This window comes from Antechinus flavipes, chromosome 3 (genome assembly GCF_016432865.1).
Source record: "Antechinus flavipes isolate AdamAnt ecotype Samford, QLD, Australia chromosome 3, AdamAnt_v2, whole genome shotgun sequence".
Lineage (NCBI taxonomy): Eukaryota > Metazoa > Chordata > Mammalia > Dasyuromorphia > Dasyuridae > Antechinus > Antechinus flavipes.
The window spans coordinates 18,622,521-18,766,699 of record NC_067400.1 but is presented as its reverse complement, the minus strand read 5'-3'; the positions used below and the strand labels follow the sequence as shown (position 1 = coordinate 18,766,699).

The 144,179-nt window shown below is 38.8% G+C and overlaps 2 protein-coding genes and 1 non-coding gene across 3 annotated transcripts; all 3 read left to right on the top strand.

Moving 5' to 3' along the window:
• Window positions 1–18,656: 18,656 nt before the first annotated feature.
• Window positions 18,657–20,020, top strand: ARL14 (ADP ribosylation factor like GTPase 14). The gene has a single exon (XM_051991030.1). The coding sequence runs from the start codon at window positions 18,737–18,739 to the stop codon at window positions 19,313–19,315; it is 579 nt and encodes a 192-aa protein (XP_051846990.1). The 5' UTR covers window positions 18,657–18,736; the 3' UTR covers window positions 19,316–20,020.
• A 69,272-nt stretch (window positions 20,021–89,292) lies between these two features.
• KPNA4 (karyopherin subunit alpha 4) lies at window positions 89,293–135,350 on the top strand. The gene is made up of 17 exons (XM_051983100.1): window positions 89,293–89,410; window positions 111,040–111,084; window positions 111,849–111,938; window positions 112,034–112,063; window positions 112,149–112,201; window positions 113,186–113,281; window positions 114,009–114,094; window positions 115,596–115,682; window positions 120,953–121,122; window positions 121,206–121,250; window positions 124,917–125,048; window positions 126,426–126,554; window positions 128,902–129,006; window positions 129,893–129,964; window positions 130,903–131,065; window positions 131,619–131,713; window positions 133,337–135,350. Exons 1-17 carry the CDS (start codon window positions 89,342–89,344, stop codon window positions 133,433–133,435), a joined length of 1,566 nt encoding a protein of 521 aa, XP_051839060.1. The 5' UTR covers window positions 89,293–89,341; the 3' UTR covers window positions 133,436–135,350.
• LOC127558547 (small Cajal body-specific RNA 7) lies at window positions 127,790–128,124 on the top strand. The gene has a single exon (XR_007952922.1). It is a non-coding gene; the product is annotated as a small Cajal body-specific RNA 7 (non-coding RNA).
• Window positions 135,351–144,179: the final 8,829 nt, after the last annotated feature.

The following is a 144,179-nucleotide window of genomic DNA, read 5'->3' as shown; positions in this document are numbered from 1 at the left end:
AAATATTTCCTTGTTATGCAATTCTGAGGCATTAATAAATATGCCTCGGTTTCCTCATCTGTAAAATGAGGATAATAATAGCATCCAAGGATTGTTGTAAGAAACAAAATAATAATTCTAAAGTGCTTAGCATAATATCTGGCATGTAGTAAGTATTATATGTGTTATTATTATTACAAAATCACAGCTCCTTCATAAGGTGAAGTCATAATTTTCACCTTCAGAAATTTGTTTGGATTCTGCATTGGTTAATTATTAGAGAAGTAGTCTGCTATCAGGGAATGAAGTACCTTTTATACACAGTGATTTCACTTAATATGGTAAACTGCTGGATGGAAAAGCCGTGCACAAAGCAAATGTTTGTATATCAAATCATATTTTCCAGTGGCTATTTTTCAGAGGTGTGTGAGAAAAAATTATCCCAGACACATGGTTTGTAATTGCAATAATCTGTAATGAACTGAAATTCTTATGATCACAAGGAATTCAGATAGGAATGGAAGGCTGTATGGTGGGTGTGAGTGAGGATCAGTATTTTGTCATAATGGGTTTCAAGAGAGAAATGGTGTATAAATTCACAGTATTAAAAGCCACTTCCCAAGAGACCAATGGTCAAATAATACGTCTAAGTGATTATGAAATTAAAAATACAATCAACAAATATCTAAAAGAATGTTCAAACTTGTAAATGAGTCCAGAAATGTAAAATTAAACCACTCTGAGGTCATATTTCACACCCATCAAATTTTCCAAAGATATAAAATTTGTTGGTGGTCCTTAAACTAACCATGTTAGTTGACTGGTGAGGGTGAGGCTGGGAATTGGTCCAACCATTCTGGAAAACAAAATAGAACTGTGTAAGAACAGCTATAAAAGTGTTCATGCCCTTTGATGCAACCATCCCACAACTAGGTTTATATTCCAAAAAAGATTATTGTCAGCAGGAAAAGATCTCTCTACAAAAATATTCATAACACCTCTATCTGCAATATTATTAGCAGTGAAAATGTTGGAAACTAACTGGGTGCCAGTGATAGGGGAATGGCCAAACCAGCCGAATATTATTGAATGTAAGAAACAAAGAGTAAGAAAAATTAAAAAATAGATCAAAAATCTTGTTTGAAGTGATACACAGGTGAAAAAAGAAGAGACAAAGAACCATACATGGGCATTACAACATGGTTGTTGAAAGTGTCTTTAGATGGCAACAAAATCTGATTAAAAAATAAGCAGTTAGGAATGAATGAATGAATAGCATTGTTCCAAGCTCTGGGGATGCAAATATGAAAGTCCCTGCCCTCAGGGAGCTTACATTCAGTGTTTAACATGCCTGTTTAAAGGCTTATTTAAAGCCAAACATTCGAAGGAAGAAGACAACATGTGTGGAAGAGAAGTGGTCAAGGGCAGGTCTGAGAAGTCACTACAACTAGTGTATTTATGTTAATGTATGAACCTTCCCCTTCTGCCAAATAGTCAACTATAGAAATACAAGACCGCCATTTGTGATCAGTCCTCATCACTTTTTATGCTATTTTGCTTATCTATTAATAGGGGAACTCTACATTGTGGTGGATTGAATGGGATTTGTATGATGTGCAAATACAAAATTTATTAATCAAAGAGAGAGAGGACATCACAGAGGACACATTTTAGGGAACTGGAAGTAAGCTAGTTATATGGTGAGAATGAGGGATAATAGATGATCAGGACATACAAAAAAAATCAAGATCCCCTGCTCTAAGCAGCTCTGGTCCTTCCCATCCTAATGTTTGCCACATGGAGTGTTTCCCCCTGGTCAATGGGCCATTTCTAGACACTTAATTCTCCCAGACCTCTAGAGAGAGCGCTAAATCCTTTCCCCACTAATCCAATCTCAGCACATTCATTAATAACATTCAGTTTCATTAATCACCAAGAATGTGGAAATTCACTCACTTTCCAGCTGGCCTCTTCCAAGCCAAATGAGGAATTTCCTTGTTTTTCTTTTTCAAAAAGACCTAAGGTAATGCCAGCGGCTTCAGTTTCTACTCCAAAGACATCTCTGCACCAAGAGCATCATCCACTTTTTGGATCAGTAACTGTTACCTCCAGAAAGGACAAACTCACAGATCTGGAAAAAGAAAGCCTTGGAAAATCTGACAGAGCTGCTTTATTTCAATTATTTCTTACTAATTACTTAGTAATTATTATTATTTATTTAAGCTCATTATTTTATACCTCTTCTCAGAGCCAATTATCAGCATATACAGAGGATTCTCTGTCTCTCTCTGATCTAACCCATCCTCCACAGAGCAGCCAAAGCAATCTTATTAAAGCACAGAGCCGACCATGTCACTCTCCTGCCCATTAAACTCCAGGGACTTCCTATTACATTATGTGGAGTTCTTGCCCAGCCCCTCTGGCCCTTCATGTTCCTCACACGCCACATTTCATCACCCAGCTTTACTCAGGCTTTCCCTCTACCTGTGATGTCCTTCCTCGCCTTTACCTCTAAGAATTCTTAATGTCCTCCAATGCTCAAGGTTAGCCAGAATGAATAAGAAGGCAGCCCATAGCCAAAATGATGCTCTGGAATAGGGGCAAGGAGTTGCAGCTGGAGTTCCACAATGATGAGCACCTGAAAGAAGGGCCTGGACATGGACTCGGTGGGCAGAGGGAGAAGGGACTGGGACACTGAGATTTCACCAGCTAAGTCCCCAAAGAACGCTTGGGAATCCCAGAATCTAGAACAGTTACCAAATAGTCTGAGGCTGGGAATCATATCTGGTCTGCCTCAAGCGACTCGTGGTCTGGAGCTGGGAACAAGGTCAGCTCAAATACGGCCTCCTCCGTGGAGTTTTTCCTGATTACTCAGCTAATAGTGCCAGCCCACAAAATCACCTTGTGCTCATTTGCATGTTCTGATAAGTACACAAGCTCTCTCTACCTTTAGAACAGAAGTTCCTTCGGGGCAGTTGGCTGCTTGATTGACTGAATGAGAAAAGGGAGGAGAGAAGCAGGTGAGTGATATAGGGTGAGAGCTGACAGGCAGTCATTAAAATAAATACAAATCTTTATAAGAATGTAAAGGGGAAAAAACAGATTAAACCTGGGCAAAATTAGGGTTTTCTCCTTCCCTAGGCATCTTTAAGAAAGGCTGATCATGGGTTAAATCGGTCTCTGGAAAGGCAATCATTGATCATGCACCCAGTTGGATTATGGAGCCTCAGGACTCCCTTCTAACAGAAATTCTGGGACTGCTGGATCTGAATTAAATTCATTGGAATATCGTGGGTTTCAATCCAATGGCCTCACTGAGGATTATCATCATCCCCATTCTGCAGATGAGAGCTTTGGCTAAGAGAGGGGATCCTGCCCCTGACCTCACTGGGATAACAGTCCAGACACACTCCCCATCGTCTGAGGCAGAATTCCCATCCAGATCCTCCTGACTCCAGGACTAACGGGCCATCCTCCATAGCACCTTCAGGTCACCTTCTCTCCATCTGCCTCCTCTGTGGCAGGTGTTGATCATAAGCTGCACTTACCCCCATAGCGCTTTTTGCACAAATCTCTCATGAGCACTTTGATATAAGAGGATCTTGTGACATGTGTGAAACGATGCTTCACTTGGTCATTGGCTAAGACTTTCCTAGTTAGAAAACAGATGTTTACCCATTTACTGTGATGAGTTTACATATATATATATAACAACATATCTAAATATAATATAATAATATAACTTTATATATTACATCTCTCTATATATAATATATTATTCATTGAGTTTCTCTATTATTGGGTATTATTTTGTAGTGGAGACAGACCTGGCTTAGGCCACAAGATCACCTTTGCCACATCCTCACTGGGTGCCCCTGCCAAGTTAATTAACAGCTCGATGCCCTAGCCAACTCTCTAAGACTCCAGGTTACAGAAGAGGTGCCAACCTGTATCCATGAAGGGATTTTCCTCCTCAAGGAGCTCCCTTTAATTAATGAAGCCAAAGGAACGGTTCTTATCTTTAGAGCCATCCACATTAGCATCTCACACTAGTTACTGATGACAAAAATCTATGTCAGATTTTGTGCTCCAGAGGATTTTAGCCAACAGATTAGGGTGGAATCCATCAACATCCAAAATTGAAATGCTTTTAAAAAGGAAATAATCTTGCTGATTTGCCATGCTTTTTCTCTTTTCTATTTGGATTCATCTTTATTCAAGCAAGGCTTCTTTTTTCCCTTAAGAACTATCTGGAAATACAATCTCACTTGAGCAATGTCTCAGATCTTTGGTTATTACTAACCTAATTTCAGTCTCAGAAATCAAAGCCTAAAGCATTAACAAGATGCTAATGCTAAAAGAACATGCATTCAAAAACCAGCTGAGATCAGATGGAGTTCATCCGCTAGTCCAGCCCATGACCCACCCGAATAGCGAACCTGCCTTTCCGTTCAAACACAATTTTAGCAGTTTTTGCCAGGTCCTTAGTGACTTCTTTATACCGAGTAGGAAAGCAAGAATCTACCGGTTTATATTGATTTTTACCTTCTCCACCATTCACTCTGCCCATAGAAGACACCCAAGAATTAATGATCCATGAGTCTGTGGGACTTTAAAGAGATACTCTGTCTGAAGCCAATAGTCAATCCCTCTGGTTCCATTAACCAAGATTTGGGAAAAACAAACCCTCTTCAAAAACATCCCTGTAGCCAGCTATCCACTCCCTAACCTTCTTTCCCTTCCAACGTCCTGACCTTCAACTGGAAAAGATATATAAACCACCTGTGGGCTAATTACTAATGACTTCGCTCCTGCCCAAGATTTTAGTCACCAAGGAGACACATTTCAGGTTTCTTCTGGAACGAGCGTCTGCTCCTTCACAGATCAGCGCCTGCCAAAGATTCCCCTCCCCTCCCCTCTCCTTTCCTCTCCGGTTCTCGTCATTTCTCCCACATTTAAGTTTAGTGAGAAAAGGCTGCCCTTTAATAGATTATCAACAGCCAATCGGAGCATTCTTGCTGTCCAGCAGGAGTCCAGTTCAGCTTTTCCGGGATGCACACATGGATTACGTAACGCTTCTCTCCTTGCCAAAGGTGGGTTGCTTTTCCTGCCCTGCCTCACCCCCAAAATGCCCCCTGCTCCCCACGTCTGGGTCCTGAGCTATCTGGAAAGCCTGGATGGTGGAGGAAAGGTGTTTCAGTGGAGAGCTATAAAATTGTGCAGACCCTTTGATCCAGCAGTGTCTTTATTGGGTTTATAATCCAAGAGATCATAAAAAAGGGGAAACCAACCAAATGTTTGTGGCAGCTCTTTTTTTGTGGTGGCAAGAAGCTGGAAACTGAGTGGCTGCCCATGGATAAGTTATGGTCTACGAATGTGATGGAATTATTGTTCTGCAAGAAATGATCAACTGGATGATTTCAGAAAGGCCTGGAAAGATTTATGTGAACTGATGCTGATAAAATGAGCAAAACCAAAAGAAAATTGTATACAACAGCAAGTTTATTTGATCAATTCTGATGGATTTGGCTTTTTTCAAGAATGAGGTGATTCAAGACAATTCCAATAGACTTGTGATGATAAGAGCCATCCAAATTCAGAGAAAAAACTATGAATCAAAATAGAGTATTTTCACTTTTTTTGCTGTTGTTTGTTTGCTTTGCTTTTTCTTTCTCATTTTTTCCCTTTTGAGCTTATTTTTCTTGTACAACACGATAAATATGAAAATATGTTTAGAAGAATTTCACGTTTAACCTATATTGGATTAGTTGTTGTCCAGAGGAGTTGGGGGGAGAAAAGGAGGGGGAAATTTTTGGAACACAAAATTTTGAAAGTGTGAATGTTGAAAACTATCTTTGCATGTATTTTGGTAAATAAAAAGCTATTATTATTTTTCTAAAAAAAGATCCAGCTTCCTCATCTATAAAATGGACATTTACATAGGTATATAATGTTATTTTCTATAAGATGGGGGACAACATATATAAACATGTTATATTGTCATCTGTAAAATGAGGAATTATATGTACACACAAATAAATTGCTAATCTAAAAAATGTTGAATGACATATACACACATATATACTGTTTTCTCATCAGCAAATTAGGGAATAATAAACATAAAACACCAATTTTATGTTCTCATCTATAAGATGGAGAATAATATATATGTATAATATACATACATATACATATATGTTATATTTGCAACTGTAAAATGGGGAATACTATATATATATATTATGTGTCATATAAATCTATCCTATTTCATAGGGTTATTGCAGAAAAAACAATGTGTTATAGAAAAAACATTATATGCTTGTGTAGATTCTATTTTCATTCATTAGTTTTCTGATGTTTAGATTGTTCCATTTTCCAACATTTTCTGGTTTTTAGAAATTTCTGCACTGGTCTCCTCTTTCTTCTCCTTCCTCTTCTTTTCTTCCTCATTTCCTTCCATTTTCTCTCATCTGTAAAATGAGCTGGAGAGGAAATGGCAAAGCACTCCAGTACCTTTACCAAGAAAAGCTCAAATGGGGGCAAGGCTGCCTGAGGGGACCTAATTTCAGAATGGAAGTTCAGAGGAAGTCCAAGGCTGAGGGTCACGCCCCAGCAGAAAGAGTGGCCTCCTGAAAGAGCGAGCTGTCACCCTCCAACTGGAGAGAGCACAGAAGTTCAAGTCCAGCAGATTCACTCATCTGGCACAGACTACAGGCTGCACAGAGCTTGGCACATAGTAGGTACTTAATAATAAATGTTGATTGTTTTATTCCACTGAGAAGATCCATTTACCAAGCAACCTGCGCAGCCCAATCTAGCAGCAGAGTAGCTTTTCCTGGACCAGTGGGGAAGTAGTTGCCCCCCACCCCAGCCCAATATCCTGAATCAGATTAGCCCATAGAGCCCCAGGGACTGACTCATCTAAATGAAGCCCCAAACCCAGAAGCCCAATTTTTTCATTACTGGACCCAGACCCTCCAGTGAAGTTTGAAAGGACTCTCCCAAGTAGGAAACCATGTCCACTTCGTGTCCAGAGTTGGGTTATCTTTGCTGCTTGTTGCCTTCCTCTCACTCACTTCTTTCTCTCCTGGCTCTGACTTTGATGGTCCATTTCTCCCCCACGCCTCAGTATTCCCTTCTTGACCCTTGGGCCCTCCCAAATTCTCTCCTGGAGCCTGCCTTTTGAGAAAGTCTCCCTGCCCACCATTCCCTCTCCTTCCTGGCTTTGTTGGGGACTCTTCAGGCTTCTACATAATTCAGTCACCTTCTTACCTTCAGGGATGCCTCTTCTGGAGGCAATGGATATTTACTCAGATAGACTTACTAGGGATCCTGGGAAAGTCACTTTATCTCTGTCTGCCTCAGTTTCCTCAACTGCAAAATGGAGAAAATAGTACCTACCTGGAAGGATCATTGTGAGGATCAGGTGAGATCATAGTTATAAAAGCCTCTGGCACGAAGTAGGCACTATATAAATACTGATTCCCTTCCTTCCTTCCTTCCTTCCTCTCCGATGTTCTTTTCACTCTAAAAGATCAATCTATCCTTATAGCCCCTTCCTACAATTCATGAATTTCTTCTCAGAACTTCTATTTTGAGAAAATGCTAAAACAAGCCACAATGCTCATTCTCTCTCTCTCTCTCTTTCTCTCTCTCTCTCTCTCCTTCCTTTTTTCCCTCCCTTTCCTCCACCCCTTCTCCCTTCCCCTTTCTCCTTAGTCACTGAATTTCTCCATGGAATTACCTTTATTACCTTCCCTCTCCCCTGCCTTCACCAAACCACCAAAATTTTCAGTTTCCTTTTATTTGCTGTCTTTCCACCTCTGAATATAAACTTCTTAAGGCAAGAATTGTCATGTATTTTTGTGTGAGAATTAATCCAAGTTTTGGAAAAAATGCTTCGGAACTACTGTTCTTGCTTATTACCATTTAAGTAAATGCCTTTGCAAAATAATTGTCTATTAGATGATTATTAAAGAGAATCATCCACAGAGTTACCCCTAGAATCCTGAGAGTTATAGCAACCATCTCTCTGGGGACTCGACCTATAAATGTCAGAGGCAATTGAGTCATTTCTGAGGTAGGTGTTACTTTTTTTCTTATGTTAAATGATCTACAAATTTCTAATTTCATTCCAGTCCCATGAATGAACCACTAGAAGATCCTGAGTCAGACCTGGCTTATAATATGAAAAAAAAAAAAAAAAAAAAAGCTGGTTGGAAACATGAATTCAGCAGGAGCCTTGGCCAAAACAGATGCTGTCATCTTAGAATTCATTGTGGCCAAGGAAGAAAATCCAGAGTTTGTTTATATTCAGATGTGGCTAAGGTTTCAGAAAAGCAAATTCCAAAAAGTCCAATGAGATTCTAAATACAATGCCATGACCAGAGTTTCTAATCACTAAAATTGATGACTCAAGAAGATTGAGAGGTTCTCAACTATGAAATTCTGGCTACAGGATCCAAAGACCTGAATGAGGAAAAAAAACGAGAAGTTTAAAGAAAATAAGCTGGGGAATCCTCCAATGAGTTCTGATTTTAAAATTTTATGTGTAGAAAAAATAAAAGGGTTGCATAAACAAAGACAATAAGGAATGTAATAATAGTAATATGCAAATATAAAGGAGAGCACTAGGGCAATAAAACCCAAAGTGAGCTGAGGCTGATAAAAAATGCTAAGATCAAGAAAAAGAATCAGGGAGGGATTGGCCCTTGGCTTAGGGCAGATGGTGTAATTAAAAGACAACAGAGAGAAAATAGCTATTCAACTCTAGTCTAGCTTTTTATCTTTATCAGAAACCTTTATCCCCCAAAAGGCCATATCATAAAACAATTGGAGGATGGGAGGAGATACCTTTTACAACTACTGCTAGAGGAAGAGATTGTAAAAGAAAATAATAGACAACTTCAATTACATAAAATTCAAAAACTTCTGCATAAACAAAAGCAATGCAGCTAGAACAAGGTAGAAAATGATCAATTGGGAAAGAATTATTTGACTAATGAAAATATGTTTAACACATGTATGTCATATCAAATTGCCTGCTGTCTTGGGAGGGCAAGGAGAAAGAAAGGAGAAAAATTTGGAATTCAAAATTTTATAAAAATGAATGTTGTAAACTATTTATGAATGGTGTTTTAGACAGAGAGAAACTAAGAATTGATCCCTGAAGCAAGCAGGGAGAAAGTACTGATAGAAATCATGGTCCCACCCTCTGGGAAGATCTTCGAGTGTGAAATCCAGGTTATGTCAAACCCCTCTGAGATCCACCTTCTGAAGAAGCCTTGAGCACTCTATCATGCCCTGTAAGAAATCCAAAATATGTCTCTTAGATTAAATTTTCCCTACAAAAATCTACTTATGGGCTGTCCCATAGCTACTGCCCTTCTTTGGGTCAGCTCACCACAGCACTCTGTCTCATGGTGTCTTTCTCCTTCCCTCCTTCCCTTCATGTCACATGGTATCTCTTCTAACTCCATTATGCTTTCAACCCCACTTCTCCTCCTTATAGCTAACTAACTCTTTTAGGATGCTAAATCCCTTTTGGGATTTAGCCTGCCAGCTAAGGACATGCCCCAATCTCATGTGTGCTCCCTTTCTACTGAGTAATTATGTGTTCCACTGAGGAACTGGTCTTTCATATGCTCTCCCATTCTATTTCATATTTGCCATTTCTAGCCTCTATTTGCATACCTTCATTTTTTCTGTAACATCTTTCCTAAATAAAACTACCTTTTATCAAAGAGACTGGCCATTGTGAATTCTTCACATGACCGAACCCCAGATTTTGGTGCCTTCCATCATCTGGTGTCTACATCATTTTGATTTCCAAACTATCTTTATATGTAATTAGAAAAAAAATTATGAAAGGAAAGAATTGTATCAAATATCTCTGAAGAAAAGTCATCTAAAACATGTAGGAAATTAATAAAACTATTTAAAAACAAGATTTTCAGTAGGGAAATGGTCAATGGATGTGAACAGATTTCAAAAGAAGAATCATGAACTATTGACAATATTATGAAAGACTATTCCAAATCACTATTAATCAAAGAAGCACAAAATGAAATATCTCTGAGGTTAATTCTTCATACTCCACTTGGGCAAATTGACAAAAATGAAACAAGATCTTCAGTAGGGAAATTGTCGATGGATGTGAACAGTTTTCTTAAGAAGAACCATGAACTATTGACAATATTATGAAAGAAATCACTAGTAATAAAAAAGACACAAAATGAAATATCTTTGAGGTTTAATTCTTCATATTCTACTTTGGCAAATTAACAAAAATGACAAAAGACAGAAAAATAAATGCTGGGAGAGGAACTATGGAAAGGAAAGCATATTTGCACACTATTGGATGATAGATTTAAACCTTCAAGGACTGTAGAAATGATTATATGTAATCTCCTCATTTTAAAGATGAGAACTGAATTCTAAAGAGTTTAAGTAGAATCACACAACTTATTAAGTATCTGGATCCCAGGTTGTCATTGGTCAAACTAATGTTTTCTATTCACCACCCATTCCCATTCTCTTCAACTCAACTTTCCATTCTAAAGCTACTCAAAAGTTCTGCGCTCTCTGAAATGCCTATTCCATAGATAACAAAATGAATTTCATCTCAAAACTTTTCTTTTGTTGCTCCCTCCATTTTCTTGCCTTTTCTCTGCTACACAACTTACCCAGCTATTCTTTCTATTCCTAATTGCATTGTCATCTAAGTCACACTGTCACTGTGCACCTAGGTCACTGCCACTTTTCCTAGTGGAAGTTAGATTACTCCTTGCTCCCCTTTACCACTTCCAAGCTTGCCTTCTGTCACCATCATTCCATAATCTTTCTTCCTTGGAGATTCATTCAATCCACACTTATTACCAATCAAAACTTTGGTAGCTGCTATCTGCAGACCTCCAGGATACTTTCCTTCCTTCTTCCATGAGTCCAGGGCTTGGTTCACAGGCTTTATGTGAACCTCCTGCCCTCATGCTAGATACTTATTGATATTTTTTCAAATAATCTAATTTCCCTTATCCTTCAATTCTACCACAACCATATAGAAATTTATTTTGCCATTGCCTGTAAGTATTCCATATCCTTATTCATGAATTCTAAAATTCTTTTACCTATTCATAGTCTGTTGTCATTCCTCTTCTCCTGTTTTGTTACCCCGAACAACATTCTTCATCCTTCCTTAACCTCCTGTTCCATCACCCCTCAGTTCTTTCCTGGGCATCATCTCTGTACTGGCTATGGTCTTCTATCTTTCCCATGTTGGCTCTTTGGCAAATCAGTTCTGTTCTACATTGTTTTCTTCTTTCAAGGGTCTTGCCCCTTTAATCCTTCAAAGATGTTATCCTTGCAAACTCCTGTCTTGGATTACTCATCCATTGCCTTCATTCTTACTCATTCACTGCTGAACAAAGCTAGAGAAAATCATGAAAAATTTGTGTTACATAATCTGGACTGGACCTCAGCAAGACAATCCTTTCATACGTCCTTAATCAAGTCACGGCTCCACTCTCTATCATGGCTCTTCTAAACCTTTTCATTCCTCCTTAAACTTGCCACAACTCCCCCTCTCCCTACTCTCCCAGCTGAGAACACTGCCTTATGTTTCACTGAAAATATTCAGGCCATTTAAAGACAACTTCTTCTTCCCTTTTTCTCTTCTCACATCACTCAAATCCTTTCTGCTATTCTCTTCTCCCTCACTCCTGTCTCACATGAAGAAGTGACCCTTCTCCTTACTAAGACAAACCCCTTTATCTGCATGAGTGATCCCAATCCATCCTGTCTTCTTCCTCAGTTTCCCCCTTTATCATACCTGCAATCTCAACAACCTTCAGTGTTTCCCTATATACTGAATGCTTTCCTGATGCCTACATACATATCCATGTCTCCTGTTAGGTCAACCTCTTTCCTACCTTGATCTTCCATGACTATGGAACTGTATATCTCCTTCCTTCAGTGGCTAAGCTTTTTGAGGAGGCTGTCTATAATAATTCCATTTTCTTTACTCTGTCCTCTTAATTCCTTGTTGTTAGGATTCCAACCTCATCATTCAACCAAAACTATTCTCTCCAAAGTGAAAGAAAATTTCTTCTGTGTTTTGCTTATTTCATTTTGCATCAGTTCATGTAAGTCTTTCAAGGTTTTTCTGAAAGCTTATTGCTCATCATTTTCTTTTCCCCAGTTAATAATATTTTATTTTTTTCTAATTAATGTAAAGATAGTTTTCAAAATTCATTTTTGTGTTGTTCCAGATTTATCTCACTCTCTTTTTCCTTCTTTCCTTGCTTCCTTCCTTCTTTTCTTTGTCGCTTAATTTATATTTTATCTTTTCTCAATTATATATAAACAAAAAGTTTTAACATTAATTTTTAAAATTTTGAATTTCAAATTCTCTCCCTTTCATCTTTCCCCTTTTTCTTGAGAAGGCAAGCAATTTAATATAGATTTTATATGCATGCAAAATATTTCTATATTATCATGTTGCAAAAAACAAAAAAAAATGCAGACCAGAAAATAAAAAATGATGAAGCAAAAAGAAAAAACTATGCTTCGATATGTATTCATGCTCCATCAGTTTTTTTTTTCCCAAAAGTAGATCACATTTTCCCTAAATTCTTTGGAATTGTTTTAGATCATTGTACTGCTGAGAATAGTGAAATTATTCACAGTTGATCATACTTGCAATACTGCTGTTATTGTGTATAGTGTTTTTCTGGTTCTGTTCATTTCATTTTGCATCAGTTCATGTAACTCTTTATTTAAGGTTTTTCTGAAAGCTTATTGTGCATCATTTCCTTTCCTTCCAATTAATAGTATTTTATTTTTTTCTTACTAATGTAAAAATACTTTTCAAAATCAATTTTTGTCATTCCAGATTTATCTCACTCTCTCCCTTCCCTCCCTCCTCCCCAAGGCAGGAAAAAATCCAATATAGACTATACAAGTACAACCAAGTGAAACACATTTTCTGTTAGTCATGTTGTGAAAGAAGTAGCAGAACAAAGGGGAAAAACCACAAGAAAGATTTTTAAAATTAAAAAAAAAATTAAATGAAAATAGTATGCTTCAATCTAGATTAGTTTCCATAGTTCTTTCTCTGGGTGTGGATGGCATTTTTCATCACAAGTCTTTTAGAATTGTCTTGGATCACTGTTTTGCTAAGAAAATTTAAGTTTATCATAGTTAATCATCACACAATATTGCTGTTACTCAGTATAATATTTTCCTGGTTCTGCTCAGTCTTTTAAGGTTTTTCTGAAATCCACCAGTTCATTACTTATAGAATGAATTCCATCACATTTATATACACATTCCTCAATTGATGGATATCCCTTCAATTTTCAATTCTTTGCTTCCACAGAAAGGGCTGCTATAAATATTTTTGTCCATACAAGCCTTTTCCTTTTCCTTTGATCTCTTTGAGGTACAAACCTAATAGAAGTATTTCTGTGCAAGAATGTTTGTGGCAGCCCTCTTTGTAGTGGCCAGAAACTGGAAACTGAGTGGATGCCCATCAGTTGGAGCATGGCTGAATAATTGTGGTATATAAATATCATGGAATATTATCGTTCTGTAAGAAATGACCAGCAGGATGATTTCAGAAAGGCCTGGAGAGACTTACATGAACTGATGCTGAGTGAAATGAGCAGGACCAGATCATTATATACTTCAACAACAATACTGTATCATGATCAATTCTGATGGACGTGGCCATCTTCAGCAATGAGATGAACCAAATCAGTTCCAATAGAGCAGTAATGAACTGAACCAGCTACACTCAGGGAAAGAACTCTGGAAGATGACTATGAACCATTAAATAGAATTTCCAATCCCTCTATTTTTGCCCGCCTGCATTGTTGATTTCCTTCACAGGCTAATTATACACTATTTCAAAGTCCAACTCTTTTTATACAGCAAATTAACTGTCTGGACATGTATACATATATTGTATTTAACTTATACTTTAACATATTTAACATGTATTGGTCAACCTGTCATCTGGGGGAGGGGGTAGGGGGAAGAAAGGGAAAAATTGGAACAACAGGTTTTGCAATTGTCAAAGCTGAAAAATTACCCATGTATATATCTTGTTAATAAAAAGCTATAATAATTTTTAAAAAGAGAGAGATGCATTGTTTGATAGCACTTTGGACATAGCTACAAATTGCTTCCCAGTACAACTGATTGAATCAGTATACAACTTCACCAACAATGAATTAGTATTTTCATTTTCCCAATCCTCTCCAACATTTGTCATTTTCTTTTTCAGTTATATTAAATAATCTGATAAATGTGAAATTATTTCTTAATTGCCAAATCTAATGATTTTAATAAAATCCCCCCGTGCACATACACACACATACACAATACATCAGACTAACCTCATTTCCTTTTTTGTTAGGATTACTGGTCTAATAGATTGAGAAAATATTATAGGGCTCTTGGTGTATCTGATTCTTGAAGTAAATTTAACCAAATCTCTTATATCCTTGTGGACAAGATGAAAAATGACGATATAGTTGGGTGTATTTATAGATGCTTGAATGACCAAACCCCAAAGAGTATAAATTAACATGAACCTGGAAAAAGGTCTCCAATGAGCATGTCATGAACTCTATACTTGGGGCTGTTCCATTTAATATTTTAACCACTGATTTGGATATTGACATAAAAAGTATGATTATTAAATTTGCATAGGGCAGAAGTTAGAAAGCAGAGGTAATATGCTGGATGACAGAATGGTTATTCAAAAAGATTTTGTCAGCCTGAAACAATGGGCTACCATATTAACACAAAGATTAACAATACATCAAAGGGCCACAGTTTCACAATAGCCCTTCTAAATGAGAAGGGCCTTGGCCTGCCCAGCAGATGAGTGGCTGTGGCTGAACAATTGTCACCCTGCAGTCAGCCTGGCAATGAGTGTCTCTAAACTTAGCTCAGACCACAGGCATCCGGCCTATCCAGAGCTTGTTCTCAGTGGGCAGAGACTTTAAGAATCCAAGGTCATCTATCTCCAGACCCCCTTGAGGTATCAGAAGAGGAAAAAGAAATACAAAGTGTGAAAAATCTGCAAAAATCTGAGTCTAAAGAACATTTTATCTGAAAACAAAAACATGTGTGCGTGTGCGTGTGTGTGTGTAATTGTCCTCTTACAGCATAAAATAGCAGTCAAAAAACCCTTCCCCAATCTTATACTGTATTAACAGAAGCATAGGATACCAAAAACATAGATTTTAATTCTAATGTATTCTGAACTGGTCAGACTACATCTCAAATACTTTGTTTATTTGATTATACTAATAATAGCAATAGCTAACTTTGATAGAGCACTTTAAGATTTTTTCGAGGGTAGGTGCTGTTATTAGCCCCTTTTTACAGAGGAGGAAACTGAGTCAGATGGGGCAAAGTGACTCACCCATCAGCTAAGTAAGTTCTTGAGGCAGGATTGGATCACAGTTCTTCCTAATTCCAGCTTCAGCATTCCAACCAATAAAATAATCATTTGTGTCGATATACCACTAGAAATCGTCTAGCTCAATCCCTCTTCTTACAGAGAAAGAAACAGTTAATGTTAAGTGACTTGGCCAAGACCACTCGATATCCAGGATTCAAAGTCAAGTTCTTAAGTTGATGTAACAGAGGATGCTTTCTTTATGGGTTGGGAAGAGGAAATGACTGGAAAGACAGCGAATGAGTCTTTATTTGAAAATAAATTACAATTTAATTTTAACAAAAGCCAAGTTGTCTTACCCTTCTCCCCAGCGCCATTGTTATCAGTGAGAGATACATAGACAAGAAGCATTTGTCTTTTCTCTAAAATAAGCATGTAAAGAAGTAAACAAAAACCACCCCCAAAAAGGAAAATGTTACACTCTTTCAACATAAAAACTTGCATTTCTATAGTGTTTTTTTAAGCTTCACAACAGCTCTATGAATTTAACAGGGCAGCAATCACACCCTCATTTTTCAAATGGTCACGTCAAGACCAAGTAACGGGTCAACAACCCGTGTTCTTTCCACAGGTATTCTTACATGGTCTAACAAAATAGGAAAAGTCCCCCATTCTGTGGGGAGGTCCCCCCAATCCTCCAGATGCAGGAGGAGAAGGCTGCCACTGAGTAGCTGCAATCTGCATATAGAAGGAGAGGCAAGCTCAGTGATGAGAGGTCCCCTTGTCAGTGTCTGGGTAACAACTCATTTTGCCAATGAGAATGAATGTGTGGGAGTGTCCTCATGCTCCCCTCCAGACATCCTTGTGTTACGTTTGACCTTGGATGGTAGCTGGTTTTGCTTTGGTTTAGATTCTGTTCACTTTAAGCAATTTTATCACCTATTTTATGGGTAATGCTAGGGCCTGGAGAGATATAGAAATGACTTTCACTTTGCTCTCCAGGAAGGGAGGAGAGAAATAAGCATATCTTAAGCATCTACTCTGCAACAGTCACTCTGATTTGATTTTATTTCATTTGATCCTCATCACAATCCTGGGAGGTAGGTGCTATTATGATCTCCAATTGTTTTTCTTTTTTTCTGATTTTTTTAAGGTTATACAGGTACATTCATTTTAATACATATTTATACATATACAAAATATACATATTTATATATATTATATATACAATATGAGTCACATTGGAAGAGAAAAAGCAGAACAAAAGGGAAAAACCATGAGAAGAAAAAAAAAGAATAAAAAAAAGGGGGAAGTGTCTGCATTCAGTCTCCATAGTTCTCTCTCTGGAGGCCAATGACTTTTTCCATCCGGAGTTTATTAAAATTGCCTTGGATCACTCAATTGCTGAAAAAAGCCAAGTCTATCACAGTTGATCACAATGATCTCCATTGTTGTAAGTCGACATTAAGTGACTCCTCCAGGGTCACACAGTTAGTGAGTGTCTAAAGCTGCCTTTGAACTCAAGGTCTTCCTGCCTCTCGGTCCAGCTGCCTCTGCATCCTCAGAAGCTGATAAATTAATGGAACTCTTGTGTGGAGATGTAAGACATCAAAACTGGAGCCTTTAACAAGCAAAGTGGGGCACAGATAACCTTACCTCTGCTCTATCAGTTTAAGAATTAAAAATTAAGTTGAAGGTTTTAGTTATAAAGCAGGAAAACCTTGATCTCAGTAAACATGATGAAATCCGAAGCCTTCCTTCCCATAGAGAAGTTGGGAACCATTCCATATATTGTTGGGCACAGCTGCTATGTTGGCTGGTCTGGCTGAGCTCTTTCTCCTGCCAAGGGAGGAGGTCTATGGAAGAGGTAGCGGTACATCTGAAAGATGACTATCTCCATAAAACTTTAATAAGTGAAATAATCAAAGAAAATAAAAATAATTACTAAAATAAGCAATAAACAGGAGTTTAATGATCAGACTAACCAATGTTTGATGACCCACAATAAGGCAGTAAAGCAGCAGGATAGATCGTTTTAAAATTAGGCTCTCTTGCTCTCCTACACCGACCCACATAAAAGTAAAAAGTACAGTGATTTATGAGGAAAGCAAAACTGGCTTTTTTTGTCAGATCAGACCCATATGGGAGTAGCCAAATTTGAGGAAGGAGAACAAAAATTTAGGGGATTCTCAAGATGATGCTACAGAAGGTTCCACTGAAGGAACTAGAGACACTGAGCCCGTAGCTCAGTAGGGAACAAAGAAGGATTTCATATAGAAGACAGATTAGACTTCTTCCTGGGCACCACAGTGGATGGGAAACAGTGAGTTACAATGGAAAGATCTCTCCATTTGAAGTGAGAGCATTCAGATTCAAACTTCGGCTTTATTCATCATTACCTGCAAGTTACTGAAATCTCTTTGGGTCTCAGTTTCCTCATCCGTCAAATGGGGAAGTGTCTCAGATCCCTTCTAACTCTAAATCTATTTTCTTCTTCTTTTAGCTTGCAGAAACAAAAATCTCACCTTGATATAAAACAAGAGTCCTTAACTCAAGGTCCAAACACCATAACTTAATTTTTGAAAAATTATAATTTCAATAGAAGTGATTTTCTTTGAAGTCATATTTTATGATGGGCATTTAAAAAATTAGGCTTCACCACATGGCATCTCAAAATGCTCAGTTTGCTTTCTAATCTTAATTTAATGCATTTACAAATGTTAGTCTGATATGGGGTCCGCAGGCTTTGGCAAACGGCCCAAGGGTCCTTAACACATATCCTGGGTTCAAGGCAAACTGCCGAATATATTGATTAGGTCACTCTATTGAGTGACCCCAAAGCAGAGTGGAAGGATTCACCATCTGGACAGAGCTAGACCTTTGGAGGTCACTCTGGTAACTGAGATCCCATGATTCTACAAGCCTTACAAAGTCAGTTTTCCATAGTGAAACCTGCTTTCCCAAGGCTTGGCACCTAATGTTGATTGATTGATTGATTGATTGATTAGCTGCCTTTTCTTACTCAGATTCTGGCACTCCAGGAAGAACAAAGCTGCCTTTTTCTGGAGCATGGCACTACCATGCTCCTATTCATTTGTAAAATATCTCAACCTTTGAGTGGCAAGATCGATTGGATTATTGTTTCATGGCACCTCCACTCCTAGCACAGGCTGGCCAGACCAAGCCCTCATAAAACACTATTTGCCTATAATTGGGTCAACAAAGGCAAAGTATAAATGTACAAAGGTCCTTATTCTCAACCCATAGCAGTTTCTGCTCTTTCCTTCTCTGCCTTTTTTCTACAGGACCTGAGAGAAGCCGACAGACCTCCTGGACAAGGCGCCTGGAATGGGTACCTGGAACTCTAAATCCTCCAAGGTCAAACAGGCCCGAGTTCTGCTCTTGGGACTGGATTTCTCAGGGAAGTCAACGATCCTGTACAAATTAAAGCGCATCAAGGACTTCACAACCATCCCAACCATCGGCTTCAATGTGGAGATGATAGAGACGGAGAAAGATATCAACCTCACGGTCTGGGACGTTGGAGGGCAGTTCCAGATGAGGAGTCTGTGGGACCATTACTGTGAGAATACAGATGTGCTGGTCTATGTGGTGGACAGCACCGACCAGCAGCAGTTGGAGGCCTCCCGCAGGGAATTTGAGCTCATCCTGAAGAACGAGCACGTCAGGAATGTGCCCGTGGTGCTGCTGGCCAACAAGCAAGACCTGCCCGGGGCTTTCACGGCGGAAGATATCACCAGGAAATTCAAGATGAAGAAAAATTGTGGGGACCGGGACTGGTACGTCCAGCCTTGCTGTGCCATCTCGGGAGATGGCCTGGCTGATGGCTTCAAGAAAGTGACCGAGTTCATCAAAAGATACAGGAACTCTGCAGAAGCAACTTGGGCCTTCTTCAGGCAGAATTAAAGCAGCAAAGGGCACTCCAGGTGTGGACCTTTACCTAAACTGCCAAACTTAGTGTTTGCATGAGTTCTCCTGTACTTGTCCTCTCCCCCCCCTCCTCTTTTTTATGAGAGGTAATTGGAATTAAGTGACTTACTCAGTCACGCAGCTAGCTAGTGTTAAGTATATGAGGCTGGATTTGACTCAAGTCCTCCGACTCCAGGGCCAATACTCTATTTACTCTGCCAACTAGCTGTCCGTACTTCTTTTTTTAAAAATATATTGTTACAAGAGATGGCTTGCTGGGGAGGAGAATGGAAATGGAAATAAATAAGTTATTTAAAAATTTTAATTTTAAATTAAAATTTAAAAAATTTAATTAAAAAAATAAAAATATTTTTAAAATTTTTAAAAAATTGTTCAAGGGTAGAATGTCAAACAAAGAATTAGCCTTTGTGACCCAGGAATTTAAACTGGAAAAAAATTACTTTCAAAAGTCATTCATTCTGTAAGCATTTATTAAGCACCTAGTATGTGCCAAGAACTATTCTAAGTACTAGGGACACAGAAACCAAACAGATTGCCCTCAAGGGGTTAACATTCTAGGACAGATAAGTCAGTGCAAAATATATACAAACTAGTTGGTGCTGGGGGGACGGACGTGGAGTAGTCGCAGGTGGCTGGAAGTGGGTAAAGGAGAGCTCTTGTAAGAAATGAAGCTTTAGACATGCTCTGAAGGAAGGTAGGATTTATAAAGGTAAAGTTTGGGAGGGGGGAGGGAATTGGGGACGGAGGAGGGGGGGTGCGGGGTGGGGGGAACAGTCTGTACCAAGGAGAGGGAATGAGATCCGTAGGAAATAGAGCAAGTTAGCTATTTAGTTTTTCCCAGTCAGAGCATAGGAATGCCAGGGAGCCGAGCAAGTGGCCACATGAGTGTGGGGAGATGTTGTTCGCAAACTTTTCGGGACGGGCCGTTTCATTTCATTTTTTATTTAAGGGTTCCTCCCACCGTAGTCTGGGGGTTGCTATTTTGAGCCCCGTTGTTTAGCCGCACTCGGACGGTTGGAAAGGAGAAATGAAAGCTCAGTCTGTAAGCGTCTTAAGACCCTGCGGGTTCCCTTACGGGACCCGGTTATTAGGGCTTTCTCACTTGTCTGCTCCCTTGCCACATTGTTGAAGAAACTCTCGGGGATCCTCGTTCGGAATAAGCTCAGTCTTGAGACTTGGGGATCCTTTTCCAGCTACTTGTAGTAGCTGCGGGGTGGGGGTGGGAGTAGGGGAAGAAGTGGGATTTAAAGTTTGGGAGGGGGAAACTGTGGCCCGGCAAACGCCCCCAAAGCCCCCGCTTTGGGGGTACCTTTCACCTGGTTCCCTGCCAGGCTGGTTGAGGAACTGCTGCCCAGAATTTCCTAGCTTCGTCTCCAGCCAATTCACAGGTTATTTATTGCCCAGAGGCTACTCTGGGGCGGCTGCCGGTGCTGACTCATACCCTGAAGCTGAGGGGGTGATTTCACAGGCTCCTGGCACCAGCCTGGGGTTGGAGTCTGGACCGGAGCCAGCTAGGCTGTTGGAGAATATAGCCACCCTATGGGACTCCCTGCAGGCTTAGATTTATCTCCCAAGTCCTAAGGGAAGGTTAGGCCAGTTCTAAAATAACCTGGGAATTCTATTTTTTATTTTTATTTTTAAAGCTTTTTCTTTTCAAAACATACGCGTGGATAATTTTTCAACATTGACCCTTGCATAGCCTTGTGTTCCAAATTTTCCTCTCCTCCTCATTCCCTCTCCTAGATGGCAAGTAATCCAATATATGTTATACATGTTAAAATATATGTTAAATCCAGTTTACATAAATATACAATTATCTTGCTGCAAAGAAAAATCAGATCAAAAAGGGAAGAAAATGAATAAGAAAACAAAAGAACAACAACAACAAGAGTAAGAATGTGATGTTGTGATTTACACTCAGTTCCCACAGTCCTCTCTGGGGTGTAGATGGGATCTCTTCATCACAAGATCATTGAAACTGGCCTGAATCATCTCATTGTTGGAAAGAACCACGTCCATCAGAATTGATCATGGTATAATCTTGTTGCTGTCTACAATGATCTCCCGGTTCTGCTCTTTTCACTTAGTTCATCACATCAATTCATGTAAGTCTCCCCAGGGATCTCTGAAATCATCCTGCTGATCGTTTCTTATAGAATAATAATATTCATATATCATAACTTATTCAGCGGGCATCCATTCAGTTTCCAGTTTCTTGCCACAAACATTTTTGCACATGTGGGTCCCTTTCTCTCCTTTAAGATCCCTTTGGATATAGGAATCTGGGAATTCTAAATTAATTACCAAGAGACTTCCTCAAATTGGGGGCAGAAGAGAGGGAGGGATGGGGGAGACAGGTCAAGGAAATTTGGCCTGAACTGGAATTCCCCAAAGTGTGACTCAGAACCAGCCCTGAAACTGACCTCTTCTCTCAAGGCTTCTTCCTTCTAGAGCAGAAATGATCCCAAATGGAAGGATTCCAGTCCTTTCCAGTAGGTAAAGGAAGGCAAGCATTACCAAACCCTTTTCACAGATGAGGAAACTGAGGCTCAGAAAGATTAGGAATCTTCTCACAGCAATTACGACTAGTGAATGGAAAAGCTGGGATGCAAACCCAGGTCTTTCCATAGACTTTGCTGCCTGAGTTAACTCCTCCTACCTGAGGTCAACTATGATCCCTCCAGGTCTTTTTAGTTGATTCCCAATTATTATTCCTTCAACTGGTGTTTTTCATTATGTTGCCCAAGTGTACAACCTTAGCCTCCTCCATATCTCTTCTTTAGAGCTGGAAGAGACCTTAAAGATTGTTTGGTCCAAATTCCTCTTTGTACAGATAAAGAAACTGAGGCAGTCGGAGGTTAAAGTCACTCACTTGGGGTCATTTATACCTCGGAAGAAATAGAACTTGAATTTGAACCTAGGGCTTCGGATTTTAAATCTATATTATGCACCTAAAATACTCTCTAACCTTAAGCCTCCAGAAATTGAGAAAGGCTCTATTGGGGACTCAGAGATAGAGGAAGCATTTCAGTGAGAGCTGGAGTTGGCATTCAGGGACCCCTCTTCGACGTGTGGGAACCAGTCACTTCACCTGTGTACGCCACCATTCCCTCCTCACAAGGCTTCTATATCACCTACACAGGTGATATAATGTATTGAAGGCCCTTTACCAACTTTTCCGAGTTCTGTAAAAGTGATCACTGCTGCTGCTGTTACCATAACTGTGTAGCCAAACTTGGGAAGTTCTTGGGCTCCAGTTTTGTTGCCATGAAGGAGGATGGGAAGGGTGACTACCCGCCTGACTACAGGTATCCTTCCCATTTTCTGGAATTTCACAATTTTCTTACCTCACTTATCCAGGTAACAAGTCAGGCGGCTGAAGTGAGATATTTAAGTTCTCATATAATTATTGTTTCTAGATTTTATAATAAATATTTACAGTCTCAATAAGTGGCACTTCTCTCCGGGCGAGGTTTTGGCACACACACACCCTCCACTGTTTCCGTTGAAAATCCTTTTCTGTGGTAAATAGTTTTAATTTAAAAAAAAATTATCATTTAACATGAACTGATGAAATGAGCAGAACCAGGAGATCATTATATACTTCAACAACATACTATATGATGATGAATTCTGATGGACCTGGCCATCCTCAGCAATGAGATGAACCAAATCGGTTCCAATGGAGCAGTAATGAACTGAACCAGCGACACCCAATGAAAGAACTCTGGGAGACGACTATGAGCCACTACATAGAATTCCCAATCCCTCTATTTTTGTCCGCCTGCACTTTTGATTTCCTTCACAGACTAGTTGTATACTATTTCAGAGTCCGATTCTTTTTGTGCAGCAAAATAACAGTTTGGACATGTATACATATATTGTATTTAATTTATACTTTAACATATTTAACATGTATTGGTCAACCTGCTATCTGGGGAGGGGGTGGGGGAAAGGAGGGGAAAAATTGGAACAAAAAGTTTGGCAATTGTCAATGCTATAAAATTATCCATGCATATAACTTGTAAATAAAAAGCTATATTAAAAAAAGAATGTTAAAAAAATTATCATTTAAACATGCCTTTCTTTTTAAACTTTGAGCCTCATATTCTCTTCTTCCATCTCACCTATACATATGTTTTAATATATGCATGTGTGTATGTAAGTATATAAGTATATATGTGTGTCTAGGTGTATGTACATGTGGGTATACACATATACATGTTATATATGTATTAGATATATTATATGTGTTGTGCAACTGTATGCATGTATACATATGTGCATATATATTTGGTTTAGCAACACAAAAATATGTTGATACATATATGCTATATAGGTGTGGCAAGCATGGGTTGTGCATATGTGTACGTGTGTATATGGGTATGTTGTGTATGTATAATATTCACATATACATTATGTACATGTATTGCATATATTGTGTTTATGTTATATATACCTGTGAGTGGGTATGTAAAATGAAAGCCTTTACCTGTTTCCTTTACTCCCCCTGCTCTCATTAGAAAGCCAGGGAAATGAGCTGCTAGAGAGTGCTTGGAATCAAAAGACCCCAATTCTGACCCTACTGGTGTGACTTTGGGCATTTTCTTCCTTCCTTCCTTCCTTCCTTCCTTCCTTCCTTCCTTCCTTCCTTCCTTCCTTCCTTCCTTCCTTCTTTCCTTCCTTCCTTTCTTTCTTCCTTTCCTTTCCTTTCTTTCTTTCTTTTCCGCTACTTCTTTCCTTCCTTCCTTCCTTTCTTTCTTCCTTTCCTTTCTTTTTTTCCTTTCTTTCTTTCTTTTCCGCAATTGGGGTTAACTGACTTGCCCAGGGTCACAAGCTAGGAAGTGTTAAGTGTCCGAGATCATATTTGAACTCAGGTCCTCCTGACTTCAGGGCTGGTGTTCTACCCATTGCACCACCTAGATGCCCCTATGCTTATTGTTTCTTATAGAACAATAATATTCCATAACATTCATATGCCATAACTTATTCAGCCATTCTCCAGCTGATGGGCATCCACTCAGTTTCCAGTTCTTTGCCACTACAAAAAGACTGCCACAAACATTTTTGCACATGTGGGTCCTCTTTTTTATGATCTCTTTGGGAGATACACTGCGGGATCAAAGGGCATGCCTTTTGGGCATAGTTCCAAATTGCTCTCCAGAATGATTGGATCAGTTTCCAACTCTACCAATAATGTATTGGTATCCCAGTTTACCCACATTCCCTTCAACTATCATTCTTTTTCCTCTCATTTTAGTCAATCTGAGAGTTGTGAAATCTCACTTCAAAGTTGTCTTAATTTGCATTTCTCTAATCAGAGTTGTCTTCATTTGAATTTCTCTAATCAATAGCGATTTAGAGCATTTTTCCAAATGAGTATAGAAGGCTTTTAATTTCTTCATCTGAGAATGTCTGCTCATATTCTTTGACCCCATCATCCCCCATCAATTGGGGGATAACTTGCATTCTTATGAATTTGATTCAGTTCTCTGTATATTTTAGAAATGAGGCCATTATCAGAAATACAATAAAAAATGTTTCCTGGGGCAGTAGTTGGTATAGTGGACAGAGCAATAGCCCTGAAGTCAGGAAGACCTGAATTCAAATCTGAACTCAGCCACTTAACACTTCCTGGCTGTGTGACCCTGGGCAAGTTACTTAACCCCAATTGCCTAGGGGGAAAAATGATTCCCATCTTTCAGTTTCACTTCTAATCCTGGTTGCATTGTTTTTGTTTGTGTATTTTTTTTTTTTTATTTAGTACAACAAAAATTATCCATTTTTTTTTTTTTTTTTTGCATTTCATAATGTTCTCTATTTCTTGTTTGGTCATAAATTTCTCTTTTCTCCAAATATCTGATGATAGGTAAACTATCCCTTGCTTTCCTAATTTGCTTATAGTATCACCCTTTATGCCTAAATCATGTGTCCACTTTGACTTTATCTTGATACCTGATGTGAAATGTTGGTCCATGGCTAGTTTCTAACATAACATTTTCCAATATTCCCAGTGACTTTTGTCAAATAGTGAGTTCTTATCAAAGAAGCTGGAGTCTCTGGTTTTATTAAAGTATAGATTATTATTGTCACTGACTATTGAGTCTTGTGTACCTAACATATTCCACTGATCCACTACTCTAGTTCTTAGCCAACACCAAAACCAATACATTTTGATGACCAAGTTTTATAACAGAGTTTTAGGTCTGGTATTGCTATGCCAACAAGTTTTTGCATTTTTTCCCATTAATCCTGTCGATTTTCTTGAACTTTTCTTTTGTCAGTTGATTCTTAAAACTGCACCATGAAACATTTTGAAGACCTTCTGAATAGTCATTTCCTCTTCATCTTAATCCCTTACTTTCTGAGCAGTTCCCTCAAGTTTCATATCTTCTGGCAAGTAGCTGATGATTGGGCTTCTCCAGCAATGGCTATTTTTCCCTCCAAGAAGCATTTGTTGTAAATTCAGGGTCAAAATCCCACATTGTGACTGGTGCAGGTGTCTGGGGCCCGTGATGTCTTAAACTCATGAGGTTGCCTTCTATGCTCAGTGAAAGAAATCCAAGCTGAAATAGCAGCCAGCAGGGTCCAGATTCAGTTTCTCCTAAAAAGCACCTGTGCTCACTGTCATATTTATCTCTGCAGCTTCTGGGGTGGAGACAGGCAAGAGGGGCTCCTGGTGTCCTCCCACTCTTGGAGAATGCCATAGGGCAGTCACTCCTTTTCAGGTCTGGATGACCTGGTTCTACAACTTCAGAAGCCAATTCTCTAATTCATGGTACCTTCATCCCTGCTGCTGTCACAGGGAACAAAGAATGGGTTGTTGCATCACTTCAAAGTCCTTGGGAGCTGAACATTTGCTTCCTTTCCACGGCTTCCCTCCTCAACTACCCAATGGAACTTAGTTCAGCTCATTTTGCTCATTGGGCTATCCATCCCTTGGGCACTAGAGCAAAATTAATGGCTCTTCCCCAAAGGGTAATAGTACTAAGGCCTAGTTATCCGAGTCCTTCCAAAGGCAAATAAAAGACCTGAGAAAGGCAGGTTGGCTCCTCCCACCACCATTTCTCATTCTTCTCTCTTTCCATCTGCCTTTCAGATGTCCTGCCCTTGCCCCTTATTGTTTAAACCACTAAATATTAACACTTCCACTACTAAAAGATCTACTCTAAGGTTGCTACAAGGAAAGTATTTTGTAAGCCCTAAAAAGAAATCGAAATGTAAATAATTCTCCTTCAAATTATTTCCTTGTCCACCACCCGAGGCCCCTTTCCCAACTCCAGTTCCTGGTACAGATGCCCACAATAGCCTAGTGTTTTTCATCTGAAATCTAAATCTTCAGTCTTCTGTGGGCAAAGACTAATATCACCATCAGCGTATGGTTTTTGTTCTTTAAGTTTAAAAAAGAAGAAGAAATAGAGGAGTGGGGAAGGGAAAGAAAAAAAAGGAAAAAAGAGAACAGGAAAGAAGGAAAAGGAGGAAGAGGGAGGGACAGACAGGGAGAGAGGGAGGAGGGTAAAATGGGTTTGGTTTTGTTTGTACTCTCTGACTATTTCTTTTTTACTAGCCTTAAAAATTCCCAAAGGATATTTTCTAAGATGGAAGTGCATGGTTCTGTTATACAAAGAGCCAAGGAAAAGCTCTCATTCTGCTTTTTTAGATGAAACTAATGGCTATGGAGAACATAGGGTTCAGCCCCTAGACCACAGATTCCAAATTCTTTTTTGGGCAATCTGGTAAAGCTTTATGAACTTCTCAAAATAGTGTTTTTGAATTAATTAAAGGAAACACTACATAAAAGGTACTTAAAGGTTAGTGTATAGAAAAATGTAATTTTTTCTCCTATATATTCACAGACACCCCAAAATCAATCCCTGGACCCCTTGTTAACATCCTCTGCCCTAGACCCCTCAGAAGAAAAGAAAAGGAATGACTGGGAAGTGAGCCAAGATTAAGAAATATCTCTTGGCGGGAGGCCCAGGCTCCCCACAGCTCCTGACAGCCAACCCCCTAGAGTTTCCTAGCCATTTTTCTCCTTGCCCTTCACTAGTTCCCCTTGCTTCAAAACAACCATAGAGCTGTCACTCTAAGTCTCAGCCCACCCTCTCTCTTCCCATGCAAATCTAACTGGGCTGTCACAAAAACCTGGGAGGCCTTTTTGCAGAGGGACCACCTTTTTTTCTTGCGGCAGAAAGAAATGGAACTCTTGATTGGCTAAGAGAATGCTGGGTATGTTGTTTGCCTGCTTAAGTCACCTAGAGGTAGAAAATTCTGAGAAGACTTTGAAGATATTCATCAAAAATGAAGTTCCTGGAGGTGATTGGGGCAGGGAGGGGGTAGAGTGAGGACCTCAGCCTTCCTGTACTCCACGGTACCCACCCTGAAATATCCCCTGCCTTCCCACACTGGGGGCTTGCCATCGAGACAGTCCTTGCTCTGACCAAGATGGGGAGCAGGGAAATCTCTGAGCCCATTACAGGTGTGGGGAGGTATCATCCTAGTGTCTCAAGGCAAAACCATGAATGTGTTTCCCGCAGTCACAGAACATAAATGAAAGAACATCATCCAAAACGCCTGTTTAGTGTCCAAGATCATCTCCCTCCCATAGCTAGGAGATCAGAGCTGTGAATGTTGCATATGCCATCAAAATTGAAGCACCGATTAGTGTTTTCAAACTGCTTTTTCCTTTTTTTCCCTCTTTTTCCAGAGGCAATTGGGATTAAGTGACTTACCCAGAGTCACACAGCTAGGAAGTGTTAAGTGTCTCAGATCACATTTGAACTCAGGTCCTCCAGACTTCAGGGCTGGTGCTCTGTACACTGCACCAACTAGTTGCCCCGCTCCTTTTTTTAACCTTTATAACAAGAGATGATTAGCTGGGTAAAAAAGGAAGGATAAAGGAATATTTAGAAATGAAGGTGACCTAAAAATGGAAGAAAAAAGTTACAAAGAAATATTGTAACAGATACAGATTATCTTAGAACAGTACCATACTCTGGCTACATTCAATATAATAGGTATTTGTAGGCTAGCCTGGGAACCTATCCATATAAGTAGCAATGATAATAGAAGCCCACATTTCGATTGCATTTCACAGCTGGGAAATGGTTTCTTATCTAATTTCTTTGTATGACATTGTACTTTTTCAATAGTTTTTCATTTTTCCAAATACATGTAAAGATGGTTTTCAACGTTCATTTTTGTAAAACTTTGTATGCCAAATTTTTCTCCCTCCTTCCCTTATCTCCCCTCTTCCCAAGACAGCAAGCTATCTGATATAAGTTAAATATGTGCAATTTTTAAAAACACATTTCCATATTTGTCATGTTGTACAAGAAAAAGCAGATCAAAAGGGAAAAATCACAAGAAAGAGAAAGAAAGAAAGAAAGAAAAAAAGAAAGAAAAAAGAAAGGAAGAAAGGAAGGAAGGAAGGAAGAAAGAAAGAAAAAAGAAAGGAAGGAAGGAAGGAAGAAAGAGAGAAAGAGAGAAAGAAAGAAAGAAAGAAAGAAAGAAAGAAAAAATAGGCAAATAAACAATAACCAAAAAAAGGATAAAAATACTATGCTTTGATCCAGATTCAGTATGACATTGTTTTGATAGAAAAATGCTATCTTGGTTCCACAGAACCGCTTATAAATGAACTTTTGGAACACAACTTATTGGAAAAGTTAGAGAGGAACCTACTCCACCGCGCCTTTTATTTAAAGTGAAACTGTTTTCCCCATCATAGTATGATCTCATCAAGTTCTTCATGATATTTTATCATCCATCCTGATCTTCAGTAAGATAGCTTGAGACCCATCCAAGAGCGCTCTTGATTAATGATGCCAAACCTAAGCTCCAAAATGCCCCCCGAGGAAAAAGAAAAGGAGCCTGGAAATAAATGCTACTTAAATGTTATTATTTAATTTTGGAAATTGTTCCCTGGTGGTGGAAAAAAGTGGTTTAAAGCACAAGTAGAGATGAATGGCTATGAATTAAAATACATAAAGCATTGCAATGACCAATAGATATTAAAATCAATACATCTATTTGAAAAAATAAATGATTTGTGGACAAAGTGATCCCTGAGGACTCTTCTGGGGAGAAGGCCTGCCCTTGTGTCCACACTTCTCTGGAAGAGGATTTGAAGGACTGATGGACAGAAGGTCCCGAACTCCTCCCAACTGGTGCTCATGGAGGGGAGATCAGGAGGGGTAATTGGTTTGGGGGCGTTTAGTTTGGTTTATCCAACTCTGGGACACAATGAAGTTTTCCTTCAGGCAATGACTATTTAAAGTCTCTACTTGTAATAACCCAAAGCAGTTTTAACTAATCTGGGGGCTCCTGTGCTCAACCACAGAGTTTCTAAGGGCCTCTTGAGGTTTAACAGTCACAGTGGCTGGTGGAGGCTCTGATCTGTGCCAGAGTTCTGCCAGGCAAAGCGAGCTTGGGGAGAGGCTGGTTGGCTTTTGTTTTGTTTTGTTTGGGGGCTGGGGGTGGGGGTGGAAGTTTGGTTCTTGTTTTCTCCAGGTTAGCTGCACTTGCCTGTTGTTAATCGTGGCCTGTGTCTCTCTGAAGAGCCTGGGCTGGACCATCTCACAGAGGGCTTTCCAAGCCTGAGAATTTAAACCACAGGTAAGTCTTGCTTTTTAGCAAATCAAACATCAAGATGAAAGAATATAAAAGAAGCCCCCTGCAAACCTTTAAAGACTTAGCTATCTTCCTCGATAATACAGTCGTTATCATCATAAACCAATCTGGATTTATCTTAGAAAAAGATGATGGAGGGGGACCGTTTGTTTCTATGTAACCTGAGCCTCGAAGCTCACTGGTGGGATGGGACTGTCCCCTTCATTGGTGTGACCAATGGCCTGAGCCTTTGTGAGGTCAAGGGAGAGAATGGGGAGAGAGGGACAGAGGAGAATTCGCCAGTTCTACCTCTTGGATCTCTGCTCTAGCTCTGGTCACTGCTAACTTCCAGCTTTGAGAGAGAAGATGGAAGAAGTTAACCCTCCTTTAGGTTATTGGAGGTTAAATTGGAAATAATCAACAGAGGGAAAGCGCTGGTATTCAGGGGAACTGGGATCATTTCCAGTAGTAGGTGGGAGTGTGGCTGGGACTTGAACTAAACCAGGGCAGGCAGGAGATGGAGAGGAGAGGGCAGAGAATTTACGGCATCAGGAGATGGGGTCTGGAGTTGGGAGATGGAGTGTTTTGTGTGAGCAATAAGAACTTCACGGGGTTCCAGAGTTCAAGGAGTGGGCTGGGAGGAAGAACAAGCAAGAAGGCTAGAAAGGTAGGAGGAGGACTGATCATGAAGGATCAGTCGGCTTTGCCTACAAGATCCATCTCCCATTAGCTGTTTTGCCTCTGCTTGGGAGGCAGCATGAAGCAACGGAAAATACATTGGGTTTGGGGTCAGAGGGCCTGGACTGAAATCCTGACTTTGCTGCATATTACTCTTGTCTGTAAATTCTCTGGGGCTCAGTTTCCCTCTCTGTAAAGCAAAGGGGGAAGATTCGAAACCCCAAGTTGATATTCCTATGACCACTGAGACCCTTGTTCCACCTGGGTCTGTTAGTATTTTATCTTTGCTGTTTGTGATGACAGTAGAGAGGACAGAAAGAATTCAGAGGCCCCCGGCCAGGGATTTTACCCTTCAAAGACTGCCTTTCACACTTATTAAATTTGTGAACTTGGGAAGGTCACAGCCTTCCAACTTAATTTCTTCATCCACATGTAACATCTCGGATCCAATGGTATGGACAGCTTTAAATCAGTTAAGACATTTTGGCTCACTAATAAAAAAATCATAGATTTAGAGCTAGAAGAAAGCTTAGAAATCAGCTAATCCAAACCTCTCTTATTATTTTCCAAAGGAAGTCAAGCATTTATTAAGTTCCTACTGTATACTGAACACTTAGATACAAAGAAATGTCAGAAAACAGTCCTGCTCTAGATACAACTGGCAAACCACCAACTTATTTACTGTATGAGGTAAATTGGAACTAATTTCCAAGGGAAAGAAACTAAGGTTAAGGAGGACCAGGAAAGTCTTGAAGAAGGTGAAACTTTAGCTGGAGCTCGAGGTGGAGATTAAGAAAGAGAGTTCCAGGAATGGGGTGGGGTACAGCTGATGACATTCCCAGAGTCCCGTGGTGGAGAGTCTGCGTAGAACAGCAAGGAAGTGGATGTCATTGGGTTAAAGAACAAAGTATGGGAAGACTGGAAAGGTGAGAAGACGCCGGGTGATGACAGGCCTTAAAAGCTGTGTTTGATTCTGGAGTTGATTAGGTCAGGAACGTCAAAGAACTAAGTCCTCCGAATCCACAACTTGTCCCATCACTACTTCCCAGTACTCTAACCTTGAAACTCTTCATTTTGTGGTTGAAGTCCCACTTGACATAAAGTGGCTCCCTGCAAAATTTTCTCAGATGGGCATTTCTCCTGGCATTTTAAAGGGATTCCAATTAATTCGAAAGATAGGCATAGAACTTTTATGTCCAAGAGTCCTCTGGCATCAAGATTTTGGGAACACATTGGGGAATGTTCTCATTTCTGTCTCGGAGGCCCAGGAAAGCCAGAAAATCTTTTTATTTTACCTCCCAGTCATTCTGTGTCTAATTTCAAGCATTTCCTTTGCAGTATTAAGGAAGAAAATATTTTCTAATAGGATTAAAGCAGAAAGCCTTGAATGAATAACCATTTGCCATAGGGATCCTCAAAAAAATCTCCCCAATGACTTCAATTCCCATGTAGAATGACTGAGGCCTTCCCAAAAAGGTAGTGGAAAGCTGCTCAGTTGTAGGATGAATCAGTTAGAGGACAGCTATTTATATCCTCCATGCAAAATATACATACATTAACTTAAAATCAGTCAGGGAATATTTACTGATGAACTCTAGAACACATCCTGGATAGCAGATCAGACCATGCTCCCTGATTTTATGACATTATTATCATGGTTATTATGTCAATGCTCTAGTGATATAACCATAAACTGGACCAGGGAAATCCTCTTCTCTAAGTTCTTTGACCTTACTCTCGCTCAACGGAGCTCCAAGTTCCTTAGCGCCCACCTCATACTGATTCAGTTTTGATGCTCAAAACCCTTCCATCCTCTTAACACCAGAATGATCGTCCACTCCAGGAACCGTTCCCTGATTCCAAGCCCTTGGCAGGTCATGACCCATTTGGAGTCGCCCAACTTAATGTGGGAAGTTGCAAAATTATGATTTATTATTAGTAAATGTTTAGGGAAAAGAAGTTACAAGTGGAAAAACTTTAAGAAGCTCTGCCCTAGCTAACTGAGGGTTGGTACGCTATCTCATTTACAAGTACACAAGAACAAGGGCAGATTATTGTCCAGAAGCCTCCTCAAAGTAAGGACTTTTATTTTCATCTGTGTTTGGGATATAGTAGGTGCTCAATAGATGTTTGTTAAAATAACTGAGTTTATCAAATCCTATTAGGATAGCAGCCATTTTTTGCCAGTTAACTAGCTCTGACAGACTTGCAAACATTTGTTACCTCAGTCTAGTGATTATAGGGCATCAGTGGGGTAGTAAAGTGCTGGAACTGGAGTCAAGAAAACTCCACTTTGAGAGTTCAAATCCAGCCTCATAATACTTAATGCTTAATACTCGTGTGAGCCTAAGCAAGTCACTTCACCCTGTTTGCCTCAGTTTCCTTATCTGTAAAATGAGCTAGAGAAGGAAATGGCAAACTACTCCAATATCTCTGCCAAGAAAACTTCATCTGCAGTCATGAAGACTCAGTCCTGACTTAAGTGACTCAAACAACAATTAGTGCTGGTTCCCTAAATCAAATTATGAAGGGAGGCAACCCTAATGGAAGTTCCCAACACCATCTACACACATCTATGTGCACAGATAGAAATGGATATTACTTCACACACACATATATGTACATGCATTATATAGACCTTACTTAAGTCATACTTCTAATTTTTCCCCCACACACAATGTATATGTGCAAGGTCTAAAGGCTCTTCCCTTACTTTTCTTTATCTTTTTTTTTTTTTATAATTTCCATTCTGTGATAAGCATTGAAATAAAATGTAAGCAGTAAAATGAATCACTAAATTATTGTCGTGAGCTTTCTCAGGAAGGAGAGGAGCTGCAGTGGCCAAGCTCCATGTCCCATTAATAGGTCTCTAGCTAGTCATAGACACAGATTACAGTTTTGATAGTGGATCTAATTAGAAAGTTCAGGGGGCAATGAGAGGAGAGGGGCTAGAACTAGAGAAAAGAAGTTTCAGAGTCAAAGTCACATGATTGATGAAATGGAGATTCCCACCCAAAAGCCTGGAGTAACCCCTCCAAGATTATTCGAGCCAAGCTTTTCTCTATTCGGTACTATGTGGGAGGCTCCTTGTCAGGCACTGGGGGGACCATGAAGACCCAAAATGATGGCATTCAAAATACTGTAATTATTTGACCCATTGCTGCTGGATCTCGGGGTTCCCTTTCCATTGCTGTCACTCAAAGGTGAAAAGAAGGGAGATTCCTCCATCCATGACCATCATCTTTAGCTACAGCTTTTCCCCATTTTTCCTTTCCTGGGAGTACCTTTTTTTCTTACCTTTCTTCACAGTTTATTCTTTTTGCTGGATTATGAGGCAGCTAGAGGGCTCTCCGGCCGAGAGTCAGAAAGACCTGAATATGATCCGGGGTGATCATTTTAATCCTGTCTGCCTCAATTTCCTCAACAGAGAATGAATGAACCAGAGAAGGAAACGCAAACTACTTCAGTATATTTGTCAAGAAAACTCCAAATGTGAAGAGTCACGATTGAAACAACTGAACAACAGCACACTGCGATGTATTTCTAGTGTAATATATACCAGTTTTATATTCTCTGTATTCCATATGAATAGATGCACATTGTGTATGATATATGTAGGAAGTCCCCAGAGGGGACTACATGTGTCACAGGAGGCTGACGCAATCCCCACACGGAAGAGACGTATAATAGAAATTCCCTGTCCACCACTGGGAACAAGAGCAGACATTCTATCCCTGGTTCTGGTCTGCTAACCAGATGAAGAGCCGACTGTTGATTGTGCAGCGAGAACTGGGTGGTTCAAACAGGTCTGGCCCTGGGTCAGGATTTTCCTGCCTAGATGCAGGTTGGGTGAGATGATGATTAAGGGAAGAAGCTTCCGTCTGTGCTCATCTCAAACTGACACTCACGGGGCTTTGCTCTTTGCCCTTTTTCTGGACTTTTTTCCCCTGTTTTTCCCAGGCTCATATATCCCTGTGAAATATATTAACACATATATGTATATAAAAACACGTATGTGTGCAAGTGCAGGCAGAATAAATATATTGCCATGTGTGTTATCACCTAGTTATATTTTATCTTCCCAATTACAATGCAAACTTTGTATGTGTGTGTATGTTCGCACACACACACACACACACACACACACACTCACACACACGCCCTAGTGTTGTCTCCTCCATTAGACTGTGAGCTTATCCAGAGCAGGAACTGTTTTTACCTTTCTCTGTAGACTTAGCCCTTAGTTAAGGCTGGCACACAAGCCACACCCAATAAATGCTTGTTGACTGACTGACTGAACTTCCCTTAGAAATGAAGATCTGCAATCCGGGAGACTGGTTTTCCAGGCTCCAGGTCTTGCTATCTCTCCCTATACAGCTGAGATAAATCACAGATAAAGACTCTTTGTACTCAGCTGAGGCATAAATCCTTCAATGGGCCTTTCTAGACCCTCCTTTGTCATCTGCCTTTTCAAGTCCCTGCTTCTAGGTCCTGATTATCAGGACATCTGAATGTTTGTTCCACTCTAAACTTTTCCGTTCCGACAAATGTTTAACAATCTCTCTGGAAAAAAAGAAAAACAACAATAAAAAGATATATAACACACTTTGAAGATTCCTTCGCATTTGTTAACATTTTTTCTTTCATTTTCTTAAGTCTAGACAAGCAACAAAAACAAAGCCAAACCCTGGTATTGTGGCCTTTGCCAGTTTTTGAGGTGTAAATGCTCCTTGAAAGTTTAACCATCAGCTCTAGAGCAGACCCACACTGACTCTAGCACATGCCCACCTGCATCTATCCAGCGGTGGGGAACATCTGGCCCTCAGGCTGCATCATTTGCTAAGGCCACTGCAGGATGCTGAATTTCCCACTGTTTGAGTTCTATAAGTTGATAATTTTGTATCCCATGAATGATGTACCCAGACGGCCCTTGGCAGAAAACAAGGTCCCCCACCCATATCCAAGGTTGAGCCCTTTTAGAGTCCAATAGCACAATTCAGTCCCGGAAGGAGCAAGGTCCACAGCCAATTATTCGGAAGAGTCGGTGAGCCAGGTGCTCAGTGCACAGCCAGCTAACCAGAAAGCTGTGTCTGATGCCAAATTCCCAAGATTCAGATGGATGGAAACAGACTGGAAAAACCAAAGCAACACGATCAACTTAAGCAGGAGAGCAAAAAAGGAGTCATCCTCACGGGAGTCAGGCAAAATCCGAGCTATCAAACGGAGCAAAAAACCATAAGAAAACAAAAAACCCGAGGGGGGCATGGTCCAGCCAACACTATGATGTGCTGAAGGGTTTAGTCATCAAGTTACCCAGTTGTAATCCAGAAGATGCACCCATCAGACCTTTTGACTTTTCCCTGGATTAGTCACTCATGCTTCCATGGCTCAGTAAGGGTGGCTGAGTCAGAATCACATGAGGTAGGATGGGAGAACCTCTGCAATGAAAAGATTTACACCCTCTATAATTTAGCTTTGGACTTCATCCTCCAACCTAAACTGCCCTCGCTCAAGTTACCAGTGAGTTCTTAACTAACATATTGAATTATCTTTTCTCATCTTAACTCTCTATGGCTTCTAAGTCTTCAGAACTGTCAATCACCCTCCACCTGGATATTCGGTCCTCTCTAGGTTTTTGCAACTCTGCTCTCTCCTGATTTTCCTTCTACCCATTCAAGTGTCCCTTCTCAGTTTTCTTTGCTGATTCTTCAACCCAATCCTGTTCATCAATGGTGAATGTTCCTCAAGGCTCTGTCCTGGGACCTCTTCTCTATAGTTGTTTGCTCTCATGAAAGTCTGTTATCATCCTATGTGGGTGACTTCCAGATCTTTATATCTGATATTAGTTTCTCCCTTATGTATCATGATATAGCTCCAACTGCCTCAAAATCATCTATCCAAAATCCTTTCCTCTGAAATTCTCTCCTTTCAAATTTTCTCTATCACTCTTGGCAGGGCCACCCTGTTCACAGTCACTCAGGCTCACATCCTTGACTCAGAACCATTGTCCGTACTCCTCACTCATATTTACGCTACATATTCAATCCACTGCCAAACTTTGTCAAGTTTACATCCACAACACCTTGTCACCTTCATCTACATCATTCATACAGCTCGAACTCAGAACTCTGGTTCAGACATTCATCACCTCAGGCCCGGACTGCTTCTATAACTTCCTAGCCTGTCTCTCTGCTTCAAGTTTCTCCCCACCCCAATCCGTTCTCTACTCAGTTGCCAAAGCGACTTAGATATAGCATAGATCTGACTATCCCCCCATCCTTCCCTCAGAGATCTCCCATAACTCCCTATTGTTTGGGACAAAAAGACCTCCCCAAATTGACTACTCAGAGATCACTCATAGAAAGCAGAATTATTTGTTAGAATCTCGAGAAGCGGACCCCATCCTGGTCTGTGAGCCAAATTCACAGCAGGACAGGGCCACTCCCTTGAAAATGTTCACAGTATTTATACATTTCAGACAAAGAACCCCCCAAATCCCACCCTCTCTATGTTGTGATTGGTCACATAAGTCTCTTCCCCTATTTGGTCAGTGGAATGCAGTAGATAAGGTGATGTACAGCTTCTAAACTTTTTTAATCCCTTCTTTGGACAATGGAATGTAGCCCAAGCCTTATCTAAAATCATGTGACTCTGGAGAAGCCCAGAGTGAGGCCTTAAGGCTTCAATCAATTTAGCTCTCTCTGATCAATATGTGCTTAATCTGTAAGTTCTTTACCTTTCCCCACACAGTTACCACTAAGATCAAATAAAAGATGTTTGGCATTTAAAGTTCATCATAATCTGACCCCTTTCTACCTGTCCAGGTTTACACTTTATTTCCCTCTCCCTACTCTACAATCCAGATATACACACTCATTTTCAGCTCCTCAGGCACACCATTCCATCTCCCTTCCTTGCACTATGAATCCCCTATTCTTACAATTCTCTGCCCCCCCTCACCCCTAAGGCCTCTTGATTTTTCTGGATTCCTTCAAGGCTCAGCTCAAATACATCACAGCTTTTCTTTGCGCCCTCAGCTGCCAAAGCCTTCCTTTTCCAGATTTTTTTCATCTAGTCTTTCTGTGTCTCAAATGCTCCTAGCTAGGAACCCCCTTAAAATGCCCTCCTTGAAGGCAGGGATCATGTTTTTGCCTTTCTTTGTATCTCAGCACATATAGAAACTGCTCAGTAAATGCTTGTGGGTTGCTACTTGAATGGGAGAGAGAACACTATCAAGGAGAAAATAAAAAAACAGAAAAGGTGGCATGAACTGACCCTTGAAGAAAAGGATCTGAGAGGTAGAGATCAGGAGGGCATTAGGGACACCTTGTGCAAATGCATGGAGATGAGAGATGAGTGGATTCTAGGAACAGCAAATGCATTTTGGTTGTAATGTAAAATTCGTGAAATAGAGTAGATGGGACGACAGAGTGTAGATCTTGAATGGATGGACCTGGGGAGTCCCCAAAGGAATGGGGAGCCACTGAAGTTTGCTGAGGATGGGAGTGACACGGTCAGCTTGGTTACAATATTATTCTGGCACTTGTGTGGAGGATTAGCTGGAGAGGGATAGGGATTATCAACAAAGAAACCACTTCTGAAGCTTTTGCAGGATCCAGGCTGAAAGCCTGAACTATAGGTGATAGTCATGGGAGTTGAAAGAAGTGTATGAATGCAGAAGATATTGTAGAAGCAAAATTGATAAGGCTTGGCAAATGATTGGATATTTGCAATTAGGAAAGGGGTAGGACCAACAAAGAATCCAAAGTGATATATACTGTAACCTATTCAACATGTAAAGGACTGCTTGCCATCTGGGGACAGGGGTGGAGGGAGGGAGGAGAAAAATCGGAACAGAAGTGAGTGCAAGGGATAATGCTGTAAAAAATTACCCTGGCATGGGTTCTGTCAATAAAAAGTTATTAAAAAAAAAAAAAAAGAATCCAAAGTGATAATCCTGAATGCCTGAGAGTATAGGGATATCCTCACGAGAGACAGAGAACTTTGGCAAGAGGAGGTCATTGGTTCCATTTTGGTATGTTGAGTTTGAGATGCCAATGAGACATCCAGCACATCCGTTAGAAAAATGATGATACGAAAATGGACTGGACTTTGTAGCCAGAAAAATCAGCATTTAATGCCCATCTCTGACATTTACTGGCCATGAAAATGCAGACAAATATTTAATTTCTTTTATTCTCTTTTCTCATTTATAAAATAAAGATAATAATTTTTTTTTCTCTGAAGCTCTGATAGATGTATAACCCCATCCAATCCCTCCAGATTCCTTGAGGGCAGAGACTATGTTTTTCCCCCTTTTTTGTATTTCCATTCTCAATGTTTAGTACAATACCTGATGCGGAGTAAACATTTAATAAAAACTTATTAACTCCCCAACCCATTAAAACCCTTCTATGCCTTTCTGTGTATCTGTAAAAAGAGGGATCTGGACAAGATTGAATGAATGAATAAAAGGCACTTATTGAACATTTACTTTTCTAGTCTAGGAATACAAAGAAAAAGTGAGAAAAGTGCCTGTTTACATTCTAATAAGGGTGGGAGCCTAGGGACAGCAATGAATATAAACAAATTTAAACAAGATACAGATAGAGTAAAAACAAGATAATCTTAGAAAGACAAGAATGGTGGGTTGGACCTTTGCATAGCCAATTGTCACTCCCTTCCAGGAAAAAAAAATTTGATTATTGTGTCTGATGGCAAGAAGAAAGTAGGAGAGTAAATCATGCGAAGACCCAGCAGATGACAAAAAGACAAAATGGATCAGGATACAATGAGAAGGATAATCTGATGTGGACTGAGTTGCTATGCTAGATAAACTGAATTAGGGCTCATTCATTCATCAGTTTAGCTCTGCTCCAAAGTGGGAGTTCCAAAGCTGAGGCTATTAACTCTTTCTTCTGGAAATGGAGACCTGATTTCTGGAAGCCGGGTCCACTCGGTCCAGGTAAAGAGAATCTGGTCAAAGGCAGAAGAGATGACAAGATGAGCCAGGGAGACGACCAGTTGGGATGGCTTCTGAGGTCTCTACAACTCTAGATCTATAATTCTATGAAGTCCCATAAAAGGTTCACCAGAGCAATTACTCCATTTACCAGATAAGCCCTACAATAAATGAGCTCTTACTAGTTTTATTAGGATTCCAGGTCCACTGCCTTTAGGTTCTGATAGTGTTGAGGTCTAGCTTTGGGGTACCTAAATGAAATTAGGGTTAAGGTCTAGTGGCAGGTTTGGGGTACAGATTCGGCGCAAGGGGATCTAGTAGTGGCGCGAGTTCCCAATAAAAGCATTTATTGGCCCGGAGAGCTAGATTGATAAAAGAAGTTTATTATTGGATAAGCAAAGTTAAAGTATAGGCGAAGGGAGAGATAAGGAGGGCACTGGACAGAGGGTCCAGTGGACAGAGGGTCCAGTGGACAGAGGGTCCTCACATGGTAGCCATGTTTGGAATCTCTGCAAAGAGGGGTTCCCAGCGTGGCCTTTTTATAATAAGAGACTTAGCTCGAGGGGCTTTCGGGTGTAGCCCCAAAGTTGGCTCATATCCGGGTGGGGCTGGGAACAGGTCAGATCTTCTATTGGAATTCAAAGGGACCAGGATTTGTGAGTTAAAGGGCAATTTACTTTATTAACTAGGAGAGGGTGGGAATCTAGAAAGGAAGCTTTCCCGCATCCATAGCAAGGCTGAGAAGCCCCTCCTTCACTAATTTGCTGCAATATTAATATCCAAAAGAAAAAAAAAGGACACAATGACCAAAAGTGTGCGTTGATAGGAGAAGAGGAGAAAAAGAAGTATTCAAATCAACTGTAACAATCCTATATTGGAATGGAAGTGCTCACAAGTTCCCCAAAGCGATGAATGTGTACGAGCAAATTAAAGGAATGGGAATAGCTAAAAGAATTAACCTGCCAAGAGAAGAAATCCCCCCTCTTAAATTATTTCCTACCCTTTTTCATGATTTAAAATGCGTATCTTTGTAAAAAGCTTCCATAAAGAAACAAAGATAACAAGCATACAAATAGGTTTAATACTTGCAAGGCTCTGCATATGGAATTATATGATTTTCATTCTTAAATGTGTGTGAAAGGTCCCTAAATTTAACACAGAGATTATTGGACCCAAGGTGATTTTCCTTCAGAATTGAATATTGGACAGCTCCTTTATGGAGAAATTTTGGAAGGACATGGAAAACTCAAACAGAATGACAAGACTGCAGTCAGCATTGGTGAAGGAAACCTTCATATCCTGAGATCATAGACCTCAGTGTGTTGACTTTTTCTTTGCTTTTTCTTTGTGTAATTTTTTTTTTTCTATGTGGACTTCTAAGGAAATTCCTTCACAAATAAGTTGTAGGATCTGAGATATTCAGGCAAGTTTCTTGGCCATTCTCAGAGGATGCAGAATAGGCAGCCCGTGGGACAAGGATGGTGGGCTTGGTTTTTACAATGGGAACACAGTTGGAAGGTATTACATGGAACAAATCCAGAACTCAAAAAGACCAGAAAGATCAAAGAGCTTTTAGCCAGTGCCTGTTTATAATTAGTTATCCAGTAATGCAAATGACCCAGGAATGGATTGAAAGCCTCTCTCTTGGAAGAGGAATGGCCCATGTCTTCAATTCTTCCTGACTTTTTCCACCTCAAGTCTCTATTTCCATCTCAATTGCAGGCCCATTCCAATCATTCTCTAAGATATTGTCTCTATCTGTCCTGACCAAATTGCAGGCAAGACAAAGTTAGAGATTGCCCCTTCCCACCAGCAAGTCAATCAAACAATAAATATTAAGTGCCTACTATATACCAGGCATTGTGCTAAATTGCTTTGTATAGGCAATGAAGCAATTGGCAAATCCCTCAGGGAGCTATATCATGGCAGATGATCCCCAACCAATGGCTATTGGAAACAGGGTAGTGAGCCCAAGAATCAAAGGGAAGTGGGGTCCTGATTCCTCAGCAGAAGTAGGGATGGAGACAAACAGGATCAATATCAAGCTGAAAGAGGCTTTCTAGGGCCTGGTGTGAATTTGACAATGGGGTCTGGGCTGGGAGAATCTATGCTTCCCTGACACGGGGGAAGGACCAGTATGGCACTCATCTCTGGAGGGACAACTTTTTCAAATACAACACTTAATACTTACGTAATCTTGGTGGGTTTATAAGGGACTTTCCTCATAACAAGCCAATGAGGTCTAGTGTAAATATTATCTCCATTTAACAAATGAAAGAACAGAAACTTGGGAAAGTGGCTTGCCCAAAATCATTTAACCAGTAAGTTTCAGATCTGAAATTTGACCCTACTGTGCCCCATAAATTTAAGTCTCTAGAGCCTGTTTGCTTAATAATTCCTCCATTATTTAAAAAAAAAAAAATGGAGACTGTTCATAAAGTCTGGTTTCTGTCTGAGGGGTGCAGAGTCACTTTGAAGCATAGATAACACATGCACCCATATTTTCCAGCTTAGGTTATCTGTATGACTTGATTTCTGATGTTCTTTTTGATGATCCATCTTGCCAGTTTTCGCCAAGAAAGTGAGCGATCTTGTAGAAAACCATGTGCAATACTAAATTGTAAAGGTACAATTATCTGAATGAATAAGTCCCCATTTCCACCCAGGATGAGGGGAGATTTTCTCACCCAGAGTCTTTTCAGCAAATCATCTCTTCCCATCTACACAAAATTTATAGAGTACAGCTTCCCCACATGTGTCAAGGGCATCCTTAATGAGGATATTAATGGGGAACAGAATGGAGGAACCACATCACAACATTGACTGCAAGCTGTAGAGAATGAGAAATTTTGTTTTATCAGACTAAAACACAGTACACACTCATCAAAATTGTTCAAGGTTCAAAAAGTAAAACAACAGAGCTAAACTGGTTTGATTCAGTGGGGTGGGCACAGTAGGAAGATTTGAGTTCAAATTTGTTTCAGGCATTTATTGTGTGATGCTGCACGAGCCATTTAACCTGTCTTAGCCTCAGTTTCCTCGTCTGTAAAATGTAAAATAATAATAGTAATTATTGTAAATGTACAATGTAAAATAATAATAGTATCTACCTCCTAAGAGGATAAAATTATTCTTGTGAAGCACTCCATTGTGCCTGGAACATAGTAGGTCCTTAAGATTTATTTCTTCCCTACCCCCAGTACATAATGCTCAGTTGTTATTCATTTTTTAAATTATGTCTGACTCTCTGTACCCTGTTTGGGGTTTTCTTGGCAAAGATGGGTTTTGCCATTTCCTTCTCCAGTTCATTTTACAGAGGAGAAAACTGAAGCAAACAGGATTAAGTGAATTGCCCTGAGTCACACAACTAGTAAGTGGCTGAAGCTGGATTTGAACTCAGAAAGATAAATCTTCCTGACTCCAAGCTCAGCACACTATCCTTTGTATTATTTAGCTGCTCTGACACATATTAGGCATTTAATAAAGCAGAAGACTAGATAGAAAACTGTTCACACCTTTCAAATACTGAAAAACTATAATTTCTGTAATTCTGCCCCAAAAGGACTGTTAATCCTGCAAAAGAATTTAAAATTTTTATATTTCTATGAAATATAGCCTGTTCTGCTATATACTTGTTTTGAGTGAATTTGTTCCAACACAGTTGAAGTTTAGATTTGCAAGTTTGTTTATCCTTAGAGTGTAAAATACTGTCCCATTTGACAAGAATTCACCAGCTACAACCTTCTCAATGCCCACTTCCCCAAGCAATCTCCAGGTCTTTATTAAGAGAAAGTATCATGTTAATTGTCTTATGTTCTGGTGCAAGAAGGCCCTTTAGTGGAGGAATTCTAGTTTGCCCCACCCTTGCACCCCATACAACTCCCACCTTCTGCCATGGCCATGGCCCCCCATCAACTTTGTCAGCCCACTGTACCCCCTCCCAATTAAGCTGCAGCCTGAAGCCTGAGCTGCTACCTCTATTTCTTATATCATTTCTGAATTTCTTAATCAGTTAACATGTCTAAAACGGAGCTACATGTTTACCTTTTTTGAAACATGTCATTGATAAAGTTTTCGCGTGCTATGCTCAAACCCCTTTGCCCCTACATCTGATTTTGAATAGTGGATTTTTAAATTGTTATGATCATGTATATCTTGTTAGAACTGACTGTACTCTAAAGATCAACCAAAAGACCTTGGATTAATCAAAAAGATCCAAAGTGTGCCACCGGCTAGGCTGTAAACTTAGCCAAAGAGGTTTCCTGATCCCAAAAAATCCATGAAAATATTGATAGGAATGGAAAAAACCCAACTCTTTCCATTGAATTCCTGTCTTAACCTTGACACCTAAAAAGACAGTGTTTCAAAACTCCGAGGGCAGCTTCTTTAGTACTTTAAATTTCAGAAGCTAATAAAATTCAAAATTGCACTCAGATTTTGGGAAGGTTCTATTTAGAATGTGTAACTTTCAAAATGGGGCAGCTAGATGGTGCAGTGGGTAGAGTGACAGGTCTGGATTCAGGAGGACTTGAGTCCAAAGTTGGCTTCAGACACTTCCTGGAAGAGTCATTTAATCCTGTTTGCCTCTGTTCCTCATTGGTAAAATGAACTAGAAAAGGAAATAGCAAACCTCTGAAGTTCTTTATCAAGAAAATCCCAAATGAGTTCACAAAAAGTTGGATGTAATAAAGGGAAAAAAAAAAACAGCTTTCAAAGAAATTTAAAAGTCTTACTTAAAATACCTATCACTGTTGACCTTAGGCCTTGAAAATACCACAACCCATTTGAGTGGGAAGGTAGAACTGGGAGGTTGAGCAGTTCAGTGGATTTTCAATAATAAAGAGAGAATTCAGAGCCCACTCTAGATTTTCAAGCCTCTGGTGCTTCATTGGGACAAGCTAATTTATTCTGCCAAGAGATATCAGCTATGACAACAGTATCAAAAGCAACTTTCTCCTAATGTGATTCTCAAAAATTCTCGAAATAATTTTGGATTGCATCACAGTAGGACTGGGCCCTTTCAAAATTTTGGATTTATCTTTATGGACATGTTATATACATTTAATTTTTTATTGGAGAATTCTAGCTGGAGTCTAATTTAATCATAAGATATCTTATAAATATTTCCCCATAACCTAGATTTCCCAGGGGAAATTTAACAAGCAAAAATTTAACCTGAGGGGTATTTCTAAAGGGGTAGTTTGAAATAGAAACCATTATTGCTACTAATTACTTTTGTTTTTAATCCAGGAAATGATTTCAAGAAAATATCTTTAAAAACTATATTCAAAGAAAAATCATCTGCAGCAGTACCATCAATATCTGCCAAGTCATGAGACAATCTCTCTTCCAATTTCTCTGAATTTTGCCATAGCTAAATTAATAAATGCCCCAGCTGTAAGTTCCTCCCCAGAGGAAGCCAGTCTTTTGGAAATATTGCTCAATTTTTAAATTTAATAATAGCAAGTTCTCATTCCCATTTATAGGAGTTTTTCCTCCAATTCAAAGTATACAGAATGACACAGCTTCTTTTTGAAATAAATTTTGTTGGTGTGTATATATCATCCTTCGTAGCACTCCATTCAGTGAGGTTATTCTTGACTTGCCATCTGACAAGAAAGAATTGGAAAGCTAACATTTTGTAGCTAAGCTATTAGTAAAAATAATCTAGGGTGGTCTGCTTCTTAACATCAATTAAAAGTAAGAGGAAATCTAGCTCAAAATATCAAGTCAAGAAGAATGGTGCTTCCTGGGCTTATTCCTTAGCTATTCCAGGAACGGCAAGTAGTGATTTTCCACCTCCCCTAGGCTGAGTATTTTCAACCAAACCATCATAGTTAGCCATCTCTCTCACTGTTAGAAACATTAAAAGGTCAAACCACTTCTTATCAAGAATGAATTGTAAAATGGATCCAAGAATATTGATTAAAAAAGAAAAAACAGATTGAAAAGCTTGTGTGCCCATGGATCTGGCATAATGCCCAATAGAAAAGACATCATGTGGAACAGAAAGAAACACATGCTGTTTGAGGGAGTGTACAAGGTATTGGCTTTAGCATCTGTAAACCAGGATTGAAATCTTGCCACTGCTAGTTATGACCTGTGAGATTTTGCTAATTCCCTTCTCTTTTCTAGTCTTCGGTTTTCTGATTTCTAAAATGGAAGAGGGGAAGAGATAGACATTTTAGAATTGTAAAAACAAGTAGTGGAAGTATAGGAAATTTTGGAGGAAACGTTCATTATTATGCTCCATTTCTCTTGAGTACAAAATTTAAGAAACCTAATGGCCAGAGGCAGGAAAGGACTGTTCTGAGTTCTGTTAACCCTGTACTTCTGATTTGTGTTTAAGAAACAGAAGCTGGAAAGAAGACACTTTATTTCCCTAAGGAAAAAAATGAGAGTTTTGAACTGGATGGTCTCTAAAGTTCTAGTGAAATGAAACCTTTTTTTAAAAAATTCACATATTTGGCAAGATTGGGAGGGAGTAATTCACTTAAAAATTCAAATAATAACTCTACATGATTTTGTTATATTATAACTACAATGTGATTTCTGGACGAGTCAATTAATCTATCCAGTACTTACTTAACATGGTGCTTGACACATAGTAAACATTTAACAAATGTTTACTCCCTGATTATCTGTGCTTTATTAGGTTCATCTGGAAAAACTGCTGGTCTACCTAGAGAACCATGTGAGAATTCATTTATTCATTTACCAAAGATGGTCGAAAGCTTTGGAAATTCAAAGAACCAATGATATGCTAAATAGTGATGCCCAAAGATGGAATGCTCTTTCAAAAAACTAAATAAATGGAAAGAAAACAAACAGCTTTAGAGGTTTCTAGGGAATAGTGAGACTTAGAATTTTCAATTTCAATTCAATTCCAAATTCAAATTCAATTCAATCTTGAAAAATCTGAGTAATATTTAGTTGGGAAAGTTGAAAAGAAGAAAAAAGGAGAAAAAAATTTTATTTCAGAATGCTCTGTGGGGAAGCACATGATGAACATCACTGGTCCCCAGGAAGAATGCCATTGGCAATCGAGGATCAATCTTGAAGTCAGGAAGACTAGATTCAGATCCTGTTGGGGACACACTAGCTTTGTGACCACAGGCCCCTTTCACTTGTCACCTTTATGTTATAGGCAGTACTAAGTACCCCTGTGTATCTGGAAGGTTCTATATTTAGAATTCTTTTATAAATCACAAGCACAAAATAAATATTGCTAAGGATAATGTAAGGTATATGTATTAGAGCAAAAAAAAAAGGTCCAAATTTCTTCCATGAAATGAAATGGAGTACTGAAGTAATTTATAAAGAAATAATTTATACAAAGAAAAATAAAAAATAATTTCCTTGCCTGAAATATCCAAATAATTAAAGCAAATATATATTTTTGCTTTATTGATCTGGATCTTTGTCATTTGGTTATTTTCTATCTACTCTGTCACCTAGATGCCCTATTAATCTGGATAATTATCTCAATTACATATTTTATCTTGCTCATATTCATCTGAACCTAAAAGAGCTGCCTGGAATATTAGAATGAAATGAGACACTCATTGTAGCCAAAGGAAGTCAACAAAAGTCAACACCAAGCAAGATGCCCATTGTTTTTCTCTAGGGTGTGCTTTTAAAATATTGCTAAGTAGCTGTTTGATCAGGGCAGAGGTATAAAAACACAAAAATATATACTTGAAAAAGCTCCTATAGCATACTAACTGTTCTGGATAAAACTACTGATAATTCGATTTATTCTAACAAAAGTATATTATATATCTAGTACCTGCTTAGACAATGAGGATACAATAATTAAACAGTCCCTGTTCTGGAGGAGCTTACATTCCCTTGAGGCAGTGTGACAGTACACAGATAAGTATAAAATAAAGTATAAAGTTAAAAAATCAAAAGAGAGACCAGACAAATTGAGGAAGGAGATGTCTAATTACCTTTATGAAAGGGACAGCTTCGCAGAGTATATAGCACTTAAACATTTAAAAACTAAAGAAGACATTGGAAAGTTAGATATACCCTAATCAACAAATCTCTCAGTGTCTTCTGTGTTTCAGATTCTGTATTAGGCAGAGATTTTAAAAATGAACATTAAACAATTTATGTCTTCAAGAATTTACATCCTACTGAAAGGACACCTAAGTAAAAATGTACAATACATATTCAGAATAAGTATAATATGTGATAGAAGGTTAAACATTCAGGAAGATCAGGACAATTCTCATTTATGAAGTGACATTTGAATTGAACTTGGAAGGACTCTAGGGACTCTTTCTAAGATGTGGAGGTATGGAAGAAGTCTTTTTGAAGTATGGGGAATGGTTTGGATAAATGTAACGAGGAATAAGATGAAGAATCCAGTTCAAAGAACAAGTTCAAGAATCTGCTTTGCCCAAAAAAAAGTGTATAAAGGGGAGTAAAAGTAAATAAAGACTAAAAAAGTAGGTTACAGTAATTGTGGAAAGCCCCAAATGCTAGACAGGGTAGTTTCTAATTTATCCTAGAGACAACAGAGTGTCACTGATGCTTTTTGAATAATAGAATATAGGCAACATCAGGATTACACAGGCAAATGAGGTTAAGGTTTAATCAGTTACTTGGCATCAGATCCATGTATTCAGAGAAGTTGAATGACTGAGTCAAAAAAAACCCCTTCTTTTCCATAGTTGCTAAAACTTGACTTCATGGGTAGAATGATAATAAGGAAAATGGCAAAATATTGATATGTTCATTCAAGCATTGGTATAATTCTATTTTGTTCATATGAGAAACGATTATGAAAGGTTTTACCTCTTTCCCTTGATTTCAGAGGATTTAAAGATATTATATTATCTTTATATATCTGTGTGGCTTTTTAAAGACAGTAGACATTTTCTTTGCCCAAGATAATAGACATTTTGCTATGGCTAGATTTCAACATGTACTCATACAGGACTTTCTAAATGTCATTAGTATATTAGAAGGTAAATGCATTAATTATATTATAAATTATAAATATAAATTATATTATTATAAATATAATTAATTATATATAAACATAAATTATAAATATTATATAAATATTATAAATTTAAAATTATATTTTTATTTAAATATTATAAATTTTTTATCTCAAATGCTTTTTAAAAAAATACTTTTTCACAATTTTTGCTTGTATTTGATTTCTGAATGCTGAAATTTTGATCTTCCCCAAGTTGTGATTGTCCCCTTTACAATTCAAGAAAAGTAACTGGGGAAAACATTTTAGATTCTTTCTGAAGGGGTTGTCCACATGAGAGACCCCTTTTCTGAGTGATCTAAATCTGAGACTTTGGAACTTAATTGTCTTCTACATAGAGTTGGGATGATTTGCTGCATATGAATTTCTGAAAGCGTGCCCATTTGAAATGCATCTACAATTTTTGTACCCTCTTGACCTTCTGAAGATCTTATAATTCTTTCTTGGGATTTAGAAACCCAGAAAGACTAAGAATCATTTGTCAACTTGGAGATCCTCTTCCAAGATAAGTAATGGATTGTAGAAGAGAATGCACAGGATTGAAAATCAAAGGACCTTAATTACTATATGATACCATAATGTTCCTAGGTCAAGGGTTTCAACTGTCTGGGCTTCTTTTTCCTCATCTTCAAAATGGAAGGGGGTGAGGAGTTAGGTACTCTCATAATCCTTCCACATTCTAAATCCTATTGTCTTTCAGCAGCTTGATTAGAATGCTGGACCTAAATCAGAAAGACCTAAGTTCAAATGGCAGTCTCAGACACTAGGTGGAATTCCCTTAACCCCTATCCCTAAACCAAATCATTTATAAAAATGTTAAATAATAAAATGCCCTGGTATTCCCTGTTTACACTTTTCCTATATTTTGCTTCCCGGCTATGATGAATTATCTTCCCATCCCATCCCATGTTATCTCCAATTCATTAACAATAGCCTTTGGCTCTAATTCTCTTACACTCTATTTCACTTAAATAAATCTACTTATCAATTCCCTGGTTCCATCTTATAATTTTCCAATATCACGCTTAATTTTTTTCACTTATCCTCAATATATTTTAAAAATATCAATTATCAGGCTTTTATTTTCTCCTTTCCTCTCACCACTGAAAAAAAGAAAGGAAAAAGCAAACTTTGCAACTAATAAGTAAAATCAAGTGAAACAAATTCCTATATTGTCCATGTCGGAAAATGTATAGATCATCCCACATAGTGGTCCATCATCTCTTTGTTAAATAACAGAGAGATGAACACTACCTAGTGTTCATCATCTGTCCTCTGGAATCACAACTGATCATTACATCGAGGGAAGTTCTTAAGACTTTCAAACATCCTTTTTACAATGTTTATGTTACAGTATAAATTGTTCTCCTAGTTCTGCTCCCTTCACTCAGTATCAGTACAAACATGTCTTCCCAGGTTTCTCTGAAATTCTGTTTCTTCAAGCACCATAGTACTCTATTATATTCTTTCAGCCATTGATAGAAATCTTCTCTTTCAGTCCAATTCATAGGCATCTTCTTAGTTTCTAGGGGATTTTTGCAACCACAAAAAAGAGCTTTGATAGATATTTTTATACCTATTGGACCTCTTTTCTTTGGTCTCTTGTAGTTAGTGGTATTAGTGGACAAAGGATCCTAGTGATGCCTGTGCTTTTGACATCCCTTCACTTCTGATTTGTCTAAGTAGATTTTTTTTTTCTGTCTTTTGAGGTCTGTTCAATAACTCACTTAGCCACACACAAACCACACATCTACCTCTGATCTCCGATTCTCCTTCCATTTCCTATAAATTCCTTTAAATTGGTGTACTCCACCCCAAATCCCCAGTACTTGGACAAATCAATTACCTAAACAAGACAAGAGAAAAACATAGCCAGATCACAGTTGATGAGGAAAGGAGTTAGCTCTAGTGAACTTCAAGCTCCATATAACTCAATCAAAAAGCATTTATTAGATACCTTTAGGTTGGGAAAATGAGCAAACAATAGAAAAAGATTCTAACCACAGAAAGTTACTGTGGTGACAAGAATGATAAAAACACACTCAGAAAATAACAAAGTCAAGGCTCCTAAAAACATGAATTGGTTTCAGGCCATGGAAGGACTCAAAAAGGATTTTAAAAATCAAGTAAGAAAAGTAGAGGGAAAATTGGTAAATCAAGTAAGAGAGATAGAGGAAAAAGTGGTGAGAGAAATGACAGTTAATAAAGAAAATAATGAAAAATAAATCAATAGTTTAGTAAAGGAGAGACTGAAAAGAAAAAAATAACACCTTAAAAACCAAACTACCTCAAATGGTAAAGCAAATACAAAAAGCAAATGGGGATAAGAATGCCTTTAAAAAAGCAGAATTGCCTAAATAGGGTGAAAAAAATACACTAAAGAAGACACCATCTTTAAAAGGAGAATTGGACAAATGGAAAAGATGTACAAAAGATCACTGAAAATAATCCCTTTAAAATTAGAATTGAGCAAATGAAAGTTAATGAAGTACAAAACAAAACAAAAAGAATTTTTTAAAAAGCAGACAATGTGAAATATTTCATTGGAAAAACAACTGACCTGGAAAATAGAACCAAGAGAGACTTGGACCACCTGAAAGCCATGATCCAAAAAAAAAAAAAAAAAAAAAAAGATCCTAGACATCATTGTTCAAGAAATTATCAAGGAAAACTGCTCTGATCATTTTTAATTAAAGGTAAAGTAGAGGGGCACTAGGTGTCACAGTGGATAGAGCACCAGCCCTGAAGGCAGGAGGACCTGAGTTCAAATCTAATCGCAAACCCTTAACAATTCCTAGCTGTGTGAGTCACCTAGCTGGGCAAGTCACTTAATTCCAATTGCCTCAGAGGGAAAAAAAGTAAAGTAGAAATTGAAAGAATCCACCAATCACTTCTTGAACCAATTCCAAAATGAAAACCCTCAGGAATATTATAGCCAAATTCCAGAGCTCCCAGGTCAAGGAAAAAATTACTGCAAGCAGCCAGAAAGAAACAGTTCAAACCATGGAGCCACAATCATGATAATGCTAGATTTAGCAACTTCTATATTAAGGATCAGAGAGCTTGAAAAATGATTTTTTGGAGAGCAGAGGAGCTAGGAATACAATAAAGAATCACTTAGCCTAAAAAACTGAGTATACTCTTTCAGGGAGGAAAATTGAATGTTCAATGAAATAAAGGAGTTTCAGGCATTCTTGATGAAAAGACCAACACTGAATAGAAAATTTGACTTAAATACTAGATAAAGAAGCATAAAAAGAGTAAACAGGAAAGAGAAATTATAAGTAACAAAATAAAGTTAAATTGTTTACATTCCATCCATTGGAAGATGATATTTGTAACTCATAAGGTCTTTCTCATTATTCAAGCAGTTAGAAAGAATATATAAAGGTGGAGGCACAGGTATGAGTTGAATGTGAAGAAATGATATAAAAAGATAAAATTTAGAGTTGAGAGAATAATGTACTGGGAGAAAGGAAAAGAGAGAGGTAGAATGGGGTAAATTATCACCCATAAAAATGCAAGAAAAAGCTTTTACAGAGGAAAGGAAGAGCAGGGAGAAAAGGGGGAATTAATGAGCCTTACTCTCATCAGAACTGGCTCAAAGAGGAAAAATATACAATCAATTGGGTATAGAAATGTATCTTACCCTACAGAATAGTAGGAGGGGAGGGGGATAAAGGGTGATGGTGTTGATGGTGGTGGTATGATAGAAGGAAGAATAGAATAGGGGAGGGGGTAGTCAGAAGCAAAACACTTTTCAAAAAAAATTAATAGCTTTTTATTTTTCAAAATACATGCAAAGATAGTTTTCAACATTTACCCTTGTAAACCTTGTGTTCCATATTTTTTCCCACCCTCCCTATCTTCCTCCTCCCTAGACAGACTTCTATTACTTATAGAAGTAATCCTATATAGGTTAAACATATGCAATTCTTCTAAATATATGTCCACATTTATCAAGCTGCACAAGAAAAATCAGAACAAAAAAAGAAAAAAATGAGAGAGAGGAAAAACAAGCAAGTAAACAACAACAAAGGTGAAAGGACTATGTTGCAATCCACATTTAGTCCCCACAGTCCTTTCTGTGGATACAGATGGCCCTCTCCATCACAAGTCTATTGGAATTTCCCTGAATTACCTCCTTGTTGAAAAGAGCCACATCCATTAGAGTTAATCATCATATGATCTTGGTGTTGCTGTGTACAATGATCTTGTTCTATTCACTTCACTCAGCATCAATTCATGTAAGTCTCTCCAGGCCTCTCTGAAATCATCCTGCTGATCATTTCTTATAGAACAATAATATTCCATTACCTTCATCTATCATAACTTAATTCAGCCATTCCCCAACTGATGGGCATCCACTCATTTCCAGTTCCTGCAGCAAAACACTTTTGAAGAAGGACAGAATGAAAGGAGAGAGAAAACAGCATAAATAGAAAGAGTGATTGGGGAAAAAAAATTTGAAGTAAGTTTCTCTGTCAAAGGCCTCATTTTTCAAACATATAGAGAACTAAGTCAAATTTATAAAAATAAGAATCATTCCTCCCTGCTCAATTATCAAAAGTTAAGAATAGTTTTCAGATGAAGTAAGCATAGCTATCTATATGAAAAAAATGTTTTACCTTACTATTTATTAGAGAAATGAAAATTAAAACCTGAAGTACATATCTATTAGATATCTATTATCTAATATCTATTAGATTGACTTTTAGGACAAAAAGGAAAATGACAATTATTGGAGGGGATGTCAGAAAAATGAAACATCAATGGAGTTGTAAACCGATTCAATCTTTCTTTAGAACAATATAAAACTATGCCCAAAGGGTTATAAAAGCATTCATACATTTTGACCTAGCAACACCATGGTCAGTATACCAAAAGAGATAAAAAACAAAAAGGAAAAGGACCTAAATATACAAAGATATTTATAGTCATTCTTTTCTGGGGAGCAAAGAATTAGACATTGAGGGGATACATAAATTGGGGAATGGCTGAAAAAATTGTGATATATAATTATGATGGAATACTATTGTGTTACAAGAAATGATGAGCATGATGCTTTTAGAAAGACCCAAGTCTTCTATAAGCTGATGCAAAGTGGAATATATTGTGTACAAAGTGATAGCAGTATTGTAAGATGAATAGCTGTGAATGATGTAACTATTTTCAGCAATACAATGATTCAAGACAACTCTGAAGGACTTATAATAAAAAAGCTATCCACGCCAAGAGAAAGAACTGACGGTTTCTGATTGCAGATTGAAGCTTATTTTTTTTTTAACTTTCTTTATTCTGGAATTTTTTTATCTGTTTTTTATGACTATTAGGGAAATGTTTTGCATGACTACACATGTATAATCTATACTGAATTAATTGCACTCTCAATGACGGGGGAAGGAAAAGACTCTGAAATTCAAAAGTTTTAAAAATAAATGTGAAAAATTGTTTTTATGTGTCACTGGAGGAAAAATAAAATACTAAAATAAAAAAAATCATTTCTCTAAAGGAGTTTACAATATAATCTAGGAAAACCAGATGTCCATATATAAGTGTATGCAAAATAAATATGAGGCAATGTGGTAGCTTCCTCCCTGAAGCTGTTGTGATCTTAAGCATTAAAGGAGGCATTGCATCCAGGACTCAGGAAGTGATTGACCAGCTGTACTATATTTTTGTGGGATTTTTGAGATGAACATTTATTTATTTATTAAATAGCTTTTTATTTTCAAAATATATGCAAAGATACTTTTCACCCTTGCAAAAACTGTGTTCCAAATGTTTTCACCCTCCCTTCCTCCCCAGATAGCAAGTAATCCAATATATGTTAAACATATGTAAACTTTCTATACATATTTCCACTATTATCATGCTATACAAGAAAAATCATGCACCGATCAATAAGGAAAAATGAAAAAGAAAACAAAAAGTAAGCAGACTAATAAAAAAAAGGTAAAAATATTAGGTTGTGATCCACATTCAGTCCCCATAGTCCTCTTTCTGGATGTGGATGGCTCTCTCCATCACAAGTCTATTGGAATTGCCCTGAATCACCTTATTGTTGAAAAGAGCAGAGTCCTTCAGAATTGATCATCTCACAATTTTGTTGCTATTATACTATCTCTTTGTAAAAGAACTTCAGAGTGATCCTTGAACTGTGTCCCAAAGGAAGCTAATGATTTTTAAGAGGCAGAGATGAAGAAGAAGAACATGTTGGGCTTTAGGAACAGTCTGTGTCAAGACAGATGAGCAGAGGGGATGTCATGTATAGGGGAACAGCTGGCAGGTCAGTTTGACTGGAACAACAAGTGAGTAAAGAAGGATACTAATGATATAATAATGTATAAAAGCCTAGAAAGGCAGGAGGCAGCCAAGTTATAGAAAATCTTCAACACTAAGCCTGGGGTTGGGTATTTTATCCTAAAGGTCACTAGGATCTGAGTCCAAGCCTTCTCTCTACCATCTCCCATCCTGGCAACCTTGTACAACTGATCACACTTCTCTGGGACTCAGTTTTAATTGTAAAATAAAGTGGTTAGAGCACATGTCAAAGGTTTCTTACTGTTCTAATCCCCTCTGATTCTGTATTGGTAATTACTTCAAATCCTCACTCGACTTTGCCCATAAGGGTAACGACTATATAAAGCCAAGCATCTGAATGAAAATTTTTTTAAAAAATAAATTATTCAAACTTGGTGTCATGTTGATACAAAATATAGAAAACAAATACAAAGATGTTCAAGGTTTGTCTACTTCAGCTCAATTTGGGTTAAAATCTAAAACCTTGGGTCTTCTGCATTTGACTTGCAGCTAAAACCTTCTATGTAGTTGTCCCCAGAGTCCCCAAAAGTTTTAAGCTTATTAAAGTTTAAAATTGGGATACCCTCCATGTTTTACCTCCTCTATTAAATGTGAGACCTGGAAAAATAAGGGATGTTTTGCCTTTCTATTTGAAGCCCCAGTAGTTTGCACATAATATTACATAGAATAGTATATGGCAGACAATAAGAAGTTAACAAATACTTTTTCATTCATTTACTCATTCATTCATTCCTCGCTAACTGAATAAATTCTGTAACTCTAAAATTCAATTCAATTTCCTTCAAATATTAAGCACCTTCTCAGTGTTGAATTCTAGAGATACATAAACAGAAAAATATGGTTCCTGCCCTCAAACAGCTTGCGTCCCACTGGAAGGATACATTATATACACAGATAAATGCAGTGTCCCAGATAAATACAGGGAGTCCCTAAAGTCTTAGGACAGCAGCAAACCCTGCATTTACATGGCTCTGCTGTGCTTTGAGGCAAGAATGCTTTAAGAGAATACTGGGCTATTTTGCCCCTACTCTAGATGTCTCTCATTGCTCTGCCCTCAAACTGAGTCTGTCTTGTGCAACCTCTCTCTCACATGGGCTAATCTATTCTCATTTCTTGTTCCCATGTCTTTGTCTATCTCCAACAGCATCTTCCTTTCTCTCTCGCTGCTGCTTATATTCATTGGGCTGGGACACCAGAAAACCGGGGTTTCACTCTTCACTACCAGAGTTCCCCACTTTGTTCTGGACACAGGTTGAAATTGGGACTTGGACAAAATGGATCTTTTCCCCAGCCTGATAACTTTTTAAGAGACTCCCTTTCTTTTAACACTTCCTTTGGAAAGCCAAGATCATTCAGAGTCCTCCTCTTAATTGTTGAGACAGGTTCTAAGGGAGCTGAAGTCATTTACCCAGAGTGCTGAGTTTGAAAATGCCCTTTCCTGTCTAGCCCGGAGACTCTGAATTGGTTCATCTAGGAAGGAAGTATAAAGCAATCCATTTAGCCCTTCAACGTGCTGGTAGAGAAAGTTCTGCCAGGCAGGAAGGGACCATTTTAATTCTGTGTGGTATGCAGTTCAGAGGTCAATAGTGTGGGCTGACTTCTGTAAAATTAGAAGTAAATATACGAAGAATCAGAGTCATGTGAATTCTTTAAACAGGGCCTCCTATGTCCAGTTCCTCTTAAAAGAATGGAGATTCTGCTGAAGGCTTGAAGGCTTTACCAGAGCAAGAGAAGCTCCATCCGGTCCCAGCGAGCTGCCAAAGCTTAGAATTTAAGTCCCAGCAGGAGGGACAGTGATAAGAAGAAGGGATGGGGTCTCGTACAGTAGAGAGAAGTCTAGACTTGGATTCAGGATCATCAGCCTTCAAATCCCGCCTCAGACACTTACTAGGTGCCAAATCACTTAATCAAGTCTTCATCTGTAAAATAGAGATAATGATACTTGGGCTATCATTGTGGTGGGCACTTTGTTGTGTTTATCATTTGTTGTGGGCACATAAAGCAGTTTGAAACCCTTTAATAATAATAAATAATTAGGGGTAGTAATTGAATAAACAAGATTGCCCAATTTACTCTAGCAGTTATCTGTTATGGGTACTAAACTCCATGGAGTAGTACTCTCTCAGAAAGGATGGATTCTAGAGATGGAGGAAAATATTTAGTGAACTGCCTGTCCATATCCTTAAACCAGAAACAAACAAGACTCTGTTATACCTCATGTCTGTTAAAGGTTAATATTCTTTCCACAGGTACTATCTAGCATAAAAGGGGATGTAATTGGCAATCGTGGAACACTGATGCACCAATGAAGTTTTTGAAACTTCACACAGAGTTCTAAGAAGTCTTAGGGTAGATTTAAAAACTTTGAATGGCTTAAAACTGCATTTAGACTTTGGGGATCTCTTGTGTCCTGTGTGACATTACCATTTGAATATTTTGAGGTATTGTGTTGTTCAATTGTTTCAGTTTTCTCCTTCGTGACTCTAATTGGGGTTTTCTTGGCAAAGACACCGGAGTGGTTTTCCATTTCCTTTTCCAGTTCATTTTCTGAATGATTATGAATCTCATTTAATAAATGCTTTTTAATTCATTCTTGTTGGTGTTTCTGCCATGTTCTAGTACTTGATGAGAGGCACGCCATCTGGAAACAGGAGGTTGGGGAGGCTATCACAAACCAGAAGGAATCCTGCTTCTATTTGGCATCTGCAATGGATTTTTCTCCACATTGGTGCTGAACTCCTTTAGAAAGCACAGAACTCCCCATTTTATGTCTGACTTGATATTCACAAATTAGATCACTAAATAAATTATCTATGTGATTTTATATCTTTTGAAGAATCTCATGTCCATGACATATCCGTGGTAGACATCTTCTTGGAAAAAATATTTGATACAATATTTTAATAACGACGATAAATAAATAAATAAATATAAAGTGACCATTTAAAAAAATTAAAATGACCACATTTTTAAAGCACTTAGCAACTTTTAAAGTATGGCCAAAATCCTTGCTATTACTATAAAAATAACAACAATAATAACTAGCATTTACATGGCAAAGTGCTTTGATTAAGTTGCTCTAATCAAATGGTTTCATTTTTTTCCCTGTTCACAAGTATGCACATACGATGTATATATACGCATATGAATTTATATACATATTTCATGTATAAGAATATCTTGATATATATGTGAACACATAAGTCAGTAGTTTATTGATGTTTTCATTTGTCTTTTTTTTTTTTTTTTTGGTAATAAAGTCTGAAATTTGATCTTTTTTTTCACATACTTTCAGAACGAATCCTCAATCCATTGATATTCCTCTGCCTTTAGCATAGTCCTCTTCTGGGTCTAGGTGAGTCAGTCTCTTGCCTTTGTCTTCCTAAGTGTTATTTCCAAGAGTATGGAGCTTGCATCCAGATACCTTTCCTTTCTCTGATTGGAAAGGAGTCGGTCTGAAGATATTTGGGAAATTTTTCATTTTTTTCCCATTGGTCATTCTCCCATTTGCATCCTTCAATGTCATCAGGGTGACTTTGCTGCTTTGTTGGGTCTCTCGCCAAGTTCTCTTCAAACGTGTTTTTCTGTCCCTGAGTGCTTTATGAGGTAGCAGCACTCCTCATCTCACAAGATCTTGCTCCGGGAGATCTTGTAAATGCATTTAGATTCTAAACCGTCATTGCCCTTGACTATGCTCTCTCCTTCTTTGGCAAGAAGATCTGATGTTTGCTAAACTGACTCTTATATTCCTCTCATCTCATTTTGACAATTGATTTTCATGGCTTAAACTTCTGCATAAAATTGTTATAATACACATTGGTGTCTTTTCTCTCATTCACTTTCCTTTTTTTTTTTTTTTTTTTTTTGGCATCAATAACTCATTTAAATAGGCAGGTTGGAGCTGTTATAATTGTTAGCCATATTTTTCCCCATTTTTCTTTCTTTTTATTAACTTTGACCTTTGAACAAACAAGCCAGCAATTGACTTTATACGAACAGCTGATTCAGAAATGACTTTTAGATGGATGAGTCATTTTCTATATTAAAATATAATCAATTTCATTTTTGGCAATATTATCTGGTGCTCACTGTGCCTTCTAATTCCTTTCCTGAAGAAAGCATTTTATATACGCATATGCATATATATACATACATGCAGAGATAATATTGCATATATAATATATACATACATATGTTTATGTAAAAATCTATATGTACATGTATACATGCACATATACACACAGATTATTGGGCACTTAGATGGTGCAGTAGATGGAGTACTGATCCTAGAGTCAAAAAGATTCCTCTTCCTTACTTTAAATCTGGCCCTAGACACTTACTGTGTTACCTAGGCAAGTCATTTAACCCTGCTTGACTCAGTTTCCTCATCTATAAAATGAACTGGAGAAAGACAAAGGGAATTTATTGATACCCCAATGCAACAAGCAGTTGGAAATTCTAAGTTGAACCTGTTTTTGTTGGACAGAAGTAAAACAACTTTGAGATACAACTTCATACCTATTAGAAATGACAAATGCTGGCAGGAATGAGGGAAAATGAGTGGGTTAATGAATTGTTAGTGGAGTTGTGAACTCCATTGATTTTCCCATTGAGGAGAACAATTTGGACCTGTTTCTAAAGAACTATTAAACGGTGCAAACCCTTTGACCCAGCAGTATCACTATTAAGTCTGATTCCAAAAGAGATCAAAGAAATCTTTAATGTTTAATGTTTAATTATCATTAACAGAGGAAAGGACCTCGTGGAAAAAAAAAAGGAAAAAAGTGTATAGCAGCTCTTTTTGTGGTGGCAAAGAACTGGAAATCAAAGGGACGCTTATCAACTGGGGAATGGTCAAACAAGTTGTGGTATATGATTGTGGTGGAATCCTATTGTACTATAAGAAATGCTGAGTGGGGTTTCAGAAAAACACATCAAGACCATTTGAACTCATACAAAGGAAAGTGAGAAGAACTGCCCACAGTAACAGTAATGTTGTGATGATGATCAACTGTGACAGACTTGGCAACTTTGATCAATATAGTGATTTAAAACAATTCCAAAAGATTCTCGATTTTTAAAAAATGTTATCCATCTCTAGAGAAAGAACTGGTGAATTCTCTGTGTGTGAATTGAAGTATTATTTTTCTCACTTTATTTTTCTTGCTTTTTTTGGAAATATGATTAATAAGGAAATATATTTTGCATGATTTCACATGCATAATTGATACATTGCCTTCTCTATGGGTGTGGAAGGGGATGGGAGGAAGGAAAATAATTTAGAATTCAAAATTTAAAAGTAAAAAATGTTTAAAATAAATTGGTAACATTGTTTTTAAAAGTAAAATCTTCCACTAACATGACTAAATACAATTTAGTGCAACCTCCTAAATTTGTTTTTCATATGGTTTTTCATATGGTGAAAACTAACTTAAAAACCTCATGGCACAACAGAACTATAAGAATAACAAAATAGGAATCCATAATTCACCTGAAACTTCAGATAATTCCAGTTTTTACATGCTACATACTCTTTCTATCTTTACCCAAACCCTTTACCTGATATGGATAATGTCATCCACAAACTGAAGGAAGAGGGCCCGACTTGCACAAAAATGCTGCTCATCCCCTTTGTCATACAAGGACTTCAAACCAGGAAAAAAAATGATTTGATTTAAAATTCTTTACATTTATTAATGTAATTTTATATGTAAAATCTTGATCCAATTTTGAGAACTAAAACATTCAAGCTTGTATTTCCCATTAGATACATTTGGAAATCAATCAATTATAGACACATTTTTTGGTGTCTGTATATGTGTGTGTATGTGTGTGTGTGAGGGGGAGGGGGATACACACTTATCTAGCTTAGTTCTTAGATTTCTAACAATCTAATAATCTTGCTGCATTCTCAAAGTTTGAGAGTGAAGATTTTGTTAACATTATATTATTGTCATTGTTATTATCATTATCATTATTCTCCATAATCCTCATCTTTGGGACAATTGCTGATTCTGATGACCCAGTGTTTGAAGGGAACATAATTCTGGACTCGTAGGGTCTTATCTTCAAGGCCTCTGTTTTCATGGCTTAGATAAACCATTCATTCCAAGACCAGATCTATACGTCTGGGAAATCGTAAATCCTGTCACCAAACCTTCAAATTAAGTGTTACCACTTCTCCTCCCCAGTTTTTGGTGCTTTCCTCCATCCTTTATGTGTATTTTAGAGACTATCTCAAAAGTCTTAGTGCAGTTTGAAACTTTACTAGTAACCTTTCTCAGCATCTAAGTTCATCATACTGCTCTCATTTGTACCATACACATTTGTACCAAGACACTCACTGTCCTGTATCGTAGGTGTTCACAAATCTTATCTGTATATTTATATCACATTTTATGGTTACAAATTACTTTGCCTATTGTATCTCCTTTAATTTTTTCTAAAACCCCAAGAAGCAGGGAATATTGTTGTTGCTTTGTTTTGCTTTTTGTGTTCAGATCTGTGAGTTCATCAGCATAGGAAGCTCCCAGCATGGAAACTCCTTTCACCAATGTAGATTGGCACTCATCTAGAAATTATACTTTTATTAAATCACCTAGAGGCACTGAGGCAGTGTGCTGGCAGTAAATTAGGTACTGAATCTGGAGGCAGAATTTGGAGGCGCTCATATTCTGGATTTGACTTACTAATATGACCTTGGGCCAGTCATTTTATTTCAATTTCTCATAAGTGAGAAGATTGTACCTGAGGATTTCTAACCACCTTTCTCATTCTCAACCTATGATTCTAAATGGCTGCCTACATCACACAGATAGTTCAGAGACATAACCTGAATCCAGGTCTTCCCAATTTTAAGACCACTTCTCTATTTATTACATCCAGTCACTTCTCTAGTCCTGTAATAACAAGGATATAATTATTATAATAATTGATTCTATATGCATTATTCCATGGCTATTCCATAGCCATCCCATCAATGAGACACTGCAGGTGTTGCTACCCTCATTTTATAAGAAAGCAACTCAAAAGCTTTTTTGTTTTTGTTTTGCCAGTTATCCAAATATGAGAAAAGCATGAATTCAGAATGAAAAATTGAAATGAAAGGTACTCATCTGGCTGCTTTCTTCTTCTTCTTCCTCTTTTTCTTCTCCTTCTTCTTCTTCTCCTCCTTTTCTTCCTCCTCCTTCTCCTCCATCCCCTCCTCCTCCTCCTCCTCCTCTTCCTCCTCCTCCTCCTTCTTCTTCCTTCTTTTTTTCTCTCTTTTTTAAAGTGTTACCTTCCTCTCCTTCACTTGCATGATCCATTGAAAGGATTTGGGGAAAGATTTTCCTCAATCCAAAATGTTTCAACCTGAGGCAAACTTTTGAGGTTTTTTGGAAGACTGTTCCTGAAGGGATAAAAGGGATATGCAGGTTGACAAACAGTCAGGAGTTAAAGGGAACTTCCTAACCCTAAGTCGGATAGAGGCTTGGAACAAAGACAAGGTCCCTGCTGACAGGAGAAAATATGTTCAAAGACAGATTTCCTCCCTGAGGGCTTTAATTATAAGCTGGCTGTTTTGTCTTCCCAAAATGTTTGCTCTCTGGAGACTGACTGAGCTCTAATAGATCCCTCACTAACCGATGCATCTCCTTACACAGAGAAAGAGGTTTAGGGTCTTTTCCTAGAATGGCTACTTTTCAATTCGAGTGCACACCCTTCCTTTCTGGATTCTAAGCTAAAAGAGAGGTCACTTTTTCTCTTGTAGGGAAGTAGCATCTCACCTGAGGCCCAGTAGATGGCAGCAGCAAAAATGGCCAAGCAAAGACAGGACCCAGGCAGAAAAGGTGTTTTGTGGAGGACCAGGACCAGGGAGGGCAATGGGATAACATCACCAGCAGAGATCACTGGTCCTACTGCACCAGGAGTGTGGGTCCTGACCATACGTGTTCCCTGTGGTTGTGTAACAGAAGCATCAAATATTGACTTCTTTCTGATAACCTGAAGTCAGGTTCATAAACTCTAAAGAGACACCCAGAATCCCCCCCACTATCTGCAGCCCCCTACAAGGATTGACTTATTTCTTTGTTAGCAGAAATGAGAACTGAAGGGTTCAAGAGAAATACACAAGCAAGGAAGAAGGAGGGACAGATGCAGCAAGATGGCAAATGAAGCAACGAACTTGGTCTGTACTTTCCTAGGTGTATGGAGAAGAAATTAGCTGAAGTAAGAATTATTTAGAGGTCCTTTCCAGCAACAGGAGCCCCCAGAGCACCAGCTTTCTGAGACTCCAGGTCATGCCAGATCCGAGTCCACAACCCTTACGGGAAGGACCCTATTGCAGAATTCCTGCCCCGTTAGCCGGTCTTCACCTTCAGCCATCTCTGATGGATGGAGATCAAGCAACATTTTCACACTGTATGGACCACCCATACTCCTTTGCTCCCTCAAGGAAGAGCAACTTTGAGAATGAAGTAAACTGAACCAGGCATTTCCTAGAGCGCTTGATTTTAAACTGGGATTTGTACTCTATGTCAGGAAGAGACTGCTGAAGAACAGTTGAGCAGGAGATAGTTTATTGGACTTTTTTCACCAGGACATATTGTTATTGTTTTCATGCTTAGAATAAAGTATGTCTTTTCATCACCGTACACAGGAATCATTACTATGCTCTAGTCCTATGGCTAGAACTCACGAAATATAGCAAATCCAAGGAAGAAATGGAGTTTACTAGAGAGCCGATTCTGGCTGGGAAAAGCCACAATTGTCCCTTCTTCCCATCACAAGTCAGCACTGCCCTGCAGAGAAAGGTAGTTTTCAGGGAAAGGAGCTGTATTCGGAGAGCTATAAATACTTCTCTAGTCCTTTCACCAAGTTGAGTGGTTGTTTATAACTGTGATGGCAAAGGAGAACATAGTAGGTCCTCCTGATTCTTCTCTACTGAACAAGATGGCAGACCATCAATACCACCAGCCAATTAAGCATGTGATCCCCTACATGTGTCCCTCTCTACTCATGTGCACTAACCATTTTGTGTGCCATCTTATCTATACAGTGCCCCAGTCACTCATTCTCTACATATGTGCCCCATGTGATCCCGGCCATACGTGTTCCTTATGCTTTGGTCACACTTGTATTCCCTATACATGTCTATGCTTCCCTCTTATGCCATGTGAATTTGTCATCCAAGTCTATGGAGGAAATATTCTGTTGCTGCTTTTATTATATTCTATGCTATTGTCTTGAATTATTTCTGTTCTCTGTCTAGGAAAAGTAGAACCATCAGGAAGTTGTTGAGTGTCCTTAGACAAGTCTCTTCCCTTCCCTGCACTCAGTTTCCCCCTCTGTAAAAATGAAAGGATGGCTTCTGAAGTCCCATCTCAAGATCTCTGAGTATATGATTTGCTTCCCTACATCCGACAGGCTTTCAGTACAAATTTTATCTGATCTCAGAGATTCACAGGCTGTTGAAGTCGGAAGGGATTCCAGATCACCTGATCCAAACTGTTGTTTTACAGAGGAGGAAAGGGAAGCCCAAAGAATTGAACTAATTTGTCCCAAGTTCAAATATTCAATTTGTGGGATTGAGAAAACCCGAACTGGGTTCTTCCTTTTGGTTTTTCCTTCTTTCCCCTCTTCCACATTGCCTCCCCATGTGGCTAGACCTGCTCTGCAAAGATCCAGAGCCTTTCCCTTCAAAAGGCATACAATGCAACTGATGTGACCTAAACAGATTGACACCCCAGGCATCGCACCCCATCTGCCAAAGCATTGCCCCAAAATGTCTAATTTGACTTTACCGATGCCTTTACCAATTCTAGAGAATGAATAAATTATTCCTAACATTCGTAGTTCATAAAAAAATGATACACAGAGCTGAAAATAAAGTAAAATGAATTTTTGAAAAAAGAAATATTCTATAGGGAAATTACTCATCATCGAAGGGAACAGTGAGATCTACAATAAAGATGAACATCATTTTCAGGCAAATGGAGAGAATGCGCTCCCATGAGCAGAATCACACCAGGGGAGTATTCTGTTAGGGGGATGTGTAATTAAAGTATTGTTTATTGATCCTTTCAAAATGACTGACAAAGTTAATGATAAGACAGATTAAATTCGGCATTCTCTAGCATCAGCAGCAAGGTGGTAGAAGATGAAAAAAGATTTTTCACCGACAGGAAATTATTCTGAAGTCAGAAAAGTGGAATACAGGATCTTAGGATCATTTTCATAAATGGAGAGGAAAAGGTTGTAGTTACTTAGAGCTTCTCTAGGTAGCAAAGGGCCAGACAAAGGACCCAGAAATGCAAGATCTCCAGAAAGTCAGCTGGGTAGAAAAATGTGAACAAAAGGAAGTCGTAATGCATTTGAGTGGAAATGATCTCACTATTCCTAGAAGATGCTGGCTTCTACGATTTCAGGTATATGATTCTCAGGAGAAAGAAATCATCTAGAATATAAAATAATCTCTTCATTAAATATCACTGCTGATCTTAACCCAAAGGATTTTCCCTTTCTTTATCTAATATATTTCCTTGAAATTAAGGCTGAGAATGAAACCTAGGAGGATTTAAAAAATTTAGTATTCAGATACCAAAGCCCCATAAGGATCATACATGAAGTCTTACTTTATGATATAATAAAATGTAATAAATTATAGCATGACAGAGTGACTGGCTTTGGAGTCAGAAAGGCCTGGATTCAAATGCAGACTGAAGAGTCCTAACTGGATAAGTCCCTGGACCTCTCAGAGCCCCAGGCCACTTTTTGAAACTTTTAATGACAAGAGGAGTTAATAATCTGCATTGATGAGAAGATTTTCCTCAATCTTTGCACAAGTTCCTCACACCAATAAAATCATGGTGTGGATGTAACTGACAATAATAACTGTGAATATTCAATATAAAGGACTAGATTTGGGTTCAAAACCTACCTTCGAAATATACAGTTTCTGTGACCCTGAAGGATTTCCTTTATTTTGGAGTTTTCCATAATCAATGAAATTACAGATCCAGTGCTTATCCTCATTCCCTTATAAAATGATAAATATTTATTCTAGGGCATATAAATCTTTCTTTGAGTATATTAATCCCCTTCAGAAATCTCTCTGTAATTTTCCAAAATGAGATGTGTATACTATTTTACAAATATAGCTCTACTGTCTTCAAAAATGTCATTCAGTTACATAAAGATAATACCTAATAATTTTAAACAGTCAAATCCAGTAACATTCAGGGTGGAAGGATTAACACCTTTAAGTCCCAGTGTTCTGAAAGCTATTCACCCAAATGAAATGACTTCAGATCTCTGCTGAGCATTTTCTTTTTTGCTATGTTTATTTGCTAAAGAAATCAAAATGCCAAGTTAAACCCTAACTTCAGAGGAATGACTCAAGAAAGCTTTAAAACTTTCGTTGCATAATTGCTTATGAAAGATGAATAGTAAAAAGTCTATACTTCAGGGTTTCCTCTAACAAGCACAATGTTTATAAGTATAAAATTTCGGGTGTTTTTCCAATAGTTCTAAAAATATAGATTGGATTGGGAAAGGAGCTATCCACCAAGCCATCCATCCCAGATTCTTTTGCTGGTATAAGGCCCATTCCTTTTCACATATATTCTTGGCCCATGCCTTTCTAACATTTATGGCACTTACTGATGGTACTTCTCTGAAGTCTTTTCTAGGATGTCACTGTTGCTTATCCTTCTTTCCTAAAGGGAATCATGACGTAAGGGATGTAATGCCATGACTTGAAAGTGAATTGAATTTAAGTAAGAGGAGCTTTGCTGAGTCACCAGCCTCACTTTCTCCTCCAGAGCCACATGGATCCATGGGCAAGATACAGATGAGGATGACTAGAGATGGCCCCCAATCAGTGGGAGACCTTAGCATTCTTGACCTAAGGTTTTCCCCAGATCTCTATTTGACTAGGAAACACCCATTTAATGATTAAGGTTAGGAAAGAAATGAGGCAAAGAATGGCCTTTTTTACCTCTCTAGGAGGGGAGATCCTCAAGGTTTTTTGGCCAAAACAGAAACAATTGCTATTTTCACTCACTTTGAACCATCAGAACCCAAACAATGACTTAGTGCTTGTGGTGGGACCAACAGTTTGGTCAATCAATGAAAACCAGAGTGATTTAGGTCTAAGACATGATCCTTAAGAAAGAAATCTAGGCCATAAAACCCAAAATATCTTGCAATGCTTCAGTGATCAAAATTTATATTCCTTTGGTCAGAAGACCAACAAGAAAGGATATGATACCCTATGTGGACTGAGAGTGGGGGGAGGAATAGAAGGGAGGGAGGGAAATAGGAAGAAAAGGAAGATAGGAGGGAAGGAGAAAGGAAGGAAGGAAGGAAGGAAGGAAGGAAGGAAGGAAGGAAGGAAGGAAGGAAGGAAGAAAGGAAAGAAGGAAGATAGGAAGAAAGGAAGGTAGGAAGGAAAGTAGAAAGGAAAGAAGGAAGGTAGGAAGAAAGAAAGGTAGGAAGGAAGGAAGGAAAGAGGATAGAGAAAGAAAGGAAGGAGCTGTGTGGTCCAACTGGATATTAGTATAAACAAGCCCTATCCCAAAGCCCGTTGCAATGGAACTCTTTTCTATTGGTAGAGAAGAATGCCCTGCATAAGAGGCAGAGCAAGTTGTCAGGAGGCAAGAGCTTCAGTTCTCAGTGAGTTCTCCTTTGGAGCACCCTTTTAGAGGATTCATCAAGTTTCAAGTCCTTTTCAATCTGGTTTCAGGGGTGGAGGGTATTCTTGGCTTCCAGCTTTGAGAGAAAAGATGGAGAAGGCCAAGTCCACTTCAGGTGAAGGGAAAGACTGGGAAGACATGAGAGAAACTAGGGGTCTCCATCACATCCCTCTCCCCAGTTTGTTACTCTAGAGACTGTTGGGCCTTTCCCTTTGGGTGAGATCTAGGACTCTCTCGGTTGAACTGAGCTATCATACTCCCAATGGGAGATCTTCTTCACTCTGTATTGTCTGGTATATATACTCCTATGTATACCTGCTCTAATTTCTGTTTTGCTATGATTTAACTAAATGGCCTTCTTTGTTATTCTCTACTTGTGTGTACTGTGGAACTGATATTTGGTGGGAAAGAGGTCAAGCCTGGGGCTCCCTTTCCCCTAAAATAACAAAACAATTAAAAGTTAATTGGAACTTAATCATATCCTCTGGTTGAACAATGTTTAAGGAAGTAGTTAGAAATAATTTTAGCCTGGTACCCCTTCTCTCTGGCCCCAACCTCCTGCTTCTCCTCTTTGCAAGAATGAAAGGCTCTCTTGGAGAAGGCTTTGGGAAGAAGTGGGTAGAGAGTGTCTTTGAGCCATACAAGGAAAAGCTCTTTGCCACATTTGTGAGCCCCTCTTCTTCCTATCTGTACTAAATTAGTTACTAGGGCCCATTTCTAGGATGTTTTCAATAACTTTCAGAAATCCCTTTCATTTCTACTTGCCTGAGGGAGTAAACTCAATGGGATCTATAGCAGTGAGTAGAAAAAGAAGTGGCTTGCTGGACTCCTCCAATGATCCAAATCTTAGTTTAGTCAGGATTTTCAATTCTTCCACTACACCTTTTGTCAAAGCTGATGAGTAACAAACTTAAGTGTTTGCTCACCTTCATTTTCTCCTGGCTCCACACTCCAGTGAAAGTGCTAATGAACAGTGAAAAAAAACCCTAAAAAGCAAAAGGGGGAGAAAAGCCAAGGACCAGGCAGTCTGCAAGTACAAGAACAAAAGCCTGGGATTCTCAAGAATATACTATGGGAGGTGAGTTGTAACACCTATAGCAGGCCATTTAGAGTACGTATTATCTGTGTGATCCTGGACAAAAAGTCCAACCTCTCGGAGCTCAGTGTCCTCATCCATAAAATGGGTTCCAACAAGATAATGGATGGAAAACACTTTGCAAAGTTGAAAGCCCCCTGTAAAAGTCAGTTCTTGCTATGTGAAAGCATCCCGCATCTAAGCACTGGTCTGCTAGCTCATTACATTTAAAACATCAGTAGTTTGGACAGCAGATCAGAATGGAGGATGCAGAGAGAGGGAACGAACCTGGAAGGTGGCTGAGCAATGGTACCACGCAAGGGACTAGAAATGGAAGTAAGGAACCAGAATGAGTCCTCTTTCTGCAAGCTCAGGGCTTCAAAGAGCATGAAAGAAAGAATGATCCACAAGGAGTATCCAGGCATCCAAGGAGAGAGTGTTTTCAAGGGAGATCCAGGTTTTCATCTCAAATTTTAGTTCTAAAAATTGGATCAACTTCTTTCCTACCTCACCTTTTGAATATTTCATTCCAGTAATTTTCACTTCTGAAACATCATCCTTGTTTTAAACGTATTCTTTGTTATGACAAAGTCTGAATTTAGATATCATCTGTGAAAGAGTCATTCCTAATAGAGACAGTCAACCAGTAATTATTAGGAAGGAAGGAAACAAGCCTTTATTAAATACCTACTATGTGCCAGTTATTGTGCTAAGCACTTTACAAAAAATATCCCCTTTGAATCTCAAAATATTGCTATCAGGTAGTTGCTATTATTATCCTCAATTTTACAGATGAGGAAACTGAGGTTTACTGAGATTAAATGACTTTGTCCTGGGTTACATTGGTTAGGGGAGGAAGAGAAAAACTTTTTATATAGCACTTACTATATGCCAAAATATTATCTTATTTTATCATAGCTAATAAGAATGTCAGGCTGAATTTGAACTCAGATTTTCCTGACTCCAGGCTCTCTGTTAAATCTACTGTGCTACCCGGCTGTCCTTATTAAACACCTAGTATGTGCTTAAGTACCCACTATATGGACGGGGGAAGAAATTTCCATGATACCACAGTTTCTTTATAATGTGTTATGATATCAATACTTCATAAATTTAATCTTATTTTTTACCTTCCAGAAGAAATATAGAGACATCTTAAAAAGAAAAAATTAAAAAAAAAAAAACCTAACACCCTCAATTTGAATGTCCTGGGGGCTCCCAGAACAGAAAGTGGCCATCTACATAACTCTCCTCATGCTTGTAGTCAGACCATGCTTCCCATCTGCCATGGCTGTCTTTCTGCCATCTGCTTTGCTGTTGAACCCTGGAGACCATCAGCCCTCCAAAGATCTTGACCTTAAGGACCTCATCCTTTGGCCTTCCTGTCTCCCATTTCAATCAGCCCACTCACTCATCATCCCTCCAACTTCCTAAACCAAATACTCTCCTGAACAAATTTTTATCTTCCTCTTTAGAATCTAAGATTTCCATGAGTGGGAACTTGCATTTGTATTTGTATCTTAGCATTTTCTACAGCCAATTCCCTTAAAACAGAACATTTTGTACCAATTCTGAATAAGATTTTTGAATCTGATTTCATCAGATTTTTTATGAACCCTTGTGGCCTCTAGATTTTAAAAAATTCTTTTCTTTGACCTCCATCTAATCTTCCTTCCTCCTCCTCCAATGTCTCTTTTCCACGAATTTTTCATTTAAAGATTTTAGGAAAGACAAATCTTTTCAGCTTTGGAACACTCAACCATCTGGATTCTTGGATGCTGGGTCACAGTAAAGTAATTTAGATAAATAAACATAATTCCTGGGGTTTATCAGATAATGCACCATTTTTGGTAAAACAGGCCAGCTGCAATAACTGCCTCTGCTTCCTTTTCTCTCACCCTCGTCTTCACTCTTTCTAGTCTGGCTTCTGACTGGATCATTTCATTGGAACTGTTACCAATGCTAACTTTTTCCTAAAGTTCAGGTCTGACCACATCACTATTACCCCAACTCAAGAAACTCCAATGGTTCCCTATTATCCCTAGGAGCAAATACAAAATGTTCTGTTTGGCATCAGAAGCTCATTCAAAGCTTTTCCTGACCTGTCCCCTTAACTCCACCTTTCCAGTCCTCTCACATTTGACCCCCTGATATAGTCTCTTTAATCCAGTGTACTATTCTCCTGGACATATCTTATATAATTCTCTCTACCTCTTGGTCTAGGGCTTTTTTTCTGGCTATCCCCATGCCTGAAATAATTTCTACTTTTGACTTCCTTGGCTTCCTTTTGATCCCCACTAATTCCCACCTTCTATAGAAGAATTCCCCAACTCCTCTTAATTTCAATGCCTTCCCTCAATCAATTATCTCCCATGACCTCAGAACCTGTGCCATCCCCTGTCACCTGCTACTCCCTATGCAACTTCAGTACACATACTGCTGGTCTATCACTATCCTGATCTCTCAATTTCCCAGTCTCAGTTCTGGGGGGGTCTTTTCTTTGACCAGTGACTGATATAATGACTGTGACCCACCTCACCTTCTAAGGCACTCCTGTTACACATTCCCAGCTATAGAGATAACAATAAGTGATGGAACAGTCACTCCTCTTTGGGGAGATTGTTTTTCCTACATGGAAGAGCTTGCTTAACTATAGTATATGGTTAGCCTTTCTAGTTTACATGTTAGAAGTTAGTAGCTTTCTCTAAAGTGGATCATAGCTCCTTATAACCTTTTAGTTGGTTTATTAACAAACAGCTCACCCACACCCATATTCTGTTTATAACTCTTACAAATAGCCTGCTTTAATAAAATGGTAGCTTTTTCCTTAGCACTGACACTGGGCAGGCTGGCCCCCTAACATAACAGCCACTTCCCAGGTTACAGAATGTGTAGGGTTTGGGGCTAATTAAAACTTTCCAATTTAGGCAATGCTTCCACTCCCCAGTCCTTCTAGATAACAGTCACCTGAGCTGCCCAAAAGACCAACCAAGAATTCAGAAAGCTCATCCCTGAGCTAGCTAAGTCAGATGTGGGCTGACCAACAAGTGTGGACCATCCTTCAAAGCCAGATTGAAGGGAAACCGCCTCAGAATTAGGGCTGCTTCTCCCTTGGAAGAATAGCTTTGCCATAAACTGCTTTTACTGCAGGCCACAGGAGCATGGATTCAGATGGGCCTCAGAGACCCTCTGATCCCACACCCTCGTTCTACAGATAAAAGATGCAGGCGCCAGCAGGTCCAATGACATGGTCACAGTCACACTGCTGATGGATATAGAGCTCTCTGCCTGCTCTCCACAGATATGGCAGCTGATGGAAAGATTTACCACCCTCTCCTCCATCACCTTGGGATGTCTTCAACTTGAATTGATTTGTTAGTCATTGAGCTCTGCTTTCTCTTTTTAGTGATGCAATGAGAACACAGTCAGGCTCAGTGAAGAGACCACTGGATTTGAAAACAGAAACCCCAAGTTCAAATTCTAGCTCTGCCTGTAGAGACTATGCTTTTAACTTTTTTTTTTTCCACATTGACTAACTCAGAGTAAGTTTAAAAAATGCTTGTCAACTGATTAACCAATGTGATCTTGGGCAAGTAAATTACTTCTAAGACTGAGATTCCTCATCTATAAAAATTAAGAGGGCAGATTGGATGAATTCAAAGGTCCTTTCTAGATCTAAATATGAGATCATATGGTGTAATGGGCTGAGGCTTGAGTTGATGCACTGAGGTCCCAAGCACATGAGGCTAAATAGTAATTGGACCATACTCTATTAATATATAAGCTTGGAGAAAGAATGGCCCCCACCCACTCTTTGTGCAAGTCCTGATGTGTTGTATAGGAAATGACGATTTTGGTGGGTGGAGGCAGGGGAGTGGAAAAGGAAGGGGAAGGAGAGACTTTTGGGATTGCCATTGCCACGACCTTTCTGTTTGTTTTGAGGAGATGGCTCAGTGGGTAGAGCACCAGCCCTGAAGTCAGGAGGACCTGAGTTCAAATCCAGCCTCAGACACTTAACAATTCCTGGTGGTGTGACCATGGGCAAGTCACTTAACCCCAACTGCCTCAGCAAAAGCAAAAAGAAGAAGAGAAAACAAACAGAAAGGTCGTGGCAATGGCAATCCCAAAAGTCTCTCCTTCCCCTTCCTTTTCCACTCCCCTGCCTCCACCCACCAAAATCGTCATTTCCTATACAACACATCAGGACTTGCACAAAGAGTGGGTGGGGGCCATTCTTTCTCCAAGCTTATATATTAATAGAGTATGGTCCAATTACTATTTAGCCTCATGTGCTTGGGACCTCAGTGCATCAACTCAAGCCTCAGCCCATTCCATCATGGCAGCCATCCATTTGCTGCTAAATGTTGGGGAAAGAGCAAAAGGACCAGATCACCTCTTGAATCAAGTCAAATAAAGTTAAGTGCTTACTTTATGCTAAGCACTACATTAAAGGAGACCTGTGAGATTATTTTTTCAACCTCAACCCCACAGTAACTAATCCAAATCTTTTCTTCTTCAACCCCTAACTTTATTATTGCTTCCCAAAAGATAATTTTACCTCCTACTACAGTGGGAAACCTGAAGTTATCTCAAGTGAATTCTCTGTCTCCTTTCCTATATGCCTCAGAATCATTCTGTAGTCACCAAATTATAATAATAATAATAATAACATATTTATTAAGTACCTACTCTGTGCCAAGTATAGTGTCTAAATTTATAATTTCAAATCCAAAACTAAGACTGTGCTTTCCTACAAAGGGGAAGACACATGAAATTTCACACATGTGAAATTCATGCAGTGGTCAGAAAGGAGTCTCACGCTTTGGGAAGTCTAGGGGATGATGAATGAAACTATTAGAAAGATGATAGACATAGCCATTGCAGAAGATAAAGACCCAGAATGCAGACAGCAGGAAAACGGCCTGGGCAGCCTAAGAATCCTATCTGAGGATTGCCAGATGGAGTGGACGCTGTGGGGCAGCGAGAGGCCTGGGGTAGGAAGCCCTGAGCTAGTGTGCTGCCTCGGATACTTTGTAGCCCGTGATCCAAGAGGCCCTGGGCCACATGGGTCACCACGTGTCATCACCAGTTACAGAATATCTGCCCTTGCTACTAAGTGTCACCAAGATACTTCTCTAACACTGTTGCAACCCTAAAGAACACCCTAAAAGTTAAAAATCCATCCCTTGATCTTTCCTATCCCTTCAAATAGTTATCCTAACTCTCTTTTGAGTCTCAGAACACTCCTGGGAGTTAGGGGCTTTATGATGCAAGTAAGTGGTTCAAAGTATAGAGCATTAGACCGAGAATCAGGAAGTCTCATCCTCTGGAGGTCAGACAATCCAGCGTCAGATATTTACTAGCTGTATAGCCCTACACAACTCGAGCCCTGTTTGCCTTAGTTCCTCCAATGAGCTGGAGAAGGAAATGAAATTACTCCATTTCTCTGCCAAGAAAACCCCAATGGGGTCATGAAAAGTTGGACATGACATAACAACAATCAATTTTACTCTTTTTTTAAAATCAGTTTTACTCTTGAGAAAATTGAGGCAGATAGAAGTTAATTGATTTGTTCAGGCCACCCGATTACGTTAGTGTCTGAGGCTGGATTTGAACTCAAGGCCCAATGTTCTATCCACCTGGGTGACAAAGTCATATAGAGAATCATATTAAGTGATCTGAGCTCTCTACAAGCTAAATATTGCTACTCTCAAGTAGGGAAAATGATAAACACATTTTCGGGGGCGGCGGAGGAGGGGGAGAGAAATGGCAAATCTCATTTGGGACCAACAAGGCAGCTTTTGTTTTGTTTTTTGTTTTTTAATACAGAATATCAAACCATTTGGGAGGAGTTCACCAGAGGTGGTGGTTGCTGTTGTTATTTGTCCTTCAGTCTCAAAGATGACAATGACATCGGGGAGGTGATGCTATGAAATGCAAGTGAATTGGATCTGAAGCTAGAAGGAAGACAAGATATGCTAATGATACCCTCCACTAAATGAGATATGCTAACTCATAGACCCTTATTCTCATTAATTAAAAGGATGAAAGTCACTCATAAATCCTAATAATAATAAACTCCTACTTAGGCAGTTTTTTTCAGGTTTATAAAGTACTTTATTTAAAATAAATTTGAGGTAGGCCATGAAAGTAGTGATATTGCTATTTTGCAGGTGAAGAAATTGAGATTAAGAGACTGCCATAGATTCAGACAATTAACAAGGTTTGGAGCAATTTGAATCCAGATCTTCTCACTGATCCCAGAGAATTTTTATGCTGTCCTCCCTGTTTCTCTAAGAAGTGAAGAACATATAAATAATTGTACAAGTGACATAGCCTAGGATGTCACTGTGGAAAAGTAAAGTATATGTATGGGAACACCAACGTAAGAAATTTGTTGGGTGAGACTGTGCCAACATTGATCATGTGGCAGTGGCTGGTGACTGTTTAGTTCACTTGGCATATGGACAGTTACAGCCTTTGGAAACATCTCAAGAATCTGGTGAAACTATGTTCAAGATCTTCTCCAAGAGCTTTCAGGATCTTGTATAACATCATTACAGAACTATAAATGGAAAGCTCATGAGTCCTATGGGGGTATATATTTCAGGAGTAGTTCTTCAGTCTTAAAATTTTTCTTTCTCACTGTTTTCTACTTCATATTCCATAATTATAATTCCATATATAATGTGTCTACTCTTACACGGAAGCCAATGGTGCAGTAGTAACAGGGAAGAAATCATTCATAAGTAGAACTCCGCAAGTAAATCATCTACTTTAAGTCAACGATTCTGTCTTCATTAAAGCTATTAGTGCCAACAAAAAGATCTGAAATTTATCAGTCTTGAATTTGACAAAAGTAAAAAAATCAAAGCATGAGATTTTAAACTAAAAAATTATAACCTCTTATAATAGCATGTAAACATATTAATTCATAAATTTTCTACTTGATCTCTCCATATGGATATTTGTTTCTCATCTTAACACACATTTAGTACAAAGGACACACATATGCATGTATGTAAATATACATATGAATGACTGAAAAAGCATTTCAATGGTTCATAGTACTTTGCATCAGGTACCAAAGTGCTGAAGATACAAAAACAAAAAGCAAGATAGACAAATTTATATATCCACATCTATAGCTCTATCCATCTTTTTATCTACCCATTCATCTATCTATTCATCTATCCATCCATCCATTTGTCTATCTGTTCATGTGATATGGATTCATTGATCCATATCAAAGAATGGATCAATGGATACAGATACAGATACATACATATACATTATATGTATATATGTTATATATATATATATATATATATATATATATATATATATAGAGAGAGAGAGAGAGAGAGAGAGAGAGAGAGAGAGAGAGAGAGAGAGAGAGAATAAGCTTTTCCCCCTTATTACTCCAAGTAGAAAATTGTCCTATCTCCTGGGCCATTTTCCTAGTCAAGGAAGAGGCAAGTTACTAAAGAGTAAACGCGGGCCAATGGAGAAGCCAAAAAGAAGAAGACAAAGGTCAAATGCCAACTGCTCTAGTTACCCAAGGACAGTTCTTTAAACCAGTCACTAATTTTAAGCAGGGGCAGAATAAATTCTCCCTTTGGTGCAAACTTTAGAACTCAATTATGAAATATCAATTTTTGTATGCCATCTGTCAAAAAGGGCCAACATATACAGAATTCCATTTGTGAGGCAACATACTTTAGAACAGCATGTCATCATAAACAAATACCCAAATGGATTGTTTATTGCTTCAATTAAGAAACTATGAGCCTACTCTACCATGATGAGTTGGGGGTGAGGGTTCTCCCAGCTCTCCAAGGCTACAGTATTGAAGTAAGATCTGTCAAGGCAGCTTAGTCCACATGACACAAATTTGGAGGGAATTGAAATATTTGAGAGAACCAAGATCAAAGCATTCAAATGTCTGTTGAGCTGGAGTAAGTGCCTCCTGAGGTCAAGGCAACATGTCAGGAAATGCAGAATAAGACAGAAACCTGGAAACAACCTCCATTAAGCACTTTAGGAATGCCAGCCAGATGATATAATTATGGGATCACTGATTTAGAGGCACAAGGGAACTCAGAAGTCATTCAGCCCAATACCTTCGTTTTGCAACTGAGGAAATTGAGGTTGAGAGTAGGTAAGCAACAATTCTACTGATGCCGATCATGTAATTGTTATTTTGTGGAGGAATGTTATTGTTCAGTCTTGTCTGACTTTGTGATCTCATTTAGAGTTTTCTTGACAAAGATAATGGAGTAGTTTGCCATTTCCTTCTCCAGCTTATTTTACAGATGGGGAAACTGAGGCAAACAGGGTTAAGTGACTTGCCCAGGATCACACAGCTAGGAAGTATCTGAAACTGGATTTGAATTCAGATCACTTAGCTCTTCCTAACTATAGCCCCTATGCTATCTAGTTGCCCATATAAAAACAGTTTGGCAGAGAATGGAAATCTTTTTCCCTCAAATGATCTCTAAGAAAAAAAATATATATCCTGGGTTTTAACAATGTGAGACAGCAATGAGTGTTTGTGGGGAGACAGATCTCTGTCTGTAACTGTTGCTGGCTTCCTCAAAGTGAGAGTGGCTTGCTAGGTGGAGACCTTGTAGTTAAACTTCCTGTTTGAACCACTCTGTGCACTTGCCATCAGAGGAAGTTCTCAGCTGGCTTAAAACCTTCTAGGTCACTTGGATAGTGTGGGAAGGGAGAGAAGTGATTGTGATGAAGTATGAACAATTTTTTATTCCCAATCTCCACAAAATCAGAGAATCTTAGAGGTAGAAAGGACTTCAGAGACCATCTGGTTCAATGTGTTTGAACAAGACTCTTCTCTACTCCAGTTGTTTCAGACTCTTTATGATCTCATTTGGGGTTTTCCTGGCAGAGATACTGAAATCTTTTGCCATTTTCTTCTCCAGCTCATTTTACAGATAGGGAAACTGAAGCAAACAGGGTAAAATAACTTGCCCAGGATCACATAGCTAATAAATATCTGAGGTAGTATTTGAACTCAAATTTTCCTTCTCTAGACTATGCCCAAAACAAGTAGCCATCTGAAGACTTTTAACTGAAGCAAAGCCTCCTGAAGCAGCCTTTTCTACTTTAGGATAATTCTAATTGTTACTTTGAGCTTTAATCTGCAACTCCTAAACATTGCTTCTTATTTTGCCATCCAAGGCCACATGGAGCAGACCTAATCCTTCTCAGGATTAATAGAAGTTCTTGGAGACCACAGTCATCTCCCCAATTAGTCTTCCCTAGGATAAAACATGTCAAGTTCTTTCAACTGATCCTCAGATAGTATGAACTCAAAGTCACTGGTCATTTTAGCCATAAGAGAGGGTTCTTTGGACCCTCTCCAACTCCTTAATATCCTTTCCTAAAATTTGCCCCCCTCCACTGAAGAAAAATACTCTAGGTATGGCCTAACTAAGGCAAAGCACAGTGGAACTATCACCACCTTCTTTCTGGATTCTTTTTCTATCAATGCTGCTCAAGAGAGCATTTGATTTTTGGCTGCCATATTACATTGTTGAATCACATTGATCATGGAGCTTACAAAAATCCCAAGATTTTTCCCCCAAACTGCTATCTACTTCTTTTCTATTTTATACTTGTAGATTCTATCTTAAGACTCTGCCTTTATCCCTATTAGGATTTTTTAAAATTCTTATTAAATTTATTTTTATCAATTTGACTTAATATGCCACCTGGAAATTTGCTAAGTAAATCTAAGCCTTAAACCAAGCCATTGACAAAAATGTTGACGAGCACAGGGCCAAGTTGAGATCTCTCCATCCCTACACCTAAGATGACATGAAATCATTATGGGGAACAATAAACCATACATGAACCCACCTAACTGAAACGTTATCTAGCTCGTGTCTTTCCATCTTCTCCACAAGAATATGTTCAGTTAAATGCTCTATAAAATTTAAGTCAATTATATCTACACCATTCTCTCAATCAGCTAGTTTAATAGCAAATTACTTTAGCCTGGTCTTGTTGAAGCCATGGCAGCTCTCTTTGTGATTCTAGACAATAACTCACCATCGCTTTAGTGATACATTTCAGGATTTTGTTAAGACTCAAAGTAGCTTCACTGTCCTATACTTTGCCAATCCTATCTCTTCCCTTTTCTGAAAAATGAACACATTTGCTTTTTGCCCATCCAGCCTATTGTATACACCTCTTCTATTAGCCCTGATTTTTTTTTTTTTTAAGATCAGTGATAATGACTCAGTAACCACATCCTCATGAGTTTTCCGTAACTGATGAGGTAGTTCAAACAGACTAGGTGACAACTTAATACAGGCAGTTCTCTTACTACCATCACTTTACTAATCTTGGGTGTTACCCCTTTACTATACCCTTTTGTTCTAGTCTTTCCAGGTCAATGATCACTCATTGGCAGAGAAAATCAAAACCGAAAACTCTGCCTTCTGTTGCTAGTTTTCACTAATGCAGAGCAGTGATCTAATACTTTTTCAATTCTCTTTAGACTGAAACCCCCCAGACTCTCTTAGTTGTTCCCAGCTTTCCTCATCCACCCCAACTCTAGGACCTGCCTTTGCTTCCATCTTCAAATATCTGTTATTTGACAGATCAGCTGAAATCCTACCTTCTACAGGAATATTTCAGAGCTAATAAGACTTATCTTAAAGATAGAAGGTAGTTGAAAGTCACTTCCCCATTCTGGGATTTAGTTTTCTGATCTGTGAAGAATATAATTTGACTAGATGATCTATGAGCTGCCTTTCAGTTCTAAATCTATAATCATGAGGAAGCTTAGAAAGTATCTGGTCTAATTCTGGGCAACCTGCAACTTTTCCCTGAGTCTCTATTGCAGTCATTGTCTGAAACCAAACACTTTCCCTTACAAAGACCCAATGTTTTCTGAGGTAAGGACTTCTTGCTTCTTCTTTGCAATCCCAGTAGCTAGTAGTGCCTTATACTTAGCAACATGTTGATTGAATTAAATTTATGGCAGGTACAAAGGAGCTTTGGATTCATTCAAATTTATATATCCACATCTATAGCTCTATCCATCTTTTTATCTACCCATTCATCTATCTATTCATCTATCCATCTATACATTTGTCTATCTGTTCATGTGATATGGATTCATTGATCCATATCAAAGAATGGATCAATGGATACAGATACAGATACATACATATACATTATATGTATATATGTTATATATATATATATATATATAGAGAGAGAGAGAGAGAGAGAGAGAGAGAGAATTTTGTCTAACAAAATTAGACAACAATCAATTCTGATGGATGAGGCTCTCTTCAACAATGAGATGATTCAAACCAGTTCCAATTATACGTGGCAACAACAAAATTAGACAACAATCAATTCTGATGGATGAGGCTCTCTTCAACAATGAGATGATTCAAACCAGTTTCAATTGTTCAGTCATGAAGAGAACCATCAAGTACCCAGAGGGCCAACTGTGGAAATTGAGTGTGGTTCACAATATATCATTTTCACTTTTTTTGTTGTTTGCTTACTTTTTGCTTCTCTCTCTTTTTTTAACTGTTTTTTGCATGATAAATGTATAAATGTGTACATCTTGAACATTTTATTTATATGTTGATTTAAAATATGTAGGTTTGCATATTCTAAAAATTTTTAATAAAAATCAACATGATAAATAATAGGAGAAAGGAGTAGCTAACTCTATTCTTGAAATATGTATGCTTTCATATGGCAAATTAGAATTCAAGAGCTGCTCTTTGGAAACTACAGTCAAGTTTAATAAGTAACTGTCCCCCAAAACCAATGCAACCAAGTATTGAAGGAAAAACAGAAAACTGGGAAGCAATCTTTACAATAAGTGTTTGTAATCTTTACAAACTGCTAACTAATTAGAGTTGATCTGATCTTACAAGAAGATGTTTTGGGCCAGAACCTGAAACAACAAAGTAGAACTAATTAGTACAATGCTTGTGTTTACACCTTTACTCATTGGAGTTCACAAGTATGCCAGCTTCACAAATTAACTAATGGACAATGGATTCCTTATGGACTATTTCTAGGACTTATGGACATGTGTAAATTTTCAGGTTGATTCATGTTATTTGTTATGCCCACGTTGGGTGCCAAAATGTGGGAGTTCAAATGTTGGAGTTCTTGTTCTTCTCAAAACACAGCCGGTTTAGCTTAGAGCCCTCCGAATGTCTCCAAATCCAAAGGTTCTGTCCTTTAGCCTCTGTCTCTGCTTTCTTCAGCCTCCAACCAGCACAGAGATGGAATGAATCTCTTGTCTCCTTCACATGGGGCTCGGCTAGCTTTCTGGTGAGTCTTTCAAACCAGCTTGGTCTCAGTGGGGGAAGTGCAGGAGCCCAGCCACCAACTACAGTGGTGTGAGATGAAGATGAATCTGGTTGTCCGCTGAACTCTTGACTCGTAGCTTTTTCCTCTGAAAACTCTTCTTCTGCCACCAAATGGAAAATATTCTGGAATAGATCTCTCTTCACTGGCCTTATATCTTCTGAGAGAATGGGATTATGGGTTTTCTCCCATAGTGCTCTCTGGCCCAAAGAGCTTTAAGGGAGGTGTGAATTCACAAAGTTCATGTGCCAGGAATCTAATAATTCCTTTAAGCTCTGAAGTACTGCAAAAAGTCTCATCAACCTGAAAATTTATCCATGTCCATAAGTCCTAGAAATAGTCCATAAGGAATCCATTGTCCTATTAGTTAATTTGTGAAGCTGGCATACTTGTGAACTTCAATGAGTAAAGGTGTAAACACAAGCATTGTACTAATTAGTTCTACTTAGTACCTTGTTTCAGGTTCTGGCCCAAAACATCTTCTTGTAAGAGCAGATCAACTCTAATTAGTTAGCAGTTTGTAAAGATTCCAACAGATAAAGGCCTTAATTTTCAAATATGTAAAAAACTGAGTCATATTTATAAAGATACAAGATAAATGGCCAAAGGATATGAACAGGCAGTTTTCAAATGAAGAAATAGAAGCTATATCCAATAATATGAATAAATGCTCTAAATTTTGATTAAGAGAAATACAAATTAAAACAATCCTGAAATTTCACCTCATATCTAGCAGATTAGCTAATATGACAGAAAAGAAAAATGACAAATGTTGGCAAAAATGTGGGGAAATTGGGACAAGAATGCACTGTTGGTAGAGTTGTGAACTGATCCAACCATTCCAGAGAGAATTTAGAACTATGCCCAAAGAGTAATCAAATTATGCATAATGAGTAATGACTAATATGGAAATGTTTTACATGATTACATATATAACCTAAATCAAATTGCCTTAGGGAAGGAGAGATGAGAATATAGAACTCAAATTTTTATTTAAAGATAAATGTTAAAAAATTATCTTTTCAATAATGATAAATGTTGGAGAGGCTGTGGGAAGACTGAGACACTAATACATTGTTGATGGAACTGTGAACAGATCCAACATTTTGAGAGTATGCTCAAAAAGTTATCAAACTGTGCATACCCTTTGATCCAGCAATGTTTCTATTGGGCTTATATCCCATCTTAAAAGATCTTAAAAGAGGGAAAGGGACCCATCTGTGCAAAAACGTTTGTGGCAGCCCTTTTCATAGTGGCAAAAAACTGGAAACCGAATAGATGTCCATCAATTGGAGAATGGCTGAATAAATTGTGATATATGAATGCTATGGAATACTATTGTTCTGTAGGAAACAACCAGCAGGATGTTTTCAGAGAGTCCTGAAGGGAGTTATCTGAACTGATGCTGAATGAAATGAACAGAATCAGGAGATCATTATACGTGGCAACAACAAAATTAGACAACAATCAATTCTGATGGATGCGGCTCTCTTCAACAATGAGATGATTCAAACCAGTTCCAATTGTTCAGTCATGAAGAGAACCATCAAGTACCCAGAGGGCCAACTGTGGGAATTGAGTGTGGTTCACAATATATCATTTTCACTCTTTTTGTTGTTTGCTTACTTTTTGCTTCTCTCTTTTTTTTTAACTGTTTTTTGCATGATAAATGTATAAAAAATGCATATAGTGGATTTAACATATTTCTATCATGTTTAACATATATTGGACTACTTGCCATCTAGGGGAGGGTGTAGGGAAAGGGGGAAAATTGGAACACAAGATTTTGCAAGGATTAATGTTGAAGAACTGCCCATGCAAATGTTTTGAAAAATAAAAAGCTTAAATTTTTAAAAATTATCTTTATATGTATTTGGGAAAAATAAAATACTATTTAAAAGAGAGAGAAAAAAAAAGAACTTTCTGGTAGCCTTGAGATATGAGACACACACACAAAAGCCAAAAATGAGAGAGCTAGGAGAGGATGAAACTCTTAACACACAACTTGAGCAAGTCTGTCTGTTTCTAAAACTTTTTCTTACAGATAAAAAGGGAATAGATTACAGTCTGTAGTTGTTAGGGGATTCCCCATGCCCAACAAAGTTACTTTGCATTTGCTTTGTGTAGACTGTCTGGGTAGCCATTGTCTTCCTTCTTTGCTCCCTCCTTCCTCTTGCCCCCCCCCAAAAAAAAAAAAACTGCTTGAAGTTGAGATTGTTATATTTGGGCCTTTTTATTCTTTAATATTTAACATGTTGCCTGTTCAATACTAGATGCTTCAAAAGTCATGTTCAATTGAATTTGTCTAGCCAAAAAGGGAAAAAGAAAATATCTGTCCCATCTTTAATCATTCTGAGTTCACCTGGAATCATGCTTTACACATAGTAGGTACTCAATAAATCTGTGAAAGAGATGAAAAATTTACCCCATTTTCTGAAGCAAACATTGCTTACTTTTTAGTCTTTGTCGAGTTCTTTCAGTCATGTCCATCATTTAGTGATCCCATTTGGGGGTCTTCTGGGCAAAGACACCGGAGTGATTTGCCATTTCCTTCTCCAGCTCATTTTAAAGATGAGGAAACTGAGAAAAATAGCACTAAGTGACTTGCCCAGAGTCACATAGCTAGTAAGTGTCTGAGGTTGAATTTGAACTCAGGTCTTTTTTACTCCAAGTCTAGCAGTCTATCTAGTGTGCCATCTAGCTGACCATTTCGATGTTTAGAACACCCAAAAGATCAATCTGACATATCCCCTAAATAAGTAACCATCATGGGATGCTTTTAAATTTCTGGTACAGTTTAAAGAGAAATAAATATGGCCTTGTTCTTAAGAAACCTGTTCTTACTTATACCCTGAGAATAGATCCCAAATTCTACTAATTGAGTAATTAGTAATAGGTAATCAATTTTACCGATTTGTTTTTGTAATTAAGCCAGATCAACTGAAATATTGCACATGATTTCATAAATCTCCCTGGGGTAGATTCTTCAGTAGGGAAGCATCCCCAAGAAAAGAATGCTACAACTCAGCAATGAAAAAAATTCTTCATCACAACTTTCCCCACTGAGTATGGGATAACAAATGCTATTAAATTAATCCTGGTGACACACAAAGAGTCTTCATTTCTGCAATCGGTTGGGAGTGCAGTGGAAGGAAGTCTGGCTTTGGAATCTAGAGACCCAAGCTCAATTGACAACTTGGTCACTTCCTGGAAGACTCTGACCTTCAGTCTCTTTCTCAGAATCTTGGAGATGACTTCTAAGATCTCTCCTAACTCATTATCTGATTCTGTAAAGAACTGGTTTCAAATATTTTCTTATTAGTCTTTTGCAAAATTTCCTGGTAGGGATGTATTCAATTATTGGTGTATTTTATATATCCATTGCTTTCATATTAAATAATCTTTTTAAAAAGCAGTATAGGAGGCAAGACTCCATCCTAGGTGGGGGAATTCTAAGAGGCCCTTCTGCATTAGATTTGGGAATACTATAAGGGCCTAGAATCCATCTTAGATTTGGGAATTCTAATGGAGCCTGGAGTCTATCTTAGATTTGTGAATTCTATTGGGCTTTTAAATTTAAATTAGATTTGGGAATTCTACTGGGGCCTACAGTCTATCTTAAATATGGAAATCCACAACCTTCTTGCTAGAAATGAGTTCTATAGACTTTTCTTTACAATTAGGTTTCTTGCTATTTTGTTTTAAGCTATTCCCAGATGCCTGAAAATCTTTACCCATTGACATCCCAGAGAGCTCACCTGCCAATAGGAGTATATAAAATGGAGAATAAATGTCAGTTCTTGGAGATTTTAGCCTAGCCCCAGATGGCCCATGACTAACTGCAGAAGATGCATTATGGTATGGGAAAGAGAGTCCAGTCTTGGAGCCCAAAAGATTTTTACACATGCTGGTTGTATGAAGCCGGGGAAGTTACTTGATCTTTCTGTGCCTCCAGGTATTACTATAAGACTATAAATTAGAGAGGAAGTACAGATCTACATCAGGGAAAAAGTTTCCACATGAGCTCCTTAAATCACCGAAAGTATAGACCAATCGATTTCAGCAAGTGTATGCTAGGTGTTGTCCTAGTCACTTGAAATACAAAATAAAAATAAAAACCTCTCCACTCAATGGGAGAAGCTATTTATTTCTCCACCTCTAACATCTAAATATCTACCACTATTGTATCATGTTTACTATCTGTTTCTCTTTCCTTCCTTCCCGTCTCTCTTTTCCTCCTCTTTCTCTTTCCCTCCCTCCTTTTTTATTTTCTCTCCTCTCTCCCTCTCTCCCTTCCTCAATACAGAGTAAATATCTGTAAGATCCCAAGGGAAAAGACATTAACAGCTGAGAGGACCCTCCAAACCCCACAAGTGGACATCAAATTATCATCCCCATTGTATATATGAGGGACATCACTAGTGTTGGGTTTTTCTGACTAGAGCTGAAAAGGATTCCAGAAGCTAGATTCCAGAGAGTATCAATGAATGATCCACTTAAGGGCCTATAGGTAATATCAGAAGCAGGCGTTGCACCTTGGCCCTCTCCTTCTACAACTGTCTTTCCTGACATGGCATCCTGATTCCTGCTGTTCTCTTAATAAAAACAAAAGGTATGATTCTTCTTAAATATTTCAACCAGCTGTGGGATTGAACAGGGGAAAGCTATTTTAGCCCAAGGTCATTTTTTCCAAAAGGTCTTTAAGACAGTGTCAAGTCCATCAGGAGGACAAGAAGTCCCACCACCACGAGGTGCCAGCTATGATTTGTTCCAGAAAACGACCTGGATGATTCTGTGGACCAATGTTTATAGGATGCCTCTTGGCAAGATGATGTCTAATGACAGGGTGGGGCTTCTCCAGTAATATGTGGTTATTTGGATCCTGACTGTTTGTTTGGTATTCACCTTAGAGAAATTTCAGTAAACAACTCCTTGGTCTATTGTTTTCTCGTCTTCAACTCAGATAAATGGTATGATGCTTCACTTAATGAGTCTCCTGGCATGAAATTTCTTTAGAACAAAATTCCTGCTTTTAAAAAGGAATCTTTCTAAGTCATTCACAGTGCAGTCATATGCATCTGTGGCAGACCATGGGGGAAAACGTGTCCATATCCAACTATAGCTAAAGAGACATGACCCATTTCCTTCCCTCTCCTTCCTCCTCTCCCATCTCCCTTCTCTTCCTCCCACTCTCCTCTCTCCCTCTTTCCTTCACTCCCCTTCTCCCTCCTTTTATCTCATCTCCCTCTTCTTTCCCTTTATAGAGATATAGAGTTATATAGATAGAAATAAGTTATAGAGATAAGGCCCATTAAGCCTTATTCAAAGATTTGGGACTTTGAAATCTCCAATCTCCCCTTTATTTTCTTCTCTGACTCTGCCTGAACTCCTAATACCCAATATCCTCCTACCTTTACCTAGAAGATATGATCAGATGTCAATCATTAAAAATAATTATCACATACATTGTCCTTGGAGGTTTGCAAAGTGTTTTACTTATGCTGTATTAGTTTGTAGTTGAGGTGGGGTGGATGATGCTATCATCCCCATTGTACATTTGAGCTATACCACTAGTGTCTGAGGCAATGTGTGAATTCAGGTTTTTCTGATTCCAAGTCTTACCCAATTTGATCTCAATCTGCATTTAGTGATGGCTTAATGGGCCTTATCTCTATAACTTATTTCTATCTATATAACTCTATATCTCTATAAAGGGAAAGAAGAGGGAGATGAGATAAAAGGAGGGAGAAGGGGAGTGAAGGAAAGAGGGAGAGAGGAGAGGGGGGAGGAAGAGAAGGGAGATGGGAGAGGAGGAAGGAGAGGGAAGGAAAGAGAGAGAGAAGAATCGGGGAGGGGGGAGAAAAAGAGGAGGGGAAAAGGGAAGAAAAGAGGGAAAGAGGAGAGTGGGAATGAAAGACTTTGTACCAGTTACAGAAATTTCTCCTAAGACTCTACTTCCCCTCTCAGCCTGGGTATAAGTTTAGTTCCAAGTCACAGACTTCAAACTTTGAGTCCCTCTCCTTCCCTTCTGCCTCTGGATGGATAATCCACAGAGGGGTATAGAATATATGATACTATTATAGTTAGCAACTAATTATATTTTCAAATGTGGTTGGTGAAGTGCTTGAGCACAGTAGTTGGCAAATAGGAAGTGCTTAATAATTGCTTGTTCCCTTCGCAAGTCACTTTTTTTTATAACTACCCCACTTGAATCTCAAATCAGGTATCTTAAAAAAAAAAAAAAAGACTGTTTTCTATAGGATTTCTCTCTCTAGAAATTAAGTTTCTGATAAAGAACAATGTCCCTGGAATTCAACTCTTTTCTTAAAAAAAGATATTCTATTACTTCCTTAAGTAGTTTACATAGTTTACATAGAAGACCAAAAAGACTCTGATCCTTGACTTTTCTCTGGAAATTATCTTTGCCAGAATTCTAACTCTTGAACGAGATTGAGTGAGAGCAGCTCTGAAGTCTCTTTCATGTCTACATCAATCATTTAGAGACAGCTGGGTGGTCCAATGGAGAGAGTTCTGAGCTGGAAATCAGAATTCCAAATGCTGCCTAACAGGTTTAGGAGCTGGAGGACCCTGGGCATGTCCCTTAATCTCGTTTTCCATTTGTAAAAAAGTGGGGAGGACTTGATGCCTTCTAAGCTCCCTTTCAAACCAAAGTTCATCAGGGTAGCCTTTCCCACCTTCTTCATCTGCCCTTGCAACATCCCCCCATTTGGGTCATTCCTTCACTTGGAGCTGGGGAGGGTGGGCCATAAGGCCTCTCCGGGGGAAGGCTGAAGTACCAAACACCTTAGGAGGGAAAGGATCGAATAAAGAGAAAAATGAACGAGAACGAGATGAGAGAGGGAGAAAGCACACAGGAAAAAGGAAGACAAGAGAGAGAGGAAAAGAGAAACAGAATAGAGAGAAGAGGAGGAGACAGGAGGAGATAAGGGGGGAAATGGACAGGAAGGGAGGGAGTTAAGAAAAGAGGGAGAGAGAAGGGAGAGAAGAATGAGATGGAGAGTGAGAAGGAGGGGAAGGAGGAAAAGAGGAAAAGGATAGAGAAAAGAGAAAGGAGAAGTGAGGAGGAGACTGGGAAAAGGGAAGAGGAAAGAAAAGGAGTAGAGAAGATGGGGGAGAGAAAGAGGGAAGGGAAAGAAGAGGGAGATGAGATAAGATGAGGGGAAAGGGGAATGAAGGAAAGAGTTAGAGAGGAGAGGGGGAGGAAGAGAAGGGAGATGGGAGAGGAGAAAGGAGAGGGAAGGAGAGAGAGCGAGAGAAGAGATGGGGGAGGGGGGAGAAAAAGAGGAGGGGAAAAGGGAAAGAGGGAAGTGGGAAGCAAGCGAAGGGGGGGGGGAAGGGAAAGGAAGGAGGGAAGTAGAGAAGAGGGAGAAAGAAGGGAAGGAAAAGAAGAGGGAGAGGAGAGAGGAGGGGGTTAGAGGAGAGAAGGAAAGAAGTAGATAAGAGGGGGAGGGAAAAAAGAAGGGGAGGGGAGAGAAGGATGAAGGGAAGGGGAGGGAAGGAAGAAAAAAGGGAGAGGAGAGGGGAAAAGGGAGAGAGAAGGAGGGAAGAAGTAGAGAAGAGAGGAAGAGGGGAAGGGGAGAGGGCGAGTGGAGAGGAGAAGGGAGGAAAAGGGAAGAGATTGGAGAGGGGGGCTAGGATAGGTGAGGAGAGAGCCCGGAAGGAGAGGACGCAGTGGGGGGCCGGAGCGAGTTAAGAGAGGTAAAAAAGTGAAAGAGCCAGCCCAGAGAAGCCAGGGAGGACTCCCGCCCCCTCCCCCGCCTTTCCTTTCCCGCTCCACTCCCGCCAGCCTCCCTCCCCGCCTCCTCTCCCCTCCCCTCCGGGGCCGGCCCCTCCCTTGACTTCCCCTTCCCCGCTCTCTCTTTCCCGCCCCTCCGCCTTCCTCGGCATCGCTGATTCGCCCGACGCCCGGGCCCGGGCGCCCAATGAGCTGGCGGGTCTGGCGCGGGGGGCGTGGTCGCAGCGCCGGGGCCCTCAGATCGAGGCTGCCTCCCCCTCTCCGCCGGCAGGCAGCAGCAGCGGGAGCGGCGGCGCGGCGCGGCGGCGGCGGCGGCGGCGGCAGCAGCAGGAGCGGGAGCCCCGGCCGGCGCAGCCGCAGCCGCACACACGTTCGGCCGCCGTTGCCGCGGCCCGGCCCCGCACGGGTCCTCTCGGCTGGAGCTGCGGGCGGCGGCGGCGGCGAGGGCGGCAGCTGAGGCGGCCCTGGGAGGGGCGGCGCGGGGGTTGGGGCGGATCCCGCGGGGCTCGGGCGGGGGAAGCAGGCGCCGGCCCGACCATGGCGGACAACGAGAAACTGGACAACCAACGGCTCAAGAATTTCAAGAACAAAGGCCGCGACCTGGAGGTGAGCGCGGCGCCGCCGGCCCGAGGGGAGGCCGGGTGGGAGCGCGGGCCCGGCCGGAGCCGGGGCCGGGCCGGCGTGAGGAGCCTCTAGGCGGGCGTGTGAGAGCGTGAGTGTGAGGCGAGTGTACGAGTGTAAGTGCGCTTGCGCACCGCGGGCACCGCCGGGCCGGAGCCGGGGCCGGGGCCGGGGCCGGGCCGGGTCGAGTCGAGTCGAGTCGGGGCCGGGTTAAGGCTGGTCGGGCCGAGCCGGTGGCGAATGGCGCGGGGGGCGGGCCCGCTCGTGACGCCTCCGCTAACGTGCCTGGAAGTTGGGCCTGCGCCGCCAGCGGCGGCGGGAGGAGGCCCGGCCTAGGCCCCCGCCCCGCCCCGAGCGGCTCGGCCGTGGCTTTCGTTGCCCGGCGCGAGGGGCCTCGTGGAGCCGGGCCCGCGGCCTGGTCGCGGCGCGGGGGTGGGGGTGGGTGGGGGTGGGGGACAGGGACATGGCTCCTCTGGCGGTCCTCCCCGCCCCCAGCTCGCGGCCCGCCCTTTTAAAACGCCGGAGTCCGACGCCTAGCTGTCATCCCGGTGCCCGGCTCGTGGCATCTCGGCCTGGGTGCCCGTAGGTGGGCCTGGGGGGCGGACAGCCCTAGGAGTGCCCCAGACACAGCCTCCAATTTCCCGATTTGGCCAGAGCCGGTCCCCTCGTATTGGGAGAGGGGATCCGGCCTGGGGGCGGGGGGCTGCTAAAGGTTAGCCTCGACGTTCTTACTAGAAGAAGGCCCCTTGTTTGGAGGCCGATGCCGGCGGCCGGAGCCTGGAAAGGCCTAGAATGGCTGCAAAAGGCCGGGAAATGGGCCTTTCCCGTATTGCCTTTTAACTGGGAAGCCACGCGGGATGGGAATGTTAAGCAGTGCACCTGATGCCGTCGAGCCAAGTCCGTCCTTACTCTTGTTTCATCAAATTGGTGTTTCCCTCGGAGTAGGGGGGCGGGGGAGGGGGGGAGGGCGCTGAAAGTCAGTGGGTGGGGAGCCAGGCCTTGGCCTGGCCAGTATGGTCTGAGAGCAGAGCTGCTGGTCTGCCCCCCACCCCCAGAGATGTGTCTGCCCAATAAAGTCTTGACAGGTATCCCAGTGACCCTTTAATGAAGTATAACACGGTTCTTTTAAGAAAAAAATCTGGCAGTGATTTTTATGGTTAGGTGACTGTTCTTATTAGTGAAAAACTACCCTGATCCCCTTACCCCTATATTCTAAGAGCTTAGAAAATGTTTGTATAGGAGGCAGGTAACTGAAATTTTTTTCTGCATTTCAGTAGCTTAAGTTCTGAATCCTCAAGTTTTAGTCTCATCTCTGAAGTCACAAGACTTGGCAAATCACTTAGCTTTGTGGCATTTTCATCTGTACAACTGGAGGAACCCGACACCTGCTTCTTGAATGCTGTGAAGATGAATAGGTTAAAGTTAGGTAGATATCTTGCAATCCTCAAGGCATTTTCCCACCTTCGTTCCCCAGTGGGGTTGGGAGGAATTTCCCCTCCCCCCATTTGATAGCATTCACAGTACTTGATTCCTTTGCTTCATTATTTTTCTCTGTTAGGTTAACTGAGTTACAATGAAGCACTAGAAATGGGACCTAAAACATCCTCTTTCCAATTATTAAAAGTAAAAGAACATTTTAAGTGCAGCCAAATGAATTGTCTTGAGAACATAGTTTTCAGAGTTAACTGAAACAGTTAAATACAATATGCATTTTGAACTAATTGTATATTCTCATGTTAAACTGTCTCTTTTTTTAACCTTTCATCCCTAACACACCTCTCTCCCCTTCCTCCCCCTGCCCCCAACACCTTATACAAAATAATTTTCAGAAAATTTCAGGTGACAAAAGCAGCAAAGATTTCCCTTTTTTCCCTAGAGGGTGACTGTTAAGTTGAGTTGAGTTGGGGACAGTAACCATAGAGAGAGAGGACAAGCCAACAAAGGAAGTGGAGGGTGGCCAGGCGGCTAGAACAGTTTTCCTAGGCAAATGCAGTTTAAAGCAAAAGTTTACCTGATTTATGCTTCTAACATACAGTCGAATTTTCTTGTGAAATTCATTTAAAAATTGGTCATTTTCATGCTTTTTACTTAAATAGTTCTGAAAATAGTAAAATTGAGATAATGAAGAACAGATAAATATAAAGCATGATGAAGCGGGAAGATGTTGAAGGTAAATTCCAGTCACTGATGCTCACTGGCTATGTGGCCATGGCCATGTCACTTGACCTTTCTGAGTTTTCATTTGTAAAAATATCTCTAGTACTCACCTTCCAAGGTGGTTGTAAGGCTTAAATAAGATTATGCATGTCAAGTGTTTAACACTTAAATTTTACGTTTATAATTCTCAGGCCTTAAAATATGTTTAGAAATTGATTGGATTTCTTTTACGAAAGGCGGAGCCTAAAATAATAACTTACTGTAAATATAAAATAATATTATTGTAATATTTTCTTTGACCTTTAAAAAATTGTATGGTTAAATTTTAAAGTTTGCCCCCCAAATATGGCCATGATCACATAACAGAAAAACACCTTGACATTATTTTTAACTTAAGTTATCATGAATATTTGGAATTATTTGCGCAAAAATCATGCAAAGGACATAGAGTTTTTTCATTTTAACTGTGTGGACCAGATATTTTGTTGTGTAGGCACAGTCTAGGTGGATGTAATAAACTCTGGTCAGAATAAATGTATTATTAAACTATTAGGTCTTGTTAAATTAGCTAACTTCTCTCTCAAAAAAATCTTCAAACGTATCTTTAATATTTAAAATAACTACTGCATATGATTACTTTTCATATAATAGATCCAGCATGTAACCATATAAAATATTTATACATCTTTAGGTAGGAAATGTCATCTGGTTTAGTATTGCTAATGTTTAATTCTAGTTGATAAAAAAATATAGTTGGGAATTAACTTTCTGTACTTCCCACGAATTAATGTTTTACCTTACCTGTGAATCATGTTAACACATGAGTTCCGGAACATATTTGTCCTTCAGTGAAATTTTTAATGAGAAGGGGTGTAGTGATAAATATAAGCTAAATGATAAAATACTAAAGCAGCTTTCAGCTTTTTTTTTTTTTTTTAAAGCATTACTCATTGACATGGGCCTTGGTTTTAATTTTAGTCATTTATGAAAAGTAAGAAAAAAAAATAAAGTTACTGGGAGCAATCTTGGTTGTATAAATCATTTGTGCTTTCTACACATGAGAATATACAATTAGTTCAAAATGCATATTTGTATTTGTTAAATATCACTTATAGGAGGCAAAGTGATGTGGGGGATAAAATCTTGGGCTTAGAGTAAGGAAGTAAGAAAGATCTGGGTTTAGATAGCTCCTCTGCAATCCTATTAGACAGATCACTTAATCTCTGCATGTCTCAAGGAACCATCATCAGAGGAACAATGTGCATGCTATGTTGGTTAATAGTCAGAAGATCCAGGTTCAAATTCTCTGATAAAATATTGGGCAAGTCTTTTCACTTACAAAATGACAGTGTTGGACTTGATAATCTCCAATGACTCTTCCAGCTCTACATCTGATTTTGTTAGCCCTGAGACCTAACCTACTAAATCATAGATGGGTTTAAGTAGGGTAAGATTGGACCTGTGGGTTGTTTCTCTCCCCCCCCCCCCCCCCCCCAGTGGTATAGAGAACTTCCAGGGCAAAGAAACTAAACCCCTGAAAGGGCAGTAACTTCTTCTGCAATTTACTCTTGAAAGTTGCTCTGGGCCTTGATGACCTGCTTATAGCCCCAGAACAGTAGGTTTAGGAGTAGAGTCTGGAACCATTTGTCTCACTGTTGAGGTCATGTCTGTGTGTGTATAATTTTTATTGTTTTGTTTCTAGATAGCTAATAAGCTTCTCTAGTATAGGCTCTAATTTAAACTCCACACTATCTGATAAGTAAGATGCTACACATCTAAATGAGTATGGAGTTAACCATTTTCTGCTGATACATCTTTAAGGATACTTTGTTTCATGTGAATTCCTGCTTTCTCTTTCTTCATTGTTCACTTTTAGGACAAAATTCTCATGTTATCCCTCCTCTTTTGCCTTCATTTTGTTACATTTTGACATATCATCTTATAGTAAGTGAATCTTTTATTTTTATTATTAAGCAGCCTAAAGCAACATGGGATTTGACCATTATAATGAGGAACCAAGTCATTCACTACCTCACTTTCAAGAACAATAATTGACCAGTTACCTATTCATAGTTAAACTTTTAAGCATTCCTTTTCTAATTCCCTAAAAAAAAGTTTTAGATTTATTTGGCTTAATATTTGTACAGTGGAAATCTGCTATTGTATGCTCGTTGCCTATGTCCTTAAATCTATTGGAGGGTTTATCTATTTTACCAGGCTGATTTTGTTTGTGAGACTTCCTCACATCTCTAAGCTGCTGCTGCTGCTCTTGCTACTCTAGAAAGTCAGCCACTGTGACAGAATTGTATTTTTAGTTATTTTCATTGGAATCAGAAATTATTTGGGTTTCTTGTTTTTACCTCTTCTCTTCATGTATTTTGTATTGGGAGGGAAGGCTACAATTACAATACCTAGTGGTTTTAGAAATAGATAGTGGGGGGCAGCTAGGTGGCACAGTGGATATTGCACCAGCCCTGAAGTCAGGAGGACCTGAGTTCAAATCTGGTCTCAGACATTTAACACTTCCTAGCTGTGTGACTCTGGGCAAGTCACTTAATCCCAATTGCCTCAGCAAAAAAGAAAAAAAAAGAAAACTACACAGTGGAACCTTATAGTGCTAGGGTTGAAAAACAGGATTAAGACATGTTAAAAATTTATAATATAGTTTATAGTTGTATTTCTAAGGTTGTTATTGAATGTATGTAACTTTGTTAATAAAAGTTAGTTTTAAAAAGTGAAAACAAAAGTATTTTCTATACTTAGAAAGTCACTGTGGTTATAGTATTGGCGGGGAGGGGGGGGTCTGTTTTTCTATTGGAAAGAAGGGAATCAGCATTTATATAGCATCTGTCATTGCTTGGTACTGTGCCTTTGCACAGGCTATTTATTTCTTATTGCATGGCTTTCACCTCCTCAGTTTTGCTAAATTGCAGATAGTGTTCTTAGCCTTCTTCAGAGCTCAGGCCAGGCCACTTCCTTCTAAAAGCCTGTCCTGATCCTTCTAGCTCTTAGTCACCCTGCATTTTGTATTGAGTGAATATGTCTATGATTTCTCCCAATGAGCATAAGCTACTTAAGGACCAAAATGAGTATCTTACAGCTGAAAAAATGGATTTAGAGATGAATGGCTCCTTCAGATCATGGGGTTTAACCCTCTATTTTTTTCCCAATGAGGAAGGCAAGGCACATAAAATAGAGATGACTTAAAAATAGAGTTACACAGAAAATAGTAGAACTAGGATTTGAACCCAGCTCCTCAGACTGAATCCAGCCTTTTCTCTGGGTCACACTAGGTCAGTAGTTCAAAAATACTTGTTGAGTGTTTAATGACTAGACTAGTTTAATAATAGTTTCTTATCTAATATTCCCCTTCTCTGATCTGTCCTTCATTCACCAAGCTGCCAAGCTAATAGTCCTGAAGCTCAGGTCTGCCCTCTGACTTGAACCGGAAAGATGTTACCCACCTTTTCTTTGGCCTCTCCTCCTTGCTTCCCCTGATCTTGGGCACCCTTGATCACTCTCCTGTCTCCCATTCTATCTGACTGTTCCTTCTCTGGATCTTCATTTAGATTGTGCCCATTAATCCTGGGCTCTCTTTTCATCCACTCCCATGGAGTCCGTCTCTGGGCAGGTAGATGGTTTATCTAGCCATGGCCTTTCTAGTCTCCCATCTGTATCTGCCCCTTGGGAACTCTGGAATTATATGTGTATAATAGACACTGTCAACATGTTCAAAACAGAACTCTTCCCACCCCCTCCCGAGTTACCTCTGTCAGGTGCACCCAGATTTGCAACCTTGACTGTTTCTCCCCCATACCTCCTATTTTGTTGCTAGGTCCTGCCTTTTGTCTCTTTTCTAGTGTCTTTTGACACTGCAGGCTCTCATCACCTCATGCCTGTAGTATTCCAGTAATCTTTTAATTGGTCTCCCTGCCTCAAGTGTCTCTACTCTCCAGTTCATCCTCCGTTCAGCTATCAGAGTGATTAATCTTCCTAAAATTCAGGTCTGACAAAGTAACCACCTTATTCAATAAGTTCTAGTAGCTCACTAGTACCTCCAGGAACAAATACAAAATCCTCTATTGGGCTCGTAAAGCCCTTCCTTCCTTTCTAATCTTGTCTTTTCTTCCTTCCCCACACTCTGCTGTCCTTTGTGCAATCACTCCAACATACCATCATCCAATTCTCCATTTTCACTGGCTGTTCCCAATGTCTAGAACATTCTTCCTTCAACTCTGTCTCCTGGTTTCCTGGCCTACTTCTGCAAGAAGCCTTTCCTCATCTCCCCTACTAATGTTAGTACTTGCCCTTCTGATTTCCTCCAACTAAGGACTGGAATTTATATCCCTACCACCTGACTCAGAAACTAGTAGGCACTCGCTAAAGAATCATTGTATTGAGTTGCATGGGTTACCTTTTCAGGAAACATTCAAAGATAATACTTTGAAACATTCTGAAGCATGATCATTATGTTTTTAAAGGTGAGTTTTTAATATTCTGCTATTCAACCTTTTGAATGGTAGCCAACTGTATCCTGATTAATTTGAAGGGCATTTCATATACAATGAATGTGCCATCAGAATTGAGTTAAACAGCATCTAAGTTATTCCAAGTAATGCCTATATTTTCTCTTTATCTTCCTCCACCATGTCTATGAATAAAAAATAAAACCATTGTGTTTGCTATGGGCCAGGTACTATGTTAAGTACTTTAGGGGTACAGATTTGAAAGAGGAACCATCCCTGCCTTGGAGGAGGTCCTCTGATAATAGAAAGAGACATCACACATAGAGAAGTGATGGCTTAAGGAAGACCTTTTGGTCTGAAAAATTCCAGGAATGGTGAATGGAGACATAGAGAGCCGACTTTTGACAGTCTTTCTGAAAATAGTAATAGGGATGGTATTTTGATCACTGTTCCCAGAGCAAGAAGAACTACCACAGGGTAGTTCAGTGGAACGATGGTCAGAGAGAAGCAGTGTATGGCTAGATAGAATTGGAGTCTTACTTCTCAGGACAATAGGCTCCAAGGAGAGAGCACCAAAATGAAGCATTTCAGCTCCTTAGTTAGAACAGTAATGATAGCACTGGTGGGAGAGAAATAACAGTGCTAATTTTGTTCATTAATTTATTAAATAAGTTCATTTATTAATAATCATAGCTAGCATTTACATGAATACTTAAAGGTGTAAAATGTACTTTACAAATATCTCTTTTGATCCTCTTCACCTGGGAGGGAGGCATGTGATGACTTGTTCAACATCACATAGCCAATAAATGTCTGAGGCTGGATTTGAACTTAGGTTTTCCTGATTAAATTCTGTGCCATCCAGCAACCAAGATGAAGCCAAGGCCGGGGAAGGCTACAGTTTCAGAGTTAAGTGCTTTAACTCCTAGACTGGAGGAAAAAAAAAAAAAAACTTGTGTAATATTCTAGTTTTAGTCCCACCTCCAAAACAATTACTGTAGTCCTACATAAATATACAAATTTGCATTAAAGCAGTGCTTACTATGGGTTCACTAGCATTAGTGGAAGGACTTTGAGTTTGGAATCAGTAACTAGGTTCAAATCCTAACTCTCCTCTCTCTTTGTTAATTTAAACCAGCCACTTAACTCCTCTGGTTCTTCAGTGTCTGCAAATGTAAAACCAGATGTAATGACTTCTAGACTAGCTCTAGGGTGAAATCTAGCTTTGGTCTCTAAAGTATTTCTTCACTGATTCTTCAGGCTCTTGTGGGCCCTTGGCCACATCTCCCCTGAGCTGGAGGCACAGGTCTGTCAGCACTACTCAAATGTAGCCAGCCCTAAGGGAGGACTCAAGCACTGGAAGCTGGGGCTAGCTGCCAGGCCCAGGGTTGCTGAAATGCTTAACTTCAAGTGAAAGGAAATTGTGAATATAAACTTTTAAATCGCCTACAGATAATCTTTGATTTTCTTCCAGTTAACTTTGTTACTGGTTGTTGTAACTTTAAATAAGTCAGTGTTATTTGAGATGCTCATCTCCATTGACTTTAGTTAATAAAACTTCAGCAACTCTTCTGTCTACTTCCAAGTCCCCTGCCTTCCCCATAGTTGATATTGTGAAAATAGTGTTAGACTTGTAATCCTTGCTGGCCCACCTAAAAGCTATTTGAAGAAACTGCTAGGAAAAAAATTTATTGGGCCACTTAATATTCAAAGAAATACAACTTACTCCATTCACCAGCTTTTGGGCTTATGCTTTCCAAGACTACTCCTAATACCTTCATGCAATTTTGTGCATTTGTGACAAATAAGGATTTGCCTTAAGCTAGGGGTATGTTCTGTGACCATGAGAATAGTGTTGAAATAACTTCTTAATATATAAAAGTACAGTAGAATAGTCTGAGTAAATCAGTATTAGTGAAAGTGAAAGAAGTTATCGATATAGTGGAGTTAATCAGGAAAAGCTAATATTAAAAGACACTATGTTCTTTGTGGTATACAGCAATGAAGAGAAGCAGTTTGCCAATCAAACAATCATTTAGACATGTCTGGACATATTTTCCTCTCATTCAGTTTTCTTCCAGCTAGCAATCAGTCACTGAGCATTTATTTATTAAGTGCTTACAGTGTGCCAGGCACTAACTGTTAAGCACTGAGCATATAAAGAAAGGGATGCTTTTGCATTGTTCCTGCTTTCAAGCAGCCCACATTCTAATGGGGAAGGCAAACATGCAAAGAATCATGTAATGAGATACATGATTGTGAAACACTTAGCTAAGTGCCTAGCACATAGTAGACATTATGTAAATGTTTATTCCTTTCCTTCCCTAATGAACAAGCTATATAGAGTAGATGGAAGGTATTCTCAGGAGGAAGAAAATAGCATTGAAGGAGAGGGAGGACTGGGAAGGGCCTTGAAGAAGGTGGGATTTGAATTGAAGGAACAGAGAAAGTAAGTTAGAGAAGATGGAGTGTCCTTTGGCAGGATCTGCAAGAAGGCAGCCAGTGTCCCTGGATATATTATAGAGTATGTAGAGACTAGAAAGATGGAAAAGGTCCAAATTGAGATTCTCTATGGAGAGGATTTTATATTTGATCCTAGGGGTATTTGGGAGCCATTGATTTATTTTTTATTGATTGATTAGGGATATGACATAGTCAGATCAGCACTTTAGGAAGGTCATTTTGGCAACTGATAAGGGTGGAATGAAGTTGGGAGAGTCTTGTGGAAGACAGGCTAAGCAAAAGGTTTTTTGAATATTCCAGGTGTAAGATATGAGGTTCTGTAGTGAAAAACATTGTAGATATCTGTAAAATATGGGATGGATTTTAATTGAGTAGTAACTATTCAAGACTGTTTGGGGCTAGCAAGTAGGTTATTCTTGGTGTGGAAAATATTCAACATGTGCTTAATAAATGTTTGAGTAGATGTAACTTTGACTTTTTGCCCTAGACCAGCTCCCTTTCCTCTTCTCAGTCTTCAAGTAGAATGTGTGTGTGTGTGTGTGTGTGTGTGTGTGTGTTTGTACACACACACCTTACTAGGTACTAAGGACTCCCTTACCAGCATTTCCCACATTGTCAAGGAATGGTAAATGTTGGAAGGCTTTGAATAAGGAAGATGCCAAAAGAAACATTGCCAGAGCTGAGTATCCAGAGAACTGCCTGAAACCTAGTGGTCTGGAGGAGATTAGTCATAACAAAAGATTTTATAAAGAAAGTATGTAAAATTTTAGTGGTGGTGACTTAATTTGATTGGAAACTGAATGATTCTTTTATCTTGTTTGAGAAGTGGCTAGATGGCATATTAGACAGAGTCCTAGATCCAAAGTTAGGAAGACCTAAATTCAGATCCTGTTTTGGACACGTTATGTATTTGACCCTTGGACATGTTGTGTATTTGAGCCACAGATTCCTTCTCTGTAAATTGGGAGTGGTAATTACACTTACCTCCAAAGTTTGTCATAAGGATCAAATGAGAGCATAATTGTGTAAAATGCTTTATCAGCCTTAAAAGTGTTAAAGCATTTATATAAATATTCTGCTATAATTATCTTAAATTACGACTTTGTTTCATTCTTGCTCTGGAGTTAAACTGACTTTACTCTAGTATTTGTCTTCTTAATATGATCAAAAAACATTTTAATACTTTAAAATTTTAAGGAAATTATTGGTTGAGAGAAACTAGGGAGATTTGAAAGAAATGTCTTTATGAAAGATCTACTGGGGAAGTAGAGGGTAACACCAAGATATGAACATATTTTCACTATTGGTGATAATTGCCAAAGATTGTAGGGGGTTAAGTCACTAACATGATGACTTCACTGTGGTACATAGTAAAGTTAGAGTGAGGACTCAAGGCTTTTCTAACTCCAAGCACAGTTCCCTGTACACCTCTGCCACACTTCCTTGGTAACTGTACTTGAATTCAAATTGCAATATTTTAATTGTCTGTTGTAATGTTTTAGAAAGCAAAATTTGACGTTAAAGAAATTATCTTCAAAATGTAAAAATGTTTACATTTTAGACTTCTGTGGTAGGATAGTTTTGAAAACAAATCTTTATGGCAAAGGGAAAACAGATAGCTTATTTAAAGAGATATAACTATGTAGCAGATGTTGTGTTTTTAAGGGTCTTCATAGGAAGACCTGCCTGGGTAAAGCGAGCTTCTTCTCTAGGAATTCCCTAGAGCCATGAAATCACAAATCAAATCTCTTTTCCATAATATGAAATATTTTTTTTTAGCATGTTTTCCTTTTCTTAAATTTGTTCCTTTTTTTTTTTTTTAATTTGTTTTTTGTTTGTTTGTTTTGCTTAGGCAATTGGGGTTAAGTGATTTGCCTAGGGTCACACAGCTAGGAAGTGTTAAGTGTTTGAGGTTGGATTTGAACTTAGGTCCTCCTGACTTCAAGGCCGATGCTGTATCTACTGCGCCACCTAGCTGCCCCGTGTTTCCTTTTTCTTGAAGCAGTAAATGGTATTATACTGTATATGAAAGCATAAAAACTTAATTTTGTAGATGTGGGGAAAGAATCACTGTTTGTTTAACCATATACAGTGAAATAGAGACATGGGCCTTAAATCATCTTTTATCTAGACAGTTCTAACAGCTTAATGGCCATCCATCCTTTCTTGTATACTCTCTTTGCGTCAGTTAGTGAGCCCAATATTCAGCTCTTAGGCTCTCTATTAAAGTTAGTCAACATTTATCAAATACTCAGCATTATGCTAAGTATTGAGGATACAAAGAAAGACAAGTAAAAAATAGCCAAGCTATAAGTGAGGAGGTAATGATATCAAAAGAAGGTTCTAGCTGTGGGGCTTTTTAGGAAAAGCCTCCTACATGAGGTAGGATTTGAATTGTCTTCAAAGAAGCGCAGAGACAAAAGTGAGAAGAGAGAGTTCTAGGCATTGGAATGGAAATACATTTGGGAAATAAAGGAATCACAAATAGCCAAGTTTTGTGGATTGGTAGAGTAAATGAAGAGAATATAGTGAGAAGATTGGAAAGGTAGAGAGATTTAAAAACCAAACAGAAGTTGTTCTATTTGCTCTAGAACATAATACAGAGGCATAGAAATAGGGGTGGGAAGGAGCTCAAACCTGTACTTTTAGGAAAATCATTTTGTCAGCTAAGTAGATAGCATATTGGAGTGGGGAGAAGATTGAATCAGGGAGTCTAACCAGCACAGTCTTGCAGTAGTTCAGATGTGAAGTGACCTGCATTTGCACCAGGATGGTGTGTGTGAGTGAAATGAATAAGGAGAAAAGTACCTTGTTTGGCTATCCTATACCTTTTTTCATACTTTCCACTCAATGTATTTATTCTAGAATTAACACATAACTTTATTTATGAAAATCTGTGACTACAAAAAACTGCTCTGAAGTATCTAAGTTCTAAGTATCTTAGTGATACTTACAAATGAATTTGTATTAGTGACATTTATCTGTATTTGAAAAAAAATGTTAATACATATTTGCAAGATGTTTGTCCAGTTTACTGAGAGTATATTCATTTTTTATAAGTCACAGTACAGATAAAGATAAAAACGTCAGTGTTTACACAGAATTGCTAGATTCCTCACAGTAACTTTGCGGTCCCACAGCTCTTAAATCTGAAGTTTATTTAATTGTGCTTCACTTGTTTAAAAATTGCACTTTCCTTGATTAGTATAATGTTCCTAGTTTTTAAACTTTTCTGTAAAGTTACCTGTGCTTGTCAGATCACATGACCACCAGAAAAAAAAAAATTCCATTTTGCAAGTACCTTAGCTACAAAACAATTGTTCAAAACTCAGTATCATTGGTCCCTTGGTATAGCTTTATTAAAGGATTTGGGAGCCGAATGGCCTTGACAGCCATTTGAGTGGATCCATATAATAAAATGGATCCCTATTATAACCAGCCCGACAAAAAAGTGGCCAGTCTCTGGAAGAGGAACCCATCATTCCTTCAACTATCCCATTCCACTTGTAGATAATATTAGCTGTTAAGTTTTTCCTGACATTTTAAGCTTGATTATCTTCTCTTGAACTCTACCCATTGTTTCTTATGTAGCAGACACAGACAAACTCTGGGACTGAACAGAATAAGTAATCCTTCCTACCCATACTAGCCCTTTACATAATTGGTCACAACTGCTATGTCCCCCTGAATCTTCTCTTTAATAGGCTAGACATGCCTCACTTTCTTCAAGGCCCTTCACCCTTCTGATTACCTTGCTGTACAGTTTAATCATTGTCTTTTTTTAAATCCATGGTGCTCAGAACTGAACACATTCCTTCAGGTGAGGTCTGTCCAGTAGAACTGTGAGACTATTACCCCTTCCTTGAATGCAGATTCTTGTAAATGTGGCCCCAGAGGGCATTAATTTTTTTAGTGCCATGTCAGACTGCTGAATCATTGAGAATACAATCCACTAAACCTTCCAGATCTTTTTCAGAACTGCTATCTAGCCATAGCTCTTCCACCTTGTACTGTCAAAATTGATTCTTGTATAACCATGTGTAACATTTACATTTATCCATATTGAATCTTATTTTAGATGTTCTAGACTGTCAAGGTCCTTTGTGATTGTAACTCACTTAACCAACATGAGCCGTCCTGAGCCATGTTGTGTCACCTGCAAATTTGATGAGCTTTTCTATGCCTTTAAACCCAAAAATTGATGAAAATATTAAATAGCAGAGGGCCAAATACAGATCCAAAAAGTACTCCCAGTGCAGTCCTCATGCCATGTTGGCATTGAACTAGTAACAGCCTTATTAAACGAGTTGTATATTGAAAATAGGGAGAATAATGTTTTATGTCCTTTTGCCAAACTATGTATCACAGAAATTAGTGGATAAAACATAAAAGAAAGAATGTGTAGACCCTATAATTCACAGAGGAATATATCTATGTAGAAATGGCTTCATCTCCGTCCATACAAAAATGTGCAGTATATAGGCAATAAGGAAGGTAAGTTAGTGCAAAGAGATAAATTTAGCTTTGTGTCTTTGAATCTTAGTAGAATTGTGCCTAGAATATTGTAGTGGAAGTGCAAGGGGATGGTGGGAATAGCTAAAAGTAGGGGTTTACTTTTGGTTACCTTGCTGATTAATTTTGTTCTTCAGAAGGTGAATGAATGAATGAAGGAGGAGGACACTACAATTTTAGACCTGCTTCTGAATGAGAATGAAGAGAGGTGGAATGATGGCTGAAGTAGAAATGGGAACCTTGGGAAGAAGTGACAGTCATCTTAGGATTTGTGATAAATGAGGACAGAAATAATATGGAATAGAATACAAACTAAATAGAAAAAATTAATATATAAATAATCATAAATAGAAATTTAAAAGGTGAACATAATGGAGCCAAGGATGTGTAATCCTTTTGAACATATTTTACCTACTTTAGATTGCTTGTTGTCTTGGGGAAGAGAAAGGTGAGGGAGGGAGAAAAAATTTGAAATACAGTCTTACAAAAATGAATGTAGAAAAGTATTTTTACATATATTTGGGAAAGTAAAACTACTGAGGGGGTGGAGAACATCAGAGACATGGTCTTATGACCTTCTCCAGAGTGCCATCTCAAAGGATCCAGAGCACACAAGACTGGGTCCTTGGCTCTATTATGTTCACCTTTTATGATTAGCATCTAAAAGGCATGGATCTACAAATGTCCATTTTCATTATGAATGGCATACTTATATTTCAGAGTGAAGGGATAGCTAATATATTGAGTGATAAATCTAGGCTCCAAAAACAATTTTTAAAAATTAATCTTTACCTGTTAAGTTAAAATATATATTTTAGCATTTTTGTAAATGAGAAAATTTAAAAAATTTTTTGACACAGTAACCATCTCAAAAGGATATACAAAAAGAGAAATATATCTCTTAATTTTGACAACATGATATAAAGTCCTAATCTTGCAGTTGACTCTTTTCATAACCTGAACATTTCTCTTGAAAATGACCTGAGGGTTTAGCACTTAAATTTGACATGGCAACCCAAGAGCCAAAACTTTTGTTCAGAATTAGGTAAAATTACAGCCCTACTGAATTTGGTCCTAGTTCAAACATATTTGGAATATTGTATTTAGTTCTGGGAATCATATTTGAAGAGACATTGATGAACTGGAGTGCATCAAGAGGAAGATGATCAAGATAATTAAGGGATCTGAAACCATGCAAAAAATCAGTTGAAAGAATTAGGCAAGTTTATCCTCAAAGAGGGACATTTTGAGGGTACTTGATGGCTGTCAAATATTTGAAGAATTGTTGCTTAGAAGAGATTAGGCTTGTTTACTTGTCCCCAGAGAGCTAGAGGCAACTAGTAGAAGTTATGGAGAGACCGATTATGGCCTAACAATGGCAGCCATTTCAAAGTGAAATGGGCTACTTTAGGAGGCAATAAATTCCTCATTATTAGATGCCTTCAACAAAAGAGTAGATGGCTACTCTTTGAGGAGAGTTATAGAAGAAAGGATTCCTCCGGAATACTTAATCTGAGGCTTGGAATGGAGCTAAAGCCAAGTATTGGAGGGAATACTCTTGGTATCTTCTGGAATCGAAAGCGCCCCACTGCTTCTCCAGGACTGGCCTTCCTTGTCTCACTCAACAAGCAGTTATTAGGTGTTTACTCTGTGCCAAGCACCAGGCTATGGATTCAGAGACAACCAGATGGAACAGTCAAAGAACCAGGAACCTATGAGGAGAGACACTTCGGACATTTCTGAACTCATGGATTATAGGTTTGGCGCTAGAAGGGACCTTGAAAACCACCATCTCATCAACTCCATATTTTACCAGTAGAGGTAACTGGAGCCTAGTAAGGTTCTGACCCATATTAGTCAGTGAGTGTTGACTAATAAGGCCCTGTTGCAGGCCAGGCACTGGGCTAAACACTGGCGATGCAAAAATTGTTCAAAGACAATCCTTACTCTCAAGGAAGTTACCAAATAAATGCCAAGGACACACTAGAGAATAAAAGGAGAGTATTAGTTGTGGTCAGGAAGGGCTTCCTGAGGAAGGTGGTACTTGAGTTACATCCTTCTCAAAAGAAGTGAAGGGTTTTGTGGAGTGGAGTTGAGGGAGCATGTCCCAGGCATAAGGGATGGAGAGCCTCAGGAGGACAGTTCAAAAACCAGAATGTGGGAAGAGGAGCTAGAAGGATGGAAGGATAGATCTGGGACCAAGTTGTAAAGGACTTTAAAAACCAGACAGGGGAGTTAGTTGATCCTAGAGCCAATGAGGAACCATTGTGGAAAGAGGAAAGTAATATGGTCAGATACATGCGCAAAAAAAAAAATCCTTTTGACAATTATCTGAGCAGCAAGGCCATGTAAAGCCTAGGTAAAGAGTTGATGAGGGCTTGAATTTGGTAGTCAGCGATTAAGTTAGCAGAGAGACAAACGTGAGTGATGTGAAGAAGGAAACTAATCTTTGTCAACTGATGGGGGAGAAGGGAGGTGAGGGATAACCCCAAGGTTAGAAACCTGGTCAATGGAATACTGGTGGTATTTGGGGCAGAAACAGGAAAGTCATATAGAGGAATGAATTTGAAAGAACTACTTTCTGGAATTATATGTGACCAGAAAGTAATGTGTCTCATGTAACCTCAGTTATCAGTGCCTTCTTATTTGTGACATCACAAATGGGAAACCATTCAGATATAATTCTGTAAGACCTTTACTCTCCTTTCTGTTTGTCACGGTCTCTAAGCAACCTTCTTTTATGGGATAAGATCTAGATATTCCTGCACTGGTTTAGGAGACCTTGTCATAACTCAAGTGCCAGGGCATAAGTGATAGCATCTCACCTGAGGGCCAGCCTTCCGTCCTTTTGTTGAGTCTTGCACATATTTGCAGACAGACATCTGCCTCTGTCTTTTATCTCTCTAGTGGCTGAGATAATGACATGGCTGAGATAAGGACATCTACTTTATTCTGAACCATTAAAGTCTTGCAGTTTGTGGCATTAAAGTATAAGGCACCATCTAGACTTCAGAGATAGACAAAAACCAAAATGGCACTTGCTGCCAAAGATTCTCAAGTTCTTCTTGTGCAGAATAATATATACATAAATATAATTTAGTACAAGAAATGTGAGGCACAATAGACAATACTGACAGCTTGGGGGGTGGAGGTTAGGAGAAGGCCTGAGATCAGTGAATTTTTAAAATGAAGTTGGGCCTTAAGGATTCAGAAAGGTGGAACTAATAGAAAGTAAATGCATTCATCACCTTACCCCACCCCAAAAGGTTGTCAACGAGTATTTATTAAATACTGATTGTGCTGTTTTATACAAGTGTACTGTGCTAGCCATTGGTGCTACATGTACAAAGAATGAAACCATCTCTATGTACCTTCTAAAAGGACTTATAAAAATATACAGCATAAATATAAAGAGAATCAGTTCAGTTTTTTGGGGAAGGAAGGCAGAGATAGAAGGGGATCAGAAAAGGCACCCTAAAATCCTTAAAAATCATGCAGAAGATGATGCTTAGCGAAAAGAGGGATTTTCTGTGACAGAAGAAAAGATAGGTGTAGGAAGAAGGTAAGGGACAGAGAGATCAATGCAGCCTGCCTAGAAAGTAAAGAGACATGGGGCCAGGCCCTAATAAACAGTTTGTCTTTAATCCTATTCAAGCCAGGAAAACAGTGGGAAAGAGTCACATGATCAAATATGTCAAGTGCTTTGCAGACTCAAAGTATAATTATTATTGTTAGTGTTTTGAATGGCTGATGAGGACGCCTATTTGTGATGGAGAAACATGGTTTTCTACTTATTTTTTTGTACAGTTAAGAACACAGAACATAATATTTACAAATATCACATGCCAGTATCTTTTGTTAAGTTTTATCCACCTCTTTGTGATCTCATTTAAAGTTTTCTTGGCACGTGCTGGAGTGATTTGTTGTTTAGGCACACGCAACTAGTGTCTTGATTCTGGATTTGAACTCAGGAGATGAATCTTCCTGACTTCAACCCAGGCATTACATGCACTATGATGCCACCTAGCTGTCTATTTAGAATTTTTTTTAATCCTTTAATTGATTTATAGCTGTAAAAAAAACTTATGCTCCAAAAACCCATGATTTTATGATTTACTCTTGAAAATCCTAATTGTAACCACTTAGCTACATCTCTCTTCCTCTGCTTCTGTCTCAGAAGTGTTCTTTCTTCTTGCCAGGGCTAATATCTCTACCCTGTACCCAATCCTAGCCCTTCCCAACTTTTATAGGAATGCATCCCTTCATTTAGATTCTCTAGGTGCTGCGGTGGATGGAATATTAAGCTTTGGAATCAGCCAAATCATAGAACTTCAGCTTCTGCTTCCTCATCTGAACCGAGACCATAATAAGAGTCTCCTAACCAAGGTTGTTAGGAAATATTACAGAATTGCTAGCTGTTATTATTTGTTTTCTTTTTTTAACTCTCCTTTCTCATTCTTTTTTCTCAGGAGCTTCTCTCTAGAATATTCTTCACTCAGCTACCAAGCCATTGTCTCTAAAACTTGGGTCCCTTTTGCTCCTAGAACAAATTGTGTATCACTCAGCTTGGCCTCAGAATCCTTAAAAATTTAGCTTTACCTTCTTCGTTTGATAGTTAATTTTTACGGCAGGAGAATATGTAAACTCCTTCCAGCAATCACCAAAGATCTGTCTGTCTTTTTAAAATCTCTAGTCCTTAACTTCTTTCTTAATAATCTTTTTGTTAGATCTATCTAATTATGTGACCATTCCACCACTTTTTCTGTTATATTTCTGGGTGGCAGCATTACATAGTCAGGATAAAGTTGTTTGAATCCTTTTTCTCATTTTTATTGACTACATAAATATGTGTAAGTTTCCTTATATATAAACTGGAGATAATTCCTGTTGTGGGGATTTTGAGTGTGGTGGGGTTCAGATAATGTATGTGAAGTACTTTACAATCTTAGAGTGATTATATAAATCTTAACAGTTTCTCCCTTATTATTGCCAGGGCATTTTCTGTTCTCAGATTATCTTGTCATACTGAATTTTGTGTATATTGTACCCTCCCTGTAGTTTCTTGATGGTAGGAGGATCATTTTTTCAGTCAAACTCCTAGGAAGCTTGTCCAAACTGAATACATCATTTTCTTTGCTTCCTAGTCACTTTTAAGCCCCTTGCGATCTTATTTCTGATCCTAGTATTTATCTCTCTGTTGTCTTTTTGGCTTCATAGCAACAACTGAAAGAGTGCATTAAAGTTTGCAAAAAGCTTATCAGAGGGTAACTGGTTCAGCAGCATGATCTATACAGATCATGTCTCCAAGGGTTTAAATCCCGGTCCTTTCTTCTCCAAATAGATGCTGCCTATCAATTTTTTAAATTAGCTTTCAATACTTTTAGGATGACTTGAACTTAAATTGGGTTTAATGTTTTGCAGACTCATTTTCCTTTCCAGAGTTTTTCTCTTTTTTGTGAGTGGAGGCTAACGTTTATAGAGCTCTTTAAGGTTTGCAAAATTGAGAACTTGAAGCTTAGAAGGATAAGTGATTTGCCAAGGTCACCCTGTCTATATCTGAGAAGATAAGTATCTTCAAAGAAGAAAGTGTCTGTGGTGGGACATTGCTCTTACCCACTACTTCACCCAACTGGTCTTCTTGCCACTTGGCAGAGAAATTGGATGTTGCTGTTTTGTTCTCTTGGCTTTCCCCTTGGGGCAATTTGCTTATTAAACTATAAGAAATGGAGGCAGTCCACATCTCCCTTCTTACTCTTAAGCTACACAGTTGGTCTATGTAATCAGTTTTTCTTTTTGGGGTGATTAAATGCTTACCAAGTTGGCTGCAAACCATTGCCCTACAACCATACTTCGCTATTTTCCCTTTTGCCCATTTTTGCCTTGTTAACAAGTATGAGTAGTGTGGTATGGAGGCCATGTAGTGCACTGCTTAGAGTGCTGGCTTTATAGTTGGAGGCACTGGTTCCACAAAACAAGCTTCTCTGAGACTCTCTGGTGACACTCCAGAGAAGTTGGGGATGCTAAAAAAGCTCCTCACTACTCAAGTCATTTGCCAAGCCCAAGCACATTCATTCCAGACTGGAAGAACTGGTGAAGCATTGTGTCACTGCCAGAGACAGCAGACTTATGCGTGGAATGGACTTTAGGGTGTGAGCCAGAGGACCTGGGTTCAGATCTGGCATTTGTTCCCTTTGTTCTGACTTGGTCAAGGTGATTTTTCCTGCATAAACACCAACTCTTAACACCAAGCCACCTTTTTTTTTTTTTTTTAAACTAAAGCTGTTTATTAACAAAACATGCATGGATAATTTTTCAAATGCCTTGCAAAAAGCCTTGTTTCAAGTTATTCCCTCCTTCCCCCACTCCTATACCTAGATGGCAGTCCAATATATGTTAAATATTTCAAAATATATGTTAAATCAAATATATGTATACATATTTATACAGTTATCTTGCTGCACAAGAAAAATCAGATCAAGAAGGAAGAAAGAAAAAAACTGGGAAAAAATAAAATGCAAGCAAACAACAACAGAAAGAGTGAGAATGCTATGTTGTGGTCCACACTCAGTTCCCACAGTCTTCTCTCTGGGTGTAGATGGCTCTCCATCACTGAGCACTTGAAACTGGTTTGAATTGTCTCATTGTTGAAGAGAGCAACGTCAATCATAATTGATTATCGGATAATCATATTGCCGTGTATAGTGATCTCCTGGTTCTGCTCATTTCACTCAGCATCAGTTCCTGTGAATCTCTCCAGGCCTCTCTGAAATCATCCTGCTGGTCATTTCTTACAGAACAATAATATTCCATGACATTCATATATCATAATGTATTTCAGCCATTCTCCAGTTGATGGGCATCCACTCAGTTTCCAGTTTCTTGCCACTACAAAAAGAGCTGCCACAAATATTTTTGCATGTGACACCAATCCACTTTCAAAAAAGACGAGCTCTAGAAATCTTGTGAAAATCTTCTTTCTCTCATATAAAAATACTCTTAGTGTAGTAAGGCTCCAGTCTTGGGGAGGTACGGGGTATTACCACCAAATACTTAAAGCCAGTCCGAAGTATTTTATTTTCTGAATCCCTGTCATAAATAAGTTTTCTTCACAAGTAATGCGTCAAACTATGCTCCATTCATAGTATCTGTAAGTTAAAGAAATTTTTAAACGGGGAGACCTTGATTAGAAATATTCCTTAAAAGTTGCTTTCCTTATTAGTTCATTTAGATGAATTAAATAAAAGTTGTTTTTATGCAGAGGAAATTGTTTAGTTTCATTTTGTACAAAATAGGAACATGAATAGAATCTTTTTGACTGAAAACTTCTATTGTCAGTGACAGACACATTTCACACATGTTGAGTTATGCTTTGATATTATATAAGATCGGGATAGAGAACTGGCCTTGGAGTAAGGAAAAACTGGATTCACATCTTTCCTCTGACACCTTGGCTTTCTGTAACAACTTGGAGAAGTTACTGAGCTTCTCAGTATCCCAGGGAATTCTGAAGAGGGACGGAGCCTGGTTCTCGTTTTATATTAATAGAGACATTTTAATAATAGGAAGCTTGGTCCAAAAAGAACTCCAAAGTAGACTTCACAAGCACAGGGCCTCTTTTCACTTGATATTCTTCATTAGGACACCATACCAAGGTTACCAGAAACAAGTGCGTTCTCTGTCAGTAGGCTATATGAGGATATAGCAAATTATCACAGGCCTTCAAAGTAGGGCTTTAATAGTTCTTTTGGAATTTGTTACATGGGTGGTTTTACATGAACTTGGTCCTAAGAGACTTGAATAAAATGACACAAGCAGCATTTTTATTGATGGGTTTAAAAATGGTCATAACTCTTTTATCAAAAGAACAATGAAAGTCCCCTTGAGCCTTCGAAAAAAGCGTTTACAAAACATTCAGATTCATATTTCCTAGTGGCTGTTCTTTGGGGCAACATTGCAAGTAGAGTTTTTAAGAGGTTGTAGACATGATTATGAATTGTTGGTTTTTCTTTTTAACAGACTATGAGACGGCAGCGAAATGAAGTTGTTGTCGAGTTAAGGAAGGTAAGTCTGAATAAAATTTATGCTTCCAAATGTAATTTGACTGAATGAATGGATGGATGAAGCATTTAGTGTGTGCTTACTAAGTGCAGGGAATAAAGATAGGAAAGTCAGATGGTCCCTGTTCTCAGGCAGCTATCTTCTTTCTGATGGGGAAGCTTTCAGTTTCGAGACAGAAGGGTCTCTGGTTCTTCAGGGGCAGCAGTTTGCCAAATAATGCTTCAGTAAGGTTGTAGACATGATAATGATTGTGTAAATGATTAAATGATTATAATAACATTACATATCTAATTTTGAATGAGTGGCAGATCACATAGAGTGAATGGAGTGCCAGTCACAGAACCAGGAAAAGTTGAGTTTCTATTCCCTCCATTAACACATGCCAGGCAAAGCTTTTCCTTCTCGCTGCCTCTGGCAGCTCACAGACTTCTTCAAAAACTATAGGTTGCTAGAGTACACTTCCTAGGTAAGAGCTGCTCTATGTCAGTAAAACACAGGTCCATTCCTATCTCTCTAGTTGTTCTGTCTGGTTCCATAATTTAAGAAGATCTTTGCTATTTTAAATATGAAATGTAAGCATATTTTATTTTAAACTTTTGGTTTCATTTGGTTTTTGATTATTTGGGGTTCGAGTTAGTTTGATTTGTTCATTTCTATTTCTCTTTAATGTATTAGTTCATGTAGGAATAAAATTTTGTATATTCTGACCTAAAAAAGAGTTAGATTTTAAACAAAATTTTTCTACCCCTCCCTTTATATTTATTTAGAACAAAAGAGATGAACATCTCTTAAAAAGAAGAAATGTACCACATGAAGATATTTGTGAAGATTCTGATATAGATGGTGATTACAGAGTGGTAAGTTTGCTTATATTTAAAACTGCTGATAAAAGAACTGCATGATTTCAGAATGATTTTTTTACTTAACATTTTGTATAATTTTCATTTTCTAGCAAAATACCTCCTTAGAAGCAATTGTGCAAGTAAGTTTTTTTTTTTCCTTCTAGTCATTTTTTTCCCCCTGAATAAATACTGTTACTATATTAACCATTTATTATTTTATCACAGAATGCTTCAAGTGATAACCAAGGAATCCAGCTAAGTGCTGTTCAGGCTGCTAGGTAAGTTTTGCTGTCTTTCTAGCTTATATTTGTAAGTATTAACCTTTTGAAATTCACAGTACAAAGTTCAATCAGATATGAAATCTCAGGCTAGCTGAGGTATAATTAATAGTGGCAAAATTGGTCGCTTGTATAAAAACTCACTTTTTCATTGTTTCTAGTGGTTTAATGTATACACTTTCTGTTGCAATTAGTGTAACTAAAAGCTCTCCCCATCTCACCACTATTTTCATGTTGATCAAGCAAAATCCATAGGCCTACAAATCTGCCACAGCTACATGAATATTCTTTTTAAAGCATAGCTTTGACCAGTTGTTCCAATGCTCTACAATCTTTAACTGTTTCTTCTTGCCAGTAGGATAAGAGGAAAACAGCAAAGAGATTGCTGTGGCGAGATTGTAGAATATATAAGGAAGCTTGCTAAACTTGGGAGTGCCCTTAGCCCTTTACCTAACACTTGGGATTTTCAGACTTTTCGGTCCATCTTTACCTTCCTTTCCTTCCCTCCCCCAGTTGCCGAAGACTATCTATCTAGTTTTTTCTATTTATATCCCTGGTGCTTAGCACCTAACCCTAAATCCTTTTTCTTTATGAGCAAACTAAATGGTATGATATAAGGAAAGTAGGAAGACAGAAAATGAATGAAGGTTCAGAAAGGTGTTTCAAGAATGAAAATTAATGTTGCTATATTAATAGGACAGTTTGACTAGACTAGACAGAATAATCTTAGCAATTCAATAGGAAATAGAGACAGAGGTTTTTAATCAGAAAAACCACATGATGAAAATGTGATTTTTTTTTGAGGTGGTTTTACAAAAGAACAGGATTCATTGCCCTTGGAATGTTTTAGAGTTTTATAGAAGAGATTGTTAGTTTTTTTTTTTTTTAATAACCTAAATTAATTGTCAGAAATTCACATGTATGGGAATAAAATTCTATTCTAATTAAGTCTAATAAGTTTTTTCCTTGCCTTATTTCTCATAGAAAGCTTTTGTCCAGTGATCGCAATCCACCAATTGATGACTTAATAAAATCTGGAATATTACCTATTTTAGTCCATTGTCTTGAAAGGGACGACAAGTAAGTGCTTTTTAAACTCTTAAAAACTTTTTAAAAATTTTAAACTTTTTTCTTCAAATTAAATTTTTTTTTTTTAAAGTAGACAGTTGGGTATTGATTGAAATGAAGGCACAAGGTCATCTTTCATTTTAATAAAGGGTAAATTCAATGGAGTAAGTTCATGTGTACTAGTAAATAATCACTCTTTTAGTCTGTTTTTCTTAACTGTTTGCAGGGGGAGCATATGTAGTGAATAGCATAATTATGAATTAGAAGAGATTTATATATTGGGTTGAAATAAGTTATTACCTTAATACAAAGGATAAGCAAAACATTGTGAACTGCTTATTTGGGGAAAAGATGTAACTTATAATTACATCCTTGGCTTCAAACTACAAAATTAATACTTTTTTTTAATTTGGTTTTAGACTTTGAAGGACCTTCTCACAGACCCAACATTGCCCACATTTACTATAGTCCTTGTCCACTTTGTTAATAGTTCCCCCCCTCCCCCCCAAAAAAAAAGAAGATAGAAATAAATTTAGTAGAAAAATGTCAAATTTTTTACCACAAAGAACAATTATTTTTATGATGATAGAAATGGGTTGTTAAGACGGCATATCTTGGAGTCATGTGGACATGTAACCATTAAAAGGAATAAGAGATTATATATAGAGAGAATTGAGGCTGAATTGGGTTTGGTCCAGTAATTAAAAATTCAAGCTGCTAAAACTTTTGTTTCTTTTAGTCCTTCTTTACAGTTTGAAGCTGCATGGGCTTTGACAAACATTGCTTCTGGAACCTCTGAACAAACACAGGCTGTAGTTCAGTCCAGTAAGTTGATTAGATGACAGTTTTGACAAATGACAATTGCTTGCTTTATTTTGAAAAGTCAAATGTTAAAAAAAAAAAGTTAAAGAAATAGTTTTCCTTTGAGTAAACCTGTGCTTCAAGAAGAGAGCTTTCTACAAATATCTCAAGTCTAAATATAAGCTATTTCAAACTTGTCAGTCTTGAGAGTCATCTGATTTATTTGGAAGAAAAATTTTAGTGTGCATTTTATGATGTTTCTTTACTGGAGTTAATTTTTCAATAAAAACAATTTTTAAAGGTATTTGCATATGCTTCTAACAGCTGCCTCTTTGAAGAAAAGATAGTTGAATAGAATTGTATCCTAAGCAATACCATGTAGACACTCAGTGAGGCCCTCTAATCTTTTGTTCCCTTCAACTGCCTTTGGAGAGTGATAGTATTAAGTATTGCATGTGAGATTATTCAGGTAACCTTATAAATTGTGCAGGATAGGAAGGGATCTGTGGTTTTCAGTGTATGTGGAGGGTGGGAGTTTCCCTCACTGAAATAGCTTCTTAGCTCATAAGCCAGTCACCTCACAAGTCAGTAGGAGAGCAGGCCTTGAATCCTGGTTCAGAATTTTGCAAAACTATTATAGACAAATACACGGTATGTTGCTTTCAAAAGATAACTTTTTTTTTTTTTTAATCATTGCATTCTGTTTCTTACACAAGTGACTTTTGACCTGACTATAGCTATATGTAGTATACAACAACAAATCCATAGTACATTAGAGAATGTATTTCATTCCTCATCTATAGACCACCACTAAGCTACCAACACTGGTAGTTGGTAGCATGTAAAATCCTTTGTGTACCTGATACTTAACACAATACTAGACGTGTAGTTGATGTTTAATGTTTGTGCATTGCTTTTACAGTAATATCGTAGAAACTTGTTTTCTGCAATAATACATCAGTTAACAAGCATTGTTAACTCTACTACAGGACTATATTGCTTGTTTGTAAATGGAGTCTTGTCCACAGTTGAAGTAATAGAATTAAAATATTGACTTGGATTCCATAAGCCACATTTGAATTTCATCCTGTTGTTTTGTAATCCGGCTTAATAATCTAGCTTTTTTAAGTACTAGGCACAAAGGTCTTTGTGAAGTGTTAGGAGAGGCACAAGATAAATAGGACATGGTCATTCTCAAGAAAATTAAATCCAATAGAGGAATTTAGAATCTAATATTTATATAAAATGATTCTGCTTTAGCTTTATATATTTTAAAACATTTATTCCAATTCCTTGTTTACACAAACAAATACCAAGTAATTTTAGGGTTAAGTAATCTGCTAATTATTTTTCACAATATTTGTAGATGAAAATTTGGCATAGAATAGAAATATTTCCCATTCTGTGCTAAATAAAATTGATTTATTTTCCAGGGACTGAGATTCTAGAAGAGAGAGATTTGTTTGTTGGGTTGGGATGCAGAACCAAGTAGTACTTTTAGTTCTCACAACTCTTTCTCTCCTAGATGCTGTGCCACTTTTTCTGAGGCTTCTCCATTCACCTCATCAAAATGTGTGTGAGCAAGCGGTCTGGGCACTGGGAAACATCATAGGTCTGTATTAAGCGTTTTATTAATACCCAAAAAGCTGTCAATATGAAGTTTTAATAGAAGTAAAATTGAATACTATTAGACATGACAAAAGGAAGAGAATACATGCCACTTTGTCATACAGAGGAGAGTTTGCATATCCTAATACCACCAAAAACAGCTTTTGGGTTAGCTTATGAAAATTGATTTCAAATGGCTGGTGGATGCAAAACTCAGCAAATAAGATGAAAATTGTTTTAAAAATATTTTCCATGTATTTCTCTATACAGCTGAGAATCTGCATAATCCAGATCCCTTCTCCATTTGTTCTCTTCTTTCCTTGTAACTAATGTTCATTAGTTTTTGTTGTAGAGTGTGCGAGAACAGAAAGTGTAAAAAAATCACTTAGAGCCTTTTCTCATTAGCAGTTTTGCTCATTAAATAAGCTCTTTAGAACTCAGTTACATGTAAGTAATCTTTTCTCCACAAATAAGAAAGAAAGTAATTTTTTAGTATTCGCTGAGACAAAGTCCAGTAGCATGTTGTAGCTCTGCCCTTGATTAGCTATCTGATTTTGGATAAGTCACTTGCTATGTATGGGCCTTTGTAAACAGAGAGGATTGGATTCCATTCCATTTCTGATGGCCCTTCCAAATACCTAGAGGACTTAGATAATTTTAGAACTTGATCCCAAGTATATTTCTGTCAGCATGTCGACTGTCTGCTTTCTGAGGACCAGCCAAGTGGTGAGTTCAGAAGGCCAGCCACTTGGCCATGAATTCTTTGGCCATGGCAGTGACAGGAAAGGAATTGAGCTTTAATCTGTCTGTAATCATTTAGTATTTGTGATCTAAATTGTGAGATCTCTGGCCATTTATTAAGGAATGGAGGACCTGAATCCTGTCGGTCTTAACGTTCTGTGAACAAAACCAGACCACAGAAGAAAGTTGAAGTTAGGAAGGTTACAAGAAGGATCCAGCATACATGTCTCTCTACTTTCTCTTGTAATAAAAATAAGTTCTATGCAAGTTTTTGGAGTTGGAACTATTGGTTGACAATTCATAATCTCTCCTTGGCAAAACAGTGACACTTAATACACATTGATGTTTGTCATTTACCCAAAGGGGAAAGAGAAGGGAACAAGTTTTTATATAACGCCTGCTCTTCACCAGGCACTAGGCTATTAAGCACATTACAAATATCATGTAATTTGATTCGCACAATATCCTGGGAAGTAGGTACCATTATACCCATTTTACATTTGAGGAAACTGAGGCCAACTGAGGTTAGTGACTTGCACAGGACCCATGCAGGTTGTAGTCTCAGATCTTTTTGATTCCAGTTTCAGTTTAGTGTGCACTGTGGTGCCCCCAGCTGCTTCAAAGGCTACAGCAAACACCATTTAAGGGACATTTGTGAATTTTATTATCCTATTTATAAATACTTGCCCCCCAAAAAAAACCTACTAGGAAAATATATGTCTTATGCCCAGAGAAAGAAAAAAAATGTAGAAATTGTATGAAGCATATGGTATATCCTTTCTAACCTTATTCAGTAGTTTGCTACTTGCGAGTTTCAGGGCCAAGGCAAGGATATTTTCTTTTCAAACATTCAAACATGGTTTTTGTGAGAAAATATGAATTCTTAGAGGCAGGAGGTATTTCAATTTGGTATTTGTATTACATTACTTAGCACAGTCCCTGGCACACAAGTGCCTAATAAATGTTTCTTGGTATTTGGTGTGGGTTTTTTTTTTTTTTTTTTTTTTAAGAAAAAGAAAAAAGGCTGGCCAAAGCCTTGTGAGCCCCCTAGAAGCCTCTCATCTCCTTCCTCAGAATATGTTCTTCAAGAAAAGAATCAGGAAGCATGGGCATAGTGAATCTTGAGTAAGATTTTGAGGGGGGAAAAATGAAATCAGTTATTTTTCAAAGACAGGAAGTGACTCATTGTTGATGCCCTGAATCATTCCTGAATCAGCTGTGGTATGCAGAGAGACCACCAAATAATTAGAGGGAAGAAAAAAAACAGAAACATGGTGATAAGGAGAATGTGCCAGTTCTGGAGTTAGAGATCTAGGCTCAGAATTCACTTCCTATGCCTGATTAACTGTTGCTGTGACTGGGGACATCTAAACCAAGGGTGAAGTTTTTGGAGAGCTGGGCTTTCATGTCCCTAGCAGCTTTATATCTCTTTTCCTGCAGGAGAGAATTAAAGCATAAGTTGTTACATTTGGTAGAGAAGTCAAAACTTGATTGTCTTGCCAAACAGAAGCACTGTTTTATAATATAAATTCATTTGTAAGATATGCTGAGGAGGATAATGGGATATTGTCAATATTACTGCCTCATTAAACAGAGAGCAGTGAAAGAAAAAATTTTTAAAGAAGACAGAGTAACAAGCAAAAGTCAATTATTATTTTTTGTAATTTTTTAAATTACATCTCTCCTCTTCTTCACCCTTTGAGAAAGCTAGCAATGTATCACTTATGCATATCAAATCATGTAAAACGGGTTTCCATATTAGCATGTTGCGATAAAAGGAAGCAAAAAAAAATATTTATGTTTTGATATACACTCTGAATATTTTCTCTGGAAGTAGAGAGCATTTTTTTCATCAGGAGTGTGTTGGATGAATTGTTTTGGATCATTGTAATGATCAGAACAGCTAAGTCATTCACATTTGATCTTGTACAATGTTGCTGATAATGGTGTGCAGTGTTCTTACTGGTTCTGTTCACTTTGCTTTGCATCAGTTCTTATAAATCTTCTCAGGTTCTTCTGAAATGACCCTGAGCATCATTTTTGTAGCAAAATAGGATTTTGTAACCATCATGTACCACAACTTGGTTCAGCCGTTCCTCAGTTTCCAGTTCTTTGCTACCATGGAAAGAGCAGCCATAAATATTTTTGTGTTACTTAGGTCCTTTTCCTTTTCCTTTGATTTCTATGGGATATACACCTATTTTTTTTTTTTTTTTTTTGCCATTTCCAAGCAGATTCTCAACCATCCTGCATATTAAAGATATGCACAGTTTTAGAGCTGTTTGGGCATTGTTCCAAATTGCTCTCCATATTGACCAGACCAGTTCATAAGTCCCCCCAAGAGTGTATTAGTGTTTCCGTTTTTCTTCATCCCTTCCAGTATTTGTTATTTCTCTTTTCTCTGATTAGAGATAGCTTCTCTTCTCCTGAAATCATTTTATCCTTTGGAAAACTGCTTGTCCATATCCTTTGATATTGCATATATTTTATTTTTTTTTTAAAAGAAGAAAGAATAATGCTTTCTGACATTGCAAATAGGTCCAGAACTGAAGGAGGGGAAAGGTACTTTGGGAAAATCCAGTTTTTAATGATCTTGAGCTTCTCCCTGAAATAGAGGTATATCTTTTAAATTTCAGTAATTTTCCCCTGTCCTATAAACCTGAGTCACAGAACACTCCTGGCTCTGAAGAATAAAATAGAAAGTATGTTTTCTTAGGTTTATGTGGAGATGAATGTACTGTATAATTTCTAACTTCAGATTAATGAGGAGAGAATAGGTTTGTGGTTAGAGTGCCTGGATTATCCTCCCAATTAGAATATTGAGTCAGTAACCTGGCCTTCTGGAGCCACATTTTCCTTGTTTGTGAAATAAGAAAGTTGGAGTAGAGAATTTTAAGTCACTTTCATCTCTCCATCGGCCCTCTTCCCTTCTGTCCCTGCCTGTAATCTTCCTTCTGGGTTTACATTCCAAGGAAGCCAGAGAAACAGTCCATACTCTGCAATAGTCACAGCAGCATTCATTACGCTAACAAGGAACAGAGAGCAGGATGGTTGAGAATCTGCTTGGAAATGGCAAAAAAAAAAAAAAAAATGTTTTTATTGTGCATAGGAAATGATAATTGAAGAATATAAAGAAATACAGAAAAATTGAAAACTCTCATGTTGAGTGAAATGAGTAGAACCAAGAGAGTGATCTGCACCATGATACCAATGTAAATAGAGAGATCACTGAAAGGAAGTTGAACTTAATTACTTGAAAAAACATTGAAGAGTCCAGAGAAACCATGTAATCTACCTCACCCTCATGGTAGAGGTGAGGAGCCACTGAGGCTGAATATTTTAAGCATTGTCAGAATATGGTCACTCAGTCACTGTACCAGCTGTTTTTGATCCAGAAGTGGAATTAAATGACAAACACAAAGGGCCCTGGAACATTAGAGGTGTCTATGTTAAAAGTTTTTCTGTTGGAGTTAGCAAAAGATGGAACATTAGATGCATTTACAATGCATGTTTGAACTGGAATCTGACTCAGATCTTCCAGGAAGCCAATCTCTAAGAATTGAGGACTCTGAAATAACTGTCTCCTGGTCTTCATCCTAACCCCAAACATTCTTTCTGTTACCAGACAGGCATAAAGAGGAAGCATCTTGAGTTTCTCAGTGAGGTTGTAGGGAATGAGAATACCTTCGGCCCTTAACACCTTGGTTATAACTAATTTCCAAGAGAATGTAGCTACCTATCACCCATTTTCATCTAACCAAGTTCCAAGGAAGTCCCTTTCCCAAGCTCCCCTGAACCTGTGGCCTTGCTACTATTCAGTCCTTCTACAGAGGAATTATGGAAGGACATAAAGAACTGCATTGAATTGAGAAGTTATAAATGGGTTTTCATCTTGGCTATTGAAAGGAATACCTGCGTCATTGAACAGTTGGAATAGATTAAAAGAAATCAATGCCATAGCCAGAAGCCCTTGGAACTGGAACTAAAAATACAGCGTAAACTTTGAAATTAAATCATTCCATTTAAATGCCATATTCAGTCTATTCAGTGTTTAGAGCCTGATACAAAATCATCATTGAAATGTTGTAAGATTATCATAAAGCATTTTCTAGAGATCATTAGTACTTTGTAATGTTAGGTCATTAAAGCTTATGTTTGAGATGCTCTGTCTTTAGCAAGATTTTAACATATTTTCTCCACTTTTTGTGAAATCTTTTGCTGTGTGAAAGGCACTTGTTGATACAGAGAGCAAAAAAACTGGTGCTTGTTCTTGTTCCAAGAAAGAGGTGTGATTTTTTTTTTATTATAATGAAAAAAAAATCATAAACAAAGAACTTTTGGAGATATGGCAAAAGATTGTTCTTTCACTCTAAAAAAAATATCCCTATTTCTATTTTTCTGTCATTACTTGATATTATTGTCAGGGAGACTAAAAAATCTCAAGAAAAGAGAAAAGCCAATGATGTGAATGTGTGAAACATATTCTTTTCTATAGAAACTTTATTAATCTGTTGGGAAAAATTGATCTCACAGGTGACGGACCCCAGTGTAGAGACTATGTCATCAGTCTCGGGGTTGTGAAGCCTTTACTCTCCTTCATCAGTCCGTCCATCCCCATAACCTTCTTGAGGAATGTTACTTGGGTTATGGTCAACTTATGTCGCCACAAAGACCCACCCCCGCCCATGGAAACCATTCAGGAGGTAAATATTATCCTAGTCTTCTTAAAAATAAGCTAGAAACAATGGAATATATAATCACTTGCAATTTTTATTTCTCTTCTCAGATTCTTCCAGCCCTCTGCGTTTTAATTCATCACACAGATGTAAATGTGAGTAAAAATTTATCATGTATGTTTTAGGGCTTCTCAGATTGAACACAGGCACATAGACCTGTTGGTAGTGGTCCCAAAAATGCATTTTACAAAGCCAAGCTTGTAGTGTGAACTCTAACTATCTGTTTTGTCGATTCCTAGAAAAGTGGGGAAGTATTATTTAATCTAGTTCTATCTACCTTACTTCATGATAGATCTGATGAAGAAAAATTTCAACTCAGGGAGGCACAGTGCCTTGGAATTACTTCTAACATATGATATCTTGGTCAAACAGAAATACTTTACATTGATTCTGAATGTAGTCATTTCTTTTTTTCCTAAATCTGTCTTGCGTAAAACCTGAGCAAGATTTGTAATTCATGTTTCTTATTATTTTAAATCTATATTGTCTTTCAAAGATAGATCTTTTTAAGGCATTAGCCTTAAAATATCCAAGATGTCCACAATATTATTTAATCTGTGAGTATTTTGATTTAAATAATTATGATTAACCAGTTAATGTTTGAAGACCCAAACTAGTGCAGTTAAGCTATAGTACAACTCCTTAAAAAAGACACCACTCTGTCCTGATTCCCCACGAAGTGACTGAGTGTGACATGGAAAATAACCATTACCGAGAAGCTAGCTGCAGAGCGGGTCAGGGGAGCAGAAACAGTCTTTGAGGCTTGAGGGCTCAGGAAGTTAAAGGAGAGCTAACTCGACCTAAGCTAATCACTTGGGACATGGGCACCAGGAAGGAGATAACAACATCTTTGTCTCCAAGAATACTGGCTCACAGAACTGACTCAAGAGTTGAAAGGTTGTCCAGTCAAAAGATTTCATTTCACAAAGGAGAAAACTGAAGACCAGAAAAATTAATTGACTTGCCTGAAGTCACAGAAGTAACAAATGAAAATCTTGTTGTCATTAAAGATTCTATAGTGATGTTCTCACATTCTTGGTCTTTCCATAGAATGTGAAATATAGTATTAAAATTGGGGTATAACATGACATTAAATGTCTCCAACAAACAAAACATTTTAAATCCCACAACTTTAGAACAGAGACAATTTTTGATATCTTGGGAAATCCAACTCATCACTGCTACAGCCAGGACATAAAAAGATAGATAGGATGCAAAGGAAGAGAGTATGATAAGTATAAAAGAGAAGTCTGATTAGAGGGCGGGGAGGAACTTGAGATGGGAAGGATGAATCTCATGGATGTGGCACCTCCATTGGGCCACGGATGATGAAGTAGCTGAGCAAAGACCTGAAGGTAAGAGTGCTCAACTGACAATGGACGCCAGTGTCTAATTGGTTCAGGGAACCTTCTGGGAGTAGTTTGAGCTGGGCTGTAAAGGACCTTCCGGTCCAGAATCCAGAGTTAATACTTGGGGTAGGGAGAGACCTACTCCAAATAGACCTTAGAAGGATGATTCGTTAAAACCAGTAGTTTGGTCACAACAGTTTGATTTTAGAATTCAGTCTGAGATTGACTTGGTAGAAGGAACTTCCAGTTAGAAAATTCTGTCTGCCAACAGAAGTTGGTTTCTGCACTGCCACTTGAAATCCTGGAGACTTTGCTGATGCAGACATCATCCATTAATCACAAGAGGGAGTTAAGCAGAGCCTTGAGCCAGGTTTTCTTGACCTACCCAGGTCAGAAATTATCCCCCTTTCCCCCTGCCTTGGTCTTGTTAGAGAAGCAACAGTGAGCGATCTGGAGAAGTCCATTCAGGAGGTTGAGGGATAAGGCCTGAACAAAAGTAGGGAGCACAGAAACAGAAGCTTATGAACTCTGGGGCCAAAGAAAAGACCCAAACTACAGGGGGGAAAGCTGGAATGTGGATTTCAAAGTGAGTGAGATCTCCTAAAGAGATAGGAGCCCAAAGGGATCAGGAACTCAAGGAGAGTTAGAACCCAGTGTTTTAGGAATAAGGAAAAAAAGAAATTAGTGCACTTGACTTTGTATTCTCTACCTTTTTATCAGATTTTTCCACCTCTGAGGCAATTGGGGTTAAGTGACTTATGCAGGGTCACACAGCTAGGAAATGTTAAGTGTCTGAGGCCAGGTTTGAACTTGGGTCCTCCTGCTGTGCTACCTAGCTGCTCCTTTTCAGATATTTTTAAAAAATAAATTTGCAGTTTGATATGTTACAGAAAAAACATCAAGTAACTCCCTTCTTTTTTTTTTTTTTTTCAATTTAATGCCATTTTTTCTGGGGTTACCTTTTGTTAATAAATCTTGAATTAGAATGAAGATTCTTTATAGATGAAAGTCATAAAAGCATTTTTTGAATTTTTTGGCCATAGTGTCTGTTTTAAGACTACAAAAAATTCGAAAATAATACTTTTTATGGTAAAATAATGCAGAATATATATGGTGATTCATTTCAGAACAACACTAGAAACATCTCATTGGTATGGAAGAAACAGCACTCCCAGGTTGTTAGATCCTCATATTGCCTTGATAGCTTGATGTTACCCAGGGGAAAGTTCTTTGAAAGGGAAAAATGTAATGTTAGGGAAAGCCTCCTCAGCAGTGGATATTGGCTATTTAAAGTACTCAGGTCAGATTGACCTTTCAGACATGTGAGATATCAAGCTGAAAGAAGCAGAGATTTACATTTTTGCTTTGCTCAAGCCATTTACTGTATGCCTTCTGAGCAGCACCAGTGCCATTGGTAGTTTAGTCTTTACATCCAATTTACCCAGACATCCTCTGAACCTGCCTACCGCCCTTCAGCCTTAAGAAGGGAACAGTCATTTATATTGCACCTCCTGTAGGCCAAGCCCTGGGAGCGATTATACTTCCTGCCCTCTCTTCAGTACTGTGTGGAATAGGAGCCAGATGGCTTCAGTGTGAATCCTGACTCTCTACTGAGAGTGACTTAACACTAACTCTGGCTTTATTCAGAGAAGGGGGAATCCTTAGATTGTTTATCTCATCGAAGTGTTAGCAGGGTATTCCATAAATTAGGAAATGCTGTGTAAAGGTGATGTTTAGTATATGGAAGCGCTATCTTTGAGGTGCTTAATATTAATAGCTAATAAAAGTGATATTAGAAGTAAAACACAAATATTTTACTCTATGTTATAATTAACCACATTATCATAATTTCCAGAGGAAATTGGGGGAAAAAATTAGTGACTTTCTAAGGATAAGAATGGGCAGAGCATGGATTCAGGACAGATGAAATGACTCTGGGTACAGGAGCTGTAATGAAACAGAAGTCTAGAGATCTTATAGTCCAGAAAGACCCAGTTACCACTCCAGGATTCTTCACGGTGCTTAGGAGTCTGTCTTGTCACTGATCTTATAATTCTCTCTTCACCAGTGCAAGTTAAAATCCCTCCAGACTGCCTACCTGATGTCCTTAGGAGGTCCTAGTGTGGCCAAACCCCTCACCTCCTCCTTTGACTTTCCTTCTGGGTCAGCATAGCCCCCTCCTAGGGGAGGGGGGCAGTCAGCCTTGCCACTAGCATTGCTTAGCTGGAACTGGGGTCACCATGGCTCCATGCAGAAGCCTCCTGGGATGGTACCTTCTTAGATCAGATGAGCAGCAGCCCCCGGGTGAGGTGAAACATGGGAATTAGTGGGAATGGTGAACAAAAGGAGTCTTGGTTTGGCTTAGGGGATGCTCACAGCTTGCTAATATATCTGATGTTTTTGTCATTGTAGATACTGGTAGACACTGTCTGGGCCCTCTCTTACCTGACTGATGCTGGCAATGAACAGATTCAGATGGTCATTGACTCGGGCATCGTCCCTCATTTAGTTCCTCTGCTCAGTCACCAGGAGGTGAAGGTGCAGGTAAGTCTGTTAGCAGTAAGGACCCGAGGATGATGTATCTTGGGACAACAGCAGTGTGGTTTCTTGGGTCATGAAGCCTGACTTCAGATGGGCTCCATCTCTCCTGATAGCACAAAGCTCGGGGCATCTTGCTCCCTGAGGCACATTTAGTTCATCCCCTGCTGCTCATTGCATGCTCAAGGAAACTCATCTGTTGACAGGAATAAGGACAGACCATGTGCTGTTGAATTCCAGCCTCAGAGCTTCCTTTGGCCTCCTCCACCGGTACAAGGAGGTATATCTGCTCTCCCACGACAGTGATCTTTGGCAAGGCTGGGAACGCAGTCTTTGCTCATTCTCAGGGAAGGGTGGGAGAGGATGTGCAGACACACACTCTAATCAGGACAGCAAAGTGGACCAGAGAAAGTTGGTCTGGATCAAGATGGGCTTCCTTTTATCCTGAGGGAAATGAGAGGTTCTGGGAGGAGGGAGAGGGGGAAGGCACTTCATCTCAGGTGGGTGCAGTGACAGAGCTGGGCAGCAGCATGTTGGGTGTGCAAGGAACTGAGAGGCTTTGGCTGGAGGATGGGAGGTTGGAAAGTGTTGTGGCAACTAGCTAGTGAAGGGATTTCAGGGTTAAAGGGATGAGTTGATAGTTTATGCTAGGGACACCAGGGAGCCCCTGGAATGATAGACTCTGCTCTTCAGCGTGAGTCCCTTTGGCCTAGAGAAGAAGATGAGTAGGGAGACCTTTAGGAGGTAGTGGCAGTAAGGCAGCTGAGAGGTAGGAAGGGCTTACCCTGAGCTGAAGTGGGCCTGGGGGAGGGCAGGGAAGGACTTCCGAGGTGAGGCTGGCCTGCAAATCATAATGATCCAGGTGATAAGGATTGTGAGGTGAGACACTGGGAAACTTATTCATATTCAAAGAAACATACTAAATGAAAACTTAAGTCATTAGGGACTGTTAATTAGTGATTAGGAATCACTTGATTAGAATGAAAAAGATAGATATATCATCTCAGACCTTGAAATACATTGGGCTAGAAAGTTAAGGGAAAGTGGGAAACTTAATTCCCAGCTGCTAGAACCTTCCCCTTCACCACTGCATCCTATTTGTTATGTTTGTATACCTAGTTTTTTTCATGTTGTGCTGGATGTTTTCCTTTCACTTCCTGCATATGCAAACATTACTTCCCCCACCTCCTCCTCCCCCATTGTCTGGCACATCACGGGTGCTTACCTATTGATTTTCCGACAATCTTATTTATCCTTCCTAGGCACGGGGTGACATTTGGAATCCTTCCATGCTTACAGTCACTTCACTCTGTTCAACCTTTGCTGTTCACATTTGATCGTCTTTACTTGCATGAGAGTTGATGGAGCTTTTGTGTCTTTCAGACGGCCGCACTCCGAGCTGTCGGCAACATCGTCACTGGTACTGACGAGCAGACGCAGGTTGTGCTGAACTGCGATGCTCTTTCACACTTCCCTGCACTTCTGACACATCCCAAAGAAAAAATCAATAAGGTGGGTACGTATTGAGTGTCTTAGGGCTCGACCCTTGGGGAGGAGGGAGGGTTCAGAACTTGAAGCTCCCAGAAGTCAAATGTCTTCCCTGCTGCGGCTTTCCACATGGTTTACCCCGCTCCCTTTTTTCTCTCGCCTTCACCCTCATTTACAGGTATTTGTTTTCCATGGTTTGCAAAACTAAAATAGTTAGGTTATTATGGCTGTGAATAAACTAGAAGTCAGTTAAAAGATTGAATGGCAGCTATTTGGAGTAATTGGGTCTTTTATTTTGTTTTCTCCTTTAAAAAAAAACTGCCAAGTGAGCTAAATAAAGCCACTGAGTTTTAGGGAAAGGTTGCTGAATATGTCTTCCTAACAAAGAGATGGATAGTAAGTTGAATAATTTCCTCAAATACTGACCAGTTAAATTTGTGAGTCTTATTAAATTTCCAATGATTGGGAGATAAAGTTACAGGTGATTCAAGTTTTAATATCCTAGAAAGCAAATTGCAGAATCAGTCAGTGTGACTATTCGAAGCATTTTAGAGTAGAACCTGGCCTTTAATGATTTCCTGATTGTGGCTGATTTCTAGTGACCCTGAAAATAGGCAGCCAGTAGCACCCATCATACAGATGAGTGAATTGTTTCGGGGAATAAAAACTTCCTGTTTGCTAAAGAAGACTCATACATTCAGCCTGATGGTTTAAGACCCTATATTAAATTTATTATCCTCTTGAATCATACAGAGAATGATCATTTTTCCCTTTGGTTTAAATTTACTATTCAGATGCTGTGTATAATAATCCTGTTCTGCAGTGGGTTGTCAAGGACCAGATAATTGATGGTTTTGAGCTGTCCTTGTTCCTTTAAAAGGCAACCTTCGAATTCAATCTAAGACAATTATATGTTGTGTGAAAGAATTTAGCCTAGTATCTGTGACATCTCAATGGAGTTGGAAATTTTTAGCATAAATCACATTGCATCAGCATAGTTTTAACTTGATGTGGGCATCTTCCATTTAATTTTACTTTTAATTGGAAATGTGTTTTCAAAGTAGGACCTGAAAAGTTCCTTCCATTGGGAGTAGGTTTGCAGATTCTCTGTAATTAGGATTCAGGTTAAGTTGTTATTTACCAAATTAAGGTAAAATGTAGTGTCTCATAACATAGTTTTTTTGTTTGTTTTTTAAGGATAATTTGCCAAATTAATACATAAAAGTAGTTGTGAAATGATTTCTAAAAACTAGCTCTCTTGGAAATGATGACACAGAGATAACTGGGTGCATTTGTTTGAAAGGTGTGTGATTTGAGCATTTTAAAACTTATTATAAAATTAAGTAAACATTAAAATGGGGCGGGTGGGGGTATGTATGTATGTGTGCGTGCATGGGGGTAATAATGTAAAGGCTAAGGAAAGGGAGCCCTGACTGACAATGCAGATATCGGAGTGCATCTGAGGCTGTTGTAAAAAATACAGGAGTGTTTGTTACAGCTTTGCCGATGATTATAGCTCAACAACAGCTCACCTACCTGCCTGGCACCCTAGTCTCTAACAGGTTCATAAATGTGGACCTGTGATCTGATCCATAAGAGCTAAGTGTTCATTGATTAGTATGAATATGTTTCTCATTCCCCTCCCTCTATATTAACTAAATAAATAGACAAATATGCTTATTTTTCCTTTACGAGTCTATAAATATTCCCTCTGCTTACTATAAGAGCAGTAGTTTTAGTGTTGTTTTTTTTTTATAGTTTTTTAGTATATTTAGTGAAAAATACAAAGCGTTTGGTAGGAGTGATAAAAGAATCCTTACCTTCATCACAAACAGGAGCAAAAGCCAGTCAGAGAAAACAGTAAAGCTGAAAGCTCCTTCTTCCCTATGGTTGTTCCTGCTGATCCTGGTTCCTGAGGAGAGAAGACACAACAAGATCTTTTAAAATAGATGTTATTTATCTGTCAGCCAGAACTTAGAGGCACAATGGAACCAAAAACTTGTTGGCTAATATAAGAGTTATTTTAAAAAGCATATTAAGTTTTGTTCTTGTGAAATAAAAATTGTGATTGCATTAAATCTTTTAAATTTCTTTTTAAAATTCACACACATATTCACTTCAATTCTTGTATGTGATTTTAATTCAATTTTCATTTTCACTCTGAATATTTTGTTGGGGGGGGCAATTTGATAGATCCTTTTTAAATTTTAAGCAATTGTGAACCCTTCTCAGATACTATTGTATGTCATTGAGAACAGGTGTATGTCATCTGAGAGTTATTTTGACAGTATTGTAAAAATTATTAATGCTGTTAATAATTAAATATTTTAAAATTAATCCTATCGATTATTGAAGGGATCTTGTTTTCTAGGAGGCGGTATGGTTCCTCTCGAACATCACTGCGGGAAATCAGCAACAGGTTCAGGCAGTGATTGATGCCAGCCTTGTGCCCATGATCATACACCTCTTAGATAAGGTAAAGAAGTATTCTTGGGGGCAGTGGGAGCCCATCTTCATAGTGCTCATAGATTACTACTAGCCTCATGACCACGATCATGTACCTTTTTAGACCAGGCAACACTCTGGAGGGTGATTGGTGGCTCCATTGTAAATTACATATGGTTTTAATGTTTAGTAAGTGGATTGGTTTGAGTTAGGAATACTATGAAATTGATGATGTGTAGTAATAGTAAAAACATATTTAGTAGACACATACCTAATCTTTAAAATCTTTTTTTTTAAACATAGATAACATTTCCCCTGACTCATATATGAGTCTTCTTGCACAGATTTTAATTATTTTTAGAGGAATATTAAAAACATTTTAGTTCACCTGGGGAGGAAAAGGGCCATTTTAAGATAATGCTTATGAGAAGTGTTTACCAAGCACCTGTTCTGGGCATGGCAGTGATGACACAGGTAGAAAAGATCCACAAGGATGCCCCCCAGAGTGTGGGAGTCACTCCATTTCTGCTGAGCTTCATTGGCTTACATAGGCATTGTTGTCTTATTTAAAACCCAGATCATTATTCTCTCTGTCTTGCTTAATGTCCTGATGTTGTCACTTTTCCTTCTCTCTTGAATGTGTTCATGTGGCAGCAGTGTTGCCCAAAGCTGCAGACCTGGAATCCTGGTGCCTTGAAAGTGCCCTGGTGAAAGGCTCACCTGAGGCTGTGGGATCCCTTTGGGGTGCCCATCCTCCTTCCTTAGTGCCGCAGCATTGGGTCTCTAGGTTTTAATTAGCATTTTTGCAGTGAGAGATGTGACTGGGTGTTGGTGCTCGACATTCCGTGAAGTAGATGCTTCCGCCCAGTCTGGTTTGTTTTGCAAAGTCTTAAGAGTACCTTTGCTTTTTTTTCCAGGGTGATTTTGGAACTCAGAAAGAAGCTGCTTGGGCCATAAGTAATTTAACAATCAGTGGAAGAAAAGACCAGGTGAGGGGGACATGGGGCACTTCATGCTCATTCCTCTGCTGGGGAGGGCTTGAGGGGGCTTGTCCCAAAGTGAGAAGAGAAAGGAGAGGTTGCCAGGTGCTCTTACCCAGCCTTTTCCCAGCAAGAGAAGCCTCAGCTTGTCGCTTCAACAGGCCAGGCTTTGGGCTTTATTCTGTGAGTTTTCCTAAACACTTGTTGTAAAAGCTTCTTTATCAGGTAACACTTCCCTCACACCATTTTTTCGGTCAGAATTTCATTTTTGTTGTATTGGTTACATTTTCCACACACATGGAATCTAATACTTGACCCTGAGGGACGTTCTGCATAGGTCCCTAGCATCCTTCCTTGGAAAGAAGAGAATGTCTTTAATTGCTTAGTAATTGGTCCTTCATTTAATTCTCGTGGTAATGCCTTTAAAATGCCATTAAGAAAGCAAACCCAGCACGTGGACCGTTTCTCACAGTGATGTGTAGTCAGCGACCTCCCCACCAGTAACAGGACCTGGAGGGCAGAAAGCCAAATCTTGCCATGACTAGAAGCGAGGATGTGTCAGGCTGGTTTTCCATTATGGGATGGGTGCTGCATAGCTTGGGTCTGCCTGCTGGGAGCTCCGTCGGTTCCAGGAAGCCACTGGTCCTGTTTTCTGTGGTTCCCACCTCTCACATTCCACCTTTTGTTCATTCATTGCTTCATTAATATGCATATATGTTGTTTCCAGCTCTAATTTATTAATCCAATTAGATATTAGTTGGTATTGAATTTTGTAAGTTTGAACATCGGCCATGTGGTGGGTGGCTTAAGGTCACAGTGTTACATAGGCCTTGTGGAGAGACAGAAGACTTGGTTCTGCTGCTGCTTTCTTAGTGCCGCTGCCAGGGAGACCCCGCTAACGCCCTGATTGTTCTGTAGCCCCTGGTCATTGGGTTCTCTTTCCGTAGGTGGCTTACCTTATCCAGCAGAATGTTATCCCGCCCTTCTGCAACTTGCTGACTGTGAAAGATGCTCAGGTTGTGCAGGTGGTACTTGATGGGCTAAGTAATATATTAAAAATGGCTGAAGACGAGGCGGAAACCATAGCCAACCTAATAGAAGAATGTGGAGGTAATAAGTTCAGTGTTTTGGCAAATATTTCACTAAGTAAATTTTTAAGCATTTTTCAGTTTATTGCTTTGATGAATGTCTAAATAATGTCAGGCCTTCACTTCTCATATATGTGCCTTGCTACTTTAAATGTTAAATAACAAAATAAATTTATAATGTTTTCTGTTTTATAAAGTAATGTGTGCTTTAAAGATAAAAACTGAACGTGCTTTAAAGATAGTTACATACTGGAGAGCATGGATTAATTATATATTTTCAGTATGGATATTACAAATAAATTTAATGATTTCTTGGTAGAAATATATATATTTTTGCTTTCTTTTTCCAAATGATGAATGATTAGCATTTAAAGGCAGATGCCTCCTTTTCTTTAACTCAGTTTTCAAGTAACACAGTTATGCCATGTAGAACTAAAATCCAGGAGGACATTTTCCTAGGACTTTTCTCTGAGTTAAACAAAAGAATTTAAGGGAGTTCTAATTAATTGCTTTGATAATCATTATTTTTTAATACTACTGTGGCTTCTTTCACGTAATAAAATGGTTTTTTGCAGGCCTTGAAAAGATTGAACAGCTTCAAAATCACGAAAATGAAGACATCTACAAGCTGGCCTATGAGATCATTGATCAGTTCTTCTCATCAGATGATGTATTAATTTTACATTTATTTCTTAATTTCATTCTGTTATTTTTGAAGAGGAAAGCTAAAAGTAGGGATGTGAGGACACTTTTTTTTTTTTTGACAGAACAAAATAGAATGTCAACTATATAGCTGTTTACTTGAGATTATTGAAAGACTGATTATCCTAAAAAACTAAGGTCATTTGTATTCCGAAATTATTCTTAGCAGGCAAATATTTTAATTTCTTAAGAGTCCTTTTATAAAGATATTAATTGTAAGTGAATGGTACAAACACTTGACAAAGTGAAAAATGTAGGCCTTCATTTTAGATAGTGCTCATCTGCAAAATCATAGCATCCAGTTCAAATAGCAAGCAATTTTAAATTATCAGACAGCTTATGCTAGAGTCATTTCATCTCTAAGAGTAATCATTTTACTATAGTTACATTCTTGAATCTGTTACAGTCTTCCTTCAAAAATAATTCAGATACCAGAATCTATATTTATACCCACCATATCTTCAAATACTGTTATTCAGTAGTCGAAATTGTTAATTAACTATGTATCTGAACTTCCAAGAGGCAGTGTGACAGATTAAATTAAGAAGTAGCTCCAGAGTTAGGAAGACATGGATTCAAGTCTTGCCTCTGATCCAAATAATCCAGTGATTCAAATGATTTGTGACTTGGGCCAAGTGATTATAAAGTTAAGTTCCCAAACTACCAAACACCACAAGTCACTCAGCATTTGGGGATTGGCAATGGTAGAAGAGGGTTGTCTCACTAGGGATCATATTCCCTTCACCAATAAAATCTGATCTGATCTGACAAAAAAAAAAAAAAAAAAAAAAAAAAATCCCATTTGCCCACAAATTGAAAGAAATTTCTTCTGATTAGAAGAAATGTGAGATTGCTTCAGAACCACAAAAGGCTATAGACCTGACCCTCTAAACCTTCTCCTTCTGAGTATCAAAAGACTAGAGCATAAAGTCTTTAAAAACATTGAAAAATTTTATGAGCCAAAATACCAAAAGTATACTTCTATGGCACATGTGAACACAAACACGGAAATCCTAAATAAAATCCTTTAAAAGTTTTATTACTGTAAAAATTGTCAGGATATAATCAAACATGTAAAACTAATTAAAATCCCCAGAAGAAGAGGATTTTTTAGAACTAAAAGATAATTCAACTGAAGAAAAAGATAAGAATGCCAGTATTTTAAAGATTTTTTTTAATTCAACAAGAGGAATAAATTCCAAAAATAGATTCAGAGTAATATAATATTCAAATTAACATTTTTATTTATAATATAAATTACAGTAATAGCGGGAAGAAACATTTACTAAATGTTACAGCAATTGGATCATAATAGATCAGGGATCAGCAAAATAAATCCACCATGCCCAACAAACTAAGATCAATTTTTACATTTTTATTGTATTCTAAAATGTCAAAACTGTTCTTAGTTCATGGCTGCTCACCAATCACTGAGCTAGATTGTCTGCATTAAGTATCATAGATTATTTTTAAAGGGGGGACTCATTCTGATATAAAATCTTCTCAAACTATATAAAAGATTGCTTTTAAGATGTCTAGCTTTAACCTCTTTTTTCCTTTCTCTCCTCTCTGCCCCCTTTTCCCCTTCCAGATTGATGAAGACCCTAGCCTTGTTCCAGAGGCAATACAAGGGGGAACATTTGGTTTCAATTCCTCTGCCAATGTACCGACGGAAGGGTTCCAGTTTTAGAAAGATGTTGTGGAAGTGTTGGGTACAATGCAGCACTGATATATATACATATATATATATAAAAAAAAGGTTTGATCCATCAAGCTTGGCTCATGGGATCTGCTGCTGCATTAAATCGGGGAAAGAGAACGTGAAGATTTCATTTGGAATCACAGAAAGCCCAAATGAAGTCAAGATGGCGAGTGGGTGCGAGTGAGAGTGAGTGGCAAAATGTAATGAAAAACTTCACACGAATGCTTATTTAGGTCGTTCAAAGGAAAAGGGCTCAGGTCACTGATGTGCCGGGCCTGAGAAGGAACATGGACTAGAGCTAGAGCAACAGGGGGGCGCGGAACCACCATCTTCCAGCCTTGTAAGCATTAATGAGAACAGGGTGCCCGTCCGAGCCCGAGGAGAGAGAGCCCGGTCTTGCTGTGACTTCAGCCCTGTGTGAATGGAAGACATTGAGCAGGCTCTGGCCTCCGTGGTGGGGAGCCCGGCTCATCTTTCAGACCCAGGGCTCCTCCCTCGGGGAGCAGACCCCAGTTGTGGAGGGGCGCGTGTGCGAGAGTGTGGTTGTGGTGCTGTATGGGGATGCGTGCGAGCTTGATTCGCCTTCAGGGGCTGGGGACAAACCTGGGAATCATCAGGGGGAGACCCTAAGTGTTGGCGTACACTGGACATGGAAATAAAAGACCGGTTTAGCAGCAGACTTTGGTTTACTTCTGCAGCCTGGGTTTCCTTTCCCTTTCTCTTGGACCTTTTTTTTTTCCTTTCCTTTTTCGTTTGTCCTTTTTCTTTTTCTTTTCATTCTTCCCCACCCCCCTAATTACTTTATCTAGTATGGCTTTATTAGTTGCTTGTCAAGTCAGATAACTTTTCAGGAAGGAGTCCCTGTGCATTTGCACCAGATGAATGTTTGATGTTATGAAAAGCTTTCCATATCATCAAAAACTAATTTGTGTAGACTTTTGCATGAAAAATCAGAATTTCCCTCCAAATAGACTGTGTTGCAGTACACAAGTTGCCATAATAGTAAGAAACAGTAAAATGTGCTTTCTAAAGCCGTCCTTTTCATTTTCAAAGATAACATGAAGCTCTTTGCATGTGGTAATAATCTACAGCCTAGTTCAGTTTTAGATTTTGTTGAGTCCTGTAAAGAAGAAAAAGAAAAAAGTTTTCAGTTGTGGTAGAATCCCGTGCTGTGTTTAAATGTTACTTGCTTTCAAACTTTGTTTTCTATGAAAATGATATGGAAACTTCTAAAATGGAATTTGGTGCATATGTACTGCCGAATAAAGACCGATGACGAGGTGTGAATAGATGTACAAATCAAGTAATGGTTTGAACACCTTTAATAATATGCCTAATCTGTTCAATTGTTTTAGAATCTTTTTATCTTAGATGTAGGCAGCCATGAACAATCTATTTTGAGCCACTTTAGGGAGAAAACTTTGTATTTCTAAAACTTGCATAAAAGACATGCAAGTGGTTTTTATAAATTGGAATAATACCTCAGTTTTGAGGTTCTGCACACTAAATTAAATGTGACACAAATAAATTTGTACAAAAAGGAGAACTCTTTATAAGGTGGCTCATTGTAGGAAACCCTGTGCCTTCCCCTTCGAGCACACGTGTTGCATGAACAGCGGTTTGCTATAAGAAACATACCAGATTAGCCACCATTAGCATCGTTATCTACTTTGTGTTTAAAAATCAACTGGTAATTCTGAAACACTGTAGAATGGATAAAGATTATTTTGTGATCATAACTCTTTGTTGGACTAGAGTATTTTTGCAGCATTCCTTGTCATCAGAACATGGTTAAAGTTTAAAACTAGAAGCAGCAGAAAACTAGCTTGTAAAATTTATCCAAGTAGAGTGCAGGCTAGGCTGTCTTGGGGAAATAAACATTAAAACTTAAAGCAATGTTTTACACGGGGTGTGATGTGTGTGTGTGTGTGTGCGCGGGGGGAAGGGCTTTCTATGATCAAACTGGACATGACAACATAACAATTCAATTTATTAAAGTTCTCTCACCTTCTTACCTCTTAGGCTTTTGACCTGCTTCAAAACCAAAAGAATATAGGTGACTTGACTTATTATCAGCTTAGTTCTACAATTTCATTTCCTCACGATGTTGACGATATTATTAGTTTTTGAATTTGCACATGAAAACCTATGGACCTTCTTCCCCCTTCAAATAACCTTTCCCCTAACGATGATCTTCTGAATGGCTTCAACTCTGTTTAGAACCACACTTGGACGGCACTGGTAATATGTCAGTATCACCTGAATGATGGGTTTTGTACAAAAATATTATTTTCACATGAGATTTGGTAATAGATGTTTACGTAAGAATAGGCAAAAGCCTTAATTTCATCAAGCCATAAGCCCTTTTCTACCATTTTCTTTCTTTGGTAAATAAGATGTTATAAACTAATGAGCTTATCACTTAAATTTTGTCATTGAAGCACATGGCATCTCATTAAAGATAAGGGCTATTTCATACTTCAAACATATTTCTGCTTAGGGCTATTTCATACTTCAAACATATTTCTGCTTAGACTTATGGCTTTGACCCTCCCCTCTCCCCTCAATAGATCAGTGTCTGCATTCTCGTTCTGAGTATTTTCTCTCGACATGTATTAATAGTTAACTGGTCGTGTATTTAAGCACAGCTATATTCCTGTTAGCCAGTAGTCCAGGAAATTGGCTCACTCAGAATAGGGCTTCATTATTTCTCGGTGAAGTTTCAAAAAATGGCTAAGCAAAGACTAAGAAACATACTTCACCACGTCCCCAGTTAAAATGCTCAATTGAGTCATGTGCATAACCCTCGATTAGGATTTGCCTTGTGGGGGTGGGGGAGAACAAGGGAGAGGATGGAGAGGTGAAAAATAAATGGTTATTTCTAATTAAATTTTAAGATTGCCACTGACCTGTCCTTGGGTATCATGTTATAATGAGTACATTTCACCCAATGCAGAAAAAACCCGGGATTGAAGGTCTTTTCGATTTGTTGAAAGTAGATTTAAGTTGTGGGAAACTTAACTACCATGTGGGTTTTCCTTAAACTACAGAAAACAGTTGTGATTCCAACATGAATTTGCATGAAAAAGTGACATAGGTAGGCTGTGTTCTTTGACTCTCCTTAACCTCTTTCTGCCACTCTCCCCATTTGGGGGGAGTAGAAGAGGGGTCCTTTTGGGGAAAGTGAGAGGGGCAAGAGACAGAAGAGAGACAACGCATTTTAAGTGTCTGGCTCAGTTTATGAATGAAAACATTAGACCTATAGGTGTAGTGCTTTGCCTAAAGTTGTGCTAATTAATGGCAGAATGGGATCATGCTATCCCAGATGGATTAATAAGAATCTCCTCTGATATGTCTTGCCCCTTAAAATATGAAAGACTTCATGCTAACCTCAACTGAGCAGAAATGGATCTTATTTTTGATACATTAATATAAGTGATGCTCATTCTTCATTTTTGGAGGGGCACCAAGAACAACTGATTCCTCGGACCACAATTTCCTTTTCTCTAGGATTGTGACTTAGAATCCCCTTTTTGATGATGGAAAACATTCTTACATGCTGGGAGGGCCAAGACTCCAGCTAGCCTCCCACACAGATAAAAGCAATATTCATTCTGAATGGTCATGGTTTAGACCCCCTGATGCTTCCCTTGCTCAGCTGCAGAGTGGAGCTGTAGGCTGTTTTGTACGAAGGAGGTAAAGATTTTGGCCACCGCCACAACAATGAGTATATTTGCAACCTGGGGCAGCCAAACTTGATATTTTTTTTTTTTAACATTTTCTTTTAATCTGCTCTGAACTAATTTTAACCCACATCAATCAGGAAAATTCCTGGAAAGATCGATTGATTTCTACCCTTAGCAAGCCGTGATTATGTGTGATCCCCAGCTACCAGTCATTCCTAGACACTGGACTAACCTGAGATCTATCTATAGAAGTAATCTGAGAATTTCACTGAAAAACTTAAAATGTGAGGGATCTATTTTTCTCTAAGAATAAAGTTCTTGAAACGTGACTGCACTGGTAATGTGTGTGTGTTATTTCTTAGTATTTTTTGCTCATTGTAAACACTGAGGAGATAGCTCAGTGTTACCGATGAATGCCTTACAGTCGAGTAATAGTCTCATGCTTCTACCATTAATGAAGCTGGAGGTGCACAGACAAATCTTGGGCTTTTCTTTGCCAAGGTTATCCAAGTATGGGGTGAGTTCCTGTCCGTTCCCAGAATTCTTCAAGCCACTTTTTCGGATGTCAGTAAGGGTCTCCTGAATCTTTTTTTCATTAACAGAAACTTGAGTATAGGATTTAAACTCTACACAATGTTACAAAGCCACAAGTTGCAATTGGAATCAACATGTCCGCATGAGGTCTTCTAGTTTGCTTGAGGAATCGCAGCCCAAACTGCCACAGAAGCCCTCTGACCTTCCCTCAGAAAGCCCTGGTTGGGTCCCACCATGGTTTGTAGTCCCTACTTAGTTTGCTCCCCAGATCTTCCCCCCTTTCAGATTACACTGGCTGTTTTACCTAGTCTTGGAACAGAAAGAAAAATGGATCTCGAGTCTCTGTTCCCACCTTGTTGGAGGGTGCACAGAAGCCCCCCATCTTTTGTAATTCCAAACCATTTGCCTGGGGATCCTTCCCCTTCTGACTAGTGGAACTTACAGTCTGCTGTCCTGACTTCTTCATCTCTTGAATTATTCACCTTTGCTTCCTGGGCTTCCCCCCTCCCCCTCTTTCAAAACAAAAAAAATTTTACCCCCGAATTCCTCTCCCCAACCAATGCTTCTTGGTTTCCCTATCACCTGTCCAGTCTCTGCACTTCTCAAGTGAAGCATTTTTAGTTGCTACTTCACAGTTAATAAATTACCCAAGATCATTTTATCTCACCCTTGACTTTGGCACCAGACTTACTGATAACTGGTACTTCGTGCTCTTGAGGTTGGCCAAAGTCCCTAATGGAAGTTACCCATTAGCTTAAACAGTCCATGAAGATTTTTGGGCACAAGTTAGCCTTTTTTTTAACAAGCAAACAAGACAAGCCAGGACATGGCTCACAAATACAACCAATAAGTGACAAAGATCTGAACTCTGGTTTTCCTGACTCCAAGGCCAACACCACTTACTATGCAGCCTCTTGAGAGCTCGATTCACATCCCAGTTTACTTATAGACTTAATGGGACCATTTCTCTTAAGCCTCAGTTTCTTTATCTGTAGGATGGGATACTATCATTGTTCCACAGAAGGCTATATTTAAAGACTTGTCAATGTGAACTATTGTAAAACAACCAATAACTAGGGACTTTGCATCTCCAACAGCTTAAGGAAAGTTCTTTCATTTCTAGTTGCATTTGACACATGAGTACCATAGCTTCCGTTTACCAGTTTACCTGTCCTAAGTCATTTTTTTTGCTATTTCAGATTCTGTCTTCATCCTTTTCCAGTTTTAGCTGTGGATTTCTGGAGCCCTCGTCCCCCTTCCCAATTCATCTTGTGACTAAATTAATGTAGTTGAATGATTCAAGAATTCTAGAAGTAATCAGCTTCAATATTATAGGCAAGGAAAGAGCTTCACAGTTGAAATACCTTAAAATCGGTTTCTTACTCTTGTCATCCACTACATGACAAAATTCCATTTCTTGTAATAAGTCTCAGGTCAGTCTTAATCGCTTAACCATGATAGGCTACTGAAATCCCTTGAGATTGTGTCTCTGGACAGTTCACTGTCTCTTACAAACCTGCCTTTGCACTTCTGAATGCTTATCTTATCACATGATCTGCCTTCTGTTCTCCAGTGGTTCCCATTAAATCTAAGTTTTACCTAGGGACTCTGAGGACCTTCAGCTTAAACTAAACTTCGGTCATGAAACAATTGCCCAACCACTGTCCTTTTAACTGATGACATCTGTGTGGCCTTCCACGGAATCCTAAATTTAGAGGTTAAAGGACTCGTCCAAGAGTCACAGACAAGTGATTAAGCCTTGGGGAGCCTCTGAAACTACTGGTCCAGAGCAGATTTGATCTTCCCTCCATTTTTAAATTTCCCATATTAAGACATGGCTGTCCAGTTACTCAGGTTCATAAACTCAGTCATTCTTGACAAGTTCTTCTCACCCTTTCTATGTCCACTTAAACCTCATGCCATTTTTCCAGTCCAGTCCCTTCTCATCAAACACAAACATAACTGGTTCTCATTACCTCCATTCTCTGGTTTGACCCTGAGCCTCACTGGTTTCCCTTCTAGGATCTGTAACTCCATCCCCATGCCATTGCTCCCTGCAAACCCTCTACAATCTGGTTCCCCACTATGCCAGTAGCTTCAATCACATTGCTCCCCTACACAGACTGTCTGCTTTTCCATTGCTCCCCTTGTCCAAGATTTAGTTCAGCTGCTGCAGCTTCCATGAAGCCTCCCCTTATTCTCCAATTCCTCAGGCGCTCTCCTTAAATTATTGGACATAAGTGATGGTTTGTTTTATTCTCTCAATATGAGGAAACCCCCTGAGCATGAAGGGTCTCCATTTGTCCTTAAATTCTCATTGAGTAGTATAACGTCTTGCACCTAACCTCTGTTGCACTGGAGTGTTTGAAGGCAAACTGCAATGTAGGAAGCCGAAGTTGCTGCTTTGGAAAGTGGGATGAAGTTGCATCAATTTTGTTTGTATTCAATATGACTGAATAAGACTCTGCGCATCAGTTTCTGTATCTGCAAAATAGTCTCCAAAATTCTTTCCAGCTCCACAGATGTGATCCCACACTCTTCAAGTGGTTCATCATGGAACTGTAGAGGACAGTTTTAGAACTGGATCTCTTTTAATCCAAAGTTGATGAGAACCTCCCTACAATTCTTTGAGGAGGGCACTAGAAGTGTTTTTATTCCCATTTTGCCAATAAGGAAATTAAGGTTAAGGAATATATTATCAGGATCACCATCCTGCCCTATCCAGTCTTATGACATGTGAAATATGTTTATCTATCTTTAAATTCCCCACCAAAGTTTCTTAAGGGCAAAGACGATCTCAAAGCAAAATTGTAATTAGGTATTGGAAGCAGCATTTAAATTTGGTCCCATTACTCCACCAAATATACCTCCTGTGGGCCCAAGGATGGCCTGAACCAGAATAAAATGTAATTGTGAAATATTTAACAAAAGCATAACATTTTAAGCTAAATATATCTGTAGGGATTAATAGCCTCATTTCTGTGTTCTATACCATTGTACCATTCTACACTGTTACACTGTCACTGAACCCAATCACGGTGGAAAGGGACTAAAATGTTTTTGTATTACTAGTGTCTGACCCCACCCATCAAAAGTGTTCTTGCAATCATATATTGCTTCCCTGATAGTTAGAGGACAGAGCAAAAAGGATCATAATGGTTTTCACCACCTTTTCCTCCAGTCTATTGATCTCCTTGGGGGCGCCTTAACTCAGACAGACCCACCTGCCACTTTTGGCGTTCTTTCCTAATCCTCCATTTGGTGGTCACGATGTCTCCATTTACAGTACACGGCCTATGTTGTCAATGCCCTGCCCTATCCAGTCTTCTGACATGTGAAATATATTTATCTTTAAATTGCCCACTAGATTGTAAGTTCCTTGAGGGCAAAGACTACCTCAAAGCAAAATTGGAAATTCCCCAGCAACCAAAAAAGGGATGCCAGGTGGTATTCAAAAAAGTGACGAGGAGGAGGAGGAGGATGTAAATGTGAATATTTCCTGTAACCATTCATCTCTCATTTGGAAGTTAGTCACTGGCCCCTGTACATATGGTAATTCTTTATCACAAACTTTCCAGTCAAACATGAGTTTCCCAGGAACATCCTCTCCTTTTGTATTCATCCATCCATTCATTTATCCATTCAGCAGCTGAAGACATGGTCTGTGTCATCCTGAAATGTGCAATGATGAATTTTAAATGAAAAGGATGAATTTGCACCAACTTAGACTAGATAGTGTCACAGGTGAGGAAGTAGGAGGAGGGGCAAGGGGGAGGCAATCCTGGTGCTTCTGGTGTGGAAGTGCCATTGCTAATTGGCCATTCTGTCTGCAAGGCTTTGCCCTCTGTCTATTGCTCCGTGCTGTCTTTCAATCACAACATAAAAAAATTGGAAATCCTCCTTAATTGCTGACTGAGCTTTATTTAAATACCAACTTCATAGATTGGTCACCTTTTCATAGGATTTTTGAGAATCGACTTTGCAAAATGCCCCTGCTGTGTAATGAACTTTCCATCTCATGAATCTGGCTACTTAGTTGCTCTGTGGTCATGGGCAAGGCCCTGAATTCCCCTGAGATTTTTTTTTTAAACAAAATCTAAAAGCGGGAAAATTTGTCACTGTGGTTCAGTCATTTCAGTCAATCCCCTTTGGAGTTTTTTGGGCAAAGTTACTAGAGTGGTTGGCCATTTCCTTCTCCAATTCGTTTTACAAATGAGGAAATTGAGGCAAGCAGGATTGACTGAGATGAACTCAAAAATTCCTCCCTGTTCTGAATCTATGAACCTATATTCCTATTTAGTATCGAAATTAGAGTTTATCAGGAACATCGAAGGGAAGTAAATTGTACAGTTACTAAAAGGTTTTAACAGTTGTTGTTAAATTGACTAATAAAATGATAGCCCTAAAAAATATTGGAAACTCTGCCCTATGTGAATGTCAGTTTTCTCCTGAGAGAAAATGACATGTTTGGACTGGATGACCTCTAGAATCGCTTTAAATTCTAAAGCTATCAAACTGTGCTTTCAATTTAAAGTTTATCTAAAATTGTTATGAGTAAACACAAGAGATTTCCCAACAAGCTTCCCCTTTCAACTGTCAAAAATTCATATATAAAAATTCTTATATATATATGGATTCACTTCCATATGGAAGTGATGGATTCACATATATATATATATATATATATATATATATATATATGGAATCACTTCCATAAAATGCATTCTCCCTAAAACAATGAAAGCAAAATAGCAAAAAACAAAACAAAACAAAACAAAACAAAACCCAGTCATTTATTTTAAATGAAAATATGATTCATGTGTCTGGTTCCCCTCTGGTTTGCCAAAAACTCGGGGTGCCTTAATAAACCCAGGTAATATCGATTGTGTTGGACCTGAGTTGTTGCTATTTGGTATTGGGTCCCTTCACATTGGGTATTTTGTCCTGCCTTTGCCCAATTCCCTCATTTACATAAGTCTTCCCAGTTTCTTTGACTCTCTTCTATGTCCTTCCTTGGAGAACAATGGTTCCTATGTATTAGATTCCTACCCCACAATCCCCATGGTTCCCTTCCAACTCTGCTGCTAGAGTATTCCTGTGAATGTTTTGACTCAAATTTAGCCACCAGGTTGGGCTCTAGAACTTACTCTTCTGGGTTTCAGAAATGCGAAGGAGTTCAATTGCCTCAGCTAGCATTTCTTAAACTCTTCCCCTGTGCCAGGCGCTGCGTTAAATGCAAAAGACACAAATTAAAGAACGGTCCATATTGCCAAGGAGCTCACAGCCTCATGGGTATACAACTGGGTCCATGCAGGATACCGACAGAGGGGACAGAAGGTAATCTCGGAGGGAGGGAGCTCGTAGTGGGGCGAGGATGGCCTCTTGCCAAAGTGGGAATTGAGTTCTGAAGGAAGTCAGAAAAACAGAGGCAGAGGTGGGAGAGAGTGAGGGGAAGACAACTAGTCCAAAGGAAGAGGGAAGGAACATGAAGCATTGTGTGCCAGGAACAGCAGGCAGACCAGTGGGGATGGGACACAGGTGCACAGAAGGCTGAGGAGTTCATCTTCGATTCTGGAAGGAATGGCCGCTAGAGAAGGGAGAAAGGGGGTGTGACATTTTAGGAAAATCACCTGGACATCGGAGTGGAGAATGGATTGCTTTAGGGAAACCTAAAAGGAGAGACTTGCTTTGGGGAAACCAGTCAGAAGGTTAGGATCTAGGAGACACGGGATGAGGACCTGAACCTGAGCAGGGGCTGCAGAAGAGAAGGGCTCATAGAGAAGAGAGACAGGACTTGGCAGTGGAATTGGTGGAGATGGGGGGTGAGAGTGTGAAGCTGAGGATGACTTGTGGTAATTAGCCTGGGCAGATGGGAGAACGCTGGTGCCTTCAATGAAAGGAGGAAAGTTTAAATGGGGAGGTTTAGAGAGGAAGATGAGGAGAGGTGCATTGTGGACATCCAGTCTGAGCAAATGTTCAAAAGGCAAGTGGTGGTATCTGATTGGAGATCAGGAGAGAGCCGGGAGCTGGTTAGATGGGAGCAACTTCATAGAGATCACTGAACCCATGGAAGTGGCTAGATCAAGCAAGTGAAATAGTACAGAGGGAGAAAAGAACCTTGGACAGAGCAGCCCAGGGTGAGTGAGTCCTCCATAGATGGAGATCTGGTAAAGGAGACAGGCATGAAACACTCAGATAAAAAGAGAACCAGAAGAGAGTAGAATGCTGAAAACCTAGAGCAAGGAAAGAGGTCCAACAGAAGAAGGTGATCAACGAGAACAGCCGTTAGAGAGCTCCAGAAATGAGAGGACTGAGGAAAGGCCGTTGTTCTTTGCAACGAAAGATCCCTGGTAACTGGAAAGGGGAACTTCAGCTAACAATGAAGCCAGATTGCACAGGGTTAGAAAGTAGAGGCACTGGTGCAGACAGCTATCGCAAAGGGACTTAACAGAGAAGAGGAGATACAGATGGTAGGTACCCGGGGCATAGGACCAAGTGAGGATGGGAAAGAT

What these genes read in the sequence shown, in the direction of transcription:
- ARL14 (XM_051991030.1), top strand. Translation starts at nt 18,737, where the DNA reads ATGGGTACCTGGAACTCTAAATCCTCCAAGGTCAAACAGGCCCGAGTT.
- KPNA4 (XM_051983100.1), top strand. Translation starts at nt 89,342, where the DNA reads ATGGCGGACAACGAGAAACTGGACAACCAACGGCTCAAGAATTTCAAG. An exon ending in ACCAGGAGGTGAAGGTGCAG is followed by an intron (nt 125,049 to 126,425) that starts GTAAGTCTGTTA and finishes TGTGTCTTTCAG; the next exon opens with ACGGCCGCACTCCGAGCTGT. An exon ending in AGTTCTTCTCATCAGATGAT is followed by an intron (nt 131,714 to 133,336) that starts GTATTAATTTTA and finishes TTCCCCTTCCAG; the next exon opens with ATTGATGAAGACCCTAGCCT.